We start from the raw sequence: 144,179 nt of genomic DNA, 5'->3' as shown, positions 1-144,179 counted from the left end.
AAATATGGAGACATCAAACAATCATTCATGGTGAGGTACTGGAGGGTTTATCTTCAAAAAGGATGGCAATTCTCCTCATGTTCTATTCTCCTCTAAACTAATTTCTCCAGACTCATAAAGAGAACCAAGTCTTAGATGCTTTGGAAAGATTGTAAGGTCAAACACAAAAGGAAAAGTCCAATGCAACAAAATATTTGCATGACTAGGAGGCATCTCAGATATCCCCTGTGTTGCATTGATATACCTCTACACCCCTTTGTATAACAGCAGCTACGCTACCTTGGATATACAGATTCAATTCTCCTAAGCATTGCTGTAACCAGGGACTCCATTAATGTGTAGGGTGTTTTTACACAACTTAGGAAAAGATGCCCCTTTTTTTCAAGACATTTTACTAATATCTGTCAGAAAATTATTATACTAATTTTATTAGAATAAGACATTTTATGATCTTAACCCAAACAAGTCATAATATATATGGAAATAAAAAATCCCAGAATGGGCCGGGCACGGTGGCTCACGCCTGTAATCCCAGCACTTTGGGAGGCCGAGGTGGGTGGATCACCTGAGGTCAGGAGGTCAAGACCAGCCTGGCCATCATGATGAAACCCCATCTTTAAAAAAAAATCCAAGAATGTAAACAGCATACTTAATCTAAGACTTAACTATATTCTTCTTCTCAGCCTGTTTCTCAATAGCATGAGAAATCAAATAGCTAGGTGGAGGTTGTTTCTCCTAATTCAGTGGAACCGTAATTTTTTATATCTGGAGGAGGGAATTATTGAGTATCAAGAATTGTAAATCAGCAAAGCCTAAGCAAGGAAGGAACAAAGGATCATTAGTTTAATAGCAAGAGGTACCACTCTCTGTTTCACCCATTGGTTCTTGGACCTATGTAGTACTGCTATATGCTATGGTTTGAGTGTTTGTGTCCCTCCAAAATGCATATGTTGAAATCTAACCCCAAAGTAATGATATTAAGAAATGGTGCTTTGGGGAAATAATTAGATCCTGAAAGTTCTGTCCTGATGAATGGAATTAGTGCCCTTATAAAAAGAGATTAAAGACAGCTGCCTTGATCCCTTTTGTGCCATGTGAGAATGCAGAAAGAAGGCACCATCTCTGAAGCACAGTAAGCCCTCGCCAGACATTGAATCTGCTGGCACTTTAATCGTGGACTTTCCAGTCACCAGAATTGTGAGAAATAAATTTCTGTTGTTTTTAAGTTACTCAGTTTAAAGTATTTTGTTATAGCAGCCAAACCGACTAAGACACGATAGAAGAAAAAGAATCAAATGTTTTTTTGTGATTCAGAGCACTTATTGTATCTACAGAATAGCACTCTGGATTGGTAAGATATCATTTTCTAAACTACATAATTGAATATTCAATAGGCATTCTGTCATTCTATAAATGTAAACTGATTTCAAGTGATGGAGCATATAAAAACTGTGATCCCATGGACATCAGTGTATTGCTTCATTTCACTAAAAGGGAAGTAGATCAAAAGTAATATTTTGAAAGAGAGGTTGCTAGTGAATAAAGTGTTCATTAAACTCATAGATGATGGTACAGATGTATGGCAATCAGTTAAAGTCCAAAATAAATGTCTATTCCAATGATGATAAAAACTGTCTCTCTATGAAGAAATGTAATCAGCCTGATACCAAGCGCATTTCTGGTCCCATGGAATTGAAATACCACCTCAGAAGCTCATCAAATTGGACATTTAGCAGTGGCAAAAGCCAGGCCAGCTTTGGTGAGGGGAAGTCCATATAGTTGAGGCCATGTATAGGTTATGTTTTCACAGGGTAACCACCTTTTTTCATGAGCTTATCAAGAAAGTACAAGAGTGTCTCAGGGAATGTCCATTTTTAATGCAAACCTCTCTAATTTAGCCTGTACCAGGACCAAAGAGAACCAAAAGCTCTTTCTCAAAAGGAGAATTATTGCTTGGCAAAGTGGATGTGCTTATGCCCGAACACCCCAGGGGCATCTGCTGTGATTTTTTAATTGGAATTTCCACAGGGTTTAGAGAGCATTCCTATCAGTTACAAAAGCTTCGAGTCTGTTGTATTCAGTAAGTCTCAAAAGCCAAGTAAGGCTGCCTGCAGTGAAGCTTGGACTACTTAGGCTTTTCTAATCCCAGGTCCCAGCCCAACCTTGCAGTCATTTAGGTTACCCTGTCAATGAATCCAAGAAGCACACCTGTTTTATCAGTTCTTTCCAAATCCAATGGAGCTTCTAAAGTGTTATGTTTCCTTCTTGAATGGTATCAGGTGTGATGTGCAGTAACTTATTCTTCGTATTGGAAAGGACATACCTATGTGCTTCACACAGGTAAGAGCCCATATAAGTCACTGCTACTTTTTATTCCTGGATTTTATGAGCATGATACAATAATGTAGTTTACTACCATGAAGCCATATGGAATGACGGGACAATCAAGTACTCTGTGGACCTAATTGTAGCACAGAGCTCAAGAACCATAATCCTGAGACAAGAACAGTGCACTACTGTTTCCAAAAAGAAAAAAATAAACTTCTTTTGAGATTCCCTATTTTTTTTAAATAGCATTTGTCAAATCAATAGATGCAAACCAAAAACCGTTTTTATTTGTTCCAGTAAAGAAACTATATTTGGATTGACCAGTATGACTCAAGAATCAGATTAAGTTTATGATAATCAACTGGACAAGGGTCTCTGTGAAACATTTTCTGAGTTCCAGGTGAATTCTGCATAGGCTAAACAAGCTAATTCCTGCATCTTTTAAGTCTTCCAAAGTGGCGTTTAACTTTGCATCTCCTCCCCACCTCTCACAGCCTTCTCCCCAGAATATGGCTTTTGATTACTCTTCTAACAGGGAGGGGGAATTCTATGAGTTTACCTTGGTTTTTCCTACCAAAATGGCTAGCGTGGCCATATAACTTCTCATCAAAACCAGGATTTTTTTTATAGTAAAAGGAAATATTAATTAATAATTATGCTGGAAAACAGATGCAAACTGCTACTTCAGGGTCAGAAATGCAGTGAGGGGATTTGGTTATCAGCTGAGATGATCTATACTGATTCTACACATTTAGAAATCAGGAACGTTATAATAGATTCAGGAGCCCACTGGGCCTCCTTGGGTCACAATTCTATTCATTACCTGATCTCTTTAAGGCTTCATTACAACCAGTAAACCATATTGAAAATGTACCCGCCTCCCCTGGAATTAGCATTGGCGCAGAGCCAGTGTCCAGTCATCGCTGAAAGATCTGGGTGTTTCTCTTTCCTCAGCATAGTTACTCTAGTAAGCAACTACAATTTCCTTTGTGACTATTTAGAAAGAAACCCATAGGACATACTTGTTATTACAGGATCCTTGGTTAAGTGCATCCAGTCTCCCTCTCGATACTCTGGAGATGTCTATATGCGGACTCAAGTCTGAGAATTAGTTGAAGATCTGTGACTGTTGTGGTAGCTCAAGGCAGGCTCTCCAAATTGTAAGGCCGTGTTTTGTTCTTATATTAATCAAAAAGGCCCTCTAGACTCTAATTACAGGCCTGGAGACAATCAACCTTGATTGTCAGGCTCCTGGCCTCAGATTTCCCTTGTTTGATAGCGTTCTCAGGTAAGGCCATTATAAGTTCTTCAAGAAATGCAGGAACAGCCTTACCCAAAAAGGAAGAAGCAGCTACCCTTTGAGTCATTCAATTCTTTAAAAAAAAAATCACTATTCTAGTTCTTTTTTCTTTTTTAAGATGGAGTCTCGCTCTGTTTCCCAGGCTGGAGTGCAGTGGTGCAATCTTGGCTCACTGCAACCTCTGTCCCCCGGGTTCAAGCGATTCTCCTGCCTCAGCCTCCTGAGTAGTTGGGATTACAGGTACCCGCCAGCCACCGTGCCTGGCTAAATTTTTTGTATTTTTAGTAGAGATGGGTTTTCACCATGTTTGCCAGGCTGGTTTCGAACTCCTGACCTAAAGTGATCCATCCATCTTGGCTTCCCAAAGTGCTAGGATTACAGGTGTGAGCCACCACACCCAGCCTATTCTAATTCTTATAGAGCTGCTGTTTCTCAATAGCTGCTCTAATTTTTACACAAGAGACTTGGAGAAACTGTGGATTCACTTGACATTATTCAACAGCCCACTGATCAAATTTTGAGTTTTATTTTTGGCCATTTTATCCTAGCAATTTGAAGGCATAAAATATTTTGTGTGTTTATCTGCTTATTTATTTTTGAGCACTGCCACAGAAGTCTGTTGCCATTTACTAACTTCAAGCTGTCTGGCACCAACTGAAGCAGGTACTACTTCCAATTTTCATTGATCTCCTCACCCTAGGATTTATCACCCACAACAAAAATAATGAGCATAAAATATCCAGGAGAAACTGGATACACAATCACTCTATACATGTGCTGTGTATGGTCTATGGCATTAGCCATGAGATTACCCAAAGAAGACTTATCTTTAATGGGTATGCATTTGGAGTGAACAGAGGTGATAATTCAATTAAATGTGAATGACTAGGCTGCCAAAGTGGCATACCTTAACACTAGCTTAATTTTGTTGTCTTTAAACCTTAGCATACCAGGCAACCAATCCCAGATTCCTTGCATTTCGATCAGGGTCTGTTCTCAGAAGTTTCCTGTACCTCAACTTGACAATTTCAAATCAGTTAGAAATCTTATTATCAAACGATACCTGACAAAAAGTCCTGGGCCACCTGGATCCCACTGTTTACTGCATAGGATGGCCTCTTCTGGATTGTCAAAAATCGGATGTGGGGCCAACTAATTCAGTGCTATCTGATACTAACAGCAGATCTACCAGGAAGACTGCACAACTCTAGTTATATTTTTGACATCTAATTATTATCATGTGTTCTAATGGGCACCAGCCTACTAAAAAAAAAATTACCCTAAGCATTTACTTTCTACATTAATGAGCACATACTAGTCATTTAAATGGGTGTTTTATTCAAGGCAACGTACTTGTGTAATTTGCAGAGTTAATTGTGTCGTTTAGAGCTAAGCCTTTCTTTTAAAATCCAGAATAAATGAGCAGTTGCAGTGTATGTGGAAAGAGAACAGAGTACAGTGCCAATGAAATGGCAAACGTGGCAAAAGCAATCACTTTTATGCTTTGGAGATGTGAACCAGGACAAGTCCTCTAGCTCTAGGACACAATTTTGTCTCATCAGTAAGTTAAGTGTTAGACTGGGTGAACTATGAGTTTTATTCTATTACTTCTATGAAATTCCAGTGTGTGAAAGCATTTGCATAATGACATATTACTTAATGTTAGAAAAGGATGGTATTATAGTTAACTAAAATGTATACATGTACAAAGCTTAAGGTGTTTGTTTTTGTTTTTTCTAATAGCAAGAGAAATAGGCCAGAGGGAAAAAAGCTGTTGGGTTTATTCCATGCTTTGGCAAAAGGAAATTGGTCTCAGAAAACAATTCTGGAAGATTCTGAAAAGAAGGGCTTAAACAAATATGCTGGAATACAGAGATGCCATCTATGTGGACACTGCAGATTTTAGTTTGGCTGTGGTGCTGTTGGCTCTCTCCTTTATATGGACTATATTATTTATATGCCGAGTTCAATTTCAGTTCTCTCTTACTGTGGAACTTTACAATTTGCAACAAGGTACAAATTTTCTTGTCGTTATAGGAAGTTTTGCTTTGTGAAAATTAACATGACTCATGTTCTGAATATTGCACTCCAAAAAATTAATAATCTTTTTATATGACTATTTTCTTGTTGAGACAGAGTCAGGAGGATGGGAAGAGCCTGTTGCCCAGGCTGGAGTGCAGTGGTGTGATCTTGGCTCACTGCAACCTCTGCCTCCCGGGTTCAAGCAAGTCTTGCCCCTCAGCCTTCACAGTAGCTGGGATTACAGGCACGTGCCACCACAACCAGCTAATATTTTGTATGTTTAGTAGAGACAGGGTTTCATCATGTTGCCCAGTTTGGTCTTAAACTCCTGAATTCAGGCAATATGCCTGCCTCGGCCTCCTAAAGTGTTACGATTATAGGCTAGAGCCACAGCACCTGGCCTTATATCAGTGTTTTGAAAAGTCCTTTGAAAAATATTTAAATGACCCATCTTTATATCTTTAATGTAAAATAACTGTGGCTTTATTTTAGACTTGATGCTTGTCAGATAGTAAATGTTCCCTGGAAAATATGGTTTCAAGAAGACGCTGAAGGAAAGAAATATTTACAAGCAGATATCTTAAAACCACTCTTGTGATTTAGAGGCTGACACGCTTCATTTACAATGTTTGCTTTTTGGATGTATGTGATTCTTCGATTTGGCTAATAACAATTTTATAATATTATAAGATTAGGAAAGCATAGACTTGTCATTTTATGGACTTGCTCAAAGCAATGAAATTACATTTATCAAATATGACTCTATAATTGATGTTTCTTTATTTGGAATCTAGTTTTCACCGTTGAAATTTGGGCTTTGATCTTTTCCTCTGAATTACTCAACATAGTCTTCAACATGTTCAATTTTGTAAGAAATCATTGTGCTCCACTTCTGGAATGAATTTCCCCAGGGCTACTGTAATGGTCTGTTTTAATGCATGATCATTTTAAAATTTTCCAATTTGATCAATTCTTTTTAAATTTGAATGAGATTCTGCTTTTCCTCATGTACTCAGATAATGCTATTGACTCACTGTCAGTAGGGCATGTACTTTGAGTAGGTTTTGCAGTAATGGTTATTTGAATCCATCCAGACTCAGACTCTTTTGGCCAATTCTCCATGTGACTACAGATGCTCTTAGCTAGGATATGCATGTGGTCTTTAGCTGTGGAGCACAGTGAAACCTGGAATTTCCCATTGGGCCTAATCTCATTCTGGGTCACCATGGTATTATCTTCTGACTAGCAGAAGGAACTACCAGTAGACTGTTATTTTCATCTCTGAAGTATATCCAGGCTTTCACCGTCTTGTTTCCTCTTTCCATTTTCTTAGGTTTAAATTATTTTATTTGTTAATATTTCCCATCTTAGGCTGAGTTTCAAGCCAAGGACATTACTGCAAGAGTAGCAAGAATAGAAAATCAATACCATATTGATTGCCAGTAAAAATGGCTATGAATAACTTCAGTTATCTCTTTGTAGTTTAAGACTCATTGTTTTATCCTCACCGTTTGTGACTCTTTGCGTTTTTATAATGAAAATGTTGAGATTGAGTCAAAGACCTGGAAAAAATTTACCTGAAAAAAGTTTGTAAGTTTCTAAATGATGTACTTTAAGAAAAAAGAAACCTTTGGACATGGAGCTAAAAAGAATTATCTTCTGCTTTAGCTTTTTAAAAAGAAAGCTGTCACTTTCTTGGTCACATTTCTAATAAAGTGATCATGTTTAGCCTGATCTAATTTAGGTAAATACCTGTAACTACCCACAATATTTTCACTCAATTTCAGTCCATCAACAAATATATTGTTTGTATGATAATGTATTTGTTTTAGATCTGACATTTCTTTCCAACATTGAATATAAAGACAATATTTAACTAACCTATTAACATAGAAATGTTTTAAATTGTAGAGAAAGCACAGAGAATTAGGTCATGCTTTAAGTATTTTCGGGCTTAGAAAAATGTATTAATTCGCTGTCAGAATGTAGGGTGGGAGGAGGTTAGGATGGAAGAATTTGCCTGGCTTGGCAGGCTTCTGGAGAAATACGATTCTGCAGATAGAAGGCAGCCTTTGGGGCTCCCCGAATTGTAAACTCGGAGACATTGATTCTGACTCTACCTTTGGGAAAGCTGATAAGCTGATTCTGAAAAGAACCAGAATCTTTCTACAATTTTTAACATTGAGTTACGTATGACACTTTGGTTGTAATCAACAGGAATCACCTTAGCTAATTTAAATAACAGAAATAATACATTGGAGGGATATGGATAATTCCAAAATCCAGGTAATAATGAAGACCCAGACTTCAGCAAAAACAGGAACTAGAGAGCTTGGCAACTAGGTGTTCATTGAAGTCCAGAACTAGGAATAAAATAGTGTCAATTATTGTCCATGCTGTCCTTCCTTCCTTTGAGATTAACATTCTGGGACGGAGAGAACAATTGATCTAGCTAGGCTCCCAGGCCTAGGGTGGACAAGAATCTTTGACAACTGCTATGCCTTTATGGTAAATGAGGAGGGGTCTCAAAAGCAAACTAGGAAACTATCTGTTACCAGAAGAAGGGCAGGGAAAAAACCCCAACAGATATCTCCAATAGGCAATATTTTTTCATCCTAACATTTTAGGATTTGTGTATTCATGGTCCCAATATCTTCTCTTCATGGCCTTATGCTTTTGACACTATCTTCAGTGCTTTCACAACCCTTTTCATTATAGGCTTGCCCCTCAATTATTTTTAACTCTAGTCCAGCTTTGAGAGGACTGTGCGTTGAGAAGCTCTTACTCTAGTGAGGCTATGCATTATGGGTTTGTTCTAGCATAGGTTCTGTGTCGTTCTTGAGACCCAATTTCCTTGTTTCTGAGACTCCAGTTCTAGAGACCAGGGCCTTGTCTTATTTCCTGGATCTGAGTTAGAGTGGGACCCTGCTGCGCTTCTTGCTAGGTTTTCATCCCTACCAGAGACTTGGGTGCTTTTCTGAACTTCCAATGTGTGCTTGGTGCCCTGTTCTCTGCTATTAAACAACCCTAGAGCTCTCTGCCTGACCCCGTCTGAATTTCCCAGCACTGTGCTTCTATGAAAATACTTTTAACATTCCTAGTGGGATCTAGCCAATGCCAACTAATTGCCTGCCAAATTCTCTCTCTCTCTTTCTCTCTCTCTTTTAAATTCAGAAACACCTCTTTATATAGTCCCGGCTTATCCAATATCCCCATTTAATTTTATTTTAAAAATTGTTTTATTAAATAATGAATAGATATAAAATCCCAACAATAATACATTTAATGCTTTAAGAAATATCAAGTAATAATCTCCAGTGTACCTACCGCCACCCAGTTTAAAAAACAGGATGCAATGTCATTATTACTTAAAGTAACTCTGCCTGACTGGTTAGAATGGGCCCATTACACAAAGTCAGGAAAACTATGTCACAATCTCTGCTCTAATACTACCTATGTGATCTTGAATAGGTCACTTTTCCTCTCTGAGCTTCAATTTAAACTTTGGCACTTTAAGTTGGATAACAACATAGTTGGCACTTTGTAGTTATAAATGTACTTCCTTCATCTAACGGCTCTCATTGAGTGTGTCCTGCACTCACCTCCTCCTCTTACATCTGCTGTTCATGGCCATCATCAACTTGCTCACTCTGTCACAATACAGGATGCTCTATGCTAGCTGAAACAGGGATCCTTTTCAATTGAATACAAGATCTGCCTTAGAGCAGAGCCCGGCAGGAACCCAGTGGTCCTGATTATGGGGAAGAAGGATGTACAGAGCCACCAGTATCTGAGGATTCATCATCCACACCTCTAAGTTACACAATTACATAGAGAACTAAAGGTACAGGGCAGGACATTATTTATCCATATCCTGACCACTTAAACACTGGTCCCATTAATCATCCCTCTTGTCTCAACACCAGCATTTATTCCAGCCTACTAAATCATCTTTGTTCATCAGTCTTTCCTGGAGTACATGTTTCAATTACAGAATTTATTTGACTAGATTTTTGTTATTTGTTTAAGTGTCTCCCTTCACAGTAGACACAGCTCCATAAATGGAGGGCTCTTTCTTGCTTTTCTTATCCAGCTATCTCTCTGTACTCAGTTCTGTGACTGGCACATGGCAGGTGCTCCATAAATGTTTGCTTCCTGAAAGGTGCAGAGGCAGGGTTCAGCCTGTCCAGACTTTCTTAACAAAACTTTGATCTGAAAATAGCATTTAATTATTACAGGCACAAAGAAACTAGCTCTAAGATTGCTGCTTTGATACTTGAAAAGAACCAATAATCAAACTTGTGCACAAAATTCATGGAAAGATACAATAGGGTCAAATTGCATTTTTGTGTAGTTTTGAAACCCTCCCATATATTCCAAACTTCTGTCTAATAAGATATTCTATTGTTTTCTACTCCCCAGTTCTGACTCTGTTTCATTCTGGCTTCGTCTGTTCTTGAGTGAGCAGAGAGAATACTTCATATTCAGCTAGAAAAGTGAGCAGGAACTCTTAATGGGGATATTGCATCATCTGCCAATCCCCCCCACAGCTACCCAACACTCCCCACCTCCTGTGTGCTCTCACATAATGAATGTGGGGAATGCTCTATAAATGTTGGCAGACAGAATCAAACCCATAAGTTAGTTCATTTCAGCTTAAATGGATATGTCCAAATGAATTGCCACCCACATCTGAAATTCCCTGATTTGTATAGTACCAGTCTTTTTTTTTTCCTGAAAAGAAATCACATTCTGCCAGCAGTAAAAATTACTCAAAATTTCAAGGATTGCGACACTGTCTTGTAAAGATCACAATTAGTCTTTTAAAATCCAATTTAGAAATAAGTCTCTAAATATGTACAGTGCAATGTTGCTTTTGATTAGGAAAAAAACAGAATTTAACATATCAGATTTTAAAGAGGACATAATAAGTACTTTAATAGTTACTGTGTGGGAGTTGATTCTGTAGTGGCTGTACAGCTCAGAATATTGAAAGAGCAGTATTTCTCCCCATGGGTGGTGGGCGGGAAGGAGTGTCTCATATGCAGGCAGCTAAGCGGCAAACATGTTTATAATTGCAATGCAGCAGAAAACATTGGTAAAGCTTATAAGCATAAAACAATTACACACAGACTTCATGTCAGCCTGCATGCCTTAAAGCCAGGGTCAGTAACCTGGAGGCCACAGTCTAATTCTGCTCACTTAAGAGTCCTCAGCAACAAACGTCCAGCTCTTTTCAGTCCAAACATGTTGGCAGTTTAAGGTATTGTAAATTTCCTTTTTCCATATGTCCCTGAGAGCTAACCAACACTATAGCACTCAATTCTAACAGTTTCCCGAACTTAGAATTCAACTGGGGTTGGCTTTATATGATGAAGTAGGCTTTTGACATTTTGATGAATAAATTCCAAATTTTGTCATTCTTAAAAAGATGAATTTTTAGGCTCTTCAACATACTGTGCTTTTAGTTTTTCTTCTATTATTAGTTCTTGAGTGTTTAAAGACGACTTAAGACGATAAAACTTAGGTGTTTGTGGGAGGTGAGGGGATACAATCACATTCAAAAGCAATTTGAATTCTGGAAGTCATCTTAAGTGAGAATAATTATTAAGTACACTAAATAAAATAATAATCTTAAAACAAAACAGCTATCACATAAGAAACATCAATCAGCGCCGGGCGCGGTGGCTCAAGCCTGTAATCCCAGCACTTTGGGAGGCCGAGGCGGGTGGATCACGAGGTCGAGAGATCGAGACCATCCTGGTCAACATGGTGAAACCCCGTCTCTACTAAAAGTGCAAAAAATTAGCTGGGCATGGTGGCACGTGCCTGTAATCCCAGCTACTCAGGAGGCTGAGGCAGGAGAATTGCCTGAGCCCAGGAGGCGGAGGTTGCGGTGAGCCGAGATCGCGCCATTGCACTCCAGCCTGGGTAACAAGGGCGAAACTCCGTCTCAAAAAAAAAAAAAAAAAAAGAAAGAAAGAAACATCAATCAAATAACAACCTTGAAATTTAAAAAGTAGCTTGAAAATGTACAGGAGTGGGAAAGAGAAGGATTAGCTAATAGAAATACTCTAGGAAAGACGATGCTCTTGTAAAAAGACAATTTGGCAAGCAAAGGTACCTTATTTATGGAAAAACTCAATGAGGAGAAATTCTTAGGGGCAAGGAGTGTGTGGGTTGTATCCAACAAGTGTCATGATCTAAGTCGCAAGTATCCCTGGGAGTGGTAGTGCATTACGCTATTATTAACGATGAATTGTTTAATCAAACACCTAAAAAGACAGGAATTCAATGAGAATTAAAAGGAGGAGATCATCTTGAATCATGGACCACTGTCCTGGGAGTATGAGAGCACTGGGCTAGGGTAGGAAACGTGAGAAGAATTCCAGTGGCTTAGGGAAAGTGGAAGTAAGGATAGTGGGAACAATGGTTATGAAGAAGGGGTGGGAAAGAGAAGATATTTCATTTAAATCACACTTTTTCCTTAGGATAGGAGTTTGAGTTTTAGTTTTCTAAAGTTAGAACAAGGATGGTGTTTTATACTATCTGGCAGTTTCTCCAAACACTTGATACAATTTAAAGTGGAGAGAACACAAGCTTTAGAGTCAGGATCTAGATACAAACCACTCTCAATTGTTACTTAAACTCTCTGAGTCCAGCTGGAACTAAGAATATGTGTAGTGAACATATGCTAGTTGCAAACACAGCACTCAGCTCTCTGGTCTTTTTTCCTAAGAGGATCCCAGAGTTCCCAGCTTGTGGCAGTTGGTGAAGAATTAAACCCAACCCAAGTCTAAGAGTTGGCTCTGATGGGCTCAAGCAAATCGTTTCATTCCATTAGCATGTGTTCCCATTTAAATTAGTACTTAGAGAGACATTTTACAAGGGCATCTGGGGTACATGCTGAGTCTTCGAAGACATCTACTTTAAGAGACACTATCTATCCCTGTATAGGATAAGATGTACTGATGTGAGTCCTGAAATGACTGTAGCCATTTGCTGCCATGAAGGAAACCAGCTGAAATTGAATTTGACACATGCATGAGGGCAAAGCTGAGAGAACAGAAGAGAAATTCAGCCAAAGCAGTGTTTAAATTGTATCTAAAGCTTCACTTATTACTGGACTTTTTAGTTATATGAGCCAATAAATTCCCTTTATTACTTGTGCTATGTTTTGATATAGATTTTCTGTTGTTTGCAACCAAAACATTGGTAACCAATGCATGAATCTCACACGGCTTTTGCGAGGTTCATGGCCTAACAGTCTTTGGCATATAAATGCTAGCTTGAGTAACATTTATCTATTAGTTCTTTTTTAAAAATTAATTTGACAACTTTCTAGTGAACCCTCATTGTGCCATTGTGTATGAAATATGGCACTAAGTTCTAGGGTTATGAAAATACGTAAGAGTGGACCCCTGCTCTTAAGGAGTTCGCAAACTACTGGCTAATTTGTTTCTAATGATTTGTTGGCTATCACTGGAAAAGTGTAGGCAGAAGAGACTGGGTTATTTTAACTAGGATAGAAAAGTTACCTAGAACTTTAAAAGTTAATTCTTGAATATATAAAATTGACTATAATGTTAGGCTACTTGAGCGTATTACTATGACTACAATTACGGAAGGCTAATCATTTCTTTAGAACAAACAAATAGTATGTAGTCAATATTAGACAGGTTTTTGCTGTGCTTTTTACTTTCTCACAAAATTCCAACAATGTTAGAGTTCCTCCTAATATCATTCAAAAATACAAACATTCTTCTATGATTCAAAAAATAGTCTAGTAAGGACAGCCAACTTCCAATATGTCCTATTTAAGTAAATTTAATATGGCTCAAAAAAATCTGCAGATCTTTCATGACACAGAAGCTTTCCCCCAAGCTTTCAGTTCAACTTCTGCTGGGGCTAGTATTTTCTGAGTGGGAGAGTGTTATTTCTGGAGCTAAAATACAGTTGCTATTATAAACTTTTTTTTTAAGAATAATAATACTCATCAGTAAATATTACTTAAAATGCAGTTGTAATTGTTTAGATTTGCTCCTTAATAGTTTTAGGGAAAATACCTCATATATTGCTATGATTCCATCTAAAGCTAGAAAGTTTAATATGCATATTTCTTACAGTGGCATCACACTGAATTGCATATTATTTTATAGGAATTTTTGCATAATATATGTAGGCACAGTTGATTAATTTCTCCCTATTATGACATTCTTTGCAAAATAGGAGCACAGAAGTAGGTGGTTCATCCTCAAAAGTTCCAAGTTATTTCACTGCAATCCATCTCCACCAAAGGATGTACTGCTCTCTTTAAGAACCTCAAATGGGCCAGTCATGGTGGCTCACACCTGTAATCCCAGTACTCTGGGAGGCCGAAACGAACAGATCACCTGAGGTCCAGAGTTCAAGAGCAGCCTGGCCAGCATGGTGGAACCCCATCTCTACTAAAAATACAAAAATTAGCTGGCGTGGTGGTGTGCACCTGTAATCCCAGCTACTCGGGAGGCTGAGGCAGGAGGATCACCTGAACCTGGAAGGGGGAGGTTGCAGTGAGCCAGCCAAAACTGCATTGTTGCACTCCAGCCTGGGCAACAAGAGTGAAACTCCATCTCAAAAAAAAAAAAAAAAGAATCTCCAATGATAAATATTGGCCTATTAAATGTAATTTCAATAAGTAGTTTCAATAAAGAGCATCTTCTTTACTTTTACAGGTGGTATTGATTAATAATGCAGGTATGAAACTGGAACATTTTCTATTCAAGATAGAAAAATATATCCCTATAACACTTCTTAAGGAACTAATATATCTTTTTTTACAATCGATGATTAAAAAGAAAAAAGGGAAGATAAGGTCGTAAAATAAGGAACAAACACATGTTACTGCTTGTCTCCATTCTGATGTTTCATTTAATGTATGGCTGATGAATGATGAAGTGTTCTATGTTTACTCAATAATTTGAGCTAACTTCTCAAATAGTACAACTGCTCCCAAGTTTTACAAATTTTCCACAATCCACATATTAAAATATTGGATGAAAAACTTTAAAAACGTGAAACAGGGAGGTAAATATCAAGAAAAGACAAGCTAGCCAGTGTCTATTACAGAGAAAAATATGTTGTTCCCAGTTTTACGTTGTTGGCTTGCTTTGTTCTCTTTGTGATTTGTGCCTTACTAGATTGAATCAGTTCCAATGATCTATGGCTGTGTCTTTTCCTCTTCCTCACCTTCATATTAAGGCCTTGTTCATTTAGGCAGAATTCGAGCAACTCACGATCTTTTGGAACTGAGTGAGTACTTGGGCATCTATGATTGAAAGTAAAGGTCATTTCCAATTTGGAAAAGATGGTTTGGACCTGTTTTTTCTGCTTCTCTCCATGAAGCACAACTATAATCTCTGGAAACAGTACAAGAAAAATAGCCAAAAAAAAAAAAAAAAAATAGCAGAGGGTAGGGTGGTGTGGGACCCCAAGACTGTAGGAATATCACAGTGACAGGGTATCTTATATGCCCTACCCAACAGAGAAAGGCCATCCAGACCTAGGTTGAAAGTCGACCTAGCAATAGGAGGCAACCTAGACAGGCTCATTCATTTCCCTGGAACACATTGGAATCCCAGTGATAACATCAGGCAAGCCTGACAATACCAGCAAAGGGGATGGGTTGGAAAACTCACTGGAAATAAGTGACTGGAGGAGCCAGAGTCTCTCCTTTCCATTGAAAGATACCAAAATAGGCAGAGAGAACTATTAGGAGAGACCAGCAGCCTGATCTAGGACTCTTCTTTATCTCCACAAGCCTGAGACTCTCCTCCTCAACCCAGAGACATCAGAGCAGCAGGTGGAAGTGGGAATAGGGAGAAACCAGTAGCAGCATCTCTTAAGATGAATTAATGCTAATTTTACACAATCTCTTCGTGAACATAGAAGAGACAAGGACATTTCCAAACCTATATTATAAGGCCAGTATTTCCCTAATAGCAAAACCAAGCAAAGGCAGCACCATAAAGCAAACAAAACCCAAACAAACAAAAACTACATATCAATATTTCTCATGAACAGAAATATCTCATACTCACGAAAATCCTCAAAAAATATTAGTAAACTAGCTGGGCATGATGACACATGCCTATAGTCCTAGCTACTTGAGAGGCTAAGGCAAGAAAAATCCCTTGAGCCCAGGAGTTTGAGGTCAGCCTGAGCAATCTAGCAAGACTCCTGTGTCTTAAAAAAAAAATTATTTATATATATATATATGTACATGTAGGTTTGCTAACATATATTAGCCAGCCAATTTCAAGAATGTGTTTAAAAAAATTATACACTATGACCAAGTGGGAATTTTCCAGGTATGCAAAACTGGTTAAATATTTAAAAATCAAATGATGTAATCTACCATATCAATAACCTAAAGAAGAAAAACCATAGGGTCATATCAATTAATGCAGAAAAACCACTTGACAAAATCCAACACATTTATGATAACACTCAGCAAATTAGTAGTAGAGTGAATTACCACAACTTGATAATGACCATCTATTTAAAAAAATCCTACAACTAACATCATATTTAACAGGAACAAGGCAAAGTTATCCACTCCCACTACTCTTAATCAGCATAGTACTGGAAGTTCTAATGACTTCAATAAGGTAAGGAAAATGAATAAAGGGCATACCATTTGTAAAGGAAAAACACAGTTATCTCTACTGGTCAATTACATAATTGTCTACAGGTAAAATACCATGACATCTCCAAAGGGAAAACAGAAACGAAACCCTCCCACAAACTCCTAGAACTTGTACGGGAGTTTGGAAAGATTACAGGGTACAAGATCAACACAAATATCAATCATCTTATGTGTACTTACAATAAACAAACATGCAGAAACCAAATTTAAAAACACAATACCAGTTTATAGTTGCTCCAAAGAAAATTAAATGCTTAGGTATACACTAAAGAAAACACGTATAGAATCTGTTTGATGAAAATAAGAAAATGCTAATGAAGAATATCAAGAAAACCTGAATAAATGGAGACACATACCGTATTTATAAATTGGGAGACTCCATTGAGTAAGGATGCCAATCCTCTTGAGATTTATCTACAGGTTTAATGAAATCTCTACAACAGCAAGAATTTGTGTAGACATAAACAAGTTTATTTGAGAATTTATATGGATAGGCACAGGCCCTAGAATAGCTTTAAAAAAATAACAAAAAATAGTAAAGTGGGAAAAACTGTTGTACTTGATATCAAGATTTACTGTGTAGGTACAGTAATCAAGAATGTGATATTGGCATAGGGATAAACACATAGGTCAATGTATCAGAATAGATAAACCAGAAACACACACACACTGATATGCTTAACTAATTTTGACAAAGGGGTAATACCTATTCTGATAGACTTTTCAGCAAAGGGTGCTGGAGGATACCTACGCAAAAATTAACTCTAAATGGATCACAGACTTAAATGTAAGATGTAAAATTATAAAACTTTTATTAATAGTTAAAAGGCATGAGAGGAATCTAGAGCCAGACAAAGTGTGCTTAGAATTGACACCAAAGCACAATCCATGCAAGGAAAAATTGATAAATTGTATTTCATCAAAATAAAAACCTTTGCTCCAAGAAAGATCCTGTTAAGAAAATCAGGATCCTGACAAGGTAGAGACTGGGAGAAGATATTTGCAAACATGTCTGACAAATGACTGGTATCAAGAATATATAAAGAACTCTCAAAACTCAATAGTAAAACACCAAATAATCCAATTAGGATTATATAATTGGCAGTGGCTATATGAATCTGCACATGTAATAAAGTTGTACAGTGCTTACACACATGCATACGCAAAAATGGGTTAAATTATAACCGGGGAAATCTGAATAAAATGGGCAGATTTTATTAATGTCAATATCCTGGTTATGATACACTATAACTTAGCAAGCTGTTATCATTTGGGTAAACTGGGAGTAGTGTACAAGGAATCTGTAACTCTTTACATTATTTCTTACAGTTGCATGTGAATCCATAATTATCTCAGTAAAAGTTTCAATGGAAAGTCAAAGTCAGCTTGGTACTTGAGGGTGGTAAATTTAGGACAATTAAAAAGAAGTTGGTTGCATACTTATAGACCTTACTGTTTTAATTTCAGAAGCTGAAAACATGGGCAGAATAAAATAATTTGAAATAATTTTATATAGATGATCCATTCACAAGGGATTCCTCTAGGTAGGCAAAAAATTCTGTGGCTGAGTGCGGTAGCTCTCGTCTATAATCCCAGCATTTTGAGAGGCCAAGGCAGGTGGATCACCTGAGGTCGGGAGTTCAAGACCAGCTTGACCAACATGGTGAAATCCTGTCTCTACTAAAAATACAAAAATTAGCCAGGTATGATGGTGCACGCTTGAAGTCCCAGCTACTCAGGAGGCTGAGTCAGGAGAATCACTTGAAGATTTGGAGGTTAGTGAGCCGAGATCATGCCACTGTACTCTAGCAGCCTGGGTGGCAGAGTAAGACTCCATCTCCAAAAAAGAAAAAAAAGAGAAAATTCTGGGATTCATCACTACACCTAAGCTTTAAAGAAATTCATGCTCTTCCAAAAATATTTCTTAATGCCTCAGACAGAGATTTCATATAGTATTTGAAAATTGGCTATTTCTAACACCAATCACTGAAAATGTTTAATGGTGTTTCTGAAGGAAAAATTCATGCGTAAGTTCAAGTTTATTCAAATACTTTTAGTTTATAAGGAGGACTCATTATATTCAAATTCTGTGTTCTCAAGAAAATACAATTTTAAATAAAAATATAAATATGAGAACATAGCCAAATGCAATGGCTATTTTCCATTTTTGTGCTGAAACAAGTCATGATGTAATACATTGAGACAGTAAGTCCTCAAATTGTCACCTTTTTCTTTTCTTTTCTTTGAGACAGTGTCTCACTCTGTTGCTCAGGCTAGAGTGAGGCGGCATGATCATGGCTCACTGTAGCCTTAAACTCCCAAGCTCAGGCGATTCTCCCACCTCAGTCTCCTAAGTAGCAGGGACTACAGGCGTTATCCATAATATCTAGCTAATTTTTGTATTTTTTGTAGAGATTGGATTTTGCCGTGTTGCCCAGGCTGGTCTTGAATTCCTGAGCTCAAGCGCTTCTCCTGTCTTGGCCTCCAAAAGTGCTGGGATTACAGGCATAAGCCACCACACCCAGCCCAACCTTTCTCCTGTTTAGATCATAATTAAGGTCATTGTAAGACACATAAATATCATTCTGAAGTATACAAAAAAGTCACCTGTCCAATCTTTCTTTCAGCACATTGTCAGCAGCATTCCATAGCAATTTTCAAATGTAAGTTTTTTGTATGATGCTTTATAAGATACCTTATCTTCTGTTGTCCTTAGCAAGGATTGGAAGAAAGCTGACAGAGGACAGAGTAAAATCGCAATTTGTGCTAACATTCTTTTTTTCTCCAGAATATGAATACATGAAGATACTCAGACCACAGATATGATAAAGTTCTGTTTGACAGTGTGCCAAATGGCCTGGTGTGTCAATATGGTTTTTGCCATGATGTGGGAACAGGATTTCCATCTGGGCTTAGTTCTGAGGTTCTGATCTTGCTCATCTCTAGTCTATAGAAACTTATTTAAGTATTTTTGTTTTTGAGACAGGATCGCAATCTGTCACAGAGGCTGAAGTGCAGTGGCAAGAACAAAGCTGATTGCAGCCTCAGTGTCCTGGGATCAAGTGATCCTCTCAGCTCAGCCTCCTGAGTAGCTGGGATTATAGGCACACATCACCATGCCCAACTAATTAAAAAAAAAATTTTTTTTTTTTTTTTTGAGACGGAGTTTTGCTCTTGTTACCCAGGCTGGAGTGCAATGGCGCGATCTCGGCTCACCGCAACCTCCGCCTCCTGGGTTCAGGCAACTCTCCTGCCTCAGCCTCCTGAGTAGCTGGAATTATAGGCACGTGCCACCATGCCCAGCTAATTTTTTGTATTTTTAGTAGAGACGGGGTTTCACCATGTTGACCAGGTTGGTCTCGATCTCTCGACCTTGTGATCCACCCTCCTCGGCCTCCCAAAGTGCTGGGATTACAGGCTTGAGCCACCGCGCCCGGACAAAAAATTTTTTTGTAGAGAAGGGGTCTGCCTTTGTTGTCCAGGCTGTCTTGAACTTGTATTCTGAAGTGATCCTTCCACCTTAATCTTCAAAAGTGTTCGGATTACAGCTGTGAGCCACCACACCCTGCCTATTTAAGGATTGAATTCTAATCTGGGGTAGGTCTAGGGTGGCAGAAGGATCCTATCACAACAATGATAACATAATAATAATACGTAAAAATGCAGTGGAATTAATTCAAACCCACAGCAGGCAAGAAAGTACATGCCTAAAAATCCTTCAATTGGAAATGGTCTGAGTTAGCCGGAAATCTCCTGGCACTCCTACCTCCAAGAGTCAGTGGAAACCAGATCAATTCTCAGAAGCACGTGTGCAGTTGGAGCACAGGCGCGTTGCCAATACAATCTCTCCATGGTGTTCGTCTCATTATAACATCAACCATAAGAGAATTGTCAACCAATGAAATACAAAGCAAATACAAAAGTATACTTCAATATCCAAGATGCAGAGACCTTAGTTAATATTTTTAAAATACATGTTAGTATTATTCTGTAGTTAGTACTAATTTCATAGGCATTGTAAATTCTATTATTTTCACTTTGAGTAGTTATTGTATTATATGTTAATCTTTCCAAAATGTACTTCACAGACTTTAAACTCTTGAGAGTTAATTAAGTTAAAATTAAATTGTATTCTTTTTTTTTTTTTTTTTTTTGAGACAGAGTTTCGCTCTTTATTACCCAGGCTGGAGTGCAATGGCACGATCTTGGCTCACCGCAACCTCCGCCTCCTGGGTTCAGGCAATTCTCCTGCCTCAGCCTCCTGAGTAGCTGGGATTACAGGCATGCACCACCATGCCCAGCTAATTTTTTTTTTTTATTTTTACTAGAGATGGGGTTTCACCATGTTGACCACGATGGTCTCGACCTCTTGACCTCGTGATCCACCCGCCTCAGCCTCCCAGAGTGCTGGGATTACAGCCGTGAGCCACTGTGCCCGGCTAAATTGTATTCTTATCATCACAGTGCAATTTTAGCAATAAGGAAAATAAGACAAGGGCTTCATTTTCAAGATTTTTTTGTTGTTGTTGAGACGGAGTCTTACTCTGTCACCGGGCCCACAGTGCAGTGGCATGATCTCGACTCACTGCAGCCTCTGCCTCCCGGGTTCAAGTGATTCTCCTGCCTCAACTTCCTGAGTAGCTGGGACTACAGGCACGTGTCACCATGCCCAGCTAATTTTTGTATTTTTAGTAGAAACAGGGTTTTATCATGTTGGCCAGGATGGTCTCGATCTCTTGACCTTGTGATCCGCTCTCCTAGGTCTCCCAAGTGCTGGGAATGCAGGCGTGAGCCACCCAATTTGGCTGAAAGCTAATCTTGAGTAATACCAACGCCAGATTTTTTTCTAGAACCTGTGTTAACATTAAAAACTAGTCTTGTTATGGTAACAAGGATGATTAAAATAGTGATGTGATAGAGAGCCAATTGTTAAATAATGAGTAATTTGCAAGATAGTTGATGTCATATTGGTGGATTGAAATTGGGCATGGTGGAAATAATCTACGCCATGCAAATTAGTATATTATACCAATCATAGCTCAGTCCCTCCGCAGAGAGCTTGTTGTTAAATCTTTACCAGCATACCCCTGGGTACCCACATATTGGTAGAATAAGTAGCTTCTTAAATTTGAGAAGAGAAACCGAGAGGGGTCTCTTACCTTCTTTAAAATAATTAGTTTTTCGTAATAATCATAGACCAATGTTAGACAGAAGAATTGTATCCAGAAAGTCTGTCTGATAATGAACTATGACTTGGAAAAGTACAATAAATTGCATAGAGTCTTGTGTAGTTTACAAAGCCCTCAACTTGGTTGATTTCATTTGATGTTTACAACAATCCTATAAAGCAAGTTTTATTATTATTTTACAGCTGTGGTAACTGAGGCTCAAACGGATTTGTTACCTTGTCCAAAGTCACACACCAATAGTGGAGCTGATAAATAAACTTGGGTCTTCTGTCTCCAACTTCTTTGTAATGTATCAGAGGAAAAAAATGTAATGTCTCTTCTGCTATGTAATGTTTCAGAAGGGAAAAAGGCACTAAGTTTTGCATACAGGCTAAATTGGTGAAATGGTTTGAATCTGTGTCCCTGCCCAAATCTCATGTAGAATTGTAATCCCCAGTGTTGGAGGTGAGGGCTGATGGGAGGTGATTGGATCATGAGGGCGGTTTTTCATGGTTTAACACCATTCCCCCTTAGTGCTATCAACACGATAGTGAGTTATCATGGGATCTGGTTGTTTAAAAGTGTGTAGCACCTCGCCTCTCCCTTTTGCTCCTGCTCTGGCCATGTAAGATGTGCCTGCCTGTGCCCACTGTGCCTTCTGCCATAATTGAAAGTTTCCTGAGGACTCCCCAGAAGCTGAGCAGAAGCTGCTATGACTCCTGTACAGCCCATGGAACCGTGAGCCAATTAAAGCTCTTTTCATTGTAAATGACCCAGTTTCAAGCATTTCTTTATAGCAATGTAAGAATGGACTAATGCAATTAATTCGCATTGGGAAATTGAAGTTTGAGAAGACTGTAGAGCATGGACTGCTGCTCCAACAATGGGTAATATTGTTCTAATCAACCAGGAAACCAAAAAATAGAACCAGGTGTGTAAGTAGCAAACTGCCCAGAAGGAGAAACTGGAATATCAAAGGAAAGACTAGGAATTGTGCCAAAGACAAAGCTACCAATTAAGAAAAAAGAGAGGGTGTGAGCCAATTTTGTATATCAGTTCAGCCCCAAGGAGTGGCAATCTTCTCAGGTGCTATTGCAGATCTCTATGGGCCAGTGCCCAGTCAGGAAAATAGACACTACTTTAGGTATTCCAAACACAGGTGATTTAATGAAAGGATTTTTTAAAAAAACAAAAATATTATAAGAGCTGAAAGATAAGATAGAGAAAGTGATGTTTAGAAATTAGTAGTTGCAGAAAGCTGTTTCTACTCCTTACCTTGAAGATATTTAGAAAGCCAAGTAATTTTGCCCAAGGGGCACCTTAGCAATACATTTCCTTCTAGATAATTGGATACTTTGGGAAGGGACAATAGGACAAATGAGTAAAAAAGTCAGGGGGAAATTATCCTAGGGACTTTATTCCAGTGTAGGTCCTTCAGAGCCCTGATGTGGATGATTTGAACCAAAGGGTGAGTTGGAATGAGCTCAGGTTCTGGAAGCAGAATTAAAGTGTAGTTAATTTTGGAACATTTAGATCTGACTTAGCTTCCAAAGACAAAGGTACTCTCTGCTTGATGTGTTTTATTTCCAGTAACTTTATCAAGACAGTCATCATAATCCAATCTGAGGGCATGTGAGGCTGGCTCTTCAGGTGGGCTTCACAATGATCTAGGAATCTACCATTTGTAGAAGGACATGGAATTAAAGGTGAAAAAAATTCATGTACTTCCCCAGAGAGCAACAAAACCTCAGTTTGAAAAGCATGAGGTCCAAGAGATTTTTGGAGGTAAAGTAGTTGACTTTGCTCACATGAAGCAGTATAGAATCAGTGTCACTAAAAGTGTGTGTGTATGTCGTGGGTGAAGCTGGAGGATGGATAACATGAATAACAAACATACCCACAGCACAACAACTACCTCTCTATTTTCTAATATATACATATGCATACACATATAAGTATATTGTATACATATTATATATTATCTAAATTATCTACACACACATTTAGAATGTAACTAGCTGCAAACTTACAGTGACACCCTTTATGACTGTCCCATCCCATCTTGAATCTTGGTTTAGGCTAGCCCAATATTATGGTGGCAGCCTCATGTCACATTAGAGAGGCCAGAAAACATATAATCTACTTGCAGATAGTCGAAAGACTTATGGGAAAGCTGCATTACTGGGAAAGGCATATTACTGAGACCACAATGAGGAGATCATAAAGGAGGAAAATATGTTTAAGGCAAGAAGAAGAGGGCATAAATTAGAACTCTGGTGGGAGTGAAATGTCTATGTCATGCTAGGTCATTTCGAAATACATTTTGTTTTGGGGGAACATGGATTTAGTAATCTACAAAAAATTCATTTTAGTCACGTACCTTGGTGTTGAGGCCTGGCAAGGATTTAAGCTGATTCTTACATTTTTACCTCAGACTTTTCTGGCTGTGAGAAGCCCCACTGCTCTTATTTACATATAAAAGCTCTGAATAAAGTGAGGGAAGGCTTGTAGAAGGCAAAAGTCAAGAAATAACTAAGAAGTCTTGGGATCTTAATGTATTTCCAAGTGTTTGACTTCCTAACATGTCTTGCTACAAGTTCCCTGACACAGTGGGTATGACAATCTGCTTGAAGGAGAATTGACACAGCACTCACCAAAAGGGAACAGAATACGGAAGCCAGCAGTTTTCTTCCTCTCTTTCCACAACAAGTATCACACCCCTTTTATTGGAAGGTGGTCTAGTTGGTAACATCAAATCACCAGAAAAAAAAGGCCCTAGCTTCATCCTCAGCATAGAGAAGAATGACAGGGGAACTTCACTGACATTTGATAACCTTCAATTCATTTATTGGCTTTGAGAAAGAAAAGTGGTGTATCACAAGTACACACACCCACAGACACGCACACATGTTAACTAAAGTATATTCTGAATCTAACACCTTTCAGCAATACCATTATCCCATTATCCCATTCTGGTCCTAGTCAGCATGTTGTGCATGTAACAGCCTCCAAACTGGCTGCCCTTACAGTTGAATCTCTTCATAGCAACCAGAGTCTTCAGATATAAATTGGATTATTTCAAGCTTCTACTTAAATCATCTAGTGACTTTCCTTTACATTTCTCATTTGTAAAATGGACTAACAACAGTGCCTACTTACTGGGACTCTGAAAATTAAACAAGATAAAGCAGGCCAAGTACTTCCACAGTGCCTGGTATATAGCGTAGACAATAAATGTTCAGTGGTAGCATTGCAATTATACTTTTTCAATGTGTAATGAGTTGATAGTTTTCTTATACTTGTAATTCATTTTCAATTACTAGTGACCATTCAGAGGATGTTGTTTGGGAGATTCATTAACTATGGCTAAATACACAAGTTCCTGCTATTACAGGAACGTTATATATTTTGGAGCAATATACAGATGGGGAGTGTCCATGTAAAAAGTGGCTTCATGTGCCAATACTTGACTGCCCTTGCTTCTTTTGAGTTTAAGCTTATATTTGCTTGCTTCCTCTGACCCAAATACCTTAATTCAATAGTATATTTCTCCCAATTAGAAGTCATATTGATCTCCTTGCACCTCAGTTTTGGCAAGACAAATGTGTTTCTCCTTGAGGTGCCCCTCAAAAACCCTTGGTGTGAAATTCAGGAGTGTCACATTTAGGCCAGACCAAGCCAATGATACTCTCCAAATTTTGAGGAAAAAATAGTTTCATGCAACGTACCTAAATAGACAAAGAGAAACTGAATTTCCCCAACATATTTTCTATACTGTGCTTTAAAGAATCAAGGCAGTTTACAGAAATACATATAGCACAAGATAAAAATGAAAGAGTAGTATACAAGACAAGATTATACCACCAGAGTTGCTTAACTAAAATGCATGTTTTAAGATACATGGACTATCTTGAGCTAGACTACAAAGTTGGCTCTGGGTTTCCTAGCAATCAGCACCATAAGGAAATAGAAATGTTAAATGATTTATGGCACCTGTAAGATTAAAACAAACCAGCTGTTTTTTAAAAAAAAACATTATTCTTCCTGGTATTGTAACTTAAAAGAAATTTGTTCTTTGGGTCCTCATGTCGAAGATATGGTGTGATGGAGTAAATATCACCCTTAAAAATATTCCTACAGTAATTGATGTAATGAGTTTCATAGGACAGTTTCTTATATTGTCCCACAATGTAATCAGTTAGTTATGCATAACAAGGCTGGGCACGGTGGCTCATGCCAGTAATCCCAGCACTTTGGGATGCCAAGGCGGATGGATCACCTCAGGTCAGGACTTTGAGGCCAGCCTGATCAACATGGTGAAACTCCATCTCTACTAAACATACAAAAATTAGCTGGGAATGGTGGTGCATGCCGAGCTACTTGGAAGGCTGAGGCAGGAGAATCACTTGAATCTGGGAAGCAGAGGTTGCAGTGGGCCGATGTTATCCCATTGCACTACAGCCTGGGCAATAAGAGTGAAACTCCATCTGAAAAACAAAACAAAACAAAAACCTTATCCATAACAGAAATGCACATCTGGGTAAGCAAGTCTATGCAAGGTGTTTGTTGGGGCAGTGGAGGAGATACAAAATTGTGTAGGCCGGATATATCTAAATCGAAGCATAAATCTGACATATCTGTAGAAATAGAAAGGCTGCATGTTTATTAGAAAATCCTCCCACAATATTTTTTTTCAAATGTTTTCAGTATTATCTGACAAGGCAGTGTAAGGTTATGCTCTTAAACAACTCTCTTACTAATTAATGGCAGATCCATTATTAGACTCACAACGTTTTTATCAAAGCTAAGCCTAACCAGGACATTTAGAACAGACACTTTCTAATTTCAGACAATGCAGCTTCCTACTGAATCATCAAGGATAAAGTAGCTGAAAAGAACCTGGAGTTATAAGCAGCTAAAGGTTGGAGAATGTTTACTAAAAATAATCATTAATAATCATTTGTGTACATATGTGACTGAAAGGATCACTTATGTAAGTGAGCCAGCTGTATAGAAGTAAATATTGGTTATTTAGCTTAAAGAATATGTCATTCTGTGGGATCTGATATTTTGGAATAAGAGTTGATTAAAGGCTGGGTATGGTGGCTCACGCCTCAGCACTGTGGGAGGCTGAGGTGGGCGTATCACCTGAGGTAGGGAGTTTGAGACCAGCCTGAACAACATGGAGAAACCCGGTGTCTACTAAAAACACAAAGTATTAGCCAGGCGTGGTGGCACATGCCTGTAATCCCAGCTACTCAGGAGGCTGAGGTAGGATAATTGCTTGAACCTGAGAAGCAGAGGTTGTGGTGAGCCAAGATCATGCCATTGCACTCCAGGTTCAACCTGGAGACACTGTATTATAATAAGTAATCCCTAAGTCTGACAGTATGCCCCAGGATCTCCTAACTCACCCCTCCTACCACATCATGAAAAACAGGGTAAATATATGAACTTTGGAGTCAGACATATCTGTATAGAAACTGTAGCTCTGTTATTTACTAGCTGAATGACCTGAACATTTGGCTTAAACTCTGGGTCTTACTTTTCTCATTTACAAAAAAAAGAGAAAATGATACCTACCTATGGTGATTAAGAAATGTTTTCTAGAAAATGCCTAAAGTCTTCAGTTAGGCACTCACTAGTTGTTAGTTTTATTTCATGCAATTTGCCATTATACAAGGCTTGTGGGCAATACTGATAAAATTATTCTAAGAGCCAGATGTGGCATTTGTAGGTATTAAGTCTTATCTCAGCAACTGTGGTTAGACTTAACCCCTTTTTAAAACCTAAAACCCTTCTATTTGACTTGGTGCTTGTGGTAGGGAAAACCTGTCCCTTCTCCCAAAGATGTTCACATCCTAATCCCCAGAAACTATGAATATATTATTTCACATGGCAAAAGGGACTTTGCGTTAAGATTAAATTAAGGATTCTGAGACAGGGAGATTATCCTGGATTATCCTGGTGGGCTCAATGTAATAATAGGATCCCTTCTAAGTGAAAGAGGGAAGTAACAGAGTGAGAGTCAGAGGAGGAATGCACATTTTGGTAAGCAAGTCTATGCAAGGTGTTTGTTGGGGCAGTGAAGGAGACAAAAAATTATGTGGTGATAGAAGCAGAATTTGAAGTGGTATGATACTGGCTCTGAAGGTGGAAACGGGAATGTAAGAAGCCTCTAGAAGCCAGAAAACACAAACAAATGAACTCTTTCCTAGAGCCTCCAGGAGGAACAGCCCTGCTAATGCCTGGATTTTAGCTCAGTGAGAACCATTTTTGATTTTGACCTCCAGACTTGTAAGATAATAAATTTTTATTGTTTTAAGCCACTAAATTAGTGGTAATTTGTTACAGCGGCAATAGGAAAATAATATAGTGCTGTATTCTACTTTTCTCTCTTCCAAAGGCTCTGCTATATGAAGTCTGAAGTGTAGGGGCTAAAGATACTCATCGCAGCTGAGTTTGGCTTGCTTCTGGGCCTTTTCAGTCATCTGAACCAGGAAATATCTGTCTAAAATACTGTGAGTTCATGATGATACTTTTAATACAAATTTACAACTATAGGTGGTTTATTCTCTTTTCATTCATGTCAATGTCAGGAATAACAGAATTAGAATATATTATAGTAACTCATTTTGCTTTATCCTACATTGCACATCACAGTATTAGAAAAAAGAGTATGAGCACCAACAATATGAGCACCAAAATGTCAAAAAAGTTTTTGTGATTTTTTTGTCTTTATGATAAATCCCACTAGGGATATACAAGTTACAACATTTTAAAGTCATTTGGAATTATGATCTTTAAAAAATTATTTTGTATGTGCAGTATAAAATTGTTATTCTTTCCCTTTATTGACCAGTCATAATCTTAATATCTGCTACATATTCTTTTTATTGCATTGAACAATATTTTAGTCTATTGGGTTTAATAATAATTAACATTTTTATCACATACTCATTTACAATTGGGTTTTTTGGTATGAGGAAATGAATTCTAAAGCCAGCTTCATTTTTTGCAACCTTAATCATGACTCTGTAGAGTAGCCTGTTCATCGCCACTGACAGATTTCCAGTGAGATATTAGTGTCTGATTTAAAGGCATGTAGGGGAAAGTTGAGGACTGCTGCTTTGGTTTGTGGCTCAAACACTTCACAACTAAATTCTCTTTAATATTTGAAAACCAGAACTGAGTTGATTAGGCAGCTTGTAAAATCAAGTGTTACCCCATCACCAACCACCCAAATTGCTACACTTTATAGCACACAATTCTTTTCATTATAGAGAGACCAAGTTGATTTATCTTGGCTGATATGAATCAACAGTATCAGAAGAGCATAGGTAGTGTTGTAAAGGAAATGAGATACAGGACTATATTGGATTTTATTACTATGAATATAAATTGACAAATATACACTAATAGATACTGAAGTAACAGTTCTAGAAGGCAAGCACTGGCATTTGGTTGAAATTTGCTCTCAGTTAGATCAGGTCACTGAAGCTGGCAGAACACAAAGCATTAAGTCACAGTCCAAAGGGTTAGGTCTGCAATTGGCAGAGTTTCAGCAAGAAGCTGAGGTAGGGCTGCCTGGTGACAGAAGGCAGCTGCACTGAAATACAAAGCTTTGGCAGGGTGTGGCTAGCTCTGTCAATTAGAACACAAACCTGAAGCTAGGGAGCCTCACAACAGTGAGACAGTCAGAGATTATATTAGGGTGAAGCCAAAGAAGTGAAACAGGGTCGAACTATAGCTTTGAATTTAAATGTTCATGTGGACGCAGAGCCAGATTATGAATAGAAAGAGTACTTCATGGAGAGGGGAGAGAGAGATTGAGAGAGAGAGGGAGAAAGAGAAAGAGAGAGTGAGAGGAGGAAAACCAAAATCTAAGAATGAAAATCTGGTGATCAGGATCCTTCAATTGCAAACAAAAGAAATATACTCTGGGTAATGCAATCAAATAGAATTTAGTGAAAGGTAATTAGCTGGTCACTGAATAGAGTGAGATGGAAAAAGATTCATCATAGGGAAATCTGAGAGCTATCTGGAAAGGGTAAATAGATGCTGGACAGCCAATATACCATAAATGTCTATAAGTGCTCAGTAAAATAACATTTTTAAAGGGCTTAAAGCAAATTCAAATAATGTTTTGTCTCAGAACCACAAATCTGGTTCCAAGTCTTAGACTCTTAGAATAGGTTGGGATATGATATTTTTGACTTCTAATTACTGCTTATGTTGGATTGGAAAATGCAGGTTTCTAGGGGTCATATGGTATCTAACAACAACTCTTTATTTCTTACTTACTATACGTCAGACACTGTGATAACTACATTGCAGCTATATCATTCATTTAATCTCCCGATATCAATATGGTATAGATATTATTGCCTCATTTTACAAATGAGCTGAGGTTCAGACTACTTAAAAAGCTTGCATAAGGAAGGAATATAGAAGGAAGCAAAAAAGTGGTATAATCTTAAATTATAACAGGCGTAGAATGAGAACTAAACCAAAGTGATAATTTTTTTTTTTTTTTTTTTTTTTTTTTTTTGAGACACAGTCTCACTCTGTCACCAGGTGCTAGGCTGGAGTGCAGTGGCACAATCTTGGCTGACTGCAACCTCTGCCTCCCGGGTTCAAGCAATTCTCCTGCCTCAGCCTCCGGAGTAGCTGGGACTACAGGCACGTGCCACCACGCCCAGCTAATTTTTGTATATTTGGTAGAGACGGAGTTTCACCACATTGGCCAGGATGGTCTCGATCTCTTGACCTCATGATCCGCCCGCCTCGGCCTCCCAAAGTGCTGGGATTACAGGCTTGAGGCACCGCGCCCAGCCCAAAGTGAGATTTTTAACTAAAATGTCCTCTCACATCAATTTTCTGTTGACCCTGTGATCTTGTTCAGACAGATATGGCATTGATACCACAATAGGCATAGGTGGGAGGATGGAAACATGTCAGGAATTTGGCAGTACTAGTTGGTGAAGGAAGGGATGACGTTAAGGCCAAGCATAACCAAGCATGACCAAGACTAAAGAAACATCATCAGCCAGAGGCTGATCCCCACAAGGTAGACCCTTGCTGACTGTCCACAGAGTACGCGAAGTTCAGACATGGCATAGACAACCCATGGTACCAGTGCAGTCCTATCCAGCAGAAGGTTATTGTAATCCAAGAAGCTTAGTCAGTGGGTGATGTTTCAAGAAGTTCAGTAGCTTGAGGGTAATCTATCATAATAGTATCCTAGCCAATTAACTAGGATCTAGTCAGAACTGGGACTAGTGAAAAATTTTCCAAACCAACCTTAAACCTTCACATTACTTGGGAGCTGGAGAAATGATATAGTTCTAATTATGAAAGAAAAGCAAAGGAGAAGTCAAGTGCCATAGACTGGGAAAATACCAGGGATATAGGGGAGTGGTCCAGCTTGAAGTCTACCTGTAATCCAGTACTCTTATTTGGCATTCTACGTCTTCAGTGGGCTGCATGATTCCTATGGTTGGGGGCTCATGAGACATTTAGTCTTGCTCAGATTTGGTTCATGAGCCGGGAAGGACTCCTGAGGTAGAAATATGGAGATAAAACTATGGGGAGCAGGCCGGGCGCGGTGGCTCATGCCTGTAATCCCAGCACTTTGGGAGGCTGAGGTGGGCAGATCATAAGGTCAAGCGATTGAGACCATTCTGGCCAACATGGTGAAACCCTGTCTCTACTAAAAATACAAAAAGTAGCCAGGTGTGGTGTCACATGTCTGTGGTCCCAGCTACTCGGGAGGCTGAGGCAGGAGAACCACTTGAACCTAAGAGGCAGGGTTGCAGTGAGCCGAGATTGTGCCACCGTACTCCAGCCTGAAGACAGAGCAAGACTCTGTCTCGAACACACACACACACACACACACACACACACACACACACACACTATGGGGAGCAAAAGAAGACAAGAAGAGGGAAAATGAATGGAACAGAGGCTAATTATTATGACCATCTCTAAACCTTAGATTCATATATTACTCAGAATTCAAGCTGTTCTTGAAACCATTACAAGAAAATCACAGCTTTAGCTAACTCTTCCGTTTATCACAAAACAACATTCTTTGGATAGCCAAACTTACTTAGAAACTGCCAAAATTCAGGTCTGCTAATGGAAAAAAAACAAAAATTAAATTGCCTAGCTAAAGATTTAGTCACTCTTTTTGGCAAGGCACTTTTACATTTTTATGGTGTTTTAGCTCTTCCCTATAGAGCATTTTCTTTGTGGAAGTTCTCTCTCTTAAGAATGTGTTCTCTTCTCCATGACGTTTAACATGGTCTACAAGTTGTCTTCTCTTATTAATATCCTGTCTAACCTTTATCTTTAATTTATAGATCATATACTCTCTGCATGGAAAATAATCCTTTGAGGAGTGCTATGGACTGAATTTTGTCTCCCCAAAGTTCATATGTTGGATCCCTTACCCTGAATGCAATGGAATTTGGAGATGGGGCCTTTGGCAGGTTTAGATGAGGTCATGAAGGTGGGGCCTTCTATAGGATTAAGATTAGGAAGAGAGCGAGATCACTCTCTTTCTCCATGCCCACCCACTGAAAAAAGGTCATGTGAGGACACAGGGGAAAGGTGCCAATCCAAAAGTCAGGAAGAAAGATCTCGCCAGACTTTGACCATGCTGGCATCCTGATCTCAGACTTCCAGCTTCCAGAACTATGAGAAAATGAATCTGTATTGTGTAAGCGACCTAGTCTGCAATACTTCATTACGGCAACCCGAGCTAAGACAAGGACTCCTGGAAATGTGATTTTATTAAACATTTCCGAAGATCAGTATTATAACATGTAATGAAGCCTCTCAGAAAAGTTTTGTGATTCTCGTACATTTTTTTCCCACCTACCAAATGCTTCAAACCCTCCTTCTAAGGATGGTACAAATAGTGTCATGACTCTTTTGAGCTGTACTCATGTAATAATCTGAAAGAAAGGTTGCTAAGCGATAGCTTCCCCAAAACCTGATCTAGCTGCTGTGTGTAACTTGCGTTCTCCAGAATCTTTCTTGTCCCTCCCCTTGACTGTAGGCTTGACGGGGGAAGAAATTATTTTTCTGGTCTTAGTAAAATACGTTGCTTTCCTCCCAGCCCTGGCTATCATTACAATTCTCCATTTTGCATCCTTTCCCTTTCTACTTATCATTTACTTCTTCTTGATTACATCTTTCTCCCAGGTACTTTTCCTTTAAAATAATGTTGAAAAATAAAGAATTAAAGATAATTTGGTGATGCCTCAGGCCTTATCCTGGCAACCAGTAAATCACCATGCCAGGTTTACCATTACAGTTTAACAAAATATTTGAAAGAAGAAAATGAATGTTTTATCTGTTTTTATTTTGAAAAGACTTAGTAAATATCTTAATCTCATAATTCCCTGCTTAATACCATAATCAAACAGTTTCATTTCCATCTTTCTCCCACTTTAAGTTTTACTGTTTACAAGGAACAAAAAGGGCCAGCTTTACATTCCACAAAATCTACATACCATTCTCTCTCTCAAAGCATCTTTAGGACATTTGGACAAAGCTTTTCTCAAAAGAGAAATTTGATAAATGCAAGTTTCCAATGTACTATAAAAATTGTGACAACAGTATCACATGAGCTTATGCTATAATCATAATGAAAAATATTAATGGAATATAAATACCTGAAGTGGCGATGCCAGGAAATGTGGGGTGACACAACAATTAAACTGTATTTGATTTGCAATATAGCAGATGGAAAAGTATAATCTGGCTGCTTATGTTCAGATATCATGCTATAAGATAAAGAGTTTTGCTTGTGAGCCTGTGGTTTGGCTTTTCCTTCATTAATATAAGCTGTTTTCACATTGCCTAATTTTCTTATGAGTTTTTTTTTTTTTTTTTAAGATAGTCTTACTTTGTCACCTAGGATGGAGTGCAGTGGTGCTATCTCCACTCACTGCAACCTCTGCCTCCTGGGTTCAAGTGGTTCTCCTGCCTCAGCCTCTAGAGCGTGGCTGGGATTAATGGCGCACAATTCTTGTCACCTGGCCAATTTTTGTATTTTTAGTAGGGACGGGTTTCGTTCGCCACATTGGCCAGGTGATCCGCCTGCCTCAGCCTCCCAAAGCAATTTTTCTTATAAGTTAATAGAATGACCTGAAAATTTCATTCCCTTCTACCTAGGTTACTTGACATTTTTTTCTTTTCTTTTTTTTTTTAGAAAGGGTCCTAGTATGTGGCCCAGGCTGGCCTTGGACTCCTGGGATCAAGGGATGCTCCTGCCTCAAGCCTCCCAAGTAGCTGGGACTACAGGCATTCACCACTACACCAGGCTTTGCCAATTTTAATCTATAGGAGCTTACAGGCCAAATTTTAACTAAAAGTCTTCCCTGCAGTGTTAAAAATGTAAACATGTATTCCCATCTATTTCTAATATTTTAAAAATACTAGTCAGGTGAAACAGTGGGAGTGGGGAAGGAACAAATCTGCAACTAGTTGTGATCAATTTGTTGCAAACACCACTGTTCTTGGACCAGCCTATTTTTAATTTAAAAATGTGACTTGATCACATATTTATATACTTGAATTTCTCAGACATTTATGAAAACTTAGAAGGGTGGGTGTTCTTTATCAAAACTGAGCTTTTGAGGTAGAGAGAATAAAATGGTTTGTTGGAAGTTGAGGACAATATTTAGAGTTTCCTGTGTTGCAGACATTTCTCCTCTAATTGAGTGAGATGCTGTTAACTTTGTTTCTTGCCTAGTAGTGGTTCCTGGGAGAAATTAGAAATTCTGGGATATATCATCTGCCTAGGCAAGTCATTCACAATTCTGAGCATGCATACATCTTAGCTGCCTTTGAGTCTCCTGCAGAATGATAGTGTGGTAAGCATGAAACAGAGCTCTTATCACTCCCCTTCTAAGACTGGTGATGCTAGTCACTTCTTATCTTCCCAGTTTGAGGAAGAAAGTGAGAAGACAGATAAAAAAAAAAAAAAAGGCACTGTTGTATTACAAACCAAAATCAAACACAGATTTCCATACTAACGACCCCTCCGAAGGTAACACATTAGCTACACCATCAATCCAGCAAAGTAGAGAGGAAAATGAGCAAGGAGTGCATTTGTCTCATTAGAGTCTTTTCATTTGGAGAGGCAGACAGACAGAAAGAGAGGTAAGTTTCGTTTCTTGATACAGTCAAGAATATAAATGTGTTTGATAAAATGAACATTTAAAAAATATGGCACCAGGCTATGATTCTTCTTCTTGCACACCTTAATGCCTAACTTCTGAAAGGACTTGAGACATAAGAATAACAATTAAAAAAATTATACTTTCAGAGTCCTCTACAATGCCTTCATGGTGGATCAATTTCCATAGAAGTCTACCAAAATGACTTATCTCCATCCCAAGGAACCAACTGCAAGAGAAATAATGAAAGGGATGCAATCTTCTAATCTATGTAGGCAGAGTAGACTTAAGTGCGAGTCAGAAAACACCGATTCCAGTTTGTGCGCTACAACTTGATGACTTGGGTGATGTTTAGCTTCTCAGAACTTTGGGAGGTGAATTTGAAAAACAGATAATACCACACTACACAGTTCAGAGGATTACCTCAGCTTACAAACAGCAAATGAGATGCAAATGTGAGCCATAATTCATATTTCTAAGCAGTTGAGCAGTTGGAGCCCTGATATAGCACTGGGGTTACAAAGAAGTGGGGGAAATGTCAACCCAGTGATGTCATACTCCTAGGCCAGACCCTAAGATTTTTTGGAACCTGGAGGGCTGCACTGAACACAACAGGGAAAGCCTCAGCACCCTGACTTGGCACAATGGCACCCTTAAGGCTTTTCGTTCACTCAATTCTTAATAGCTCTCTGAAAACAAGGGGGTGTTTCTTCCAGTTCTATGCGTAGACTTTGCTATGCCTCTCCGCCCACTGCCTCATCCAGAGAAACACTCGTATCCACAATTGCTCCTCGCTTTCCCTCACGCACGACTCCAGAGAGGCGGAGACAGGGCGTGGCTTAGGCTTTATAGACATTGCCAGCCAATGACCGCACCGTCTCCCTTCCGGTCAGCGATCCGACCAATCCGAGAAGGCTGGTGCAATCTTCGGCTCTACTCGGCTCTTTTCGCTGATGCGGGTAGCTAGGGGGCCGCCGCTGCTAGAGAGACGCTTTCCTTTTCAATTTTTTTTCCATGTGTTCACTTCCGGGTCCGGCGTCGATCCGGATGCCCGAGGCAGAAGGATGTTTGACCTCCGGATAACCGAGGCGCCGCTGTGCATTCATTCCCGGCTGCATCGGAGGCGACGGCAGCGGCTCGCGCGGCGACTCTCCGGCCAGCGGCGGCGGTAGGAGGCACCGGCGGCGGTGTAGGGACCGAATCCGAGCCGCGCTGCGTTCCCTCCCTCTCTCGCTCCTTCCCCCAACCTCGCTTGCCCGCTCCTTGCGTGGTTCTCTTTCCTCCTCCGGCCGCCGGCGGGTGTGATGTGCCGCCGCCGCTGCCCCCGCCAGCGCTGACTGACGGACCGGGGGCGCCGCCCGCGCCCGGGACCGACCCCGCCGCTCGCGGCCGCGGCTCTGAGGTAAAGCCCCCTCCCTGCGCGTCGGTGCTCGGCCGCCAGCCCCGGCCCGCGGCAGCCTCGGCACTGCCGCGGCACCCTCCCTCCCGGGTGGGGCTGGGGTCCCGGGCGGGGTGGGGTGGGGTGCGGCGAGGGCGGCGCCGCCGGCGCGGGTGTAGGGGGAGGGGCGGGCGCGGACCCGGGCGGGCGGCTCGGAGGCGTGGGCCGGAGGGGGCCGCGGTCGGAGGCTGAGGGCGCGGAGGGCTGGGGGCAGCGGGGCCCGCGGGTGGCGGCCGGGCTGGGTGCAAAAGTTGCCTGAGTGGTGCGGCGCGAGCGGGGAGGCGAGGGAGGTGGGCCGGCTGGGCCGGCGGGGGCTTCCTCAGGAGGGACTGGGAGGTGGAAGTGCCGCCCGCGGAGCTCCTGGACTGTATCGAGACAATTCCCTTCGGGGTAGGGGGCTCGGGGAGGAGGGACGCGGGGTCGGCCGGGAGGAGGCGGCGGGGCCAGCCTTCAGTTCAGGGATCCACTTCCCTTGCAGGGCTTGGGTGGTGGGGGACACAGGTATCTACCTGTTTCTTAGAGCTTTGGCTCAGCTCAAAACTTCACCAAGACATTAGTCAGAGGTAACAACAGGACTCTGATGGTTACTCTCATGGTGCCGGCTTGTTTGTTGATCCCACATGCAGGGAAGTGACACTGAGAAGCGTCAGGTCTCTTGGTCCACAGCCTCTACGTTTCTTTTCAGCAGGATGAGGAGGGAGATGTGTGTCTGCCCGCGGGGCGGGGGTCGTGAGGCCTGTGTCGTGGTCATTCCCCTTCTCCCACCTCATGTTTTAGGGAGGGAAAGTTCAAGTCGGGGAGAGAGAGTCCCTGTGTGTGGGAGATAGCTACTGTTGATACACTGTGTGCATTAGTTTTCAGTCTTTTGTGTCAAGTATCCAGGCTGGTCAGTGGCCCCTTTTAAACCTTTTGTTAGAACATCTAAGTTACAGAATTAAAAACGTGCTTATTGTTAATGATTTAAGAAAATAAGTCGTTATTTATTTTATTTTTTTGCAATTATTTCTTCTGATTCAAATGACATTTGCCCACAGTTATGAAAGATGTGAACTACATCTAAGATGGGATATAACATTAAAACTATATACTTTTAAAAGATCTGTGTGTTTCTTTGAAGAATATTGGCTTTCCCCATAAATTTGGAAGAAAAATATTACAGAAATTGTGAGAATAATGTGGAATTAGAAAGATGTGAAACTAGTTTAAGAAACCATTTTTCACCAAAAAAATCAGATCTGGTTTGTGACATTCTTAATAGCTTTCTTTTTTACTTTTTCTTTTTTTTTTCGAGATATACTTAGTGTATTTTATAATTATTTACAAACTGTGCTCCAGTCGTATCTTAAGATAAATTTTCTTCTTATTTTGTATACGTTCACATTTATATTTGCACAAAAGATAAAAATTACATTTATGGACATTGGATGAAAGATGTTATCAAATACATTGTATGACTTTGACATACATTCTTAGCAGAATGTACAGACACTTCTGCTTTATCTGACCTTGCATTTCTGAATATGCATTAGGTAGAAGTAGTTATTAGAATGGGGGTCAGAAAGGTTAATTTTAATATTGATATGAATGACTTTTTTGGGGGATCTTGAGAAACGATTATCTTTACTGATGATTTATTATAGTCATCCATCCCCTTCTGCCATTCATCAGCTTAAACATTAATGTGTTATGTAATTATTGACATTTTCACCATTAGATTTGCAAGCATTTACAATATATTAACAAAATCTTCAATACATGAAAGACATTTATTACTTCCTTGAAAATAAAGGACTGAGTTTTGTGGAATCAAGGAATAGTTTAATTCTACTAGGGCCTTTGTTCTGTGTAAGGATGGAATAGTGAGTACAATATAAAGATGAATGAGACTCAGTACTACCTTCAAGGGAGAAGCAGATATACACAGAAGTAATTCAGAGATTCCTGTGTGTTTTATTGGAGGTGCATTGGAAGCATGGGGTGCGTATGTGAGTTACTAATTTTTGACTGGGAAATTTTGAATGAATGTAGAGCTGGTAACACTCCATCTGGGCCCTAACATATTTTAATGGGCAAAATGGGGGCTGAGGGGGTGGTGGTGGGAGTAGTTTTCTCGGTATAGGGAAACAGCCTGAGCAAAGGCATGTGATTGTGTTATAGGGCTTGTTGAACTGGAGATAAGGCTGTTGTGCCAGGAGGTCTTTGTGGGAGAAGCTATGAAAGTAGGTGGAGATCAGGCCATGAAAGACCAGAATGCCTTATATTTAAAGATGAGTCAGTTTGAGGCACGAAGGTCCAAATGTACAGATCCCATGCTGACAGTAGGCAGGCAAATAAGGATAGTAAATTTAAGGAAACAAATTATAACAAAATACTTATTTTGCTATCATTGGCACTACTGAAGGAAAGCAGAAAAGTGTATAATCCAAAACCATCATTTCTTTATTTGCATTTGAATATGGGTGTGTCTGGTAATCTAGTAATTGATTTTGCGTGAAATCAATCCAGACTCTAAAAATGTGACTCAGGAAGAAATGAGAAGCTCTCCATTTACCTCTCTGTGTCTCCTGTGATCCATCCTGTAATTCACTCCATGCTCAGAGTAGACTTATTCTGATATAGTTTATTGGTTCAGATATTTTTTGGAATGGGACAAGCAGTTGTTTTGTTCCAAAGGGCTTCCCAAAAAGATGTATCAAACTAGAAGGAATGCTGAAGTATTAAATAACAAAACAGTATATAGGTCATTGAATAGTTGTATTATTAATAGTGAGATTTGCTGTGGATGAAATGAAATGTAAAGAATGTATATTTTCACAGAGTGGTTTTAATGAAATAATAATGAAAGAATCTGTACATGGAGAAAATTGGCAATAACAGAGGGCTGATAAGATGAGAAACTTCACAGTTCCAGATAAATGTATGTGAGGTTTTTAAGTCATCTTAAATATTAGATGACCCTAAAACAATGTAATCCCACACTTAATCGTTGTCAAAGGAATGCTTGGAATTAAGTATCAGTTTATAAGTACATGTAAAATCATGTTACAGGGAAAATTGTTTGAAGTTTTCTTTTCTTCTAATTTTTCCCTTCTTGGCTTCTCTAATTATTCCCCTCTTAGTATTCATAAAGGACTTATAACTGAATTTGTGTTCCTTTCAACCTCCCAGTAACAACAATATCTCTTATAATTAAGTGCCTACTTTGTATAGAGGCCGTAAGTGATACTATTAAGACAACTCTATGAGTTAGGTGGTGTAACCTCCATTTTTGAGAGCAGGAAACAATCTTCTAGAGTTTAAATAACCTGTTGAAGATAACATCCTGGAAGTAGCAGAGTGCGTATTTGAATTAATTTTTTTTTTTTTTCCTGGCTTCAAAGTCTTAAGCCACCAGTGATCTATTTTTTTTCTAATCTTCCATCTTCATCCTTTTTTTGGTCTTTTCTCAAGCATTTGACAATTAGTGCTACTAATTCATAGAATGTATGTGATTGTTGGTTCTTTATGATGTAATGTCTTGAAAGTGGTGGTTTTGAGATATCTGTCTTTAATTGTGGGATTTTGTAGGTACAGACAGTATGGTTCTGATAACTTAAGGTGCCTCAGAGCATCACCTTTTGCAAACATACTTGGATTCTTAATAGAAATCAAGTGTGCTTTATCTGTTAATGTGAAATGATTTTCAAGCACGTCTGAACTGCTCAGGAAATATGGAATGAGGCATAAATGTAGAAATATGTAACTTTCAGCGATATAGTAGAGGCTGCTGTTGACATTTTTTGTTTCTTTTTTTTAAGCTCTCTCTGAAAGCTGAGATTTAGCAACTATAAATGTTTGGGCTTTCCTTCTATTATGAAACCTAACGAAAGTGTGTATTGATTTGTTCTTAGACCATAGTGATTGGTTATATTCTCTCGTACCACACCGTGCTTATCATCTAGTTATAGGAAATAGTTCTTTTTCTTTTTCTTTTTTCTTTTTTTTTTTTTTTTTTTGAGATGGAGTTTTGCTCTTGTTACCCAGGCTGGAGTGCAATGGCGCGATCTCGGCTCACCGCAACCTCTGCCTCCTGGGTTCAGGCAATTCTCCTGCCTCAGCCTCCTGAGTAGCTGGGATTACAGGCACGAGCCACCATGCCCAGCTAAAGGAAATAGTTCTTAACAATAAATTGAAGTGTTTATGTACTGGAGAGATAAGATGTACTTTTTTGGTTATAGTTATAATTTATCGAAAAATTTATGGGTAAGTTATGTCCACATGGTTAAATCATGTCCACATTTTTTATAACTTTGAATAGAATGAGATACAATCTTATGATACTCTGTACTGTGTAAATCTTCTGTCCTTCATATCGGAAGTTGCTGATTGAATTTTAGAGGGTTGATTGGTGGAGACAAGCAAAGACTCTTGGGAGCATCCTATTATAGGAGAATCTCTCTTAACTGACCTCTGCTTAACCCACTCATGAGATTAAATGATGGTCTTCATTCTCTCTGTAGAATTTGCTGACTGATGCTAATGCTATACACGGTGACAGTAGACGACTATTTAGTTTGATCTTGAAATTTTATTCCCTCCAGTTACTCTGTACTTACCAAGAAACATTTGTGTTTGTACCCAACACACTGTTATGGCACTTGATGTTGTAATCACATAATTTAATGAATTATTATTCAGTGAACTCTGAAGATAAAAAGGTGTTTATATGAGAACCAATTGGCTGCTTCAAGATCGAGTAGCCAAAATGAATTATAGTTGAAATAGATGAGGATGAAATAATCTTAAATGATTAGAAAAAAAAAAAAACCAAAAAACAAGCTAATAATCTAAAAAAAATCTGTAATAAGTTTATTTTTCACAAGTTTGTAAAATGTCTTTCTGTGTTTAAGAAACAAACTGGAAATCACAGGTGTTACTTTATGGGGGTGGTTTTAACAAGAAAAATGAAATAGAACTTTCATTGATAGACCCACACTCGAAGAAGTGGCCTTGGCTCCATGCTGTAAGATTGTCTTGTGAATGCACATTTTTGTTTTAGTTGCAGTAAAATGTATAGAGTTTGTAGATGTTGAGAAATGATTTTCTTTTTAGGCTAACTTAAGAACCATTGATTAATTATAATATATTAAAGAAGTTTTCTGCTTCTAAAATATAATCTTTCCTAGTTTACTGCCTAGAGATTTATTTAATAGCATCCTTTTTAAGAAAAAAAAAAAAAAGATTTTGATATTCCCAGAGGTTCATTTCTCAGAGTGAATTGTTTAATTATCTAGTCAGGTGATCAATCTGTGGTTCTCACATATTTCCCAATTAAGGTCCCTAACCTGATTTCATAAGCTACCTTTCAGCTTTTATGTACTGTCAGGGTTGAAGGTTGAAGGGGTAAGCCTTGTAGTTCCAACATCTCCTCAATCCAAGTAGGAATGCTGGGATAGAGGAGTCCCTACTGCTGGGGTAGTGGAGATTGTTCTTTAGAAGAGGGAATTTGACATCCTTTTATATATACCAGGAGCACTTGAACCTCCTGTCTCGCCTAGCTCAGTCCAAGTGGAAGGGAGAACTTTCAGTTGAAGGAGGAGGAACTCCAGGTTGGAGAAGCAGAGGTATATGTGGTGCTGTTTATTTTGGTGTAACTACATTGCTTGCTGAATTACAGTAGATGCTGAAATGGCACATTGAAGTATGAAGGTGTAGGGTGGGTGGCTCCAAGCTAGTACTTCAGAGCTCTGGTCTGCCTCATTGTGATTTTCTTGGCTCTGCATCCTTTGTGGGTTGGAGTCATCCTAAGGCCAGCTGCAAGAGCAAATCTAGACATGCATTGGCCAGAGGAAGGAGTGGATCTCTCTCTCTCTCTCTGTTTCTGTCTCTGTCTCTGGAAAAGCAAATAAATCTTTTGCATAAACCTACCAGCATACTTTTCTTTTCACATGTTCTTGGCCAGAATTAGGTACATGCACTTCCTAACTAGTTATCACAAGGGAATTAAGGTTATCATGGTTGGTTTCTAGTAATCAGGAGATAACTTCTGCAATTGGTGTTGGAATCTCATTTCTGAGTTAGATAGAGAAGGAAGGATATTTTTAAAAAATTGTGGGAAGGAAGAATTTGGGGGATGTTGGATGTTAGATGATCAGTAGTGACCACTATATCTACCTGTTTTGAGAATGAAAATAAATAATGTGTATGAATGCCCTTTGAACTTTAAAGTATTGTACAAATGTAATGGATGAAAGATTTGAAAGCTGCTTCTGTGTTGCCCTCTTAAATACAGTCAGTTCTGAATTTTTTTTTTCTTTATTATTATTTTCAGGCAGAGACTCATTCCGTTGCCCAGGCTGGAGTGCAGTGGTGCAATCTCAGCTCACTGAAACCTTTAATTCCCAGGTTCAGGTGATTCTTGTGCTTTAGCTTCCTGAGTAGCTGGGATTACAGGTGCATGCCACCATACCCAGTTAATTACTTTTTTACTTTCAGTGAAGATGGAGTTTCACCATGCTGGCTAGGCTGGTCTCAAACTCCTGTCCGCAAGTGATCTGCCTTGGCCTCCCAAAGTGCTGGGATTACAGGCATGAGCCACCATGCCTGGCAAGTTACTTTTTTTTCTTTTTGAGACAAGAGTTTCACTCTTGTCACCTAGGCTGGAGTGCAATGGCATGAACTCGGCTCATTGCAACCTCTACCTCTCAGGTTCAGGTGATTCTCCTGCCTCAGCCTCCTGAATAGTTGGGATTATGGGCACTCGCCACCTCACCCAGCTAATTTTTGTATTTTAGTAGAGACAGGGTTTTGCCATATTGGTCAGGCTGGTCTTGAACTCCTGACCTTAGGTGATCTGCCCACCTCGGACTCTCAAAGTTCTGGATTATAGGCATGAGCCACTGTGTCTGGCCGAGTCTGAATATTTTGTGAGCTAAAAACACTACTTTATTTTTTTATTGGCTAACTTTGAGTCAATAAAATAGGTGATCTAAGTTATAAGATTATAGTTTTTTTCCCATGAAGCTCATAAAGCTATCTAATTTTAAATTAAAAATTTGTTTCTATAAACTTGTTTAAATTTTTTTCTGCATTGTTGCCTTCCTTCCTCACCATGAAGTTGCCTATACCTTTGATTTCATCGATTACTTTGCTTCTCATACCTAGGGGAGAATAAGTGCATTGAGAAAATGGGAGTTTGTGGGTCAGAAGGTTTTATTTTGAATCCTGGAATCTCAGTGAAATAAGAGGAAAGGATGGTTTTCACATATATTGAGAGCGGCAAAGATGGTAGGGGATGGGGAGGAAGGGAAGAACCACAGAATTTTAGAATTAAAATGAATCATAGGAAGATTGAAATGCTCAAGTCACACACCTGATTAGTAGAATTCTCATATCCTAATTACTAGTGTAGTGCTCTTTCTGAATAAGAATTAGGATGCCATAATAATCTTGTCTACTTTGCAGGACCATGGGCTACCACTGTAAATCAGTCAGCTAATCACCTTTAGTACAGATACCTGTGTTCTTAGGCATTGGAAAAGGTGTAGACAGAGGTTTTAAAAATAAGCAAACTGACCAAAGTTTTCAATTTACCTCAAGCAGTCAACAGTAATGACAATACCACATAGAAAGACAGACAGATACAAACACACACACACACACACACACACACACACACACGCACACGCAATAATCTTAAACCTAGCTTGCTTAAATGAAAATGCAGAAGCAGACTGAGTGAGTGTTTGGGACAGTGTATTATTTTATTTTCAAGAAAATGATGTTAAACATTTCTTGACCTTCAATATATGTAAATGAAAGGAAAATATATATGTGCATATATACTATACATGTATTCATAGATACATATATGTGTAGGTTTTAAGTATATGGAGTAAATCCATCCATTTTCTGTTTTTTTTTTTTCTTTTTAATCCATCCATTTTCTGAAAGAGTATTTATGTTAATGACAGTTGTTTATAAATGGTGAGATTTAGGATGATTTTTGTTTTTATGCTGCCTATACTTCTCTGTAGTGTTTGGGTTTTCAGCTATCACTGTGCATTATTTCTACCATCAGAAAAAAACAGTAATTATAATTTTTTTTTTTTTTTGAGGAGAGTAGAATCTTGGGGTGGGAGGTGTTTTCTACCAGCTTAGATTTTAATACATAACTTTGCATTCTTTGTATATTACCTTAAATAAAGTATGCCTCAAATGTATTGACACATTGCATTTTTCTTTATGTTTAAAATTGGATTTATTAAAATTATTTATCTTAAAGTTTTAAGTTGAAATTGGCCATGTATCTTTTGGTACAAATTATAAAATTAGTGAACTTCTGAATATTCTGAAATTACTGTGTTAATTTTTAAAATTTGTTTGGTTTGACTTCAGGTGGGATACTGAAGTCATAGGCAGTGTATTAGACTGTGACTTATTTGAGTTAAAATTATATTCAGAATTTCCTTTAGTAAACAGGGAAGTGAAAATGTTTTTTTTTCTTCACACCCAGTCTGTGTCATATTTATTTTCTATTTCTGTGAAATACTTATTTTATATTCTAGCAATGAATAATTTCAAGTGGCAGGCAAATATATTAAGTAATATAGTCAGCACAGAAGAGAGAAAATCCATGATATTCTATAAGTCTTAGGGTGTGCAAATTTATGACTATAGGACCTTTTAATAAAATTCTAATCTGGACTATAAAAATAGTCTAGTATTATTTTGAAGATGAAACTAATAGGTATCAGTTATAGATGACACTGAAAAAAAGTATTTATAGATGTATATTTTTAATAAAACATTATTTTCTTTTCTACATTTGTTTTAGGGAATTTGACAGCAGTCTGACTCTCCCCACTCCAAAAATGTAAATCTTTAAATCTTAAAGATGTGGAATCTTGTGATGTCAGTTTTCATTAAAAAAAAAAAAAATGGATAGTTACTGAGTACTTTTCCTGTCATATGAGGATCAGGATATATTGTAGCTAATATGTCTTTATATAATTGAGATTCTGGTAATGTTTGTAGTTAATAAAATATCAAAATATAATCAGCTCCTTAAGATAATTGTTTTGAGTATTTTCTGATAGCTATTGAAAGTTGATAACTGGAATGTGTGTTTGCTTATTATTGTATGCTTTGCTGTTTACTTCAATACCCTACCAATGAAGGTAGTTTGTTGAAGACCGAAAGAGAAATCTGGAGCATTTGGAAATGAGAATATCCAATAAGCCAAAATTGATTTTACTATACATGTTTAAAAATTTCCAGTTGAAAATTAGTAATTTTTCTGTGGTGACAGAGAAAATGAAAGAATAAAATGGAAAATTTTAAAGATAATTCCTGCAGTCCTTGCTATGGGCTGGGAATGCTGACACTTAAGTAAATAGATGAGAGGAGAGAAGGGTTTGTAGAGAAAACAGTTTTACTAGTGGTTCTCCACCTAACTTCATAGTACAATTTTCTTGGGAGCTTAAGAAAAGATGGATGTTGGGATCCTACCCATGCTAATTTATATTCGATAAATAATCAGTAGGGCTTGGAAAGGGCCAGGGCATTGATATATTTTAGGATTTCTACAGATGATTCCAGTGTGCTGCAGGGTTGAAAATAACTAATTTCTCCTTCCTTTTACACTCTCTTCTTAGCCCTTTAAAAAAATGACTTCCTTTTATTTTTCAACTGTCTTTTTAAAATTTGGTGTGGAGGTTTGATAACACAGAAAAAATGCAAAGAAAATATTAGCAAGAGGATCAAGTTAAAGTAGTGGCTTCTCTTCATAGCTTCATACAGTTAGTTGCTCCTCAGTATTGGTTCCAGGACCCCTCACAGCTACCAAAATCCAAGGATGTACTCAAGTCCCTCATATTAAATGGCCCAATATTTGCCTATAACCTTTGCCATCTTCCCCTATACTTTGGATCATTTCTAGATTACTTATAATACCTAATACAATGTAAATGCTATATAAATAATTGTTATGAAGTATTCTTTAAAGAATGATGGTTAAAAAAAAAGTCTATACATGTTCGCTACAGATGCTTTTTTTTCTTAATATTTCAATCTGCGGTTGGTTGAATGAATCCATGGATGCAGAACCCATAGATAATGAGGATGAATTGTACTTAGCATCCTTAGTGAGGCCACTGTATTAATTACTCATTAGCAGTGTTTGGTAAGGATAGCTCCAAAGGTTAGAGAAGTTCTAAAGCTTGGAAAGTTTGTTACAGGGAACTTTTTATCAAAAATAAATTAAGGTATCAATTCAGTTATTTCTGGAAATCCTAGGAGACCTAAGTGATATCTTTAAAGTTATTATAAATTATGAGAGGGCAAGAAGTGTTACTAATAAAAAGTTACTCATTTTAGGTTATATTGATTATATTTACAGTATCATTGGGTTGTATTTTTTATGGGCCATCAAGATAGAAGGGACCTTAAAGATTATTTAGTATAAGTGCACTTCTACTGCTTTATTCTTTTTTATGCCACTGTTGATGAGGAACAGTCTCTGTTTTTCCCCCCTCAGTGGAAATATTTTACCTTAGGTATAGTATATCATGTTTATTACATATAGCTTATATTGCATATAGTCTGCAAATATATACACATAAATATACTATGGTAATAGGGTTTTATAGGGTTATTGTATCTTGATATTTAAGCAAAATTGGGGTCCTTTTAGTGATTGATTTGATGTTGCTTCCTGGGTCAGGAACACCCTCAGCAGTTACAGTGTTTTTTTCTGTGACAAAATGAGAGCAAGCCATTTTAGGATGCGTTCAATATATTCAATTCAATGAACATTTTTTGTGTGGTGGCAAAATTGGATTTGGCAGTTCTATAAATTGCAAGGGTTATATTTCTGAGAACGGCTCTGATAAGAGAATGTGGTACAGAATTTAGCACTGGGTAGGGTTTAGAGGACATGTGTGAACCATTAGGAGACTTCTGGAATTATTCTTGATTCAGCAAAATACCACAATAAAATTGATACATAATAAAGAGTAATGAGTACTATCCTGTAGGACTGTAATTCCTTTTCAATAGCTCTAATATCCACAACACTCTGGAAACCAAAACTCTTCCTGTAGGTTAGACACAAACTGATTTTTTTTCATAAAATGTGTTCTTAACTATTCTCTTTATTTCATATATTTAAAGGTTTCATTGTGGAAATAGCAAATGTTTGATTATAGTGTGCTATCCCAGCCTTCTCTAGAGGTATTGTTAAATATATAGTGTATACACACTGTATCACCTGTCAAAAATCTCCAGACATTCTGAATTCTAAGACATATTTGATTGCCTGAATGTTGGAACTATGGACCTGAATCAACCCCTTAATAGAACTTGTCCATATTGTACTTCTCTGAGGTAGAGTTTCAATAAGATGCTAGTAAATTTCTTTTGCTTTGTTTCTTGTAAATTGTAGAAATGCAAAGTGGCGTTTTATTTGAATCTGTGTTAGTTTCTTTAACAGTTGTTGAAAGCTCTCATGGGTTTTTGACACTAAGTTATTAACTTTGCTCCTGTGGGTCCCACTGTAGTCCCAGAAGTGTTGTGTAATTAGGATGCTTGAGATGGAAAATGTTTTGGGTAACTTTGGCATACCTGAGTATTCATTAAACACTCTTTAGTTTTTGGGGTTACGTAATTTTACCTTTGCACGTGATAACTTCATACCAGAGCACCTACAGGCAGCCCCCTCTTTTACATATCTTGGCTTCCTTTTGTAATAATAGAAAGAAGTAGGGGTGTGGTTGCAATGCCTCTGTTTTAGTTTCCTTAAACTTCCTTAATTTGTTTTTAAGACTTCATGGCAAATATATTTATATCTGCCTTGGCTTATTGTTATTATTTGCCTCCAGTTCCTATTCTCATACTTTCAGATTCTTCTTGTTAATTTTCCTCTTCTTCCTCCTCCCCGACTTTGAGTTATTAACTTATAATCAACAATCAGTTATACTGCTAAGTCTGTTCCTTGACGAGAGTTGACACTGTTAACGTCATAGTTACCCAAACATCATTACCCTTATATGAATCTTTTAAATTTGTGGGCTTTGCAGGTACTAGGCTATGTATAAGTAGTTCTGTATTTTTATATGTTAGAAAATTATCACTGAAGTTGAGAAGAACAAATGTAACTTTTGTTATGAGAACCATGTGTGATACAGCCACTGACTTTTCTGAATGTACTTTCTCATTTAGTTAGCATTATAGGGAATGACCTGATAGATAAATTAGAAAATTGAAGCATACCCTTTTACCAAAATATATTTTATTTTAGTTTTTTTTTCTTTTAATGACAAACTTTACAAAGTAGTACTGTTTTCTCTGTGTTTTCTAAACATATTCAAATCTTTCCTTGTTGGTTTAGGGCTCTCATTCTGAACTTCAGCTACAAAGTGTTGTTACACAGAAATGTCTGCAAATCTGTCTGTTGATGAGGGTAAGGTTGTTTGTCTTTCCTTGTTCTCTGTCATCATTTTTCTAGTCATTTCAGTTTTTCCCTTTTAATTTGCATTCTATTATCAATTTATTAGAATTATTTAAAAATAAAAGTAACTTTTAAGTGGGGGGTTTAGGGGCTCTTGTTGCTTAATGAAGAGAAAGTGTGTTTTGTGACCTCCTTTAGTGAATTTCTTTTTCTTCTGGCTCATAGCTTTGTTTTGAAGAGTTGAAATCACTGTGTAAATGACCTTTGATTTGTGGAGTGTTATTCTACTTGTAGTATCTCTTAGAGCTATAAATTGCCTGTCTGCCCATAACCTCCTCTTTCTCCTTTATTTGAAAAAGTGATGATCATATTAATTAACATTCCTAAGTTTCTAAAAGGTTGTTCAGTCATTCATTCATTTGTTCACTATTTAAGAAACTTTTAATCGATGTAGACTGCTGTGTGTTATGATAGATAACAGGGAGGCAGAATTGAATGAAATGACTCTTCCTTGAGGACATAAGATTAACAAATGGAGTATCTAATGTTAAAGAGTGAAAACATTGTCCCATATCTTTCCTCTCAATTGGTAGTGAGATGTAGAGGTTTGATCAGATTCAGTTTCAATTATTTTTATTGCCATTGGGAAGATCAAAGTTTATGCAGGCTATTTATTACTTTTTTTCTGGCGATTTCACTGTTTAAAATGGCCCCCAAGCTTAGGGCTGATGTGCTGCCTACTGCTTCAAAGCACAAGAAAGGTATGATAAGGCTTATGGAAAAAATTCATGTGTTAGATAAGCTGAGTTCAGGCATGAGTATAATGCTGTTGGCTCTTAGTGCAATGTTAATGAATCAGAGATATATATTAAGTGTCTTGAAAGAGAAACATACATAAAACAAAGCTATGTTTCGATGGGTTGACAAAAATTTTGTGACCAGAAGCTGGCAGGAACATAACTCTGTATTTTTCCTGGGAGCAGTGGTTCAGTATTTGCGGTAACTTTATAAAACATAACTGCTGTTAAATCAACTGTTTTTTGGTTTTCCTGAGATATAAAAGAACATTCTTTTAAATCAGTATTAAAAGTGTACTACAGAAAGTTGTGGGTAGTGGAAGTAGATAGATCATTAAGAGTCTTTGTGAGATCTTTTTGGGGGCAAGTTCTTTACTGTACTTCTAGCACCTAGACCTGTATCTGGTACATGGTAAATAGTAAATATTTATTGAATGAAAATAAGCATTCCAAAATTTCCTTGTTGGCTTGCACTTTAAATTTTGTAGCATTGTTACGATTAGGGTTTGCAATGTAATTTGTGATTATAGATAGTGAGATGACCTGCTCACAGAGGTTGGTATGGTAAATATTTCAGTAATATAAATTTAACCTGACCTCTGCTTGATTTTTGATTCTTGTCATTCTTAAAGATGAAGGTGCTCTTTGCTTCTCTGTGTTATGTATAATAAATGCTTAGGAGGGTGTGCATTTTCAAATTAAATATTTCTGCTGGGTGCAGTGACTCATGCTTATATCAGCCCTTCGGAGACTGAAGCAGGCAGATTGCATGAGCTCAGAAGTTTGAGACCAGCCTGAGCAACATGGCAAAACCTTGTCTCTACAAAAAATACAAAAATTAGTGTAATGGCATGCATCTGTAGGCCTAGCTATTTTGAGACATGTTCATGCCATTGCACTCCAGCCTGGTGACAAAGCGAGACCCTGTCTCAAAAAAAAAAAAAAAATTGTAAATAAAATATTTCCTCCCCTTCCAAGTATTGAGACACATGGACCATGATAAAGGATATTACAAATGGGAATGTATATTCACTTGTGAAATTGAGCATAGAAGGCATAAAAAACATTTTGAGGACCTGTGAAATAGTCATATTGTAGTTATTGGAGAACAGTGAGATCTGAATAATTAGAATATTAATTTAATTAGACTTCTAGTAATATTTATGCATAGGAAATTTAGATTTTAATAAAGTTTCTCATTTAATAATTGACCTAATTATAACTGATTATAATATGGCATGTTTTGATGATACTCCTATGCCGTAACACAGTAGCTTTTAAACTGTAGAAATACTTTTTAATTACTGACCCAGTGATATATGTACATTCATTTAAAGCCTACACATCATGTTTAGCATGACTTACCCTTATTACATATGTGCATTCCATTTTCTTTCCTGTTTGGTACTATTTTATTTAAAAAACTGTTGCCATTAAGTTGATTAAATGGGCCACTAATGGGCCCTGATCCACAGTTTGGAGAACATTGTTCAAACAAAACATGGTTATAATTTTTAAAAGCTAGAAATTCCTGGGTCTTAATAGGAATATACAAAGACATCCCTGAAATCAAGTTTCAAAAATATAAAGTGTTGTAGATCATAGCTTCTAAATCTTTCTGGGATTAAAAAAAAGTTTCTGTAGTATGTAATTATAGAAATTGATCTCCATTTTTGACATTACAGTTAATGATTTAGCTTTTAAAAATAAGTGTTTATTCTTTTCTTAGACAACCACAGTTGAGCTAATGCCAGAAAACCAGTAACTGGGACACTTGCTGCTAATAGAAGCATGTGATGTGATGGCTAGCCATCACATCACAAATATCCTTACTGATTTAAATTTTGGAGAAGACTAAAGACATGTATTGTAATATAATTTTTATAGAGACTGAATAAAGTGTTTCAAACACTGATGAGTTGTTTCATATACTAAATTTAGAGTTTTTCATTTGAGATAATAAGGCAGTGGGAAATCAATGCTGTAATAAGTAACATTTGACTATAAAATTTGATTTTTAAATTTCCAGTTATAAATTTATATATGTAAACAATATTGAATAACTTGCTAAAAATGAAAAAAATACCTATACCTATAGGAACTTCAGTGCTTAATATTGATACAGTCTTAGACTACTTTCTCAGTTTTATCTAGTTTGCAGTCTTAAGGAGGTCAGTTGGCTTTGTCAAGTCCTAAATTATTGGGCCATGTGGATGAGAGAATCTGATTTTCTGATCTATGTTTTGAAGATTTATCAGTGGTCACCAAACTAGAAGTATGCTAGTGGCCTACGTTTCTATTCATATAATCAGTTATGTCTAATGTTTTCTGTATTTAGCAGCTCATTTTTGTCTTTATTAGTAGATATTACTGTATCAAAATTGTAATTGCGAAAGCAAGTACGTTATTTACATTTGTTCATTTATTCTCAGATAATTTTTTAAAAGCATTCGTTAGAGGAATTCTGGTCTTTTTAATGTAGATATTTAAATAAGTTAGTAAACTGAGAATAATTACAGACTGGAATAGAAGTTGTAAATATTTTATTACCATTTATTCACACGTGGTTTCATACTGCATTAACTAAATGTATATCTGTTATTTTTAGTAGTAGCTGGATTAAGGTTTCAGTTAAAGAGGCGGCAATATCTGTTATAAAAATTAAAATATAAAGCAGTGTAAGTAATTATTTGTGTTACAGAAAATTGTAAGCTGGACATATTTCTGTGAATCTTCTCTCAGTAGTTTTTATTTTAATGGATGCCTAATTTTTAAGTTTTCAAGATGCATTTTTCTTTTTCTTTTTTTTTTTTTTAGACGGAGTTTCACTCTCGTTACCCAGGCTGGAGTGCAATGGCACGATCTCGCAACCTCCGCCTCCTGGGTTCAGGCAATTCTGCCTCAGCCTCCTGAGTAGCTGGGATTACAGGCACGTGCCACCATGCCCAGCTAATTTTTTGTATTTTTTTAGTAGAGACGGGGTTTCACCATGTTGACCAGGTTGGTCTCGATCTCTCGACCTCGTGATCCACCCGCCTCGGCCTCCGAAAGTGCTGGGATTACAGGCTTGAGCCACCGCGCCCGGCCAAGATGCATTTTTCTATTCTCTTCCTTGTTATTTTTGAATCTATAGCTTCCATGAGGGAAATTTTCAGTTTTTATCATTGACTGTCTCTCCAGGTATAATACAATACTAAGACTATTGGTAGGACTTTTTAGCAACTGGTATAATTTTAATGTTCACTTAGAATTTTGTAGCCAATTCTATTTCTAATCATATTTTTGTTTTTGCCTGACCACCAGAAAGTGCAACAATAAATTTGCTTTGAATGGGTACTGAAACTCATGGCATATTAGTATTACATAGTTTTATTCCTAAGATTATTTTACTTCTCTCCTGATTTCTTTATGTAAATCTTTTCTTCATCCTTTTTGTAGTGCCTGTATTACAAACTGCCCTAAATGATTTTTTATAACAAGGTTGGCTTTTAAATAAAGTACAGTTATTACTTAAATTTTTAGGATAGATTGCTTATAAGACTATATAAAGGAATTCAGGGAGAAAATAACAGTATACTTTTCAGTGGTTCTTAACTTTTTTTTTTAGGCTCACATAATCTTTTGATATCAAACCTGTTGAAAGCTATGAATTTTCTCTTTAGAAAATTCTCAGGAATTCTATGGATTTCAGGTTAAAGAACAATACAACTGTGTACACTATTACTGATGGAGTCTGTTTTCATTAAAAGCAAGCAAACAAAAGCAAAAACTGATGTGTAGAGGCACTTACTACTTTATACTGTTAAAAATTTTGAAATACTCTTTTTGAATTTGACTGTTTTTTACTTATCTTTAGGATGCAAGTTACTCATTTGTTGATAGTAGAATTAATGGGTCTATTAAATTAATGCTGGTATATGGAAAAGAAACATAAGCAGTAGTCTCTTGCCCCTTATTTCTAGTCTTTGAATTTTTCAGTAGCTAGAACCACTTTTAGTTATTTCAGTTTTAAAATGCTTCAGGTGGTTACTTTTTTTTGTCTTTTTTTTTTGAGATGAAGTTTCGCTCTTGTTACCCAGGCTGGAGTGCAATGGCAGGATCTCGGCTCACCGCAACCTCCGCCTCCTGGGTTCAAGCAATTCTCCTGTCTCAGCCTCCCGAGTAGCTGGGACTACAGGCGCTCACCACCATGCCCAGCTAATTTTTGTATTTTTAGTAGAGACGGGGTTTCACCTTGTTGACTAGGATGGTCTCGATCTCTTGACCTCATGATCCACCCGCCTCAGCCTCCCAAAGTGCTGGGGTTATAGGCGTGAGCCACCGTGCCCAGCCTTAGGTGGTTACTTTTATGAATTCTAAGTAATAAGCATACACTTTTTCTCTTTGATATTGTGTCAATTTTTTTTTTTTTTGAGGCGGAGTTTCGCTCTTGTTACCCAGGCTGGAGTGCAGTGGCACAATCTCAGCTCACCGCAACCTCTGCCTCCTGGGTTCAGGCAATTCTCCTGCCTCAGCCTCCTGAGTAGCTGGGATTACAGGCACGCACCACCATGCCCAGCTAATTTTTTATATTTTTAGTAGAGACGGGGTTTCACCATGTTGACCAGGATGGTCTCGATCTCTTGACTTTGTGATCCACCCGCCTCGGCCTCCCAAAGTGCTGGGATTACAGGCTTGAGCCACCACACCAGGCCTTGTGTCAAATTTTTGTATTACCTTTTAATTCTCCACTAAGAATGAAATTTTAGCTCACATACTCCTACTTTCCCTTCTGTCTTTAAGTGTTTGGGTAGTTAAGTTTACTTCATCTATTACTTATCATTGATGCTTCAAATAATTTCTTATATCTCTGTTTCTTGTTCTAGTGAATTTAGGTTATCCCTTAACTCTGTACTTTGCAAGATGCCGATACTCTTGCTCCATCCTTCATTTTACCTTACCTATTCCCCATTAATAGCTGAGCTTCTGTCAGTCTCAATTGTAGTGTTATTTTAACACTCAAGGTTGGCTAAATTTATATTCTTTTATGACTTTTATCTTGTTTTTTTTTTTTGCTAAGATTGAGTTTAAAAGTTGAAAATCAGTTATCTATGCTTACAGTACTAGCTTTTGAACCAAATAATATAATGGAGTTACTTTTCTTTCCTTAACATTTTGTGGCCCCTTTTTGCTCCAGCTCAGGAAAATTTTCTTTGATTATTTCGTTTTCTTAATTTTCTCTGTCCTCCCTATTAATTTTTATTATTAGTTGGAAATTGGAGGTATTGGATTGTCTTTTTTCCCTTTATTTTGTATGTCTTTATATTTTTGTTTTAAATATTAGGATTATTCCCCCACTTTGTTCTTGCTTATTCCTTTTAATGCTATTAAAAATTATATTTATGTTATTTTATTTCTCAAAAGCCCGTGGGGCTAATTTTTAACTTTTTTGCTGCTCTTTTTAAAGCTATCTTTTGTTCTTCAAATGATCTGCTTCCCCAGAGGTTTTTTTCCTTTTCTTAAATTTGTATATATATATTTTTCTTTTGGGAAGAGGGTGTTTTTTTTTTCATACTGTTTGCTTTCCTGATGTATCTAGTGGTACTTGATTGTCAGTTTATATTTGTGATTGAGGGATTAGGCTAATATTTCTGGGCAAATGGTTTGCATTTCTTTTGCTGTTCTGCTTGCTCTGCTGGTTTTTTTTTTTTTTTTTTTTTAAATCTCTTGGGATCCTGTACACAGATGGGGTTTATTGACTAGAAATGTTTAGCGATAGAAATAACTCATTTATTAACATACAGTCAGTGTGCTAGGTTCAGGCATCATAAAGTTACATATAATACAGTCCTTGTCATCAAATACAGCAGGCAATTATAAAACTACATATAAGAACACCCTTAGAAATTTCCAAGTCTAATCCTTTTGTTTTATAATTATTAAATGAGCTGAGACAGATTAAGTGTTTTGTTCAATGCTATACTGCTAATTAGGATCTACATGGGATTCCAGGATTACTTGTATTTCATTCTGTGCTCTTTATAATAGCACATAGTCCAGCAAGCAGTATTAAAGAGGTCTGGAAGCAGCTATCGAGGATCCCAAGACCTGGGAGAATTGATGTGTTGGAATAGGATACAAATCTTGGGACTTAGGTATAAGAGAAGTTTATGCTACCTTATATAAGACTCAATTTTAGAAAATCAGAGCTAGAGATTTTTCTTAAGGAGTTGATGAAATAAGCAACCATTTTGGAGAAGTCCACATGGCAAACTATAGGCAGCTTCTAAAAACTGTAGGCAACCTCTAGAAACTGAGGGTGGCTTCCATCTGACAGCCAGCAAAAAGCTGGGGCCCTCAATTATACACTGCAAGCATGTGAATTCTGTCCAGTCTGAAGGAGCTTGGAAGAGGATTTTTTCCCCACTTCAGCCTCCAAATGAGAAAGTGTCCTAGCCAATACCTTGAGTACAGCCTGAGCAGATCACCCAGCTAAGCTGTGCCCAGGCTTTGATCCACAGAGACTGTGAGATAAGAAGTTTGTGTTGTAAAACAACACAAACCTCAAAGTTTTTAATAAGTTGTAACACAGTAATAGCAAACTAATACATGTGGTCATGACCAAGTGTATTGTGTTGTTCAGCATAGTACCATTGTTTAATAAACACAATGCTTTCTCATCTAATTTGAGAACAAATAACCTACACTCCACTGTGCCTTAAAAGCATGACTGTGAAAGTCCTCTTTCTCTGTTGGTTTTGATATCCATATGCATTGGTAATAAAAAATAAGTATAGTGTAGCAGTAGGTGATGTGTGTGACACTATTGTCAAGTTATAACTATGCCATTGCAATTTATGATTCTCTGAGCAGCAGTGTGAAATGATAAGTATACCACTTATGATCTCTGTCGCAACTATTCAACTCTGCTCTTGTAGCACAAAAGCATCCATAATGACATGTAAACAAATTAGCATGGATTCCTATACAATTTTATATATGAAGACTAAACTTGGATTTCTTATTGTTGCATGTTATAAAATACTATTCTTATAATTCCTGCCCCCCAAATATATGGAAATGTAAAGACTATTCTCAGGTCCAAGTTTGTATAAAAATAGGCAAATAGCTTGCAGGCTGTGGTGTCATGACTCTTGATATAGACAAACATGTAGGTATTTCTAATACTGCCTAATAGGTGCTATGATAGGGAAAAATCCTGTAACATACTAAGACTCTTACTACAAAATATTTTAATTAAAATTCTAATTTGTTAAAAGTATTTTAAAAAGTAACAAAATGTGTTATTACAAGTTTATGAACAGTGACCTGAATATACTCAACTAGATGGAATAAAATAGGAAATGGCTTAGTTTCTCCCTAAGCACTATTGTCATCTATATATTTTGATTATTTTCACTTCCCAACTCATGAATGATATCCTAGTCCATTTTCACTGATTTCTTGTCATTTATCTTTATATGAAGTTTTGTTTTCTCAATGGATTGCTTTTCAGATATCAAAATGACCTGTTCAATTTTTGATGTTCAATTTTAAGCTAATTGATTACTTCTTTCTGCCTCTCTCTCCCTTCTAGTTTCCGACTTGGCGCTTGACTCTCGATCCTCTGTTGAGGAAGGGAATTAGGTGTTGTTTCTTCATTCTTCTTTCTTCCATTCTCCCATTCATTAGCTGCCTCTTGCTCCTCTAGGGTTCATGTGGGGTGAAGGAATAGGAAAGGGGAAAGGCAAAAGTCCTATATATGCTTTTAAGTGCTTCTGTTGTGGAACAGTTCTGGTTGTCCAGCGGTTTCATGTGGACCTCTTATGTAAAATGAACTAACCCACCTACACATATTTCTGTACATAAGTACTTACATGCATGCACAAGCATTAAAAGCTTTGGAGCATGCACACTGAATGAAAAGTAATGATTCTTTCTGAGAAGGGCAAGTGGGATGGAGGAAAAGGGGTGTGGTTATCCCAAAGGATATTTTTACTTCATTGTATTATTGGAATTATTATTAGATATAGCATAAGTTTTTTTGATATTTGATTAAACATAAATGAAAAGCTATATATTGAAAATAACATGAAAATTTGCTAAAAGAAAATTACATATATATTGAAAAAGTACAGAAGAGCCTTTTTTTTTTTAAAGCTTCTTACAGCTAGATAGGAGGAATTAGTATAGCTAGAAGGAGTATGTTGAATGTTCCTGACACAAAGAAATCATAAGTGTTTGAGATGATGCCTATGCTAATTATAATTACTCTGATGTGATCACTATATAATATGTGTATTGAAACATCACATGTACCCCATAAATATGTGCAGTTATATGTCAAGTAAAACTTCTAAAATAAAATACTAAGTTCATTAACTTAAAAATAGTGACATTAAAAAGAGAAATAATCGTATTTGTGGGCAAAGGACATGAAAAGGCATTTTTCAAAAGAAGACACCGATATGGCCAACAGGCATATGAAAAAATATTCAGCATCACAAGTCATCAGGAAAATGCAAATTCAAACCACAATCAGATATCTTCATTCATGATTCTTACTAAAAAGACCAAAAAAAAAAAATCACAGATGTTGGCGAAAATCACAGATGTTGGCGAGGATGCAGAGAAAAGGGGACTCCTATACGCTGTTGGTGGGAATGTAAATTAGTACAACCTATATGGAAAACAGTATGGAGACTCTTCAAATAACTAAAAATAAGACTGCCACTGGATCCAGCAATCTCACTACTGGGTATCTACCCAAAGGAAGATAAATCAATATGTTAGAAAGATACTTGCATTGCTACGTTTTTTGGCAACACTGTTCACAATAGCAAAGATACAGAATCAACCTAAGTGTCCATCAAAGGATGAATGTATAAATAGTGGTATGGGCCGGGCACGGTGGCTCAAGCCTGTAATCCCAGCACTTTGGGAGGCCGAGGCGGGTGGATCACGAGGTCGAGAGATCGAGACCATCCTGGTCAACATGGTGAAACCCTGTCTCTACTAAAAATACAAAAAATTAGCTGGGCATGGTGGCTCATGCCTGTAATCCCAGCTACTCAGGAGGCTGAGGCAGGAGAATTGCCTGAACCCAGGAGGCGGAGGTTGCGGTGAGCCGAGATCGCGCCATTGCACTCCTGCCTGGGTAACAAGAGTGAAACTCTTGTCTCAAAAAAAAAAAAAAAAAAAAAAATAGTGGTGTGTATATGTAATAGAATACTATTCAGCAATAAAAAAAGAACAAATCATGTCTTCTGCAGCAACAGGAGGTTATTATCTTAAGCTAGGAACAGAAAGTCAAATATCACGTTCTCACTTATAAGTGTGTACTAAAAATGTTTATATATGGACTTAGAGAGCGGAATGCTAGACAGTGGAGACTTGGAACGGTTTGGGTGGTGGTGGGAGGGAGTAGATGATTTGAAACTGATTAGTGGGAACAATGTGCATGTTTTGGGTGATGGTAAAAGCCCTGAGTTTGACTGTATGCAATCTATGCTTGCAATAAAATAGTACATGTACCCCACGGATTTGTACAAAAACAAAAGTAGCATTATAAGGTAAATTTTATAGTAGTGGTATACTGGGGAAAACATACATCTTTAAATGAAATACACAGTTTAGTGTGTGTGTGTGGGGGGGAATTTTTTAAAAAATCCTATTTTGAGGTACAGTTTACATATAATGCATATATTTTAAATACAGTTTGATGAGTTTTGACAAATGTATGTATCCATATAATTTCCTCCCAATTAAGATATAGAACATTTGTTTCCTTCAGAAAGTTTCCTCATGACACTTTACTGTCAAATTTCCCACCACCCTACTTAACTGCTGATAGGATTTCTGTCACCACAGCTTAGTTTTGCTGATTCTAGAGCTAAATATAACTAGAATCATGTAATAGGTAATTGTTTATGCCTGACTTCTTTTACTCAAATTAATGTCTGAGAAATTCACCATATTGTTGCATGTATCAGCATTTCGTTCCTTTTTAATGCTAAGTAGTCATCTATTATATGACTATACTAATTTGTTTATTCTTCTGTTAATGCAGATTTGGATCGCTTCCAATTTTTTTGTCTATTATAAATGAGGCTGCTGTAAACATTAGTGTACAAGTCTTTTTATAAACACGCATTTTATTTCCTTGGGTCAACATCTAAGAGTGGCATTGCTAAGTCATAGGTGTGTATATTATAAGAAACCATCAACCTTTTTTCCAAAGTCGTACAATTTTTACTTCCACCAGCACTTTTTTGAGAGTTCTAGTTCTTCATTCTTAACGATACTTGGTATTGTCAGTCTATTAAATGTTAGCTATTTTAATGGCTGTGAAATGATACTTCATTATGGCTTTAATTTATATTTGCATGACAAATAATGATATTGAGCACAGCTTCATATGCTTTGTGGCAATTTGTGTATATTCTTTGTGAAAAGAGTCTGTTTAAATCTTTTCTGTATTTAAAAAAAATAGAGTTGTTCAGTGAGAACACATGGTCACAAGGAGGGGAACATCATATATTGGGGCCTGTCAGGGGGGTGGGAGGCCAAGAGAGGGATAGCATTAGGGAAAATACCTAATGTAGATGATGGGTTGATGGGTGCAGCAAACCACCATGGCACGTGTATACCTGTGTAACAAATCTGCACGTTCTGCACATGTATCCCAATTTGTGTCCTTTGTAGGGACATGGATGAATCTGGAAACCATCATTCTCGGCAAACTGACAGAAGAACAGAAAATCAAACACCACATATTCTCACTCATAGGCGGGTGTTGAACAATGAAAGCACATGGACACAGGGAAAGGAGCATCACACATTGGGTCTGTTGTGGGGGGCTAGGGAAGGGACAGCGGGGAGTGGGGAGGTCAGGGAGCGATAACATGGGGAGAAATGCCAGATATAGGTGACCGGGAGATGGAAGCAGCAAACCAGCTTGCCAAGTATGTACCTATGCGACAATCCTGCATGATCTACACATGTACCCCAGCACCTAAAGAACGATAAAAAAAAAGAGTTGTTTTTCTTACTGTTCAGTTGCAACATATTTATACACACTTATATAAAATAATTTAGCCCATTCTTAAGTATTTGTATTTGTTTTTTTAAAGCTGTCACTTGATGGGAAATGATTACTTTTGATGACTCTATTAAGATTTTTAATGATTAGTGATTTTAGCATCTTCTAAGATAGTTTTACTAACCTTAAGATAGCAACGATACTCCTCATTTTGGTTCTGATATTTGTATTTAGGTCTATGATCCATTTCAAATTATTACTTAAAAAAAATACATATTTGTAGAGACAGGGTTTTGCTTTGTTTCTCAGGTTGGCCTGACCTCAAGCAATCTTCCAGCCTTGGCCTTCCAAAGTGCTGTAGTTATAGGCATGAGCCACCACATCTGGTCATGGGTTGAATTTTGTCAAATGTAATCTCTTGTCTGTTGAGATGATCCCATTGGGCTGTAATGCCAGCACTTTGAGAGGCTGAAGCAGGCATATTGCTTGACCTTAGGGTTTTGAGACCAGCCTGGGCAACATGGCAAAACCTTGTCCGTACAAAAACCAAAAAAATTAGCTGAGTGTGGTGGTGTGTGCCTGTGGTCTCAGCTACTTGGAGGCTGGGGTGGGAATATTACCAGAGCCTGAAGAAGTTGAGGCTGCAGTGAGCTGTGACTGTGACACTGCACTCCAGCCTGGGCAACAGAGCAGGAAAAAAAAAAAAAGATTATCCCTGTGGGTTTCCGTTTTTCTGTTAGTTCGATGCATTGATTTAAAAGGTTAAGTCTGTCCTACACTTCTAGTATTAAATCCTTTTTGATTATTGTTTATTAAGCTTTCTACATATTTGCTTATGTTGTACAAAGAATTTTTGTATCTATGCTTATGAGAAATGCAGTTTAATTTTCTTTGCATACATTGTTTTTGTCAAGCTTTTGTATTAGGATTGTGCTGATCTCACAAAGTAAAATGATTATTCCTATGTCCTGATTAGATTAGTATTACTTTTTCCTAACATTTGATAAAATTCACCAGTGAAATCATCTTTATGGGAACATTTTTTAATAGATTAAATTTTAGAAATAGGTATGGAACTTTTGATATTTTGTTTCACCTTGTATCCCTATGTTACATTTTTCAAGGAATTTGTCCATTTCATCTGTATTAAATTTATTGGCCTAACGTTAGAGTCCTTTGTCCTTTAGTATTGATAGGATCATTTTGATATCCCTTCTTTCATTCTTGGTAATTTGTATATTCTCTTTTGTTCTTGATCATTTTTGCCGGGGCTCACAAAGTTTGTTGACCTTTATCAAAAATCAGCTTTTTGTCTTTGTTTTCTCTATTGTGGTCTATTTTCTGTTTTATTGATTTCCTTCTCTGGATAATTTCTTTGGAAATTATTGACACTTCTCCTTTATTCAGTTTGCCATTGAATGTATCTAGTGAAGGTTTTCATTTCAGATATGACAGTTTTTATTCAACGGTCTCTTTTTTTCTCTTTGTTCTGGTATTTATCCACTTATTAGCTGAGAATTCCTGTTTTTGCTCGTTAAGATTATATTTTCCTATATGTTTATAACTATTAGTAATAACTATTGAAGTACTTCCCCAACTCTTGTCTGATTTGCTCTTTTTTCTAGCTGTTTTAAGGAGAAAGCCCAGATCACCTATTAAAAACTTCTTCTAATATAGGCCTTTAAAGCTTCTGGTTTCCTGCTAAGCATTAGAATTGCAAATTAGATTTTTTTTCTAATTTCTCTTGTGATTTTTTTTTTCAACTCATGAATTATTTAAATGTGTGTTTAATTTTCAAATTTGGGGACTCGTCTAGATTCTATATAGCTATTGATAGTTCTAATTTAATTTGTTTTTACTTTTTATTTTTTTGAGACAGAGTCTTGCTCTGTCTCCCAGACTGGAGTGCAATGATGCGATCTTTGCTTACTGCAAGCTCTGCATCCAGGTTCAAGCGATTCTCCTGCCTCAGCCTCCCTAGCAGCTGGGACTACAGGCATGTGCCACCACGTCTGGCTAATTTTTGAATTTTTAATAGAGATAGGGTTTAACCATGTTTATCAGGCTGATCTTGAACTCCTGACCTCAAGCTGGGTAGCCACCATGGCCTCCCAAAATGCTGAGATTATAGGCATGAGCCACCATGCCCAGCAATTTCTAATTTAATTCTATTTTGACCAGATATACTCTGTAATATTTTAGTTACTTGAGATTTAAATTATAGCACAGCATATGATCTTTCTTGGTGAGCAGTGAAAGGGAATTTTATTTTGCAGTGTTTTATAAATGTCAGTTAGTTCAAGGTAGTTGATGGTATTATCTAGATCTACCATAAACCTACTGATATTTTTTCTTATACCTTATTGATTACTGAAAGCATGTGATTAAAATATTTTTAATAAGGATTGCCTTTTTTCTTTTTAGTTTTGTTCTTGCCTCAGTTTGCTCATACTATTTATTTTTATGTCTTTCTATTGAATTCATATTTTTATCATAAAAATAACTTTATAATTTATTATATAAATTATAAATAAATTATAATTTATTATATAAATTATAAATAAATTATAATTTATTATAATCTGTAAATTTGGAGATAATCCTTTGTTTTGATGTCTAGTTTGTATGATAATATAGCCTCACAAGCTTCTTACATGTGCTGTTTACACAGTATATCTTTTTCTATTATTTAACTTTCAATCTATCTGTATATTTGTATTTGTTTATTTATTTTGAGACAGGGTCTCACTCTGCCACCCAGGCTGGAGTGTAGTGGCACAATCTTGACTCACTGCAACCTCCACCTCCCAGGTTCAAGCGATTCTCCCACCTCAGCCTCCCGAGTAGCTGAGACCACAGATGTGTGCCACCACTCCGGGCTTATTATTTTTGTATTTTTAGTAGAGATGAGCTCTCACCATGTTGCCCAGGCTGGTCTTGAACTCCTCAGCTCAAGCGATTCACCTACCTCAGTCACCCAAAGGGCTGGGATTACAGGTGTGAGCCACTGCTGTGTCTTTGTATTTAAAATAGTTTCTTGTAAACAGTTTGTAGTTGAGTCTTATTTTTTTATATAGTCTGACAATTTTTGCCTGTTTGGGGGGAAAATCTGGTCTATTTCATTTTATGTGTGTTTTAAAGTCCATTGTGTTGCTATTTGTTTTCTTTTGTCTTGTATGTTCTTTCTCTGTTGTTACAACCAAGTAATGTTTAATCTTCCATTTTATTTCTTGTCCTGGTTTTTTAGCTATTCCTATTGTAACTCATTTTTTATTGTTTGAGCTAGGTATTAAAATGTGCATTTTAACTTATTATTGGCTACCTAGAATTAATGTAGAACCACATAATTCTTCACAAATACAATCTTTTTTTCTTTTTAATTTATATAATGAGTAAAAATTATGTGTATTTATTGCATAGTACATATTTCGAAATATGTATATTGTGGAATAGCTAAATAGAGCTGATTAACATATGCATTACCTCACTTTTTTTGTGTGTGGTGAGAACACTTAAAATCTACTTTCTTAATAATTTTCAAGGAGTCTTAAAACAATGTTTTACATTTACAGCTGCCCCTCCTTGCCATTTATGTTGTCATATATTCTACTTCTACCTGTGTTATATATGACAGTAAGAAATTGTTTATGCTTTAAATAGTAATTTATCTTTAAAGGAAATGAATACTTATGCATTTCCTAGTTGCAGCGCTCTATATGTCTTCTTAAGAGTTTCAAATTTCTGTCTCGTATTACGTGATTTACTTCAGCTTAAAGGACTATTTAAAAAGCATTTCTTGTTGTGCAGGTCTGCTTGTGACCAGTTCTCAGCTTTTCTTCATCTAAAAATGCCTTTCTTTCTCCTTGTTTTAAAGAATAACATTACTGGATGTAGAATTCTGAATTGATCAACACCTGTGGGAAAAAAAGATGAAAAAGAATTTTAAGTTGAAAGTTTTTATTCCCCCTTTCATTGCTTTGAAAATATCCTTCCCTTTTCTTTTGGGCCTCCATTTTTTTGATAAGTAGTTAGTTCCCCTGTATGTCAAGTTTAGTTTTTTCTCTCTCTGCTTTCAAGATTGGTTAAATTTTTGGATTTTTAGCAGTTTGACTGTGATGTGCCTAGATTTAGTTTTTTAAAAAATTATTTATTACGTGATTATTGCTGAGTCAATTTGTAGGTTTTTGTTGTTTTCTTTTATCAAATTTGCGGAGTTTTAAGCTATTATTTCTTCAATTTTTTTTTTCTGCTCTCTTCTTTTTCTGCAGTTAAATAGGACTCTCATAGCTATTTATTAGTGTTAAGTCATGTCTTCTAATTCAAACATCAGGGTGATCTTGGGGTCTGTCTCCTTTGACAGCTTTGTTTCTTGGCCATGGGTTACATTTAATGCTGCTTTACATGTTTGGTAATTTTTAGCAGTGTTGTTGAGAGTCTGGGTTTTTGTCTTTTTGAGACTTAAGTTTTGTTCTAGAATGCAATTAATGTGTTCAGAGCTACTCTGAATCCTATCTAGGTTTAGTTTTAGACTTTAGTTGGGACACTGTAGAGTAGGCCTTTACTGTTGGGTATGGTCCTTACTTTTGAGAGTTTTTGTGGCTGGGATATTAGTGGGATATTAGTGAGGTTCTTCTATGACTGAATAGGAACTTTAAAGTTTCTCAGTTCTGTGAAGCTTCTAGTATTTCTATACTTCATTTAACACTGTAGTAGCTATTTTCTGCTAGATTTTTCAGACTATTCCCTTGCACACATGTAGCCTAGCCTTCTGCCCTACCCCTACCTTAACCCACCCCACTACAGAACTACTTCATTTTTGATTCTATGTACTACAAATTCCATTCACTTCAACAGCTGAATATTCTGATCTATGATCACTCTGTGTAGCCTGAGGCCTCCTTGTGCTGTGGTTAAGAGATTGCTCCTAGCCAGAGAGCTTGGATGAAGGTGAGACTCACCTTTTGTGTTTTTTGTTAAGGACCACAGTCTGTACTGCCTATTATTTGATGCCTAAAAACAGATGCTTTATATGTTTTGTCCAGCTTTCTACTTATTTACAACAGGAAGAGATGTTCAGTATAGTTACTGTGTCATGGCTGGAAGCAGAGTAAACGGAAGCTTACAGTTACATCTGCAAATAAGAGTATGGCAAATAAAACAAACTTTATAAATAGATTGAGTGTTAGGAGTAATTGTGGAATCCTAATTAGGGAAAAGGAGTCAGGCTGGTGGGGGAGGGGCGCTGTAAAAAGAAAAACCTGGACTTTCTTCATGGTCCAGGACACATAGTCCTTCTGCACAAAAAACTCAGAGTCTTCCTGTGCCCAACTTACCACCGGACTCTCTGCTGATAGAAAAATACTGGTTAGCTCACTGCAACCTTGACATTATCAGTACTGCACATAGCCCTCTCCAGCACAAGAACGATCCTATATAATCCCCACCAAGCCTTTGTCTCTTCAGTCAGCTCCTCTCTTGCCGATCTGCCCATTGCTTTCCTGAAAAGTGTTTTCCTACTTTTTCTAATAAGTCTGCCTTTCTTTACTAACTGTCTTGGTAAATTCCCTTACTGCCCACACTACCGGCCCCAGGTAGTCACTGCTTGTAACAGTAATTGCATATTTGGGGAGCTGCTAAAAAGTAATCAGAAAATACTATTTGTTACAAACCTTGTTGTGGTTGCATTATATAATTAGAAAATTTCTGTAATAGGAATAAGTATTTGATATCAATCCTTGTTTCTTCATTAGTGACTATATTTTGAAATTATAATTTCTTTAATAACAAAGAACAAGAGCCCACTCAAATTGTTCAAACAGACACAGGGAAATCGCATAAAGGTGCAGAATTACCATAGAAAAGTAGGGAAATCGTGTAAGGGTGCAGAATTACCACAGAATTGAGGTAATTCCCAGAGAATATGAATGGGGAAGACTCTTCCAAAAGACTTGAAAAATATTTTGAGTACTGTTTGTCTAATTGAGATAATCTTAAGCTGAAAGGTTTATATTAGTGAATGTATAGTGATTCATGAAACAATATAATTTTGTCCCTTTTTTTAATTTTTAAGAAGTAATTGAATATGTGATTTCTTTGTTTTATTTTTGTCCTATCTTTGGTATTCAAGTATATAAACAAAGGATAATGATTAACTTAAAAGTGTGTACTGTGGTTTGATTTCAATGGGCATCAACAGATAGCAGTAATTCTTGCCTAAACTTTTGTTTTGTTATCTAATTTCCCAAACATATATTTTAAAATTCTTAGTTGACTAATTTCCTTTTCTTAATATTCTAGCTCTCTATCAATATCAGCTCACATCATTGAAAAGATAATTTTGAAGACATGTTTTGCTGAAAAGACAACTGAGAAAAATTTTACGAATGGGATGAACATGCTCCAGTTAATTGACTACCTACTGCAATTTGAATGTTAACATTACCCATCTGGTACAGTTACCTAGTGATGTACCTATTTTCACAATACCCTATTTCAGTGTGCTTGTCTTGATTAAAGAATTCAAAGTGGAGTACCGCAAACTTGATATGGAAAATAAAAAGAAAGACAAGGACAAATCAGATGATAGAATGGCACGACCTAGTGGTCGATCGGGGCACAACACTCGAGGAACTGGGTCTTCATCATCTGGAGTTTTAATGGTTGGACCTAACTTTAGAGTTGGAAAAAAAATTGGATGTGGCAATTTTGGAGAATTACGATTAGGTAAGACTATTTTGTTTATTCCATTATGTTAGAAGCACTTTAAAAATTGGAAGATACTTTTTAATGAAAATGATTTTGTGTGTAATTGTTTAGTTGTTTAATGGTTGTGGTAATTTTAAAGAATACAGATGTTGGGAATTTCTTTTGTGCTTGTATTTTCATGTGTAAGAAATTCTCTGGTATAGGAATGTCTACTTTAACCATCCAGTGATTAATCATCCAGATTATGAGAAAACAAACAATTAAAAAGGCCCAGTAGGCTGAAATAGCTTCCAGTAAAGCCTTTGCAGTTTTCTTTAGGAATGATATTTAGACTACTTTTTCAGATTCAAAAATGTTTAGTAATTGATCACTTTTGGGGCATGGATATGGCTTAAAGACAAGTTAATATACTGAAACTTCATAAAATTAATGAATTTACATCATTGTAATTTAATTTTTTTCTTTCTACCTTTCTTCTGCATCAAGTATGTTTGGGGTGGGGCTCAGGAGTCTATATTCTTAACAAGGGGCTCAGTATTGATTCAGGTTATAATTAGGAGAATTTGGGAAATGCTGGTCTAATTAAGCTTCCTAATTCTATGTTCAAGGCAGCTGGAACTCAGTGAGGGAAAGTTAATTGTCAGATGTTCACAACAATTTAATAGCAAGCTCAGGATCAAAACCTAGGTCTTTTAACTCCTAATACAGTAGTGATGTAGCTTTTCCATTGCAGAAAACCAAGAAGGAGGTTGGCGTGGTTATAATGGTTGTACAGAAGTCAGTATTCAGGTACCATGAGGGCTCTGGTCAGTGGACCACCAAGAGTGAACTTTAGATGTAAAAAGAAAATTTGACTTTACAGTTTCTCTTAGATTCAATCCTGCTTCTAGAAATAAATCCAGTTGTATGTTTATCTACTCAACTACTACTCCTTTTCATCTTGTGAAGTGCCCTAATCTGTAGTTATTCCTTCATCTTAATAGTTTTGTATAGTTGATATACATTAAATATTTGAATGAGGCAAGCCAATAAAAGGCAATTATATAATTTGTATATAGTTGTTACATGATGTTGCTGGCAGATTCTTTCATATTTAGTAGGGATTCAAATAAGGGGCAATGTTTTATGTTTTATTATTTGAGGGATATTGAATTAGATACTTTGAAATCCCTAAATTGTTTCAGACTTTGGAGTTAGAGAAAACGTTATTTACATGTTTATAATTTGTTATTGTGTATAATTCTCAGCAACATCCAATACCTATTACATATTTATCATGTGCCAGGCACGATTAGGCATTGATAATATTCTGGAAGAATATAAAAATAGTGCCTTATGGAGCAGATAAATCATATAACTACTCAGGGCCTCAAATTTCTCTTTATATTGGGATTATTTCCACTTCCTAGGTTATTGTGATGATCAAATTTAGATAATATTGTGAAAAGACCGACACTATACTTGCATATACTTTGGCCATTTTTATTCAAAAATCTGCTTCACATGGTTTATTTCAGAATAACTATACACATACACTGATACATATGTATTTGTGTGAACACCCACACCCATATACACACATGTGGCATGTGTATGTAGGGGTGTGTGTGTGTGCGTGTGTATTCACACAAAGCTAGTTGACCGTTTTAACAAGGACAGTATGAGAAACTATGTACCATACTAAAACAGCAGTAAAACACCTCTTTCTTTTGCAGTGTGTGAATAAACAGGAATAGGAATATGATGGCTTCTTAGTATATCAGTCTGTCTATCCTACCTATCTAATCTATCTATGGGTCTTTGGAGTATATATACATCTGTATATATTTATGTAAACTTATTTGAGTGTATTGTTTCTGTGTCTTTTATGTATTCTTACAAGATACATATAATATGTGGATATAGACTAATCATTTTATTCTTCCTTTTTCATAGACTACTAAAAGAGTATTTTACTGCTTTTCAAAAAGCCCCAGATGGTTTCTTTGTTAAGAAAATGTTATTGTGAGCATTATTCTTTCTATACCTGGACAAACCCTAACCTTAAAAGCTCGTTTATATTCTTAAAGTACTTTCTTGAAAACCTCATTAATAGATATATCTTGAACATTTGATTTCTGGTACTGAAATTTTATGTGGTTTATATTGGGTAAGAAGAGACTATAAGTTATACATGTTAAGGGTAAGTGATTTTCAGTAAGGGTGCAATTGGTATTTTGGGCTGGACAGTTCTTTTTTGGAGTAGAAGACTTCCAGACATTGCAGGCCATTTAAAACTTCAGACCTGTGGTACTTGGCATAGTGGCTCTAATCTGTCATCCTAGCACTTTGGGAGACCGAAGCAAGAGAGTGGCTTTAGGTCAGGAGTTCAAGACCAGCTCCATAACATAGTGAGAGCCTGTCTCTTACAGAAAATTTAAAAAATTAGCCAGGTGTGATGGTGTATGCCTATAGTCCTAGCTATTCAGGAGCCTGAGGCAGAAGGTTCACTTGAGCTCAGGAGTTTAAAGTTGCAGTGAGCTATGATTGTGCCACTGCACTCTAGCCTAGGTGACAGAGTAAGACACCATCTCAAAAAAAAAAAAAAAAAAAAAAAAAGACCATGAGATTAAAAAATATTGGAAGCATTTAAAATAATTTTAAATTATGTTTATTTACTTTTACATTGCATTTAAATACATGTTATTTATCATTTTTATCTGGATTCTGTTTTTATTTTAAATTGAACAGGGCCAGGTGTGGTGGCTCTAATCCCAGCAGTTTGGGAGGCTGAGACCAGCCTTACCAACATGGTGAAACCCCGTATCTACTAAAAATACAAAAATTAGCTGGGTATGGTGGCATGCGCCTGTAATCCCAGCTGCTCAGGAGGCTAAGGCAGGAGAATCACTTGAAACCGAAAAGTGGAGATTGTGGTGAGCTGAGATCATGCCACTGCACTCCAGCCTGGGCAAGAGAGTGAGACTCTGTCTCCAAAAAAAAAAAAAAAAAAAATTAACAGTCAGGCGTGGTGGGGGAGGGGGTGTGCTTGTAGTTCCAGCTACTGAAGTGGCTGAGGTAAGAGGATCACTTAATTCTAGGAGGTTGAGTCTAGCCTAGACAATGTAGTGAGATCCTGTCTCTAACAAAAATAGGAAGAAATAAGGAAGGTGAATTGATGTGCAAATGTTCCTCAACTTAAGATGGGGTTACATCCTGATAAAACCGTCTTAAGTTGAAATATCTTAAGTTGAAAATGGGCATTTTATAGACATAATGACATTGGAAAACTCAAAACACAATATCCAGAAAATGCTGGCAATGCAGTACGCTTTAGAATATTGGTTGTTTAGCCTACTGATTGTGTGGGTGATTGAGAGCGTCACCTCACTGCATCTGCCCAGCATTGAGAGCTAGTATCATACTTCTTATTGCTTATTTTGATCTTATCCAGGAAAAGATCAAATTTCAAAGTATGATTACTATTGAATGCATATTGTTTTTGCAACATTATATAAAGCTGAAATATCTCAAATTGAACTGTCGTAGTTGAGAACCATCTGTTTTTGTAGTTTTATTTTACGGGTTGGTGGTAAGGTTTGCATTCTTTATTGGTAGATATATTTCTAGTTTGGGCAGTCAAACTCCTAGGAATGTTTTTGATAGTCACTCAATAAGACCAAACATAGCTAGCTAAAATACAGGGTTGATTGTATTATATATGTGTTTTTATTTTTCTGTATATTATGATGTTTCGACATCTTAAAAAATTTTTCTGGCTGGGATGAGATTGCCCCTCCAGGGGTTAACCAATTTTCAGAGTTAGCAAAAAACTCAGTTGGGAGCATGCCATTGATATGCACACTAACCAATCCACAGCCCTTTTCTGTCTGGCCCATACACCCAGGAGGTAGTATTCTTTTACTTTAATCATCCCTCCAGGGCCAGGTACCTAGAGACCCATTATTATAGACCAAGGATCACTGGTATTATTCAAACTGAGTAATCCTTAACCATTTACCCTGCCTGGCCTTGCCTTTCCCTTGGAAACTCCAGTAAATGCTTGGACTAGTTACTCTGCTTGCTCTTGTTTTCTACCACCTAACCAAAACCTAGTGCTTCCCCTGTGACCCTGTGTGGCATGCAGTGTGACTTCCTCTCCAGAATTTGTAAGTATAATAACCTTTATTTTCGTAGAGACTTTCCTTTGCAATCTGTGGCCACATCTGACTATAATATAAAAGAGCACAGGCCAGGTGCCGCAGCTCACTCCTGTAATCCCAGCACTTTGGGAGACTGAGGCAGGAGGATCATGAGGTCAGAAGATCAAGACCATCCTGGCCAACACGGTGAAACCCTGTCTCTACTGAAATATAAAAAATTAGCCGGGCGTGGTGGCTCATACCTGTAATCCCAGCTACTTGGGAGGTTGAGGCAGGGGAATGGCTTGAACCCAGGTGGCAGAGGTTGCAGTGAGTCGAGATTGTGCCATTGCACTCCAGCCTGGTGACAGACTGAGACTTTGTTGCAAAAAAAAAAAAAAAAGCACAGAAGAGAATGTTACATACTGCTTTATGAATAACCATACCTGAAATAAGATATTGTAACTTTTGACATAATTTTTTTTTTTTTTTTTTTTTTTTGAGACGGAGTTTCACTCTTGTTGCCCAGGCTGGAGTGCAATGGCACGATCTCGGCTCACCGCAACCTTCGCCTCCTGGGTTCAGGCAATTCTCCTGCCTCAGCCTCCTGAGTAGCTGGGATTACAGGCACACGCCACCATGCCCAGCTAATTTCTAGTATTTTTAGTAGAGACGGTGTTTCACCATGTTGACCAGGATGGTCTCGATCTCTTGACCTCGTGATCCACCCGCCTCGGCCTCCCAAAGTGCTGGGATTACAGACTTGAGCCACCGCGCCCGGCCACTTTTGACATAATTAAGTATACCACAGGAGCTTCCATAACATCTCTTATTTTTGTTTTTTTGTTTCTTATTCCTACAAAGCTAATAATACCTTATTTTATTGCTCATATTTGATAATTGCTTTGTTGAAAATTTTGCAGGCCTTACAGTATATGTATCAAATAAATATGTAGATTTGGATGGGTTCATTATTTTCATGTTTATTGATTTTTCTACTGTTTCTAACTGAAGCTATTATAAAATATCTGAAAAATGTAATAACTAAGGAATACACTGTAAAATGGTAACAAATAAATCCAATATATAGTGGTTTCAAGCAAATGGCTTATTTTTATTTTACGTGACACACCAGAGGGAGAAACCCAAAGTGTCAAGGTACCTCTGCATCCTTAATATGTGACTTCAGTCTCTGTGCACAAGGTGATTGCTTTAGATGTTTCCATCTCCCCTGGCAAGAAGAAAGAAAAAAAAAAGGGACAGGAGCATATACATTCCTTCCTGGAAGTGAGGAGGAACATACCTAATGTTCACTGACATCCCGAACTTAGTCACATGACCACACTAAGCTGAAGAGAGGCGGGAAATGCCTTAGCTGGGCATCCATTTTCAAGCTTGGGCATTCTATAGGGGGAGAATGGCTATTGTTGAATAAATAGTTGTTCCTGCTGTGAACATATATATATATATATATGATTTTGAAGAACATGGTTTCTGATAATTGCCACCTCAAAGCCACAAAATCAGTAAAACTATATTTTCAAGTTTAAAATGTATGGCACAGTGCTTTACTGGAAATGTCTTTTAAAATTAGATTAAAACATCACTTAACTGGCACCAGTTTACTTCGATTTTTCTTTTAACGGGATTCTCCCTACCTGCACATTCTCTCCCTTTCACTCACACCATACGTAAACATGTATTTTGTGCATCATTTGTTTATGTGTGTAACAAATACTGACTAAAAGTCAACTGTGTGAGGCTGTGGCTATGCTAGGTGACAAAAATGCACTTGTGTTATTGTTTAATCTTTGTTCATGTTTATAATGGTGACTTTCAGCAAAATGCCTAGTATTTTTTAAAAAAGATAATCCTTTTAGGATTTAGTGCTTTCTGCTGTGACTTAAAAGGTAGACACTGGAACATATAAAAGCCAATAAAAATGGTACTTTTAGAGGCATTTGGCATATTTTGATTCTTTGAGATCTGTATTTAACCTAACTTCTTGTCCTGTGAAGTTTTTTCCCTGTGGACTTGTGAATAGACAACATATACAAAATAGTTATGAAAGGATAATAATACATTTGGGAAATACAAATTCTGTCTTGGAACTCAAAACCAGAATTGTCTCTTTTTTAGTTAGACAGTTCTTTGAGATTAAGTTCTTCATTGTGAATATCATTAAATTATTCACTATATAAGGTTGCTAGAGGAAACCTAACTTTTCATATATAAAGCATTTTTGAAAATGTTTATGGAGGTACATCTGAATGTTGAAATAATTGACTATAAAATATGAAATATTCTGCCATTTAAAAAATATGTATATAGGTTCAGTACCTATATGAATAGAGCTTAAAGCTGACCACTTTTGGAACTTCTATTGAATTCCACCCTTTTTGCCAACTGTGTTGAGTTTATGACACCTATATGACTTAGTGTTAATATGAATATTTCTTTTTTCCTTTTATTTTCACTAAATTTTGTATAATAAGGACAAAATTCAGAAAAGTATTACAATATTTGTGTAAAAAGCTGGAATTTTGCAGCTAGTTTTACTACCATTCATCAGCTGCTGTATGGAAGGAGGTTTGGGCTATGATGTTGGAAAATCACATGTGTCAAAGTTGATGATTGCTGCTTCTGTGTTCAGTAGCCAATGTGATTAAGGCCATTTACTCTTAACTATTATCATTCTATTTTCTTCACTATAAAAGTAATACATGCTATTTGAAAAAATCCTGGAAATTCAGAAATCATGTTGTACTTTCAAAAATTCTTTTTAATGTCCTTACACATTAATCAAATTATCTTCATATACTTAGTGCTTCCAGAATTCTCCTTAGTACTCTACTTTGACTACAGATGCTGACCAATTGGAATTTTCTAGATTATTTTTGATTTGCCAATGCTAAAGATTACTGTAATTTATTTGAATTCTTTACGAGTTAGTGATACTAAATCTCTGGTGATATTAAATATTTAATGTAATCAAACCTGTACAACACGTTATGATTCTAAAATACACACACACACACACACACACACACACACACACACATATATATGTGAGATGGAATCTCACTCTGTTGCCCAGGCTAGAGTGCAGTGGCACGATCTCAGCTCACTGCAACCGCTGCCTCTCAAGTTCAAGCGATTGTCCTGCCTCAGCTTCCTGAGTAGCTAGGATTACAGGCATGCGCCACTGCACCTGGCCATGATCTTAATTCTTATGCCCTGAAAGTCCTTAGTATATGGATGTGATAAATATTTTTTCTTGTATTATAGCTTATATATTTAACTCTCAAGATATTTGGAATTAATCTGGTTAAGGTGAGGCGCCAATAACTATTTTTGTCCTCAAAGTGGGTAGTTTATCAGAGCCAATTACTTAATGTTTTTAAATCTTATTTCATTTTCTTTCAGGTATTTTAAATGTATTTAATACATTTACTTGATTAAATATGAGCCTTAGTAAGATTACATCTCATAATGATGGATTTAAAACAAAATGATGGATTTCATGGTTGGGAGAAGAATTTGGTATTCTTATATAGGAGTTCTGGTTTTGAAATATTTTAAGCATTCATTTGACAATTGATTACTTTCTAAATTATATACAATATTCCAACGAAATCAGAATCTTACCGTTTTTGTAAGTGAGCTATTAGTATCTGTAGTGTTTATTCGTATCACTTTCTACTTTGAATCTTGGCAAAATACTAAATGTATCATTGAATTGATAATAAGTTTAAATATTTCCTTGTTAATTTTTTTTTTGGTGATACAGAAGCAAAAACCCATGCTTTAATTAAATGTATTATGTGCTTTTTTTTTTCAGAATACAGTTTTATAAAATATATCTTTAAAATAAATTACCGGCAGAATCTGATTTTTTATTTCTTTTTCAAGGGAAAAATTTATACACAAATGAATATGTGGCAATTAAACTGGTAAGTTTCTGTTTCTTAATTTTTCTTAATTATTTCCTTACTTTTCAAGTTATTAACTTATATTTTAATCATTTTTTGTTTTTAATATCCTTTATAATTTGGATATTTATTTGAAAGATATGCATAGCTAATCTTTTGTTGCTAAGCTCCTAACATCATCTTGTTCTTAAAGTATATGGTAATGTGTAGGACATTCATGTTTGACTGTACCACAAAAACTCAATTCCTTTACTTTGGCAGCATCACAGAACTGAATTTTTGTGTCTTGACCCTATTTTTAATTTAGGGAAGGAATTTTAATTAGATAAAAATTAACGAGATTTTGCCTTCTGATTCAAATATTTTGATAAAACAGAAGTGTTCTTAGTATTCAGGATTATATTCTTTGGAAACATACTGCCAGTTAGCTTCTGAAATTTCTTTTTAAATTGATACTTCATATGTGTAGTAAAGCTGGATATTGCTTGACTTTCAGGGATTCAGAAATGCTTGATGCGGTAGGCGATAGATAACAAAGAAAGCAAACTCCCGTGGGATTATTCTGAAGTCTTCAGTGTGCCCAGTATGACAGCTGCAAAGCAGGGAGAGATCGCTTTTGGAAGAATTGGGATCTAGGAATTATTTTTATAAGACATACTTTTTCTGGTACAACTTTTCTGTCTGGTTCGCCAGCCAGGTTTTCCTGAGGTTTAGCATGGCTTGGTTTTCTCTGCCTTTGTCAACCTTGTCTCTGTCAATATAACCTCTGTTATTAGGGTAATGTGAAATGAATATATAAAAGAGACTATTAGGAGAAGAGGCAAATGGGAGGAAATAGAAAAACTCTACTATTTAAGTATCTTTATGAGTATAGACCAAGTTTTAGTGTAACAATTGTTTCTTCACTGGGAAATAAAGATGTACAGTAGGGTTGCAGTGCCGTCAAGAGAGACTGGCTGGCTGACATGTTGCTTTAGACTGGCTTTTACTTAGGTGAGTCCATCTTAGTATTAAGATCTGGTTCTTGACTTATGAAACAAAACCTGTTTAGGCTATCTCAACCATTGTCAGTGTTTCTTAGAGGTGAATTCATAGTAATCAGTTCACACTATCAAGCTCTCAGAGATTCAGGAAACAGTGAATTTCTAACTAATAATGAAGTATTTTACTATTACAGGTCCAGAAAGCCCAGATTTCTTTCTATAGGCTGATGTACATAGAAAGTCCAAGTTAAAATTACAAGGTCCCCTCATGAGCATAATCAGGACAAGAGGTTGGTAAATATTAATCACAGTAGGGAGGCCAACTGTGGGATCTGCCCGTCTTGGCCTCCCAAAATGCTGGGATTACACTGTGAGCCACTATGCCCAGCCTGGACATTGAATGGGCATCACTGACTTTCATTTCTTTGAAATTCTTCCTTTACTCACGTTGTAGGCCAGGGGTCTTGCACACCTACAACAATCCTTGTGGTGTGCAAGGATAAAAGTGTGGCAGTACTTACAGTTTGTGCTATTCATACAACAGCCTATAGTGAGAAACTACTCATGGGAGCATGTTTTGTATGGAAATGATATTTATCTGAAATGTTAAGTCAGATAAACCATCCTGTCAAAGCAGGAACCCCTGCTCTGGGCTGACCTTTCCTTATCTGTTTCCATCATTAAGTGGTGATCCTTAGGTCCTATTACTTTCAGATTTGGAACTCGTTCATACTGTTGATGCCTTACTAAACATTTATGATGTCATCTTTTAGCCTTCTTATATAGATACACATATATCACTTTTTAAAGTTTATTTTTGTGCTGTATCTCTGTCTTCTTACTTTTCTCCCTTTTTTGGTGGTGGTTGGGGGGAACATTCTTCCTTCTCTGCTTTGTCCTTTAAAGCACAATGATCAGCATTACATGTAATTATTATGGTTATTCAATGTTCTTTGGGGGAACCAGGAATATTTTTGGATCTATGTCTCTAGTATTTTGAGGTTGTAGTGTGGTATCTAGTCACGTTCACCTCAAGTTCATCGAAATATTGGAAGGACAGAAAACTTTTCACCTATATTGTTGAACAGTAGTTTGTTCATAATTTCCTTAAATGTTTTTTCATTTGTATCTGTTAGCATCAAATAACATTTTTTTAGACCTGCCATAAAAGTAATCACTTGAAAATCTTATGTCTGCATACCTCAGTGCTATCTAGCTTTTATACTTTGCGTGGTACAAATAAAGGCATTATTTGATAACCTGAGTTCAGAGAGCAGATTTTTGTGACTGCTTACAGCTCCATTATCTCTTAAAAAGATTTTTACGTTTATCTAATATTACCCTAGTTCAGATTGATAGTTTGTTGTATGTCATCCTGGAGAAGGTGACTTTTATTATATAGTGTTAAAATTTTACTGCTTAAGTACTGGAATCTAGTTGAAATGATTCAACTAAGTCAGATTTGGGGCTCTATTTGTATCTGAGGCATATTAGTGATTGAATATGTTACATATTTAATTTCATTTGTGGTTGTATATGTGGACATCTTTTTATTACATCTTAAGGTTATGTACTTAGAAGTAGTTAACTGAAGAATTATAGGTAATATAGTGCTATATGTAAGAAAGGCACTGTTTTAAGTACTTTATATACATGAAAGATTAAGTTTTAACCCAATTTTACAGATGAGGGAACTGCAAAGTACAGAAAGGTTAAGTAACTTGCTGAAAATCACACAGCTAGAAGTAGAGGATTTAGGATTCAAAACTAGTACAATTTAGTTTCAGTGTCTGTGCTCTTAACTACTGTACTATCCTGCCTCTCTAGAACTAAGCTGATTGTTTTCTCCTGTAATAAAATTTCTCAGTTTTGCAGTGGGATGTTAATACTTGCTTATGTGAATCCTTTGTTGTTGGTCATAGTTTCATTATGATGCGTTGGTATAAAATTCTTTTTAGTTGTCCTGTTTGGGATTGACATTCCTCTTGAATTGGTGGTTTGTTATCCTCATCATTTTTTGAATATTCATAGCAATAATTTATCCAGTTATTGCCTCTGCTTGCTTTTCTGACTCCTTTTCTCCTGAGGCTATTACCAGATCCATACTAAACCTTCTCACTGGATTCTCCAGGTCTCTGATCTTCTGTTTTCTAGTTTTTCTTCCTTCATGATAGTTTTTCTGTCTGCTTTACAGTTTCCAAATTCTCTCTTCTGTTGTGTTAATCTGCTGGCAAAGTGAGTTTTAAATTTAGTTATTTTATTCTTTTAATTTTTAAAGTTCTATTGATTACTTTTGAAATTTTCCGGTACCCTTGTTATACTTTTCAGTTGGTTCTTTTTAAAATTTCCTGTTACACTATTACAGTTTTTTACTTCCCATATTTTAACATTTAACATTATTTCTAATATTTAAAACTCATGTTTTCTCTGTACATGTTGTGTGTGTGTGTTTGTGTGTGTTTGTGTGTGTGGTGTGTATATGTATATATGAATCTCAAAAACATGTTGAATGATAAAAGCTGGACACAATAGAAAGCGTATACTGTATAATGTCATTTAGATGAAATCCAGCAACCTGCAAAACTAATCCAAAGGTGAATAGAAGTCAAAAAGGGATTTCCGGATAATGGAAATGTTCTGTAGATTGATGTGGTGGTTATGGGGTATATGGAGATAACATGGATTTAATGCTTACAAACTGTGTGTTTTATTGCATATGAGTTATACATTAGTGAAAAAAAATTTAATACATTGTTGTTACTATCAAAATTTCCATATTACCATCTCTGTTCTTTCTTGCTATGCTATGACTTAACTTTAATCTAGAACCTTTATGTAAGAAGTACACAGTTCAGAGCTGAATTTGGGGAACAGGGGAGAAATAGTGTAAGGGCCATCATTTCGCTAGTGATGATTGTTCAGAACATATTTTTCCTTAGCGTCAAAGAGTCAAACATAAGGGATTTTTCTATTGCCTGATCTAATGGCTGTTTACTTTATATAGATTTGTAGCATCGTTTTATTTTACATTAAACAGAAAGTTGATTTTTATATGGATGTAATCTTAGAGAGACAAAGATGCCTAGTAGACTATTATGTAATACAGTCGTTGACACCAAAATTTATAACGTTTGTGTTGGGGCCTAGTGATCTTTTAGTAACTTAAAGTCTTTTTTTGTTTGTTTTTCAATTAGGAGCCCATGAAATCCAGAGCACCACAGCTACATTTGGAATACAGATTCTATAAGCAGTTAGGATCTGGAGGTAAAATCTTATATTAATTTTTAAATTTGAAAAAAAGTAAATTGTCATGACTTTTTAGTTTCAAGGAATGATATTTTAAGTTTGGTTAAGAAGATCACTTTACAAGGCTGTGTTTACTAGACATTTTGTTACTATGGTCTTAGGGTCTCTTCTTTATTTGAAATATGACAGGTTTGGAGCTTTTTATGTTTATGCTAATATGAGTAGAGAACATTGTGAAAAAATTTAATTTGAGAATATAAAATGTATACTTCTTTCATATTCTTAGTCTTTTTGACACTATTATAGCTGTTGGAGTGACTTATAGTGGTAGGCTGAAGAATGGCTACACAGAAGATATCTGTATCATAATCCCTAGAACTTATACATGTTACCATGTGATAAAGACTTTGCAGTTGTGATAAATTAAGGATTTTGAGATGGAGAGATTATTCTGGATTATCTGGGTGGGCCTTAAATGTAATCATAAGTATCTTTGTAAGAGCGAGGCAGAGGTACATTTTACACACACAGAAAAGGAGTAGGCAGTGTGACTGTGGAGCAGAGCATCCATAAGAACCTTGAAGAGGCTTCTAGAACTTTGGCCTAGTGTCTCTAGAGGGAGTGTGGCCTTCCAACAACTTGATTTGGCTCAGTGAAATGGATTTCAGACTCTCACCTCCATAACTGTGAGAAAATAAATTTCTGATGTTTTAAGCCACCAATTTGTAGTAATTTATTACCCCTAGGCAACGAATATAAATATGTTTTTATATAAACTAAATTTAAGTGAGATTATTTCATGCCACTAGAGAAAATTCATGGAAAAAATTTCTAATGTGTGTTACATTTCCTTTATGTTAAAAGCTTCTCACTGCTCCAACTTTTCTGTCTACTTCCGATCAATTAATTATAAAAATTTTACTTATATAGCTTCTTAAATAATACAGGTAGGAGATTTTTGTTTCTCCAGATTTAATAAAATGAAATTTCTTCATGCGTCTTTTTTGTAAGCATGTTTACATTCTAGTGGGTAGAGCTGTCCATTTAATACTCATATCAATTTTACATTCTGTTTTTCAAAGAGCATTATTTTACATAGAGTAGTTATTGCAAGGACAGTAAGTTTTAAATTTTGTAGTAATGTGGTCATCACTACAGACTTCTTAAAATGCATATTTAAGTCTGATTATAGACAGGCCTAGGGAGATATCCAAATTATCACTGATAAATGGGATTTAAAGGCTATTATGATAAAACTAATTGTATGTGAAACTATGTATATTAGTTAAGACTAGCAAATAAGAAGTTAAGTGTGAAAAAAATAAATTTATTGATTCATGTAGTTGGAAAATCAAGGAAATGACTTGATATATAAGACATTGCTCTATCCAGTGCTTCAAATGCTGTCATCAACATCTCAAGTCTCTATAATATGCCTTTGAGTATGTGTAAGCTTCACTCTCTGGTTGGCCATTAAGAGATGCTGGTGGTGACCACCAGTAATCTAGGCTCATCAATCATAAAAGCGTTTCTTCACTAAATATTTCAGCAAAAGTTGTAGGACTCAATCTTACTGCCTTATGTCATGCTTATCCCTGATTTAATTACTGAGAATTTGATTGCTCCAGGTTAAATCAAATGCTTATCTGAACTTTAGTGATTGAGAATGGGGGAGGTGATTGCCGGTTGGGAAATCGAGGTGTTATATAAAGGCGATTGGATGCCAGGGTGATAAAAACAACAGACCTATCTATTTCAGTAGTAAAACTGTCATTTGGAAGAATAGGATTAAATGGTTTAATTGGATAAAAATGAGTTAGTCACATTAGAGTTTAGCAAGTCATTGAATTGAATAACAAAGGTACACTTTGATTGTTTTAACTTTTCCCTGTTTTATATTTTAAAAACTATGTCAGAGATAGTAAGAATAAAAATGAAACATCTTTTAGGACTTGAATGCCATAGGTTTACAGTGTTGCACAACTGCAGGTACCACCATTTACAATGTAGTCTCTATTTATAAGGGTGCTCTTCTGTGCTCTATGGGTGTCATTTACATAGATTGAAATAGAAATGGGCTTATCTGAAGGTGTGCGTCATGGTGGCTCTGAAGCTCTGACATGTGAGGATATTTTTGAGTATTTTGTACGAGTCATATGAATTTGGGGATACTTTCTGTGTTTTTTATCATTTGTGAATTTTATAAAAACATTTTTGAGGTTAGTAGAAAAACAAGAATGCTTAATTATTTTGGAAGAACTGATGGCTTTTAAACAGTTTGATTTTTGGAATTCATATCTGAAAATACTATATTTTCAGACTGCTCTTAATAAATGGGCTATTCAGAGTAACAACTAATTTTCCTATGGTATGCTGAATTTTATTTATATAGCAATTTGCTTGTTAATATTATCTTTAAAAATAGATATATTTAAGTAATATTCAACATATATAAAGAACTTATAAAACTCAACAACAAAAAAGAGACAACCCAATTCAAAAATGGGCAAAGGACTTGAAAAGACACAACTCCAAAGATATACAAATGGCTGATGAAAAACATTAAATAAAAACAAAAACAAAAACTAAACACCACTAATCATTAGGGAAATGCAGCTGGAAACCATGAGATACTACTTCATAGCCCTGAATATATGACTGTAACAAAACAAAAGAATACACAGAAAACAAGTGTTAGTATGGATATGGAGAAATTGGAACCCTTATACATTGCCGTAAGAATGTAAAAAAGCCACTGTGGAAAATTGCATGTTGATTCTTCAGAAAAATTAAACTTAGAATACAATTTGCTCTAGCAGTTCTATTCTGGATATATACATAAATAACAGAGGATGGACTTCAACAGTTAATTGTACACTTATATTCATAGAAGTATTGTTCACAATAGCCAAAAGGTAGAAGCAAGCCAAGTGTACATTGACAAAAAAATGGATAAAAATGTGGTATATACATAAGGTGGAATATTATCCAGTTTTAAAAAAGGAAAACTAGGTGTGTTGGCTTATGCCTATAGTCCCAGCACCTTGGGAGGCTGAGGCAGGAGGTTTGCTTGAGTCCAAGAATTCAAGACCAGCCTGGGCAAAACTGAGACCCCCATTTCTACAAAAAACAAAACAAAACAAAACAAAACAAAACAAAAAAACAACTACAAAACCAAAAACCAAAACAAAACAAAACAAAAAACTGGGTGTAATGGTGTATACCTGTGGTTTCAGCTACTTGGGAGGCTAAAGTGGGAAATTGCTTGATTTGGGGAGGTCAAGGCTTCGTTGAGCTTTGATCATGCCAATGCACTCCAGCCTTGGCAACAGAATGAGACCCTGTCTCAAAAAAAAAAAAAAAAAAAAAAGAAAAGGAAGAAAATTCTGCTAAGTGAAATAAGACAGTCACAAAAGGACAAATAAATTCCACTTACATGAGGCACCTAGAATAGTCAAATTCATAGAGACAGAAAGTAGAATAGTGTTTTCTTTCTTTCTTTTTCTTTTTTTTTTTTTTTAACAAAGTTTTGCTCTTGTTGTCCAGGCAGGAGTGCAATGGCGTGATCTCAGCTCACGGCAGCCTCAGCCTCTGTCTAGGGAATTGGGGAGAGGGCAGAAATGGGGAATTATTGTTAAGTGGCTAAGAGTTTCAGTATGGGATGATAAACACATTTTGGAGATGGATAGTGGTGATGGTTGTACAATAATGTGAATGTACTTAATGTCGCTGAATTGTACACTTAAAGATGGTCTAAATGATAAATTTGATGTGTCTTTTGCCACAAAAAAATTGGAAAATATATTTATGTAGAATTATTTAGTGAGGTATCTGTGAAAAAATACAGTTTGGTTTTGCCCAGTTACGTTTTGATCCTCCTGTAAATCCGTCTTTCTTTCCCTTTATGTAGCTTCTCTGAGAATATCCCTTTTTATATTACATTATTTAGCTTTGCATAGGATTAGAATATCATTTCATACCATCATCAGTCTCTGTGATAGCAAAAATTTGATGTATTGAATAGTCTTGTTTTGTCACATCTACTCAGTATTCATTGAGTCAAATGAAAACCTAGATTTGGGAGTCATCAGCACATAGATGTTTTTAAAACTAAAGGAATGGATGAGATCTCCCTGAGGGGAGTATAGAGGTTGACAAGAAAAGAATAGCAAGAACAAAACTGTGAGGACCATTGCATTGGGTGGAAATAAGTTTGACCCTTAGTAGCGAAAATTGTGACAGCAGTAGCTTATTAAACAAGTAAAGGGTTGTAATGTGAGACAAATGAGTTCAGAGGTGGGCAATTGTAGGGCTGGTACAGCTGCTTTAAAATAAGGAACCAGGCTCCTACCTAAATGTGTGGCTTCATCCTGCAGTCCTGGATCTGTTGTAACAGGAGGGAAGGAGGAAGAAATGAAATTACTGTTTGTGTAAAGATAACTTCAGTTCTTTTTCTCCTGCTTCCATATTTAAAATCTAGCTGTATATGAATGTCCTTACTGAAATCAGAAATTCATATAGCTAGAATTGGGTTCCCTACTTTATTTTCCCCTTATTTGCTCAACAATTTCTCTCTCTTTCAAAAGACCTTCCTGCTTGATCTTTTGGATTACTGAGTTCCATTAGTTGCACATCTATTCAAGCTGAAATGTTAACCTCCTTTGATTTTGACGTATTGGTATAGTAAAAAAGTTCTGTCAATTCTGTCTCTTAAACTCTCTGTTGACTTCATTCTTCTATTCCAGTCCCCATTGTCTGAATTGGGCTTTCTTTTTAGCATCTCACCTCCCTTTTTACCTCTACCTAGGGGCTCATCATTTAGTATAAAGTCCAAGTAAATTTATTTTCTCTTTCTACTGACCTACTTTTTAGTGGCACTACACTTACTGTTCCTTGCGTAGATCTTATTATTTTCACGTTTGTATTCTTTCTGGAATATCTGTCTTTTCTAATGAATTCCTTTTTTCTTTAAGCCCCAGCTAAATGTCACCTGCCTAGCAATGTATTTTCTGACATCTTTCCCTCTCCAGAAAAGATTCTTCTTATTTGATCTGATATTATTTTGAATATGAAAACCTTTGAAACCTTTATTTTTCTTTTATCGTATGGTAATTATTATTTGTCTGTGTCTGTCTTCTCCACTGAATTTTGAACTCTTTGAGGTCAGTGATAATGATAGGTTCATCTTTTTCTTCTTGGTAGCAGAATAATTGGCAGTTGCAGGTTCTTGGTAAGTGCTTGAAACAATAAATTCTTAAATAACAATAACAGACTGTTTTTTTTCATTAGACATGAAGTTGGGATATATAATCTTCAAATTTCCTATAGTTTTATAACTTCTGTGATCCTATGATTTAAAGTTTGATATTTTAATATTACCCAAAATTGTATTATTAATTTTGAGTTTATTCTATTTCTGGACAAATAATATAATCTTAGATTTTTAATTTTTTTTTTTTTTTTTTTTTTTTTTTTTTTTTTTGAGACGGAGTTTCGCTCTTGTTACCCAGGCTGGAGTGCAATGGCGTGATCTCGGCTCACTGCAACCTCCGCCTCCTGGGTTCAGGCAATTCTCCTGCCTCAGCCTCCTGAGTAGCTGGGATTACAGGCACGCGCCACCACGCCCAGCTAGTTTTTTGTATTTTTAGTAGAGACGGGGTTTCACCATGTTGACCAGGATGGTCTCGATCTCTCGACCTTGTGATCCACCTGCCTCAGCCTCCCAAAGTGCTGGGATTACAGGCTTGAGCCACCACGCCCGGCTGATTTTTAATTTTTAAAAATTAATTTTATTTGGATTATCCTATGATTAGGTAAATTTATTTTCTCATTTTAGACAACTAGATATCAGAGGAAAAAATTATTGATGAGAATTTTTAAATTAATGGACGTGGTAACCAAGGAGATATGCAGAAAGTTGTGTATTAAAACTGACAGAGGCCTGCCGTGGTGGCTTACAGAGGCCTGCCGTGGTGGCTTACACCTAATCCCAGCACTTTGGGAGGGTGAGGCGGGTGAATCACGAGATCAGGAGTTCAAGACCAGACTGGCCAACATGGTGAAACCCCATCTCTACTAAAAAAATGCAAAAATTATCTGGGTGTGGTGATGGGTACCTGTGATCTCAGCTATTTGAGAGGCTAAGGCAGGAGAATTGCTTGAACCTGGGAGGCGGAGGTTGCAGTGAGCCGAGATAGCACCATTGCACTTCAGCCTGGGTGACAGAGTGAGACTCCATTTAAAAAAAACAACAAAACTTACTGAACTATACAGTTCAGCCATCTAAAATTAATCACTTCTTGAGAAGGGTGGGCTTTAATTATTAAAATTAACTCAATTTCTTCATTTACTTGAAAATATATTTGAATTGTTAATTCATAAAAATGCATAGGATATTTTGAAATTTATGGGAAAATTGTTTTTGAAGCTCTGTGATTCTGAATAATACTTCTTAATTTTTTTTTTTGAAATGGAGTTTCCCTCTCGTTACCCAGGCTGGAGTGCAATGGCACGATCTCGGCTCACCGCAGCCTCCGCCTCCTGGGTTCAGGCAATTCTCCTGCCTCAGCCTCTTGAGTAGCTGGGATTACAGGCATGCGCCACCATGCCCAGCTAATTTTTTGTATTTTTAGTAGAGACGGGGTTTCACCATGTTGACCAGGATGGTCTTGATCTCTTGACCTCGTGATCCACCCTCCTCGGCCTCCCAAAGTGCTGGGATTACAGGCTTGAGCCACCGCGCCCGGCCTAATTTTTTTTTTGACATTAGTTTAAATAGGCTACATTAGGAGAAGCCGCAATTAATGCATTCCTTGAAACATCTTAATTAGCTGATATTTTTATTATAGGAAGTAAACCTTTTTTTCTGTCATACGTTATTACTTATCAGAGAAGTAAATGATCTTTTTTCTGTCATGAATTACTATCCTTGGCAAATCTCTAACTATAGAAATGATATTAAAAATACTATTTGATACCACACTTATGTTAAATAATCATTTCTCAAGTGGCTTGACTTTTTGAGATTCCTTGGACTATGTAGTTCTAAGCCATAATTTGTTGGTAGCCACAGGTGCTGTTACTAAAATTATAACTTTATAATGTTGCCTTTTAAAAGATATTTGAGAAGCTCCCTCTTTCTTCTTTATGCTGATCCTTCTGCCTTCTTGATTTGTGTTTAAAAGTCTAGATTTATGTGTTCTCTACATTTTTTATTCTTGTTTACATTTTCACATTTTCACTTTCTTTTTAAGAATATTTACTTCTATTTGCTGGTTAAATTAATATTGGTGATTTCCTACTGTACAGAAATTTTATAGTACTGTTCACTTTTGAGAAGCATTATGGGTAATAGCACAAACTTTGTTAAAGTTGTAGTAAACCATTCAGTAGTATCTAAAACTCATTTAATCAGTTACCGGATCAAGTTTGTCAGACCATGTTTTAGATAAGACATTCAAAAAATTCTGCTCCTTATATCTCATAAGCTTTTGTTTGATAAAATTGAAAGGAAATACTGTAAAAAGCATGAAAGTTAATAAACTACTTAGAATATTACTTTCTGTATTTTGATACTAACAAAAGTAATGAAAATATGATGAGTGGGTTAATCAGTACTATAAACTTAATCTCAGCCCGGATAGTTTATGTAGCAGATTCTTAGAATTCCTTTTTCTGTTTTAGCTGAATTGCTTTTAGAAGTCTTAAAAATATGTAATACTTCTAATTTTTTAAAGAGGTCTCTCTGTATGGAAATTTCTACAAGTTTTGCATTGCTAAACATTTACTAATTTATATGTGAATGTATACTTAAATTGGTACTACTATCATAGTAGATGGAAGTATACAGTTTTTTTCTGTTAAAGTTGTAGTTTATGGAGAATGTGTACATTTAAAGAATGCTATGCATTATCAGTAAGAAAGGGGGGGTTAACTGATAGTGGTTTTAGTTTGGTTTATGTGGTACAAGCATTAGTATGGTTGGGTGTGGTGTGGTTATTATAATATTTTCAGTGATTAACCACATAGGAATCTCAAAAAGCAAACCGTTCTTTTGAGTAGAGTATTACTAAATGGTGATGAGGGATTTAATATTAAATATATATGTATTTTTGTAATTCCTCACACAATAGTAAAAAGAAAGTATAAAACCATGAAAAATTATGATAACAATATTTAGTTTTGCTTTAAGTGTTATATAATGCATTGTAAGAAGAAAAGATTTGTAAGCTTGCAGCTTAGAGACTAGGGGAAGAATCATAGAGTCCATTTTTTCCTTAAATTTTTTAGGCCCAAATTGGATAACAACTTAAATTCTTTTCAGTTTTCATAACATTTAAATTTTTGCTTGTTTGTAGGTGATGTTATTTTTTTAAACGTTGTTTGAATGTTAGAAGAATTTCTAAATGTATAAATTCAATAATCACAGAAAGGACTGTTGCTCCTTTTTACAGTGAGATAACTTGATTTCTTTTATTTGGGGTTAATTGATGGAATTTACTACTAAATACAGGTATTGTGGTCTTTGAATGGAAGAACTGTTAGCAAGTTCATAACTCAGTGCACCTGTTGGTTCGTATCAGTGCTTACTATTTAGCTAGGACAGCACATTTTAAACTTTTGGGTCTTAGGATTCTTTTATGCTCTTACACTTTTTGAGTATCTCAGAGTACTTTTGTTGTTGTGAGTTATAGCTGTTGATATATCCCGTATTAGAAATTAACACAGAAATATAAAAATGTTGCTATATTTGTTTAAAATAAAAATAAAAATTCAGACGTTTTCAAAGCAAAGCAGTTTTGTTGACATACTCTCCAAAACGAAGTGAGAAAAGTAACACTGTTATACATATTTTGCAAGTTTCTTTAATTTCTGGCTTAATAGAAAGTAGCTAGATTCCCCTATCTTTTGCATTTATTCTATTGTGGTAACACAAGTCCCATAGTCTCTGGAATGAGAGGGAAAAAAATCCATATTTATGTTATTGCAAAATAATTTTGATATTACTTCCTGTGTGGGTCTCATGGACCACCCCTGTCCTCAAGAGCTATAGGCCACATGTTGAGAACTGTTGACCTAGGAATATGAGCATTTGTGCTAAAGATTAAGAATGCCTTAATGCAAAATTATCCTAAAAAAAAAAAAATCACTGTGTGATAATTCTGTATTAACATTTCTAGCCACGATTTAGGTTTTCTTTTTTTTTTTTTTTTTTTTGAGATGAAATCTCACCCTGGTGCTCATGCTGGAGTATAATGGTGCAATCTTGGTTCACTGCAACCTCCGTCTCCCAGGTTCAAGTGATTCTCCAGCCTCAGCCACCTGAGTAGCTGGGATTACAGGCACACACCACCACGCATGTTTAATTTTTTGTATCATTAGTAGAGATGGGGTTTCACCATGTTGGCCATGCTGGTCTCAAATTCCTGACCTTGTGATCCGCCTGCCTCAGCCTCCCAAAGTGCTGGGATTACAGGCGTGAGCCACTGAGCCCTGCCAATTTAGGTTTTCTTAATGAGAGCTATGAAGTTTAAATTTCCTCGTAAGTTTGTTAATATTTTTGTTCTAATTCTACCTATTTGTGTTAGGCTGTTCTTGTGTTGCTATAAAGAAATGCCCAAGTCCGGGTAATTTATAAGAAAAGAGGTTTAATTGGCTCACAGTTCTGTAGGCTGTATAGGAAGCATGGTGCCAGGCATCTGTTTGGCTTCTGATAAGTCCTCAGGAAGCTTACAATCCTGGCAGAAGGCAAAGGGTAAGTCAGCCCATCACTTGGTGGGAGTGGGAGCAAGAGAGAGAGAGGAAGTGAGGGGGAGGTGCCACACATTTTTAAACCAAATCTCATGAGAATTCACAATCATGAGAATAGCACCAAGACATGAGGCACCTGCCCTGATGAACCAGTCAACTCCCATCAGGCCCCACCTTCAACATTGAGGATTATAATTCAACCTAAGATTTAGAGGGAACATCATCCAAACTGTATCACTATTTAACATTTTACATGAATAACTCTAGACCTGAAAATGGATCATAATATTACTGTGAAATTGATCATATTATTTCTTTAATGAACTACTTAACTAATATTTATTTGTAAGGAACTGAAGAATTTTAAAACTTGACACAAAGTCCCAAGCAGTCTTTAATGGTGTTAGACTTCCTATGTATCATTGTTGTGTGACTTAATTTTGTTTTGTCACTTAAAAGGAATACTAACATATAAAATGAAATATTTAATGAAGTGAATTTTGAGGGAGTGAGAATGAGATTGTATTTCCAAATATGTGAATTTTGTATTCATACTCCTTGAGCTTCTCTCGTAAAAAAATAGACTTCTTGAAAATTAAATATATTGGAAATTATCAGAACTAACTTTCATGAATTCACAATGGTTAGCTTTTTATATTAGTCTCAAAAATAATTCTAAAACCACTGGAAGTGGGTAGAGTAAGTTTATAATTGAAAATTCACCAGGTATAAGAATAAACCTTCTTTCTGAGCCTCTCGTGACCTCTTTTTTTCTTACCTCTCCCATTTCTAAAAAATCTCTACCTTGTGATCTTACCTACCATTTATGTTGCTGTGGTGGTTTTGTTTTGTTTTTGCTTAGGGTATGCCTGCTTCAACCTCTGTTTGTTAGTTGCTATTTTTCTTACCTCTTAAAAATTTAAGCTGTTTGCTCAGTGATAAAAAAAAAAAAAGCTATCCAGACTTGTTCTGGGAAATACAATTATAGTTTGGTCTAAATATCATTTTAAGTTTTTCTTTGTGGTCCCAGAATTTTTAAAGTAAGCATTTTTTTTTCCTGATTGCAAAAATAGCATATGTGTGCAATAAAAATTAGGAAAAATTTTTTAAAAAGTGAAAGTAGAAATCACCAGTGCTTCTAATAATGTTAGCTTTCTGCTTTTTTCTTCTATTACATTTTCTATTCATATGTATGTTAAATGACTGTATTAGTTCATTTTCATGCTGCTGATAAAGACATAACCGAGACGTGGCAATTTACAAAAGAAAGAGGCTTATTGGATTTATGGTTTCATGTGGCTGGAGAGGTCTCACAATCATGGTGGAAGGTGGAAGGCACGTCTCACAGGGCAGCAAATGAGACAAGAGCTTTTGCAGGCAAACTCTCGTTTTTCAAGCCATCAGATCTTGTGAGACTCATTCACTATTACATCACAGCCAAACCATATCTATTACTCTTTAGAAATATTTTATTTTAGGCCGGGCGCGGTGGCTCAGCCTGTAATCCCAGCACTTTGGGAGGCCGAGGCGGGTGGATCACGAGGTCAAGAGATCGAGACCATCCCGGTCAACACGGTGAAACCCCGTCTCTACTAAAAATACAAAAAATTAGCTGGGCATGGTGGCGTGTGCCTGTAATTCCAGCTACTCAGGAGGCTGAGGCAGGAGAATTGCCTGAACCCAGGAGGCGGAGGTTGCGGTGAGCCGAGATCGTGCCATTGCACTCCAGCCTGGGGTAACAAGAGCGAAACTCCATCTCAAAAAAAAAAAAAAAAGAAATATTTTATTTTAGCTGGGTGCGGTGGCTCAAGCCGGTAATCCCAGCACTTTGGGAGGCTGAGGCGGGTGGATCACGAGGTCAAGAGATCGAGACCATCGTGGTCAACATGGTGAAACCCCGTCTCTACTAAAAATACAAAAAATTAGCTGGGCATGATGGCGCGTGCCTGTAGTCCCAGCTACTCAGGAGGCTGAGGCAGGAGAATGGCCTGAACCCAAGAGGCGGAGGTTGCGGTGAGCCGAGATCACGCCATTGCACTCCATCGTGGGTAACAAGAGCTAAACTCTGTCTCAAAAAAAAAAAAAAAAGAAAAAGAAAAAAGAAATATTTTATTTTAAGGCTAGTTGTGCTGGCTCATGGCTATAATCCCAGCACTTTGGGAGGCTGAGATGGGTGGATCACTTGAGGTCTAGAGTTTGAGACTAGCCTGGCTAACATAGGGAAATCCTATCTCTACTAAAAATACCATAAAAAGATTAGCTGGACATGGTGGCAGATGCCTGTAATCCCAGCTATTTGGAAGGCTGAGGCAGGAGAATAGCTTGAACCCAGGAGGCAGAGGTTTTGGTGAGGTGAGATCGCACCACTGTATTCCAGTCTGGGCAATAAAATGAGACTCCATTTAAAAAAAAATTTATGTTAAAAGTAATACATGGTTTAAAACTACAACAATTTTAATCAGCAGTATTATAAAAAGTAAATAATAAAAGTTTGTTTTTCACAGTTATCTCCAAAAATAGTTGAAGGCTCTATTATATTGCATAGAATCGGTATGACATAGTTAGGTTGGTGCAAACATAATTGCAGTTTTGGGCTATGAATTTTAAATCATTATGACTAGGCTCAAACACATCTTTATTAATCAAAATAGGACCCATTACAGTCAACACATTTTTTCTACCGAGAAATAAGTTTATTTGTACAGCATAAAAATCTGTGCTTTGGGATTTGATGAACTCTTGGACGGCATTTTTACTGCATCCTGCTGGTTGTGGAAACATTTTCCCTGCAAAAAGTTGTTGAGATGCTTAAAGTAGTAGTAGTAGGTTGCCGAGAGGTCAGGTGAATATGGTGGAGGAGGCAAAACTTCATAGCCCAATTTGTTCAACTTTTGAAGTGTTGGTTTTGCAGTGTGTGGTTGGTGTGGTGGAGAATAATTGGGCCCTTTCTGTTGACCAGTGCCAGCTGCAGGCATTGCAGTTTTTGGTGTATCTCATCAGTTTGCTGAGCATACTTCTCAGATGTAATGGTTTCGCTGGGATTCAGAAAGCTATAATGGAGCAGACCACAGCCGACCACCAAAAAGTGACTGTGATCTTTTGGTGCAAGTTTGACTCTGGGAAGTGATTTGGAGCTGCTTCTCCATCCCACCACTGGGCTGATTATCACCATTTGTCATATAAAATCCACATTTTGTCTCACATCACAATCCAGTCAAAAAATGGTTCATTGTTACTGCATAGAATAAGAGAAGATGACACTTCAAAATGATGGCTTTTTAAAAAATTTTTGCTCAGCTCATGAGGGACCTACTGATCGAGCTTTTTCACCTTTCCAATTTGCTTCAAATGCTGAACTACCATAGAATGGTCGACGTATTCTTTGGCAACTTCTTGTGTAATTGTAAGAGGATCAGCTTCGATGATTGCTTTCAGTTGGTTGTTGTCAACTTCCAATGGCCAGCCACTATGCTCATCTTCAAGGTTCTTGTCTTCTTTGCAAAACTTCTTGAACCACGTCACTGTATGTTAGTTAGTTCCTGGGCCAAATGCATCGTTGACACTGCCTGTTGTTTCTGCTGCTTTACAAACCATTTTTGAACTTGAATCAAGAAAATTGCTCATTCCATATTCTAAAATAAATGTAAAATAAACAGCAAGTAGTAAGTCATTACCAAAAATACATAAAACAAGAAACATGCATTAAAACGATGTGCAACATGACCATGTTTAAGAATGTATTCTAGTATCAAACAGAAAATTCCAGCAATGCAAAAACTGCAATTACATTTGCACCAAGCTAATAATTTGCTTAATTAGCCTAGAGTTGATGGATTTTTAGGTAGCTGTCAGTTCTTTTTGCAACTGTAACAAACAACAAAGCTTGAACATCACTGTATGTATATGTATGCTTACTTTGAAAAGGATAGAGTAATTTTTCTCTAAAAGCAAAAGGATAGGGTAATTTTCCTCCAAAAAGGTTAGGGTAATTTTCCTCCAAAAATCTACTACTTTCTAGTCTCATCAATGTTTTAACCCACAACTTTGTTAATCTTGACTAATTAATTTTTAAATTATTAATACGCCTTTGACATATTCATAATTTAAAAATTAATTAATCAAGATTAACAAAGTTAATCTACACCAAAATTTGACAAGTGGTTGTTTCTTAAAGGTCAGTTACAATGTAGAGTATAGAAATCATATCAAAAACCTTTTTCTATTCTTATACATTGTAATCCGTTGTTCTTTGAACCATTTACCCATGTGTGATTTTGTAACTACATGCATTGTCTTTGGGAGAACACTGATTCATTGACTTGTGTATATATTTCAAGTACTGACACATTTCACTACCCAAAATTAAATCTTAATAGCTAATATCACCGCCTCCTGGATTCAGGCAATTCTCCTGCCTCAGCCTCCTGAGTAGCTCGGATTACAGGCATGTGCCACCATGCCCAGCTACTTTTTTTTGTATTTTTAGTAGAGACGGGGTTTCACCATATTGACCAGGATGGTCTCGATCTCTTGACCTCGTGATCCACCCACCTTGGCCTCCCAAAGTGCTGGGATTACAGGCTTGAGCCACCGCGCCCGGCCAGAACAAGTTTTTAAGTATTGGAAAACTGTCAAGGTCATCATAGCTTATAAAAACTTTTACAAAATTCTAGTTGCTTGAAACCTTTACTATTGATGTCAGTTTTTCTTGAAGTAGTAGAGTCCATTCATTCATTATTGAAAATGCTTTTTATTTATTTATTTTGCTTCATTGCAGTCTTGAATAGAAAAGTTAAAATTGGATTTTCTTGTCTTGCTCTCAGTAGTTAATGGAAAGCATTCAGTCTTTCACCATTAAATGTGATGTTAGCTGATAGATTCCTTTTATCAGATTTAGGAACCCTCTATTCCAGATTTTTGAGTGTTATATCAAATGCTTTCTTAGCACCCATTAAGATGATCTTATGTTTTTTGCCATTTATTCTATTTTGGTGAGTTACATTGGTGGATTTTTGAATATTAACTTACCTTGTATTCCTGGGTTAGAGCATCCCTAGCATGGTGTCTCGTTCACTTTTGTATTCATAATGCCTAACCTAGTCCCATAAAGATAATAGTATATATTCAGTAAGTACTTGTTCAGTTAAGTAAGACAGTGAAATTCCTGTTTTGGAAACTGTTAGAAACATTTGGAAAAAACCAGTCATTTTTTTTTTTTTTTTTTTTGAGAAGGAGTTTCGCTCTTGTTACCCAGGCTGGAGTGCAATGGCGCGATCTTGGCTCACCGCAACCTCTGCCTCCTGGGTTCAGGCAATTCTCCTGCGTCAGCCTCCTGAGTAGCTGGGTTTATAGGCACGTGCCACTATGCCCAGCTAATTTTTTGTATTTTTAGTAGAGACGGGGTTTCACCATGTTGACCAGGATAGTCTCGATCTCTTGACTTCGTGATCTACCCGCCTCAGCCTCCCAAAGTGCTGGGATTACAGGCTTTAGCCACCGCACCCGGCAAAACCAGTCATTTTATAAACTAAGACATACTGCTATCTGTCTTATTCAGAAGTCATATCTCAACGACGTTAACTATCGGGAATATAGATGGTGATTCAGAAGGAAGTAGAGAAGCCTTTTGACAGTCTTTTCACTGAAGAAGTTCAAAACCTTTTTATTTTTACATTTTGTATATAGTTCTAACAAGATTTGATCTAACTTCCATGCACCCTACATATCAGAAGTAACAAACTGGAGTAGAATAAGTTACTAGAGATTGTTAAATTGAGAGGATGTAAATTAACTTTCAGTGGCATAGAGGGGGAAAAACATCATGGAAAGAATTTTAAAAGTGTAGTAAGTGAGAGCTGTTAATGTTGTGGTAGCTGAGGGCTGTTTGTAAATCTTAATTGCCTCTCCAGCTTCTTAATGTATATAGAATTGTAAAAGCAGGATTTTAGAATTGGAATAAACTTAACAAGCCTCTCATTCCCCGTTTCTGAACCCTTTCTCCACCTTTACACATGTGAGGGGTAGATATGGCAGATACATACAGGAGCAACTTGGTAGGAGTGGCTTTGATTCCCAGTAGCAAGAGATGAGACAAGTGTGTGTAATGTGTGTTTGCAGGGGATGCTGACATATACACATTGGAGTGTATCAGAATCTCCGTTTCTGGGGAGGGCATCATGTATGTAGTTTCAATATGTACCCATTCCTGCTTTTTTTTACACTGGTTTTGTTTTTGTTTTTGTTTTTTTTGGACAGAGTCTTGCTCTGTCACCCAGGCTGGAATGCAGTGGCACCATCTCTGTTCACTGTAACCTCTGTCTCCTGGGTTTAAGCGATTCTCCTGCCTCAGCCTCCCAATTAGCTGGGACTACAGTGATTACACTATCTTCCATTCCCACCTGCAGATGTTCTGCTGCCTCATTCATACTTATATCTGAGAAATACTTGTCTTATCAAAATCACTAATATTGTTATAGATAAATAAACTGAGGCCCACTTGAGAGGTTGAATGACAAACTAGCCATACAGCCAATGAATATTAGGTTAGGCTAAGAATGTAGTTGTCCCAAAACCTAAAATGCAATTAAAAAAAAAAAAGAATGTAGTTGTCTTGGTTTTTAGTTTAGTGTTTTCTGTCCTATAATAATTTATATTCAAAATAATAGAGTAAATAATTATTAGATTTAAATATTATATTTAAACTTTTTATTAAAAAGAATTTATGTATTTTAAAAATATATTTAAAAAACTTTTTATTAAAAAGAATGAGAAATTTTTATTAGAATTGTTTTTCCTTTCAATGTACTGAAAAAAAAATCACTTGGAAATAAAACTGAGACATTTGTGGTGGAAGTTGTTCATTTTTTCATGCTAATAGATACATAAATGCAGTGTTAAGTGTCAAACTAAATAATAGGGAAACTCTAAAAATGATATTTAGGAGTGAGCATCACAATGGGAATGTATGTGAGTATATTCAGGGAGGTAAAGGAAGACAAGAGTTTTTAAAGGAAAAATGGGGAGGGTCACATAAGTTGTTCTGAGACAATTCTCCTTGGCTACAAGGATCATTAACAAGAATGGCATCAGTCCAAGGTTGGACACGCAGTTGCTGGACAGATATCCTCACAGAGTAATTTTTTGTAAGGTTGCAGTGGCTTTTGTTCCAGATAGTGGTTTTTGCACTTTTGTGATAATTCTTGTTATCAGGCATATATATGTGTGAGAACCCTCCTTGTAGCTCCCTCCCTAGATCTGTCTGTCAGGGCTTTAACACAAGTGACTCCATTTTGATTTTGACAACTTCCACATAAAGGAAATTGATCCCTTATATTTTAGTTTATTGGGAATCTGTTAGCTCTGAAAATAAAATACGGATGACTTCTAGGCATTCAGACTTCATATTTGGAGTCTGTATTATTTTATATGGCTGCATAATGAATTATTACTAGATCTTACTGGCTTAAAATGAAAGACTATTATTTCACAATTTCTGTGGGTCAGGAATCAGGCATGGCTTAGCTGGGTCTTCTGTTTAGAGTCTTACCAGGTGGAAATTAAGGTGTAAGCCTGGACTGCAATCTGCATGAGCCTCAGTGCTCTCTTCCAAGTTTATTGGTTCTTGCCAGAATTCAGTTCCTCATGGCAATAGAACTGAGGCCCTTACTTCCTGGAGGATTCCTATCTGGCATGTGGCTCCCTCCATGGCATGGTGGTTTGCTTCTTTAAGGCCAACAGGAGAGTTCTCTGCTGCTTCCAATATCTCTGACTTACTAGACCTTCTTTTTAAAGGCTCACCTGAATAGATCAGGCCGACCAGGATACTCTCTCTTCCTTTTGATCAACTTAAAGTCAACCGATAGGAGGCTTAATTACATCTGCAATGTAAGTTAGCCTAGTCACAATAGTGAGATCCCAGGAATCTTGCCCACATTCAAGGGGAGGGGTTTATGAAGGTTTATCCACCAGAGGATGAGAATCTTCGGAGTGAGGGGTGATCTTAGCAGTATGCCTACCACAAGGTTATTAAAGCCAGTAGTGTCTCTTGTTCAATAGAACTGGAATCTTTCCTATGTGCTAAGTCTTTCTCCAGGCCATGGAAATATAAAGCAAAAAAGCCTAGCTTTCGTTCAGTAGTAAGGTGGTAGAGAGAAACAATGAAGTACTGTTTATAATGTAATTCAGTTTATGTAGCTGCAATAGAGGTGTATCTAGGGTATAATGTGAACATCAGAGATAAGGTATTGGGAGGTGGAGAGGTTTGGTCAAGGAAAGTATGTACCTGGGAAAAGTAATAGTACTGCATTAGTTCTTGAAAATATAAAAATTTAAGTATCAATTTTTAGGAGGAAAACCTTAGTATTTAAGATGATGAAATTATTTAATGACTATTTCTTTTTCTCCCAGATGGTATACCTCAAGTTTACTATTTTGGCCCTTGTGGTAAATACAATGCTATGGTGTTGGAACTGCTGGGACCTAGTTTGGAAGACTTGTTTGACTTGTGTGACAGAACATTTTCTCTTAAAACAGTTCTCATGATAGCTATACAACTGGTAAGTAAAATAGGGTATTTGACGTTGTAACAAGTGCATGGTTGTTGGTCACAAATTCATCTTAAAAGTTTAAAGTTCTGTGATATTGTCTTACAGAGCATTTGACCTAATACAGATGTTTCTACTTTTCATATTGTCTTTCTTTCTGGGATCCATGTAACTTAAAATAACTGAGTCAAGTATATTTTATTTGTATAAAAACTGATACGTTAACTGCATTAAGATTAGAATGCTCAGTTTGAGAATTAAGTTGTTGTTGCTAGCAGTTTTTTCATATAAAAGATGAATACTTCAAAAGAGAATCCTCAGAAACATGGATTCTTTATGGATTCCTTTTTTTTGTTTGTTTGTTTTTTTTGTTTTTGAGACAGAGTCTCTCTCTGTCACCCAGGTTGGAGTGCAGTGGCATGATCTTGGCTCATTGCAGCCTCTGCCTCCTGGGTTCAAATGATTCTCCTGCCTCAGCCTCCTGAGTAGCTGGGATCACAGGAGAATCATTTGCGTGCCACTGTGCTCAGCTAAATTTTTGTATTTTTAGTAGAGTCAGGGTTTCACTGTGTTAGCCAGGATGATCTCGATCTCCTGACCTCGTGATCCACTTGCCTCAGCCTCCCAAAGTACTGGGATTACAGATGGGCGTCAGCCACTGCACCCAGACAGAAAAACATGAAATCTTAATTTTGGTAATAAACTTTATGGCCTCGAAAAACAAGAAGCAAACTAATGAGAGCGTCTTGATACATTACTTAGACTTCAGGGAATCTATGGGATAATAATTCGAGAGTGATTTTAAAGCAGTTTTGAAGTAAATGCCAATAGAAGAGTGCTGCAGAAGTCTTAAAATTATTTTTATTCATTGACTCATTAACTTCTACAGATTTATCCTATGGATGTATTCATAGGTACTTAAAGCTTTATATGAAAGGATGTTTATAATTAAAAAATGGGAAGCAACCCAAATGTGCAGAAATAACAGGGTTAGTTGAATAAATTAACAGCCAGAGGAAAATATGCAGCTATTGGAAAGCACATATTAAAGGATGTTTCATAGGCTAGGTGTGATGGCTTGTACCTGTTGTCCCAGCACTTTGGGAGGCTGAAGCAAGAGGATCACTTGAGCCCAGCAGTTGAAGATGAACCTGGGCAACATAGTGTGATTCTGTCTCTACAAAACATAAAAAGTAAGCCATGTGTGGTGGTGTGCTTGTGTAGTCCCAGCTATTGAGGAAGTTGAGGCAAGAGGATTGCTTGAGCCTGGAGGTTGAAAGTGGAAGCTGCAGTCAGCTATGTGGTCCAAGCCTGGGTGGTAGAATGGGACCTTGTCTGGAAAAAAAAAAAAAAAAAAAAAAAGCCACCAAAAACCAAACAACAGTTCTCTCCAAACAAAACAGAATATTTTATGATCTTAAATGCTTATATCATTAAGAATATATATACATAGAATATTGTATATTGTGTGATGCAAAGTTTATTAAACAAACTAGAATGACCTGTGTGACCATATGTTTACATTGCATTGTTAACCATGATTATCACTAAATGGAGCAATTTTATGTTCTTATTTGTAATATTCTATTTTATGATAGTTTGCACAATGAACATTGAAAATCTGTGAAATAATTAATAAAAATGAACTATATTATTAATATTAGAGTTGGATTCCAGAATTTCCTACCTTTAAGATTAATCATTTTTAAATGTTTAATACCTAGGAGAAAGTAAAGGAAATGTGTTATGAAAAGAAAAAGATATTGATAGTGTTGTTGTTTTTATTTAATAGTTTAGACTCTTAAATTTCTTTAATATAATTGTAAAACTTGATTATTGAACTGATAAGGAAGACTATATTGCAACATTTTGCATATATCTGCTTATACTTTTGAGTTCAAGATCTTGTATCAAAATGCCTTTTTGATTTTATGAAGTAGCATCCTCTGAAAGTGTTGATTGAATCAGGCTTACTGATATGAAAGGCATTCATAAAATTCAAATACTCTTGTTTCTCAGTGACCATAATAGTAAAAGCAAAGATTTTAAATTGTAATTCAATATGTGTATTTGAAGAATGACACGGTGACACATTATGTTACTTGTAAGGGGTTGAAACAATTTCTGATTTATTTCTTTTGTATGTTTTCATTGTGAAAGTTCTGTCTTGCTTTTATCATACTTGCTTAGGCTAGTCTAAACCCAAAATAAAACGTCTCTCTCTTTTTTTTTAAACCAAGATTTCTCGCATGGAATATGTCCATTCAAAGAACTTGATATACAGAGATGTAAAACCTGAGAACTTCTTAATAGGACGACCAGGAAACAAAACCCAGCAAGTTATTCATATTATAGATTTTGGTTTGGCAAAGGAATATATTGATCCAGAGACAAAGAAACACATACCATACAGAGAACACAAGAGCCTTACAGGAACAGCTAGATATATGAGCATAAACACACATTTAGGAAAAGGTATGTGTACCTTTCGTAAGTATGGAAACTTGAATTCAGCAGCTGCGCTAACACTGTGTCTTTTTATTTGTTATGGTTCAGTTTTTGCAGATTACAATAGCTTTTATTATGATTTTCATTTATCACATCTACCTAGAGTTTACTTTCATTTATTTTTTGATAAAACTCTTTGAAAGTAAGTTATTATAGAGTAAATGAATGACAGCTATACTTCCATTTTCTGTGTGTTTTTTTGTATTTATGTAACTTGAAATGTCCAACTTTGGTAGAGTTTTGGAGATGCATTTAATTATTTCTCTTACAAAATATAAGAGAATACCAAATTTTAACTGAATTTAGTGCATGTGGAAATTTTGGATTCAGACTATAGCTCTCCAATATGGCTAGCCACAGAAATAGCAATTAGCCTAATAAGTATAATGGTAAGAGCATATACTTTAGAGGTGGGCAGAGCTGGCTTACCTGTATGCTAACTGGGAGTCTGGACGAGTTTAACATTTTTAGGGGGTTTCTTATTGGTAAAAAGAATAAAGCAGTATCAACTTCACAGAATTTTTTTGTAGCTTTTTTCCTTCACCCAGGTCCATTTATTTATCATATCCCTTCAATCATTTTCATCTGGAACAGTTCCTCAGTCATTCTTTATGGCTCATGACCTTAATATTTTTTAGGAGCACAGGCTGTTTTATAGGATATCTCCAATCTGGGTCTGTCATTTCTCTTTGACTAGGTTTGGGTAGGCATTTTGATTCCAAATACGATAGTCACCTACTTCAACTTTCAGCTCCTGATCTTACCCTATTCTTAGCTTTTACTCTAACCATTCTCCCCAGCCTTAGCTACTGCATAGAGCATGTCCCTATACAGTAGGGACTGCCTCTCAATCATAACTGAATAGGATGTGGCATCTTTCCTGATAGCCCATCCGACTGTAGGCTTATGGCATTTTTTTTTTCAGGCATCTGAAATGCCTGAAACATGTCAGTTTTCTTTTTCTTTTCTTTTCTTTTCTTTTCTTTTTTTTTTTTTAAGAAAAGTATCAAATATTTAAAATTATAAAACTCAAGTTTTATTCAGATAATATTTCCAGGTGGTAGGTTTCAATAGCTGACTTTCTGAATAGATTTAAAAATATGACTGGGTAGCTATAAAACTTTCAGGATTGTGACTTTTGTTAAAACTAGGCACACTTGTATTTATTTACGTGTGCAGTATCTGTGAGAAATTTTCATTTTATGGGAGTTGTTAACAGACTATTTTATAACTAACAAAGGTTCACCACTATTTTATTGTGAGACATGAAGTCACAGCTTCCTTAGGGCCTAATGTTCTTTATCTGAACAATGGTAAATGTAACAGCATTCTATTTGTAGAAATGGTGAAGTGAGTGTGATATGTTTGTCATTGTTAGGAAAAGTCCTCAGTACCTGGGAAATGAGATTTAACTATTGTGATAATCTGTCTTTACTCCTCTTTCAGGAATAAAACAAAAATTTATTTCTTTGGCAAGTATAGCAAACAGCAAATGTTTAATGTTTACTTTTCCCCATTTATAAACACCCTGCTTCTCAGTTTTCAGGTAAAACTCAGGAGTAGATGGGTAATATTAACAGATAAAACATTTTGTTCCCAAGATTACGTGAATTCCTACTTAAAAAATTAAGAGTTAAGCTAAGATTATATCAATTTGGATGCTAAGAAATTAAAGCTTTAATTCAGTAAATTGGGATGCCTTCAGAGATGGAAGACATAGTGTTTTTTTAAGTTTATAGTACTTGGTCTTGTGAGGAATCAGGAAGAGATAAAGAAGGAAAAGGAGCAGAAAAAACCTGACCTTTTAATGTGGTTTTAATTTGTGCATATATTATTTCTGCACTCCCTGCTTTGCCTGGATCTTGGTGATCACTTTTTTTTTTTTTCTTTTTTTTTTTTTTTTGAGACAGAGTCTCACTGTGTTGCCAGGCACCAGGCTGGAGTGCAGTGGCATGATCTTGGCTCACTGCAATCTTCGCCTCCTCGGTTCAAGCAATTCTCCTGCCTCAGCCTCCTGATTAGCTGGGACTACAGGTGTGCACCACCACACCCAGCTAATTTTTGTATTTTTTTTTTTTTTTTTTTTAAGTAGAGACGGGGTTTCACCATGTTGGTCAGGATGGTTTCGATCTCTTGACCTCGTGATCCACTTGTCTCGGCCTCCCAAAGTGCTGGGATTACAGACGTGAGCCACCACGCCCGGCTGGTGATTACTTTTAAAGCCTTATTCATTCCATCTTTCCATCCATTCATTCATTTTTAGGCACTCAAGGACTTCTTGCTCATATGAATTTTTCAAAATAGAATATTTGGTCAAAGAGACATTATATGTGTTTCTAAGTATTTTTCTTTTTTGGAGACTGACACTTATATTAGGCTTAAAAGGGAAAAAGATGTTCCTAATACCATAATATGGAAGAGTAGTGTAAAATCACATAATAGAAATTAGCATTTTATTCTTGTAGTATCTGTTGGTTTTAACTAGGTCATTTATGTTCAGAAGGCATTTATACCTTTCTTGTATCTGCTTAAGTTTCTTTCCAAGATGCAGTCTTGATAAAGCTTTATGTTACAGATGTTGATTTCCGTAGTGTCCTTGCATGAAAACTTTCTTTAGTGTTGTCATATTGTTATTTTTGTGTCAGATCTGACCATATGTCTACTTTCTAATATCTTTTTAAAGACTTTTATCAGCTGCTTTGAACCTCATAATCTTCCTTTGGCTGACTCTTTCCCCCCTTTATGTCTCTTGTTGAAGTCAATTGACACTAAGTAAATAACGTACATTTCTCTTTGGTGGGTAGTCCTTAAAGAAAAATCAAGTCTTTTATTTTTAAATTTTCATTGGTTATTCAAGAATAAAGAAACTAGAATTTGAGGGATAAGTTCTGAGTTGCTTTCTAAGTGTTAATAAAAATCTGTGTTCATAGGAGAATGATGTTTCAAGTTTCTGAGTGGTAAGTTCTCTGAATAGAGAGAAGGAATCACAGAATTATGGTGTTCCAAAAGTGGCTTCTTTCTGTACTAGCATTCTGTGATGTGATTCATATAATTTAATTTGTAGATTAATTGTCCATATTTCTGAGGCCTACTCTTGAAGCTGCTTACACAGCTTTTTTTGCAGTTCAAAAACATGCATTTACATTATATAATTGTATTATAACAGTTTAAAGTGTATAATTTGTTGTTAAAGTATAATGAATGTAATTGATACTTTCTTGATGTTTCAGGATTTAGTTTTTTTTTTTTTTGATTACTGTTACATAGCAGTACTCTCAAGATCAGTTGGAGAAGAAGGTTAGGATGGATATCTTTATCTAAATAAATTTGAAGAAAATTTTATTTGTTCTTCTTAATATATTTTTGTGTGTGTGTGTGTGTGTGTGGTTTTTTTTTTTTTTTCTTTCACCTGTGTTATTCCTTACCTTTTGATATCGTATGTAGTATAGCTACTGCTGGCAACACTTTGTTTTTCTCTGCTTTTGTTTTACTTCTTTTGACCTTGTCACCAAACTTAATAGAATTATGTCTAAATTAAGAGAACTTGATTTCAAGAGAACTTTAAGAATTAAGTGAGTGCGTATACTGGGTTCAGTTACACAGAAAAATTTTCTTTCTAAGTTTTGTTTTTATTACTTGATTAGGTGTTTAGATTAGTCAACTGTTGCTGTCTTGCATAATTGTGTTTTTTTCTTTCCTTTTTAGGTTTGTGTGTGTTTTTTTTTTTTTAACCATCTTTGTTATATAATTTTGAAAATTGAGCTCAATGAATCTTGAGGAAGATATGTTTTTGTTTTTTTAGTAGTGACAACTAAAGTAACTTTTAATATCTAAGAAGGAAATATGAAGTGAACCTTTTACTTCTTGTAGAAGAATATCTTGAAGAAAATTATCTTGTAGAAGATAATTTTTATTTTTTACTTACAAGAAATGATTTAAACTTTCTTCAGGGAGAATTTTTGTTTGAGCTGTGTTCTCATGTTTGTACTTAGCTTAGCCAGCATGTCTTTTGGCCTCATAGTTTTTCATTATGGTAGAAAATGCAGTAGAAAGTTTGCAAACAAATGCATGTATCATAGAAAATTTCCTGCTTCTGTGTGAGCCATCAATAAATTTGAGTTAATGAAATAGGAATATTTTTCTGTTGAAAATTGAATTGAAATTTCAGTTGAAATAGAAACAGTGCTAGGCAAGTGCGGAATGAAATCCGTTTTTTAAAAAAATAATGTTGAGATGTAAGAGTAGAAGTTTTAAATAGAAAAGCATTGCAGAAGGTTTGCAGTCAGCATTTGATTAAGTGATAAAATGCTTTCCAAAATGAAGAAAATGCAGACAGATGGGCTGTAATCTTTCCCTTTACTTACTAGGTACCTAGTTTTGAAGTAGTCACTTAATCTTTCTAAGCTTTACTTTCCTTATTTGGGATTACAAATAACTGTTTTCAGGGTAGCTGTAATTTTGAAAGATAGTGTATATGAAGCATGGACCCATATTAGACTCTTAATATGTGTTGATTATTTTGTGTGGTACATATATTTCCAAAAAGGAAAATTTTAATTGACTATGTACGTTTTTAATTGGTTTCAAGAACCTATTTAAAAGAATCTTTAATGATACCTGTTGTGAAGAAAATCATCACTTTCTATTTTCTTTAGGTGCTCATAGCAAGAGTTCTTACAATGATTCTTGGCTTTGTGGAAAAACATTCATTTTCAAGCAAGCCTTTGTAGTTAAGTGCTTTAAAAAATGTGAACGCAATTTAGTTAGGGCCAGATTACTGTTGGGAGATTTTTCTTCATGTAAAAGAACTGTTAAAGACCCTAGGAGGTGTTCTTTATTCTGTGTTTCAAAGAGAATGCCTTCCTGTAATTTCTCTTACTTACTACATGGTAAAATTTATTTCCAGATATGTCAGTTGGTGAAAGAATACAAAGAAAGGAATTATGAGGGTAAAGAGTATTTCAAACTGAGCTTCAGTAGTAAGTTAATTTTACTAGCTAATATTTATGGCTTGAATTTTGAAATACTTTGTGGGTTATAAGACTAATACTGTTCTCTGATAGAACCATGTAGGCGAGATCACTTTATGACTATGGCTTATTGGCACTATGTGACTAAAGCTCCCCTTGGATAGAGTTCAAAGAGTAATTGCCTTTTATATTGAGTTCCTCTCCTTAACAAAGAGTCTTACTGTAGGGCTCAGTATACTTTTATAAATACTGTATTTTTTTTTTTTTTTGTGAGTTGGAGTCTCGCATAGTCACTCAGGCTGGAGTACAGTGGGACAATCTCGACTCAATGCAACCTCTGCCTCCTGGGTTCAGGTGATTCTTCTGCCTCAGCCTCCCAAGTAGCTGGGATTAGAGGCGCATGCTACCACGCCCAGCTAATTTTTGTATTTTTAGTAAAGACAGAGTTTCACCATATTGGCCAGGCTGGTCTCTCTCAAACTCCTGACTTTGTGATCCACCTGCCTTGGCCTCCCAAAGTGCTGGGATTACAGGTGTGAGCCACCATGCCTGGCCTATATGTACTGTATTTTAAGTTCTTGAAACTATATGCATATATATTATATGCATATAATGTATAGGTCTTACATATACATTGATACATGGATCCCTACACAGTTCATGTTTTTTGATGTTGTTGTAAAGGCATTGGTTTTAAAATTCAGTTTTCACTGTTCATTGTGAGTATAGAAATCCAGTTTGTTTTTATTTTTTAGAGGCAGGATCTTGCTCTGTCACCCAGGCTGGAGTGCAGTGGTGCTACCATGACTCCTTGCAGCCTCATCCTCCTAGGCTTGAGGAATTCTCCCACCTCACCTTTCCTGGTAGCTGGGACTATAAGGGCACACCAACACACCCAGCCACCAGCTAATTTAAAACGTTTTGTAAAGTTAGGGTTTCTTTATGTTGCCCAAGCTAAGTCTTGAACTCCTGGCCTCAGGCTATCCTCCTTCCTCAACCTCCCCAAAGTCCTGAGATTATAGGTGTGAGCCACTGAGCCTGGCCCCAGTTGATTTTTATATATTAACCTTATATCCTGTAACCTTGCTAAAACTTACCTACTAGTTGTAATAGACCTTTTGTAGATTATTTGAAATTTTCTGCATGTACAGCCCTGTTGTCTGTAAAGAGCAATAGTTTTACTTTTTCATTTCCAATCTGAATATCTGTTAATTTTGTTGCCTTTGCTTCTTTGTACCAGCAAGAACTTCAGTACAATACTGAATAGAAAAGGCAAGAGTGGACATCTTTGTTTGTTCCTGATCTTTGGAGTGTCTTTTATCATTTAAAAATGAAGTTAGTTGACATTTTTCATAATTGTTGTTAGAATGAAGTTTCCTTGTGAATCCTAGTTTGCTGAGAGTTTTTTGTTTTTCTCATTAATGCGTGTTGAATTTTGTTGAGTGCTTTTTCTATATCTGAGATGATGATATGATTCATATTTTATTAATTTGATGATTTGTACTGATTGATTTTTAAAAGTTAAACTAAACCTACATTCCTAGGATGAACCTTAGTCATGAGGTATTATCTTTTTAAGGATTTTGTGTTTGTGTTTATGAGGAATGTTTCTTGTAGTTTCCTTTAATTGTAATGTCTCTGTCTGTTTTTGGTAACAGGGTGATGCTGTGAATTGGGAATTCTTCTGATCTTGAGTTTGTGTAGAACTTGTATTTTTCTTTAACCATTTAATAGAATTTAGTAGTGATGCTATCTGGATTATGTTTTGGGGAAGTTTTTAAATAATTAATTTCTTTAATTGATGCAGAGCTATGACATTTTCTTCTTGAGGCAGTTTTAGTTATTAGTAACTTTCAAGATACTTGTCCATTTCATTTAAGTTGTTTATTGGGTTGGTTTGTGATATTCTTTTATCATTCTTTTAATATTTATAGGATCTGTTCTAATGCCCCCTGTTTCTTCTGTTATTGGTAATTTGTGTTTCTTTCTTTTAGCCTTCTAAGAGAATTAGTGATTTTATTGAACTTTCCAATCCAGCTTTTGTTTTCACTGGTTTCCATTACTGATTGTCCATTGGTCATTGTCTGGTCATTGATTTTCTCATTTGTCATTATTTTGTCTGTTTATTTTGGGTGGTATTGATAGGAAGGCAGGTAACAGATAAGTTGGTTAAAATACAGAGTGTGAAATAGACTTATACATAGATGATCAATTGATTTTTGAGAATGGTGCAAGAGCAACTCAAGGGAAAGGATAGTTTTGCCAAGAAACTGTATGAGATTAACTAGATCTCAATATTGAGAAAAATGAATCTATATCCTTACTCCACACCAAAAGCAAAAAAAATTACCTCAAAATGAAAATAGGTTTAAATGTAGGAGCCATAACTCTAAAATTTCTAGAAGAAAAAAACAGGAGAAAATCTTTGTAATCTTGTGAGCAGAGATTTCCTAGATAGGACCTCCAAAAGTTTAAAAAATAAGAGGAAAAAATCTCTGATAAAGTGGACTTCATAAAAATACAAAATTTCTTTTAAACATCCTCTTAAGAAAACAAAAAATAACAAGCTATAGTCTTGAAGGGAAAAAATATTGGCAAAACATGCCTGAAAATAACTTGTATCCAGAATATACAAGAACTATGACAACATTTTTTTTTTTTTTTGAGACAGAGTTTTGCTCTGTCGCCATGCACCAGCCTGGAGTGCAGTGGCAGGATCTTGGCTCGCTACAACCTCCACCTCCTGGGTTCAAGCAATTCTTCTGCCTCAGCCTCCCAAGTAGCTGGGACTACAGGTGTGCACCACCACGCCCGGCTAATTTTTTTTGTATTTTTAGTAGAGATAGGGTTTCACTATGTTGGCCAGGATGGTCTTGATCTCTTGACCTCGTGATCCTCCTGCCTCAGCCTCCCACAGTGCTGGGATTACAGGCTGAGCCACCGCGCCCAGCCCCCTATTACAACTTTTAAATAAGATAACCCACTTTTTAAAATGGGCAAACACATGAAATAAAGCTCAACACTAGTCACCAGTGAAATGCAAATTAAGTCAGTTAATCCATACTTTCAAGTTTGTTTTTCTCAAAGGACTTAGTATTGCTTATACTTCACAGCCACTAGCATGGCTGTAATTTAAAAGACCATACTAAAGGTTGGACAAGTTTGGAAGCAACTGGAACTCCCATACGTTGCTGGTGGAAATAAGAAATGGCACAACCCCTTTGGAAAATGGTATAAAAGTTTTTTTTATAAAGCGAAACCTATACCTACAATATCATGTAGCAATCCCCCTTCTAGATATTAACCCAACATAAATGAAAACATATGTCAACATAGAATAGTATAAGAAGAGTGTTCATAACAGCTTTATTCACAATAGCCCCAAACTGGAATCTACCCAAATGTCTGTCAGCAGATGAATAAACACATTGTAATGTACTACTCAACATTAAAAAGTAATGAGCTATTATTGCACACAGCAACATGGATAAATCCTGAAAACTCAGTAAGTGAAAGAATTTGGGCATGAATCTATACTGTATGATTCCTTTCATGTGCACCTGTCTGATCTGTAGTGATGAAGGCAGATAAGTGACTGCCTGAGGCTGGCGGTATTGTGGGGGTTGGGGGAAGAGTAATAGGCAAGGGATGTAGGAAACCTTTGGAGCATTAGAAATCCTTCTTGATTGTGGTGGTAGTTATGCAGGTGTGTGTGTGTGTGTGTGTGTGTGTTATAAAAACTTATCAAACTATACTGTTAAGACTACCAGAACCTAATGAAGTGAAATTTTGGTTATAAAAGTCATAACTAGTTTTTTTCATATTCTCATCCCCACTTTCATTAGTGGATGTAGATGGACTTGAAGGCCATTACTTATGTTGGAAAAGTTTGCTATTTTTAATAGCATGTACTTATATTTTATAACAAAAAGTACAAGAAAGAAAAAAGTTCTTAATTATATCATATTTTGAGCATGCAAAATGGGAAGTTGAAGTCTCTTCTCTAGTGTGCCAATCTTGTAGCCTTAATGACTACCAATTTTGATGTATATTCTTTTAGATATTTCCCTGATGCTTACAGAAAAAGGACATATATCTAATATTATATCTTTTCAAATATTCATTTATTTATTGCAGTAATATGAGTTGAGTGCCTTTTCTGGGCCAGTCATTATACTGCATCTTGAGAATAATGAGCCAAAAATACATCCTCTGTCCTGCAACTTGCAGTCTGATGGAAGTATATATATTGATTAAATAGGAACACAAACATAGTATCTTTAAATCATAACAAATGTTATTTAAAACAAGTGTATTAGTCTGTTTTCATGCTGCTGATAAGGAGATACCCTAGACTGGGCAATTTACAAAAGAAAGAGGTTCAATGGACTTACAGTTTCACATGGCTGGGGAGGCCTCACAGTCATCATGGAAGTTAAGGAGGAGCAAGTCACATCTTACGTGGATGGCGGCAGGGCAAGAGAGAGCTGGTGCAGGTAAACTCCTCCTTATAAAACCATCAGGTCTCATGAGGGTTATTCACTATCATGAGAACAGCATGGGAAAGACCTGCCGCATGATTCAGTTACCTCCTACTGGGTCCCTCTCACAGCACATGGGAATTCAAGATGAGATTTGGGTGTGAACCAAATCAAACCATATCAACAAGTATAGAATATTTGAGAGTACACAGTAACAATCAAAACCTTTTCTGACCCTTCATCCTAGTTCAGATCCATACTTTGAATCAAAGTTTGCTTTTCTTAAAGCATTGAATTCTGCCTAGATAGTATGATTGTTCATTAGGATAAAACATCTTGCACATAAACATCCTTTTTTTAAAGTATTTTTTTCTCATTTGTAGTCAGCATTTTTGTATCGTTTTGAAACATCAAGAAATCTTAAGTATTTAACTTCAGTGACAAAAATTGAAATATCATTCAATCAGCAAATATTTATAAGTATCTCTCTGAGTCTTAGTCTGTGATCTTTATTCACATATGTACTAAACAACATTTTGTTATCACAACAACTTGAAAATGACAATTTGTTCAAGCAGCAATTTTGGTGATAGTGAAGGGGTTATTAATGTTGGTATATGTCAAACACAAGTTTTTCTTAAAATATATTACACACTATACTCTATAATTTTTTTTTTTTTTTTTTTTTTTGAGACAGAGTTTCACTCTTGTTACCCAGGCTGGAGTGCAATGGCCCTCCTGGGTTCAGGCAATTCTCCTGCCTCAGCCTCCCGAGTAGCTGGGATTACAGGCATGTGCCACCATGCCCAGCTAATTTTTTGTATTTTTAGTAGAGACGGGGTTTCACCATGTTGACCAGGATGGTCTCGATCTTTTGACCTTGTGATCCACCTGCCTCCGCCTCCCAAAGTGCTGGGATTACAGACGTGAGCCACTGCGCCCAGCCAATTGTTTTTAATTTAATGGAGAGTATTATGGAAGTTTTGTGCTCATATAACGTTAGGAAATGCAGGGTTGAAGGAGTTAAACCTTTTAAACTCTAGACTTCTCAGAAGTTTTAATATGTTATCTTCTGAATATTTAAGACAGAGTTATAGTATATGGTGATGCTGATTGACCAATGGAACTCTTTTCCCCTTGGCCTGTACTTCCATGAATAGATTTCTAAGCAGATAAATAAATCTCTTATAGCGTCTAAAAATCATAAAGGAATATTTTAGAGATGTACAATAATCTTAATATGAAAACATCATTTATATAGGTATAATTTTATCACTTATAGGTACTAGATCTGTATTTTGTATTTATATGTTGAACTTTTGGAAATTATACCTAATGAAAGAATAAACTCTTCATTCTTAACTGTTAAAAGTGAAATTTGTATTTCTTTTATATTTCAGAACAAAGTAGAAGAGATGATTTAGAAGCTTTAGGTCATATGTTCATGTATTTTCTGAGAGGCAGTCTTCCTTGGCAAGGCTTAAAGGTAATTGTTTTTGTGTTTTTTAAATTGAATTTTATAAAATATTAAGATATTGAGGTCCTCCCTTTTATCTAAACAATTTCTATATTTTAAAATTTAATTTTTAAGTAGGGATCAGGGCTCTGCTGTCCAGTCTGGTCTTGAACTTCTGGGTTCAAGCACTTCTCCTGCCTCAGCCTTCCAAAGCTCTCAGGTCGCAGGCACAGCTACCGTGTGCAGCCCAGCTAAATAATTTTTAAATTAACACATTGTCAGGATTTTTTTTTTTTTCTTTTTTAGGCTGACACATTAAAGGAGAGGTATCAGAAAATTGGAGATACAAAACGGGCTACACCAATAGAAGTGTTATGTGAAAATTTTCCAGGTAATGAGTAATGTGAAGTTGATGGATTATATACAGAAAATTAGAAATGCTGATTTTTATTGCTTAAGTTTATAAATTATTTTTCTATGCTTTAAAAAAAGAGCTAAAAATATGATTTTAAGGATTTCAGCGTTTGATGCCTAGCCTACAGGGACACTTTGTATATTTGCTTTGTAAATGGCATTAATAAAGTAAAATCCTATCTATTTAAAAGTGTTGATCAGTACTAGCTGAATAAATATTTTCTTTAATGGTATACTTTTAAAAAATTAAAATATTTGCTAAGGAATGCCAGGTACAAAGTTTTGGTATACGGTGTTAATCATTTGGATCTCAATGTCAAGCTCAGAGGAGGTATATTAAGTATGAGTTGGTTTACTTTACAAACTAAACTTACTTAAATTAAGTAGGGTCAGTAAAACCTTACTGACCTCCCTGGTTTTAGGCTAATTTTATTTTGGGGAGCTGTATGCTTTTATGAAAACAATTTTGCTTTCAAGTAGATTTGTGGTAACCCAAATTAAGCCAACAAAAATTTACTTAAGATTTCTAAATTAGAAATAATAACTTGTTAGTATATTAAAATAATGATGTGATTTATTTTTGCAGCAACATTAAGTGAAAAGAGAACTAAATTTGAAGATATAATACATAATTCTTATCTCACTTTAGTATTCCCTAGTTTTCCTGTACAATGCTGGCATTATTAATGTAATAGTAGCTGTTTCTCAAGCTTGTTTATCTTATTCATTGACAGCAACTTTAATTATATGTTTTCCTTTCTTGCTGTAATGTCTAGAAGTAGTTTTTTTTTTTTTTAATGTTGATTAATAGTACTAGCAATTTAGGTGCGGGCAGATAGGATAGGTGTCATTAAGGAAGTCTATATAAAGATGGGAAAAATGGGGTTGCCAAATAAATTAGCCAGGTATTTAGCTAGAAAGTGGAATAGTGGGAGAGCCACCACATAAAGAAGGTTACTGTGTATCACTTTTGTTGCCTATTGTGCTGGGTTTTATCCTTTTTCTTCGGGCTGGGGCTAGGTGAATGCTAGGTGTAAGTTACCATCTCTTACTGCAATAATTTTCTGTGCCCTGATGGTAAAATGCCCTGCTTTACTGATTGCTCACCATTTACCCATTGTTTTATGTATTTTTTTGTTTATTCTTTTCCTTCAGGGAAGTATGACCCGTAAAAATAGATATATCTAATACATTTGGGAATTACGGTAGCATGCAGAGATTTGTATATTGCCAAATAATTGTTAAATATATGACTAGAAATTAAGAGAAAACTTACACTGTGCCCTTGCGTTATGTTTTTGACATTTGTTTTAGCTTTCGTTTGTTAGCTTAATTAATTAGAACACTGCTCAAAACCACGGTTAGGAATTTGAATTTGCTGTTAGTTGGTATATGTCACTGATTGTAAAGGAAATCTAGCACACCAATATAAATCAGTTCTCACTAGTATTTTAAATAAAATTTTAAATTTATAAACATTATGATGATTTGTGATTAATCATGCATTATTAAGTTGCTTATTCAACTTGTCATGCTATCAAACATTAAAAATAATCTTATAAAATAAAAAATTTTAGCTTTTCCTAATGTAGTGAAGCAAAAATAGTGGTTGTTAAACCGAACCTCTCATTTTTTTTGTGTCTCTATTCCCCTTCTTTCTTTTCTTCTTTTTAATTTCGTTGTAATTAAACTCAGAAAAATTTAAATTGCAGTACAATTTTGTTACTTTTCCAGTGTTTTTTAAATATATAATACAATGTGCTTTTAGATACCTAATTTTATTATTGAGTATTAAAGAAAAGTATAGTTTGAATAATTTTTATATTATTTCTAGAAGAAATGGCAACATATCTTCGTTATGTAAGAAGGCTAGATTTTTTTGAAAAACCAGACTATGACTACTTAAGAAAGCTTTTTACTGACTTGTTTGATCGAAAAGGATATATGTTTGATTATGAATATGACTGGATTGGTAAACAGTTGGTGAGTACTCTCTTCTACATAATAAAATATTATTTATAGTATCAGTTTTTTTAATAGTATAGTTTCTTCATTTGAAAAGAGTTGAGAACAAATAGTTGTTTTAAGTGATTCGTTATATATTTTTTTAAAGGACATTTCTGCAGGTAGCGCCGTACTAGTATTCTTTGAGTTTTTCAAAAGCCCTACATCTGGATTCTTTGCCTTTTACCATGAAGAGTTACACTTTTAACTTTTCATCCTGATTTAGTTCTTAATGTGAAATGTGTAATATTCTCATAATTAATACTTTAATACCTTGATGAAAATTAAAATAATAAGCCTCTCCAAGTCAAAATATTGGAAATAAGCGATGCTATTATTTTTTTTCTTTTAATTTTCTTAAAAGTTTATTCTATTTATGTATTTGCTTTGGAAATGAGAGACATAAACAAATACATTTTTATCATTTTAATAAGGAAATGTAGCCTAAAAGTAATGACAGCATTAGAAGGTCTTTTGTAGGTGTAAAAATAAATACTTTATAAAGAATTTAAATACTTGGCCGGGCGTGGCGGCTCACACCTGTAATCCAAGCACTTAGGAGGCCGAGGCGGGCGGATCACCTGAGGTTGGGAATTCAAGACCAGCCTGACCAACATGGTGAAACCCTGTCTTGGAAAAAAAAAAAAAAGAAAGAATTTAATACTTTAAAAGCACTTTAAAAAGTAGCTGTATTCTCTTTGCTTTACCTTCTTAGCTTTAATGACATTTTGAGAATGATGTCTTTACCTAAAACTTTAGTTTGTTTAACAGTCTTTTATTTTTTTCCTTAATTCTTTAAGCAGCTAGGTAAATGACTTTAAATAAGATTTTTGAAATGGAATGTATCAGTACCAATTGTTATTGTATTGTAGCCTACTCCAGTGGGTGCAGTTCAGCAAGATCCTGCTCTGTCATCAAACAGAGAAGCACATCAACACAGAGATAAGATGCAACAATCCAAAAACCAGGTTTGCTGCCTTTTAGATATGAAATATCTTTCTTTGTTTCATGATTGAAACATATACTTTTTTCTTCAATAGATAAAAAAGATTGAAGGTTAAAAATACATGTTTTTAATAGATGAACTTTTCTCTTAATTTTCACTGTTTATTAGTTTAATAGTAGCATTAAAATGTTTAATCATAAATCTTTAATAAATGATACAAATTAGTATAAACTTTGAGCAGTATTTCATATTCTATTAGAATATTTTCATTCCAATGTGGTACTCTATTGGAATCAATTGTAATAGCACTTGATCTTTCTGTCATTTAGTTCAATAAATTATTTATTGAATTTCTGCTGTTATAAAGCTACTATTCTACACATTGTAGAAATGCAGAAGCAAAGAAGACTTTATAACCTGTAAGAATGATTTTGTTGCCAGTGACTAAACGCAGTGTGGTAGCTAAGCTCAGTCAATCTCTAGAATCAGGCAAACATGGATATGGCTTAACCCTGGGCAAATGAGTTAATTTCTCAAAGCCTCAGTTTCCTTATCTATGAAATGGAAATAATGCATGTTAATTTCTAGCATACAGTAAGCTTTCATTCAATCAAAACTCTTGTGTCTGGAGTTTAAAGTGCCACGGAGGAGATCATATGTGGGACTCTGAAGATTTTATGGAAAAGGTAGCTTTTGACGTAAGCCTAAAGAATGAATGCAATTTTTAAAGAGAAATGAAGAAATAAGGGCATTTATGGGAGATTGAATAGTATAAAATAAGAAGCAGAAGTTTAAAAATAGAGAATTTGAGCCATAGGCAGCAGTTCAGTTTGTTTGGAGCAAAGAGTAGGTAGAGCTGGATTAGACAAGGAGTAGAGAGTCAGTCTGAGATAAGGCATAGAAGTTGAACAAGTGGAGAGTTAATGTTTCCTGACTGGGTAAAGGAATTGAAAGCTGTTGAAATTTTTGACCAGTATTTTAATTTCTCTCTCTCTCTTTGACGTAAAAATTTTGCTATCACACTGAGTTAAAGAGTGTCTAGAAATTTTCTGTTACAGTCCTTTTTGGAGAAGGATAGTGTGCTGTCCTGTTTTACATTTACATTGTTTATCCCATCAAAGTTCAAGAAGATTAAAACAGGATGAAAATCGAACACCACTTGTTAAAAACCGTAAGCACAATAAAATGCTATTTTTAGGGAGTATTTAACAATATTATGCTATAAAGCATGGCCAACTTTATAAGATTCATATTAAATTTTTGACTTAGAAAAATTGGCATCATAAAGGATCTTACACATAAATTACTTCATATGTATATTAAAATTAGTTGATAGCTTGAGTGCCCTGATAAGATTCTGTATAAAAAAAGAAATAGCTCAGAAGTTGAGACTTAGTTTGTGTTTTATAAACCAGAGTTAATTCCTTGAATATACTTGGAAGAAGATTAATATGATATTCTTTAAAATTCTCTACTTGAGCTGTTAGGTATTATAGTAAGTGAAATTCCTCGATTGTTGAATTAAATTATAAATCTAATGTTGTAGACTTAATTTTCTATGTGTTTCAGGCATGTCTTGCTAACTAGATTGTAAGCTCACTGAGGGTGGGAACTATGTTTCGTTGGTGCAGTCCTTGTTGCACTAAATGTAGGGAATATATATACATATATATATATACACATATATATATACATATATATACATATATATACATATATAATTTTTTCAGGCAGTTCTTTAGGATAGGCTTATATATTGAATTTGAGATGTGAATATACAGATTTTCATTCTGATAGAAAAATTGCATATCTAGAGAAAATTCTTCTTAAATATCTCTAGACTACTAAGCAGTTTAAGTTCTATGAGAAACCTACAGTTCACAATCCCAAGGAAGAAAGATTATTTCAAATGATTTAAACCTTTTTAATGTCCCTAAATAAATGGTAGGAAAAATCATTGAGAGGATTCTGAAATTGTTGCATACATGTAATTGTTTATTTTCAAGAGAGGGTGTGTAGCTCTTAACTATATTCTTAGAGAGTTCCATGACCCCAAAATATTGCTCATTGCCCTAGATATTCGTCTCAATTTTAACATCATTTTCATTCTTTCATTTTGTCTGGACTTGACTTCATCTAATTCATTTCAGCTTAAGCTTCAAAGCTGCTTAATTCTGGTTATGAATTTGGAGGGTTTAATGAAAAGGCATTATAGAACTATCATAATTGTTTTGATGACATACTTTATGCCACAGAGCGTGTAATTTTGCATTGTACAATTTAATTTAGGAAGCTTAGTGCCAGAACATTTGTTCACATATCTACTTGAATTTTACAACTCTCCCCTGAAGGTTGCTCTGGCCACCAATATGCTTGAGGGTCCTTATACTCCAATGTGCTTGGCACTTTGTGGCAAGATTTTCATGACTTTGTTTGAAAAAGAAAGAAAAGAGTACTGAAGGCTTTAGAATATATTTAATTGTGGTAAGGAGCTAGGTGGTATTATTACTGGAAGAGCATTAGGCTCTGATTGGAGTTTCTGGTATACTTCTTGCTAGCTCTGTGACTATAGGGAAGTGCTTAATGTCTCACTGTCTTCATCAGTAAAAGAGGATGATAATATCTACCTCAAAATGAGATAACATATAAAGCAGCTAATGCAGAACCAAACATGTAATAAAGCTTAAATAATATATTCTTTCTACTTTTTATTAGTGTTGTCTACATTTTTCTGAAACAGAAATTGTTTCCAATTAAGAAATTACTCTTAATTCTACCAATAGATTATAATGTTTGTTATTGCCATGCAGATTTGCCAAGGGATCTAAAAACATCAAGGATTTTCAGCTTATTTCATAAGCATGGGTTTCTTAATTTGAATCAGATAAAAAGAGATCAAGGAAGCAAAGAGGTTCATATGTGTAGGATTATCACTTAGAAAAAAATTTGTTTTGTCGTGCTCTCATAGTATTCTGTATAGTGCTTCTCCCTTTTCAAATAACTTTTCTGTTTTCTCATATGATCCTCACAGTCAGAAATAGGGGACTAAACAAGAGAGAAAATATTTCTAGAATCTCAAGTACAGTTATTTAAAGGCTATCATTTATACCTTCTAAAAGTAGCCCCTCATCAGAAAACCAGTAGTGACCTCTACTGTAAGAAAATATAGTGGGTGGCCTTTTAGTGTGCCCATGATTTATTTGGAGTTCTTTATTGGTCATGGCATTTTTACCTTTCTGGTTCTTTGTTAGTTGATTTATAAAGCTAGAGGGTAGAGTCTGTGATTTCTCAAGGATTTTTACTTCTAAAATTTTATGGTTCTATTTTATTTTTATTGTTGATCATTACACAATTTGGCAACTTAACTAAAATCACTCCACATTCTGTATACAAAGATAACTGCACCATGATTCAGAATAGTAAGGGTATTTTAAATTTCTTTTATACGTTTGTTTTATATATTATGAGGATAAGATGTTTAACATATTGGGTTTTTCTTCTTCCATGCATGCCATATGCATTAAATAAATGGCAGTCGGCAGACCACAGGGCAGCTTGGGACTCCCAGCAGGCAAATCCCCACCATTTGAGAGCTCACCTTGCAGCAGACAGACATGGTGGCTCGGTACAGGTATTTTCTGATTTTTGCATGAGTGATTATTACCCAAATTTATACAACTAACCCTTTTTTTTTTTTGGAACTCATGGCATGATTTCATATCTTAATGGAAAACTTGTTGCTGAACTACTCTCTCCATAATTCTATTCCTTTGTTATTTACCAAAAAAAAAAAAAAAACAAAAACAACAACAAAAAAAACAACCAAAATTAATGTGGTCCAGAAAGACCAGGAATACCAAGATTTTTCCTTTGTTCATTTTTGCAAGTATATGCAACAATATTTAAGTCATAGAGCAGATTAGAAAAACAAACAGTATTATACTTGAAATAGGTATTAAACTTGACTTCCCAATAATCTCAGTCTTTTTTAATACTTTAATTAGTAGAACATTTTTGTATTTTTTTCCATTCATTGACTTTGCCTTTTTCAAACTTTATCAGTTAAATATCGTTTGTCATCCTTAATACTCAGAATGAACTTTCTGATTAATTGTTCAAATAAACATGACCCTAATTTTTATCGTAGTGTATTTTGTTTGTACTTAAGAAAATATCAGATGGAGGAAATTTTAATGACAAGTGTTTATTAAATACTCCCCTCAATTAATTGTGTGGCTTTTTACATACATTTTAAGCAGTTCCTTATTTATGATTTGTTTCTGTTCCCCTTTTATATACTCTTAGAGACAGCTACTATATATACTCTGCCGTCCATTGCCCTGCAAATTTTAATGATTTATATATGTTGTAGAAACAGGGAAAGATTGCTTGAGGCTCGTATTGTATTTTAAAATGTTGGTTTCAGATAATCTAAAAGCCAGCTTAAAGTAGGCGAGATAACAAATGTTACCTCAGTACATTTCAGCGTAGAATGTTTTTTTTACATTTTCATTTTTTCCTTTACATATTTTCACTTGAATTATTTGCCATTTTATCAAATTTGCATTTTTCTTAGTGCATATATTTAATCAACTGATTCTGTACTCTGGATTCTGTTTTTTCTTGATTTGAATTTTAAAAATTAAATCATGATTAAATCTTATGAGCTCTCATATTTTTCTCACCATTAAATTTTAGAGGTAATTTAAATTATATAATCAATTACTTTTGTAGAATGTTGTAGTTTATAGAATATTCAGTAATGTGTGGTAGACTTATTTGAGTAGATCTATAAGAGCCTAGGGTGAAGGACCTAGAGGCAAGAGTACCTAAATCGTAAAAATTTTTATGACCTAATCTATACAGTTAGAAAAGCTGATTGAGCCAATTATATTTTATTTGCATAACACAAACTATATTTTGTATGTATCTATATATATTTACATGTTTTTAAGTATATGTGTATGTGTTATACCAGGTGTTTTGCTCAGTGAAACAATTAAGGCACTGTTAGAATTTTTTCCTATCATTTCTGTACCATTACCAGATTTATTTTCTTAGCCTCTTCTTAGTCTTACACGATTCCCCGACATTGCCTCATGGGATTTCTGTGGACTGTCAAAGGGTGAATAAATTTCATTATTCGCTCATTATTTCATTACTTCATATTTGTTGTTCTGCTCACATGTTTTCACAGAGATATTTGAACTTTGCTCATGTCTTATTTCTTTCTAAGACTTTTCAGCCTACTGAGACTGTATCTGACTTCATCCTAATATTTAATAAGTAATCAATAGATTTTGAGTAACATGTAATATAAATACATAGGTAAAACAAAAATAGTGGCCGGGCGCGGTGGCTCACACCTGTAATCCCAGCACTTTGGGAGGCCGAGGTGGGTGGATCACAAGGTCAGGAGATCGAAACCATCCTGGTCAACATGGTGAAACCCTGTCTCTACTAAAAATACAAAAAATTAGGTGGGCATGGTGGCGCATGCCTGTAATCCCAGCTACTCGGGAGGCTGAGGCAGGAGAATTGCCTGAACCCAGGAGGCGGAGGTTGCGGTGAGCCGAGATCGCGCCATTGCACTCCAGCCTTGGTAACAAGAGCGAAACTCCGTCTCAAAAAAAATAAAAATAGTATTTTCATTGACCTCATGTCTTTTACAATATTAACTGACACATGATATGATGGACATTAACAGCCTAAGTAGGATCATGCCTGAATCCTTTCCACTCTAAAGACTGAATTCATTTATAATTTACATCCTAAACACTGTCAAAGTTATTGAAAATTTATAATATAACACTTGTATAATTGGAATAATGAAATTATAAATTAAAACATAATAAGAGCAAAGAAAAGCACCTATAATTTGAACTGATATTGTTATAATTGAATATTTGATTCTGAATGAAGACAGATAGGGAAACAATGCATTCTATTAATATTATTCTCATTGTCTGATAAAGGGAGGAAATAAAGAGAAAAAAACTTTTTATAATACAAAAATATGAGATGAATTTGCCTTGGGCTTATTTGTGCAATGGTTGTTAAATCAACTGTTGAACAAACTTTCAAGCATTGACTTTGCAGGAGATGCAAAGACTTTATATGGCAATTAAAAAATCATTCTAAATAAACATACTAAGAGTTTATCATTAAATAGATTTTTAGGGAAGACATTTTCATAATTAATAGGTAGCTGTCTGGTATTGAAGTGTAACACAGATTTAGGATATCCAGAAACAGGATCAACAGTTAGTTAAAATGAGCCTTGACGAAACCATGGCTTTCACTCCTCATCTGTCAGTGCAGTCTTTTCCATGTAACTGATCATTGTAGCACTGAAAATCATTCCAAGCTGTTTAGAATTGACATGTAAGATGAAACCTTTCCCCATTTTTGACCTATAGAAAGATCCTCAGATACTTGTTATTTCAGATGTGCTTTACATAGAAATTATCAACAGTCTGAATTTGAACTCCCTGCTTTTAGAAATTATTATATAGCAGACCAGACATAGTGTTACCAGGTTGATGATGTTGCATTTTAGAGCCCAAGCTCTGCAGTCTATTGTTTTTGGAAATTAAGAAACTTGATTAGTGTTTTTATTGATCTCTGCGAAGTGAAGTATTAGAGGTACAGTCAAAAGAAAGCATTGATAAATGGGATTTTTCTAATTTTATCTCTTTAGTTAAACATATTAAATCACTACCTAAAAAGATACAGCTGTACATTCGATAAACTTTTTCCATTCAAGAGACTAAGAATAATATTCAAATATCTAAAAACTTTATTTTGTATTGTTTTTAGCCTGTGTTCTGGAAAACCCCTAGGGGAATCAAGTGTGTCCCTTTCAGTTCCCTCTTAGAATCATTGGTGATAATAAATATGGCTGAAAAACTCAGACCTACCGCATTCAGTTTCTTGGCATTCATTATTTAGCAAATATCTAAGTGTTATGTGCTAGGTTCTGCTAGTTTTTTTTTGAATGAAAAGAAGCTTATAAAGACATGGTGCCTGTGTCCGTGAAGAAGTCGGTAGAGAAGGCTGATGAGCAGGCAGGGTGATAAGTAAGGATAGCACAGAGTACTAGGAGAATTGATAGGAAAAGCACATAACATGAATGAGTCTGGGTTTTCTGGGAAAACTGACATCTAAACCGACACCTAAAGAACCAGTGGGAGCTAATCAACTGAAGAAGATAGAAGGGGTCAAGAGAGAAGTATACCAGGCAGAAAAAATAGTATGTAAGGTTATGGGGCAAGAGATCTATTAAGGAAGCTGATTTAGTCAAGCTGGTGTGTGTTGAGAAATGAAACTGAGAAAGTAGGCAGAAGGTAAATCATGAAGGATCTAATGGGTCTTGTTATTAAACTTGGCTTTATTCTGAGGATACTGGGTAACCATAGGGGAATTAGGAGACCAGTTTTGATTAGTGTTTTCTAAACATTGCTTTTGCTGGAGACTAGGTTGAAAGGAGGTAAGTATAAATGAGGAATACAGCTCTCAAGTCTGTAGTTGGGGAAAAATGTTGGGTAGTGGGGATAACAAGAAATAAAAGGCTTTGAGAAGAATTAGAAGGTGGAGTTTAGTTGGGCGTGGGACTGAGGGAAAAGGAAAAGTTCAGTTTTTACTTCTTTTTGATATGTTTCTACCTGGCAAATCAAGATCTCCAAAATTAGATTTTAAAATATACCATGGACAACAGATAGTAGTGATCTCTAATTCCATTTTAGCTGTGCTTTTCACTGTAGCACAAATCCATTGAACTCAGTGCCAACTGAAAATTTGATCCCATATAGAGGCAACTGTAAGCAAAAGGAAGAAGACAAATATTAAGGACACTACTGAAAAGCTATTTTACATGGTTTTACATGTAAAATGTACTTATACATGTATTATGTATACCCCCGATTATTTGAAAATCTTTTATAGTTGTACAGTATTTGGTTTGAATCTAAGGAATAATGTGACTCTGAGCCTTTGGGAGAAAAAGAGGCAGAATTACAAATGGTGCAGATATGTTGTACAACCAGGCATTGTTGAGGAAAACGAAAGAATAACAAACATTCATTGTTGTAATAAGCAATCTGATCTTTAGCTGATGAAGCATCTGAACAAATAAATACAGGTGGTGTTAACAGAAAAGGATTAGACAAATATATCTGGAGATGATAATAAAACATATGTGTTAAAGTCAAGAGTAATAGTAGATACCATTACTTCAGTTACATTAATTGTGAATACCGACCATTCTAAAACATTACTAATTTCAGTCTATCAGATATTTGAAAATACAGTTATTAACAAGGAACAAAATCTAGTGACTATTACAATCACATCTTTCTATTCATACTTTTCTGGGGTACTGACATCTGCAAAAGAGAGATTGTGGGAATATAGTTATATGCCTCTATTACTTAATTTTTAGTTCATTTCCTTTAATCTAGTTTTGGAAATTGCTATTATCATTGGGGTACATTAGTATTATGAATTTACTTATTTTTATATAATAACATCTCCAAAGACTGGGATGATCAAGGAAAATAATGATCCTAAGTGAAAGTTAATTGAAAATCCATTTTGGGTTATCTTTGTGGACAAAGCTGGTGAGCTGGTATTCCAAAAGATGACCCTAAAGCATGTCACTGTCTGTGCTTTAGGGTCATCTTTTGAAATACCAAGAATATCAATTATACCTTTAGTCTTTAGGATATGTAAAGAAGTTGGTTTTATAATATATATATTATATATATCCTAGCACAGGTTCAGGAAATTATTTGGAAGTCACTCTTTTAACTATTAATATATCTCATTAGTGTGCTTTCTTATAGATAACTTCTAAAAAAGCTGAATACATTAATAAAATATATGATGTTTTAGTATTTCTAATAGATTGGATAGATGAAAGTTTGGCTAATTAATATATTTGGTTAATTATTATATCAAGGCTTTACTTGGTAATCTTGCTTACAAGATATTGGATAGAAATTAGGAAGACAGGCAGGGCGTGGTGGCTCACACCTATAATCCTAGCACTTTGGGAGGCTGAGGCAGGTGGTCACTTGAGGCCAGGAGTTTGAAACAAGCCTGGCTATGTGATGAAACCCTATCTCTACTAAAAATACAAAAATTAGCTAGGTGTGGTTGTGCATACCTGTAATCCCAGCTACTTGGGAGGCTGAGGCAGGAGGCGGAAGTTGCAGTGAGCCAAGATCGTGCCACATTGCACTTCAGCCTGGGTGACAGAATGAGACTCCATCTCATAACAACAACAACAACAAAAAAGAAATTAGGAAGACAGTAGTATAACTAATTTGTATGAATTCATTATATTTGGAAAGTACATTAATTGGCTTTTAAAAATCATTGACAATAAAAATACTATATGTCATGTCTATACTCTAAAGTCTGTAAGAATAACATCTTTTGGAATTGGATTTGTCAGGCATATATTAAGTGAACTGTTATTATGTCTCACACTTGCTTGTGGGCTGTTTCTCCAACATCCCTCTTAAATTCTGACAGTAAAACTGTAGTCTAGTTGCCTTTTTTTAAAAAAAAAACTTCTTAAAATCAGAATCGTAGTAAGTTTCTTATAAAATTGGGAATGTCAGAGGGAATTTTTTTTTTTACGAAGGCAAACAATCCTGTATAATGCCTGAATTATTTTTTGAAATGTCAAACCTTAGAATATCTGTCATTTTTATATACTTTCAAGAAACCAGCCTGATGAACACTAATATTTCAGAGACTAATCTTCTAGTTCAAGTTATGATTCTAGAAATGTCACCTAAGTAGAACTATTCATTAGAATTTGGCTTATAAGAATAATTTGTATGTATTTGATTGATTTAGGCTTCCAGGAATAAAATAATATATTATTTAGAGTATTGTATCTTCATTTCTTCTTTGTAAAATCCTTTTGCAAAAAGACACAAATTTTAAGTGAAAATAGTTTTAATGCCATGATAACACTCTCAAGTCACTGGTGTTAAATAGGCCAATTTTATGAAGGTGAACAGCAGTATCCTGTCTTAACTCTGTTACCACAGTGATTCTATTCTGACTTTGGGTTACTGGCCTCTACTCAGAGGATCAGGGAATCTGGGAAACCAAGGAAAAATTACATAAAAGGAAAATGTTACTTCCTTCTGGTCTCGATCTGGTCAACCAGGTAAAATGGGATTTGAAACATTTCAATAAAATAAAATTTACCAAAGTCAGGTATAAAAAGTCTTCCTCCGTGAACTGAAGTAAATCACATTATATAATTACAGTGTATATATGGTCATTGCTGCTGGAAAATATGTAGTTAATGTTGCTAGAATTTAGAATACCTGGATTTTCTAAAATTTTCAATTATGCTGCTCAAAATAAGGGAAGACATGTTAGAGGAGCTGCCTGTAAGTTGAGGTGGCATCCTTCCAGTTGTCTAGGGCCATTGAACAAAAGGGAGAGTAAGAAACCTTGAATAGTATGTTGAAGAAAGAGCACTGGAAATTTTTCAGTGAACTGTTTGATTATGTGCTGTATACAGGCTCTGGATGGAGTTAGCAGAGAATATGTGAGTTAAGAATACTGCTTTCTCTCTCCTATCCAGTTTAGTGCAGAGGCTCTGACGTTTTCAAAATTAAGAATAAAGAACCAAATTATGTTCAGTAATTAGAACAAATAATTATTTTTGAATGTTTTCAGAGGGAGAGAGAGAGAGAAATAAAAAGATTTACAGCTCAATAGAATGACAGAAAGGGAAAGCAAGTGCCCCAAAAAAGGAGAGGCATGCTTAGATATAAGAGTATTCTTTTCTTTAGATTGCCTTTGAAGATAATCAAGGCAGTTTTGTATGTTTTCAGCTGTAGGCACAAATGCAGTGTTCATTTCTAAGTACTTACTCTATATAGGATATAGGAAACTGAACTTCCGTAATTCCTAAATTAACTCAACTATATTGATTGGTAGTTATTACTACTTTCCTTGGAGTTGGAGAGGGTCCCGTTTCTCTACACTAAAGTATCAGGTCTACAAGGATAGGGATGTTTATCTTGCTTACTTTGGTATTCCAAACACCTACAACAGGGCCTTAGCATGCTGTAGACTAAAGCAAGAATTTAATTAAATTTTAGAAATATAAGGTACTGTAAATACTACTTTTAAGTCTAATAGTCAGTTGTCAACTCTGTTGCCCATGTCAGAGTTGCTAACCCTTTATTTCATTTAAAGAGATTAGGTATTGGGTAGGAGGGGCATCAAAGAGAATTCCTATATTTTTGAGCCTGAATGTCTGAGAAGATGGTAGGGCTTTAACTGAAATGGGAGCTATGTGAAGAGTAATACATTTCAGAGGGAGGAAGATAAATTTACCTTCAGAAATGCAGGATTTGAGGTACCAAACTTGGTTTAGCAAACTGAGTATATGGGTGAGTGGTTAGGCTCAGGGAGCCCTTTATCTAGAGGTGATAGTTGAAGCCATGATTATAGAGGAAACATAGTGATGGATGGCCACCATTTAGAGCTCTTCCCATATGCCAGGCACTGTTCTTTATATATTGACATTTATGTATTGATATTATCACACCCTCATATCAACCTTGTTAATTATATGCTACTGTTCATCGTACTTGAAAACTTTAGCAAGGTAAGATATTTTTCCCAGAGTCTCATAGCTGGTAAGTGGTAGAGCTAGGTTTTGAGTCTAGACCCATCTTACTCCAGAATGTTCAGGTAGTGCCAAGTGATTTGATGTACAAGAAAATGAGGCACTGAGCAAAGTACACTGAATATATTTTCTCGGAATCATTGGTAACCTTTAAGATAACTCTTATTAGAGTTATGTAGACATAGAGAACTGATTGCAAGGAGTAAAGGAATAAAGAACTGGAAAATTTTATAAAACTGGAAGTGGTAAGTTATGTTTTTTTTTTTCCCAAAACGTTTAGTGATAAGGGAAAAGGAAGAACTAGAACAATAAGGTAAATTTGCAGAAACGGGGTAATTTGGGAGAATTTGGGAATTTCATTATGATTTTTATCTTATTTCAGGATTTCATTCATGCATACATGCATTCATTTATTTCCACAAATATTTATTGAGTGCCTGTTCTGTGCCAGGCATAGCAGGAAACAATACAAGGTCTTTGTTGTCCTGGAGCTTAATTTTAGTAGAGGTAGGGATGGATATCAAGAAACACAACAAATAAGCAAATAAGAAAAACATGGACACTGATAAATACTGTACAAATAATTTAAAATAGGGTGTAATATAAAAGACTATGTCAGCATGAAAATTTTTAGCTGTGTGATAGAAAAGGCCTGCCCAGAGAATCTGAAAGATGAGAAGTCAGCTAGTAAGTAGGAAGAGAATTCTAGGCAGTGACAGTAGATAATGCCAAGGGCATTTCCATTAAAAATGGAAAGAATCTTGACATATTGGATGGAGGCTAGTGAGTTATGGAGAAGGTGCTATGAGATCAGAGAGGTAGACAGGCATCACATCATGTGGGACTTTGTCAATTTGCCTGAGGAGTATAGATTTTTTACTCTAAGCGAAAACAGGAAGCCAGCAATTGGAGAGTTTTAAGCATGGAGCTGTATGTGTTGTGATTTGCATCTTAAAATGAGCAACGTGATTGCTGTGTAGACGACATGTTTGAGTGAGGGACAAAGCAGAAGACTAGATAGTAGGTTTTTGCTCTTATTCACATAAGAGATCATAGTGCCTTGGACTGGAGTCCTGGTAGTAATAGAGATGGTGAGAATTGATTAGGTATGGGATATGTTTGAAGGAGGATTTAACAGGATCTGCAATTGATGGATTAGATGTGGGTTTTAAGTTAAGGAGGGATCACAGTGACCCCTGCATTTGAACAACTGGGTGAATGAATGGTGTTGTCTCTATTTTAATGGGCAGTTTGAAATGGAGACTTGAGCATAATTGCAGATTGAAGTGAAGGATCCATTCAAAGGAGTGATATTGAAGTTTTTCTGTATTAAGGAAAGTAATTCATGATATAGCAAAGTGCCAAAGGACATAGGCACGCAAGAGGAAACTGATTGAGACATACATGTAGGAGTTAGCCTTAAAAACCAGAGGGAAGGAGACAGAAGACAGAGATTTCAATAAGGAAAGGAAGTAAGTTGAAAAGCACATATTAGATGACCTTGATCTTTAAATACAATGCTAGACCTATTACTATATTTAGTTGCTACCTATTGATTTGTGTCCTCACATTAACTTTCTTATTGAAATACTTTAACCTTAATTATGTTTATTCTTACATAACCTATTTAGTGTGTATGTATATTTATGAGTATGTATGTGTACTATATATATATATATATATTTTATTTTTTATTTTTTTTAAAACAGGTTGTAAGCTCTACAAATGGAGAGTTAAACACAGATGATCCCACTGCAGGACGTTCAAATGCACCCATCACAGCCCCTACTGAAGTAGAAGTGATGGATGAAACCAAGTATGTGTTTGTTTTATTTGTTTTAGTAACTTTTTGTTATTAAATTATGCATGTTTGAGATTTATAGTTCATAAAATTATTTCAGGAATTTTTTTTTCAGGGAATAGGTGCATGCAAAACAAGTGGTATGCTTAATTATTTTAATCACTATAGTAAGTTTAAAATAGTGCTGTTTCAGTAAACATTTTAATAAGACAAAATATTTAAGAACTGTGCTCAAATTCTTATTTAAAATTAACAGCATATTTTTAGCTTTTGAGTTTTAAGAGTGTTGATGGATGAAAGTTACTGATATGCTGTCTTTTTTCTGTAAGCGTTAAGAATACATATTAATTTTATAAAATGCATGTTTTAATAGATTGAATTTGTTTTTTAAAGCATAAATTATAACAATATTGCTTGGAAAAAATTAAGCATGAAAAACAATGTGATGATTTCAATGTGGGCTGTTTCTGATTCTCTCTTTTTTTTTCCCTTGTATTTTTTTTGTGTGTGTGTTTAGCTGCCAGAAAGTGTTGAACATGTGGTGAGTCTCAAGTGTAGGCAGGCAGAAATAGCTCCGTTGACTGTAATTTCAAAGATTTAGCATCATTTTGTGTCTTTTGAAAACAAAACTCTCAACATAGCAATTATAATTGGTAAAAGTTATTCAAAAGTATTTGATATCATTAAGATAGCTCTGAAAAGCAAGAAATAATTGTTTGAGGAGCTCTTTTGCCTGCTGCAACTTTTTTTACTTCAAGTGACATAGATTTGGGGCCACTTTTTAATTGCATAGATGATACACCAACCCTGCTTGTGCTTGTGCATTTGTTTCGTAATAGTTTTTATTTGCTATTTAAATAGAAAGATAGATTTTTGCATTAAGCTTTCTTTTTTTCTCTTTGCAATTGTTAAATACATATAGCAGATCTCATTCCCCACAGTAGTACCACTAAAACAATATTTCATTTACTAACCAATTACTGCCCTTGAACATAGTATCGATAAATTTTATGATAACCTTATAATGAAGAAGTCGTTTAAAAAATCCTCATGATATTATGAAAAGTAATGTTCTTATTAACAGAAATAATTTTGGATATAAGTTAGTTCCTGACATTTTGCCTTTAGTTGTAATATTGTGCTTAAAATGCTTCTCTCAGTTTTAGAACAAATTTTGAGTCAGACTGGGACTGAGTAAAGGAAGTTGCTTAGATTAGTAAATGCTGAAATATTTTTCTCATATCTAAAGACACCTTATATAACTTTCAAAAATAATGCTCATTTGCTGGCTGCAAAATTAGGAAACTTGTGGATTTTTTTCCTAAAGCACAGTGATTAAGAATCCATTTTTATCTCTTTTGACTATAGAATTTATTGACAGTGTGACAAAGACTAGTATATTTCAGGATATAACTAGTTGTATACTTGTGTATTTTTATGAACTGCAGAAATAACTCCCTGAAAGTATAGTTTTATTTGCATGTTTTAAAATCAAAGACTAAACAGCTTATGTTTGTGAATTTTAGGTACAATCCTAAGACAGGAACATAGGGTGGTGGTGTGGCAGATTGTATTGCACACATCTTTTGCAGTTAAACATAGGTTGAAGAATCCTGTTTCTGTCACTTATTTATTACCTTCAGGAAAACTTGTTTCTTTTTCTGTAAAATGAAGCTAATAATATCTACTTCATTGGTTGAGAAAATTAAATGTGATAAAGTGCTGGTATTTCATCTGACACACAGCAGGTACTCAATAGCTATTATCACCCCTATTTATTTCTTCTCTTCCAGCTAGCTGCCAATGACATTTCTCATCTCTCTTCTTCCCAGGCTTGTGCCTCTTTTATCAGTGTCCCATATTTTTACTTCCATACCCACACTTTTCACTGAAACTAGCTTTTCTTCATTTACATCCTCCTGGAGACTTGCTTTTAATCAAATCCATTACTTTTTTCTATTTATTCATTCAGCAATTATACTGCTGAGGTTTCTGAAATACCTGATACTGTCCTTGTTCTTAAGTAGATTACAAGCCAGCAGGGAGATTGCAGTTGTACTAGTATATGTCAGTATATGATTAACACTATGAAAAAGGTATTGAAAAAAATGATTAGAGTTTGTAAAGATAAAGATATTTCCTGACCTGGATGATCAGAGAATACTTTATGGAGGTGGCGCTGAAGAATGGCATAGTAATTTATTTAGTTGGGATGAGTGTGGGTGTGTGTTTGGGTCTCTATCTGTGGGCATTGGAGGATGTGAAAGAAGGAAATGGTGGGAAGGCTATTCCCATAGGAAGCGTTCTCCATTGCTTGTCACATCATGTCCATATTTTGTTGCATGGCCCCAAGGTCTCTCATACCTGTCATAGTCTGGCCCCTGACTATCTTTACAGCTCTGTTTTCCTTTCTGAACTTTATGTAGCATTGATTCCTTAAATATGCCTTAGCTATGTTACCCTCTTTATGTACCTCCCACTTCTTAAAACTTACTAAATTTCTTGAAAACAAGGATTTTTTTCATCCTCACATTCCTAGTGGCTATGTTTCTTAAATCATTACTAAATAATTAAACAATGTGGTATACTCATACAATGGACTGCCATTTGACAATATAAAGAAATGAAATAGAAAACATTGTGCTAAATGAAAGAAGCCAAACACAAAAGGCCACATGTAATGTGATTCTATTTAAATGAAATGTTCAGAATAGGCAAATATATAGGTACCAAAAGATTAGTGATTGCTCAGGGCAAGAAGAGGAGGATGGGATTTCTTTATGGAGTGATGGAAATGTTCTGAAATTAGATAGTGGTGATAGCTGCTCATTCTGAATACTAAAAGCCATTGAATGATATACTTTCAAAGGATAAATTTTATAACACGTGCATTATATCTTAATAAAATGGTGGTTTTAAAAAAAGGATAGCAACTCATGATATTAGTGAAGCCTTACTTTAGGTGGGTTAGGTAGGTTACAGAAATTCTCAGAATTTTCCTATCTCTTTGCTGGTTAAAAATTCTATTTAAACACACAAGATTTTTTTCACTTCTTTAATTAGGTTTATGCTAACATTTCTACAGGTTTATTATTGTATTTCTCATATCCTCTTAATCTTTGACTAAAAATTTGAGCATGATTTTTTTCTTTTTTAAGAGGGGGGCATCTTGCTATGTTGCCAAGGCTGGCCTTGAACCCTTGGGCTCAAGTGATTCTTCTGCCTCAGCCTCCCTAGTAGGTGGGACTATAGGTGCAAACCACTGTACCCAGCTCCTTTTCTAAATTGCATCTTATACTTGTCTTCTTTCTGCCACCATTTGACACTTAACTAGGGACCTGCTTAGAATTCGCTTTCAGAATTTGTTTCATTATCATCTTTCTTCTTACCTATAATTGGCAGAGATCTCTCTCACCCCACCCCATTAAATAGAATGTATTTTGTAATGCACATTTTAGCATTTGATTTCCAAATGATGGAAAATACTCTATTTTCCCATATGCAGAATGATGGAAAAGCTAATTACCTTCATTAATAATGAGGTTTTGTCTTTCTTGTTTACTGTAGTTGAGAATTTTAAGACAAGTGATACAAATAATAACACCCTTATCATTTTTTTCCAGGAATTTGGGAGAACAAAATAATTTAGTTTAATTATTTACTTTTTAAGTAGTATGAAACCATCTTTTATTGTTTCTCTTTCTTCTTGCAACATTTACTGAACAGATCATCATGTGTTTGGTAATATGATTATTAAGGTATGTCAAAGTTTGTATGCCATTAGGTCAGATGGAAAGTATACCGACAACTTTTATACAATGGTTCTCAACCTTGGTTTTCCATTATAGTCATCTAGGGAATTTTAAAACTCCTAGGTGACTATAATGCTTAGGCTGTACTTTCAAGGTTTCTGATTTTACCAGTTGGTCTATGGTGGGACATGCTTATCATAAAAAGCTTCCAAAGTGACTCTAGGAGCAGCCAGGGTTAAGGACCATTCTAATAAAAAGTATTATATGATTAGCACTATAGGAGAGGGATCAATGTTATTGGAGTTCAGAAAATGGAGTATGTCCTCCTAGTTGGGAAGATCGGAAAAGTCCTCATGGGTAAGGATGCATCTAGTTTTCAAACATGAGTATGATTTGACAAGGGAAATGGGTGGAAGTCAAGAGAGAAGAGGTTGGAGCAAGGACAGAATTGATCAAGTTCAAGAAGTAACTCATGCAGGCAGAGAATATATAAACACATTAATGGAAACCGAGATAGGCTAATAATATCCCAATCTCAAAGGGCCTTGGTAGCCAGTAAACAAATTTGGACATTATCTTTCTCAGCACAAGAAAGGAAGCCAAGAAACATCCTGTGGTTTTTAAGCCAAGAAACAATATGATCAGGTTGGTCCTTAGGAAAATTAATTTGGCAGCAGTTATGAGGCTTATGTCACTTTTTGGTGTTCATCAGATTGCAGAAAATGGCTTAAAAATATGGATTAAGTTTTCCTATGAAACTAGATGGAGAATCTGTATTTTGGGTTAGTAGCCTCTAATAAACTGTTGCTTAAAAAACATTTTAACATGACAGTCTCAGACCATTTGTTTAGTTTCTATAATACTAAGTGTTCAAGACTTTGATAATCTCCAGAACTATAAAAATGAGTGAAGAATAATATGTTTCCTCGAGATCAGTTCAGTGAGAAAGAAAGAGGTATAAAAATCATAATACAAAGTGACAGAGACTGCATAACTGTTTTTTGGGAGAGAGCATGTGGTTTTTAAGTGGAAAGAAGAACATGTGCAAAGATGAAGAAGTAAGAAATCCCACATGGTATGTTCTGGGAATGGCAAGGAGATTTTTGCTTTTTCTTACTTTCCCTCCCTTCCATCCATAGTATAGGCTACTTGAGAAGGAAGCCTCATGGAGGATGAGACTGAGGAGAGTGGAAGTAGGTTGGGAACCAAATTCTGAAGAGCTGTGTGAACTTAATGCTTTAGTCAATGGAGAATCATTGATGAGATTTCAGAAGAAAAGAACATGGCCATATTTATGATGGGGGCAATTTGGATGGAAAGAGGAGAGACTTAGACTGGAAAGTCCTTTAAAAGGTGCTTAGCAATGGTGGAGGCAAGTTGAAAAGTTCTGAACTAAACCAGCATGAGAAGATGGGGAAATTTTGAAAGTCATTTCAGATTTAAGGGATTAACTGAAAGTCATTTCAGACTTAAGTGGATAGGGAGGAAGGAATTCGAGATGAAGATGGGCCTGAAGGCTTTTAGTTGGATTAATTTTGTGGGTGATCTTATTCTCAGATCTAAACTCTACTTGCTTAACTAAATGGTTCCTCTTTTTTTTTTTTTTAATCAAGAGATGCAGAAATATGAAATTACAGCTCAGGTTTAAACCTTAGCTGTAACCTTTGTCAAAGAACCTTTGTCAAAGAATTAAAGATTAGATTCCATAAAAGATACTTCTATACTGGAGAAGCTAGGTTCTGGAGTCCTATGTGGGTAGGTCTAGGAGGTACCGACAGTCTCTCAACCAAAGAATGTGCAATGAGTCATCTTAGAAGGGATAAATAAGAACATCATGTCCAGATAGGGAAACATCCTTTCATTTCTGGGTGGATTTAAGAGAAGGAAGTATATGACATATATCCAGGAAAACAAGGCAAATTAGATGAAGAAAATGGCAGTGAACAAAGGAGAAATGGTGGTGTGGTGTCAATAGCAAAAGCTTTTGTGTATTTTAGGACTTTGATCTGTTAGGATTGCCTGTCTGTTGCCTAACTGTACTAAGTTTGTTTCTAAAGTTTATCGTAAGTAGGACTTAACATTTATTCCCAACGAATTTTAGAGTAGAGATGTAGCTTCACATTTTGAGAGGCTGAGATGGGAGGATTGCTTGAGCTTAGAAGTTTGAGACCATTCTGTGCAACACAGTGAGATCTAGTCTCTACTAAAAATAAAAAAATAAAAAAAATTACTAGCTGGGCACCTGTAGTCCCAGCTATTCAGGAGGCTGAGGTGAGAGGACCATTATTAAATAAGTACAAACTTTGTACCAGTTTGTTGGGCTATAACTGTGAGCAATCCTTTATGAAGCTTAAATTATAATGCAAAGGCAAATAACAAATAAATAAAATAATTTTAAAGTAAGAGTAAGTTATTACAGGAAAATAAAACAGTATTGTGATTGAGTGGCTACATGGTAGTAGCACTGTTTCAGATTGAGTGCTGGGGACAGGAAGCAATTGAGATGAGACCTGATTTCTTAATCACTAAAACTATAAATTAGTTATTTCGGTAATTGTTTTTGTGTTAAGAAATAAGCCATAAAGTTAAAACACCAATTTATTTCTTCTGTGTATATCATATTTTGAGAGCATCTCTCTTGAAGTATGAAGTTTATCGTATTTTGAGAGCATCTCTCTTGTCTGTGTTATTTGGATGCATTTGTATCACATAAGGCAACGCTGTCCTCTGGTGGTAGTGATTTTAATAGCATGCCAGGTTTACTTTTGCAAATCTGTTGTAAGGATGTGTTTGTTTAGTGGGATTTATTTCAGAAAAATAGATGTCCTTTTTAGATCGTGTTTGAATTTAAGGGCCATTAGAATTTATTTGAAAATCTTATTTAGTCTCAAATAAATGCTTGGTGTAGTTCAGTAAAATGCTGTTGAAGGAAAGATTACTTAAGTGTAAAGAACTCAACCCTCAGAACTCTCCAATGCTGAAAATACAAACTAAGCAAAGTAAATTGCTAATACAAGCGTAGAAAATCTGAGACTCGGTCTTGTTCATCAAAATGTGTATTACATTAAATTACTCATTTCAAAGGGCTAATGTAACTTTAGAAAATTTTTGAGAGAATATACTTCGAAATTTGAAAAGACAGTATCTAAGAATAGTGAGCATTATTAAAGCAACTTTATATCAGTTAATAAATTTCCATTGAAATATGGCCATATTCTTAAATGTAATATTCTAAGTATTTGGTCTGTTGCTTCTAAATACCTATTTTTATGTCTTGCTTTCTGCCATATGGATATTTTTCTGCTCTTTTCTACATCTTAAAGGTTTATTTGGAGTAAAGGATTTTATCATTTAGAAAGTGATTGAGATTTGAGAAATATTAGGTAGCTGACAGTTAAAAATAAATTTGACTTATTTTTTAAAGTCCAGAGCAAATCTGTTAACATCTGTGGTCTTGTTTCACTGTAGCAGCTCTTCTCTAGGCTCTTGACTGGGTAACTCATTTCAGTTCTTTCTGCTAGTCATCTCCATAAGGGTAAAGTTTATAAACATCCATCATTACATATATTTCTAGTTGAATTTTTATCAGCTGATCCACAGTTTTAAATTATTTACATTCCATGGTCTAGTCCAGGCATCCCCAAACTTTTTATACAGGGGGCCAGTTCACTGTCCCTCAGACCATTGGAGGGCCACCACATACTGTGCTCCTCTCACTGACCACCAATGAAAGAGGTGCCCCTTCCTGAAGTTTGGCGGAGGGGGCCGGATAAATGGCCTCAGGGGGCCGCATGTGGCCCCTGTGGGCCGTAGTTTGGGGACACCTGGTCTAGTCAGTGTATACTTTTTGGTTCACTTAAAAAATGCACTTGTGTAATTTGGTTTTTAGTACCCTCATAATGGTTTCATAATTATGGCAGAAATCACAATAATAAATGATACAAAATTATTTTTGACTAAAGTTAATGTGGGTAGAGAGATTATGTAATTTAACTGGACAGTGTAGATTCTGTTTACATTTATTTCACAGAAGTATATAAAACACATCTAGTAGTTATTTCATTTTCTGTAATCTTTTGCTGGGTGGGACACTTGAAGCTATTCTTTTTTATTTTGAGATGGAGTCTTGGTCTGTCACACACACTGGAGTGAAATGGCTTGATCTCAGTTCACTGCAACCTCTGCCTCCAGGTTCAAGTGATTCTCCTGCCTCAGCCTCCTGAGTAGCTGGGATTACAGGTGCCCACCACCAGCCCAGCTAATTTTTAGTAAAGACAGTGTTTCACTGTGTTGATCGGGCAAGTCTCAAACTCTTGACCTCGTGATCCACCTGCCTCAGCCTCCCAAAGTGCTGGGATTATAGGCATGAGCCACTGTGCCTGGCCGAAACTATTCATAAGGTCATATTACACACAGTCTTTGAATTGACAGCTCTCGGTAATGAATCACCATGTATATAAATATACTTTGCTGTTATTACAAAATATTATTTACAGACATACCCACACCCACACACACCCACACAGGAGTTAAATGGAAAATCCAGGGATACCCAACCATGCTTGCCTGTGCCAAAAGTAAACTCAACCTTAGGAAGGGGTGGACTGTTGAAAGGTTAAAAGAAAAGGTGCCTGGCTATATGTAGTGTCTGTCATGTTGTATATTCTACTATACTGACTCTTACATCTGGAGGGGAAAAATGCCATACCTTTGTACCTTTATTTGAAGGATTGTGAGACTTTAAAATACATGTGCATTTAATTTTTTTCTTTCTGGTGGGAGCAGATCAATGATTCTCATTTTTCAGTTCATACCAGATCACAGCATTGTGTTGCCCTGTCACACAGACTGGGGTGCAGTGGCAGAATCATAGACCAAACATGCCTCCTGTCTCAGCCTTTCGAGGAGCTGGGACAACAGGCGGGTGCCACCAGGCCCAGTGTGTGTGTGTGTGTGTGTGTGTATGTATATATTTAGAGAGCGAAGGAGTTAGAGATAGGTTTTTGCTGTATTGCCCAGGCTGATCCTGAATTCTTCAACTTCTGACATCAGGCAGTCCTCCTGCTTCGGCCTCCCAATGTGCTGGAATTACAGGTGTGAGCCACTGTGTCCAGCCAAGATTTTCTTCTCACCTAGGAATAAAAGTCAGGAATATAGTGTTTTGCAGTTTTGAATTGCAAAACAGAATCACCTCAATTGTGCTACTTTAAATATTAAGCATAATTTTACCTTAACTAAACTTTCAATAAACTTGATCTTCTTTAACCCTAAGGAATTAAAAATTGCCATTCTTGACTTTCTATATAATTTATTTTCTGTCTTTCACTTTGTAAATATGGTGGAAAGTGTCGTTGACCATATTGGAGTGTCTTTTTATTTTTGGAGTCTAAACTGATTCTTGGTGAGAATGAACTCCCCAATGTTAGGATCATTTTTACCTTTCTAATAATGGCTTCAGCAATCATATATAAATATCAGGGAGAAAAGGAGATAATGTACAGGATGAACTTTTCAGTTGGTATTACTACAAAACCTTTTGAATTTAACGGCTCTTCATGTTGCTTAGAATGTCTTGCTATTCTTAAAAGGCATGTGGATGAAACAATAGTAATAACTCTGCCATATTTTCACTAATACATATGCTTCATTGGTGTAATCACTGTTTATCTTGCGCTAGTCTGTTGCTTTTTATGACCATTTAAGTTAGTGTGATAAAGTCAACTCTGTGACATTTTATTGCTTTTAAAATAAAAAGAGTGTTTCCCTCATCTGCAGGTGCTGCTGTTTTTTCAAACGAAGGAAAAGGAAAACTATACAGCGCCACAAATGACTCTGGACACAGACAGATCCTGGGGAGTTACTTACATGTTCATCTGCTGTCTTGTGATTAAAATCATCTCTGTAGTGACCACGCATATTTTCAAGGACTCACTCTTAGAAACAAAAATGTCATACTTTCATACTTCATTTTGTGGTTGTCTTACATTCATTTTTTTTTTCTAATTTAACTTTTATGGAAGCTTTAAAGTTTTGTCAAAACATGAGTGCTTTGCCCATCAATGAATGGAATGGACCAATGAGGTGGTATTGAGGAATACAGTTCTATAGAACATTTTTCAGAAGTTCTTCTGTTATAGAAAGCAGTACAGTATCTTAAGTGTCGTCCAGTTTATACCTAATCTGGTTTTTTATAACTTCTGTAAGAGTATAATCAAAAAGGAGTATTTTTTTTTCTCCGTGGATAATACAACAGAGAAAAGAGAGTTGCCCAAATATTTAAAAGAAATTATTCCTTGAGAACTTCGTATTTTGTGACATCTGCATTGATTTCAGTATTACTGATGGTACTGTTATTCATAAGTCATATTAACATTCTCTCTGTGAAATCATGGTACAGTCACTGCCCAGAGGTACTGAGGAAAAAGCAATATGGGTTCGGCAGATGGTAGTGGTAAAATGAATCTTACGTAGTGCGGTAAATATGTGCTCTGCTTTTGTTGCACCACTATGTGAAGTACTGTGTTGCAGAAGTGGCAAAAGCGCTTATTTTTAAAAATGCAAAATATTTGTATAATGTAACTTTATGCTTCCAAATAATAACGTATGTTAGACAGCAAGAAATGAATACTTTAAGAAGTGATATATGTTGGAGTTATAAAGAAATACACTAAGGAGAAGTAGCAAACATGAACCTTGTTGCAATGTATATGGTGGAAGCCTAAAGAAATCTCACTGAAACCTACTGCTGAATGATTACATTCTCCCTTAAGCAGAACACTTTGGATGTGCCATGCAATGGTGTCTGTGTAATTATTTTGCTCTTTGATTAAAAAAAAAAAAAAAAAAAAAAAAAAAAGGACCCCAGCAATAAAAAGTGGGTCGCTCTGTGCCCTCTGTACACATTAGTCTCTTATATTCAACTTCGCTGATTCTCTGGAATTTTCCTACTCTCTAGCATAATTTTGATGATTGAAAAATATTTTGGAAAGGATGGGCCAGGTGCTTTGCCTCCATAGTCTTTTTGAAGTGCCTGCATATAAACAAACAAAAAAATTCTGTTAAAAAGGAAGCCCACTTCACTTTTCAAGTCTGCTTTGTTTTAAGCCATAAAGACACACGTACTTTTGTCACATTCTACTAGCCAGAATTTTCAAGAAGGGTTAAAACAAAAAGACTGGCTAGAAAGATAATTATTTTGAACAAATCTCATGTTCATCTTTCATTTATAAAATTTTTACTTATTCCTTCTATGCAGTCTCTTCGTTGTCTCTAAGTGTATGCCTCCAGGCATGCTTATTTATTTTTATTGTCTCAAGATAACATTTAAGATGTATATTAAAGTAAATAAATCTACATTTTTTTTTACTTCATTATTGCATTTACAGGGATTTAATTGTACTTTGTAATTTATTTTTCTTATTAGCCAAAAGTTTAATGCATTGTTTTTGATGAATTAGGCACCCACATGAACATCACAAATCAGGAGGACATTGTTTATCATTGTTGCTTTGAATCCTATGAATGATCTTTTTTGATTTTAAAGACCTATACTTAACCTAGAAAACATTTGCTGTATAATTTGGTCAACAGTTTTCATTCTTTCTATCTGTATACTGTCATGATATCTTAAACTACAGGAGTTACATACTGAGTTTTTATTTTATTTGCTTTGAGTAAGGAAGATGGATGTTTTGGCCATTATAATGTGAAACCACTTCTTTCTTTACAGTATTTGACCAAATTTGTGTGTCTATGATATTTGTAAATACATGCGATATCTGTATTTCTTATCATAAGCCTATTTAGTTTTATTCTCAGTAGGGTTTTTTGGATTGTACAGTGTTTATATGATCTGAACTCCTTATACATAAGGTGTGTATATTAATCCAATTATGGACTTAAAATATTTTAAAAGTATAAATACCCTTATTTGCTGCAAAGACCAGTGTGTAGACATTTGCTTTTTAGCAATATTTTTAAGTGCTCCATTTTAATGCCAAGGAATATAAGTCTTTTGGTAAGACAGACTGGTCAATAATAGGTAATGCAGGTATGTTCAGGTTAAGCCAACAATGTTTTGCATTTTTATGCTTATTTTCTGTCAACACTAATGAAGTCAACATTGCCTGAATGTCTGAATAATGAAACACATCCCTGTTTAAAAGTATGTAACTGAAAAAGAAATAAAAAAAAATAAAAGTAGTTTTTTTAAACTTGCTCTTTCCCATTTCCTGTAATGATGGGTAAGATAATGCCACTCTTTAAGATAGGAATTTTAAAAATTTGGTTTATTTAGTCTGGAATATGCTTTCGTTATTTTGTTTATGTTTTGTTTTGCTTTTTGAAATCCAGTGGTAAAGAGCACATGCTAGGTAAAAGATATAAGCTTTCTTTAATATTAAAAAAAATTATACTCCTGAACTGTTTAATAGAGCAGTAATTAAAGATGTCTTCTGATAAATTAAGGTAAATAGAATCATTTTTCCTTTTTGAAAATGGAATCATACTATTATATTCACAGAAATTAACCAGTATTAATCTAGTTTTAAGTGAATGACTTTAAAATTAGTGCGGATGGAGAGCACATATTTGTAACAATATCTCATCATTTATCATTGTTCTAGGTACTTTAAGGGATTTTACAAAATGGCATTAATGGTGCGCTGCTTACTGAGGGATGCTACAGGTAAGATAAGGCAAAGAAGCCCACACTCTGCCTATGAAAAGTGTGTCCATTAAGCAGCAGAGACCTTTAGAAGTAGGAGAACAATCTGGAGATGATACAAAACTGTTAAAATCTCTGTTTAGAAAAATTCGACTAGAGATTAAGATTCCAATCTGAATGAATGTATAGTTGCATTAGTCAGAACTCTTTGAAGTTCTGTTCTGCAAGTGACAGAAATTTAACCTGGCTTGAGCAATAAGAGTGTACATTATCTCATTTAACTGAAAAGTCTAGTAGTGGTAGGACTGCCTTCAGACATGCTTAATCTTGTAGTTGACAGGAATTTTTTTCTGCATCTTTTTTTTTTTTGGTTTTGCTTTCTACCCTGCTGTTGTTACTGTCAGGTAGACTTTCCATGTGTCATGGTAAAATCCAGCAGCTTGAGACTTCTACTCTTACCATGTTAGTATCCTCAGCAAAAACAAACGTCCATTTTTTTCACTAGTTCCAACAGTAGCCTAAGACTGACATTCCCTTATTGGTTGATGTGCCCACCCCTCAGCCAATTACTATGGACAAGGGAATATTGTTCTTCCAGTGGCTGAGCCTGAGTCATAGTTTGACCAGGAGACACATTGGTGATGGAATTGGTTGAGAAGATTTAAAAACATTTTTTTCTACTAGAGTGCAAATAGAATTATAAAGATTTGTTGATGTTCAGGATAACTAGTTTCCTTTCTGCCCAGCTCTAATACAGACCCACATAAATTATTTTCTTAGGAAATTTACTTGTTCATAAGGTGACATGGATCATAACCAAAGAAAGGACTGTATATAGAAGAATGATCAGGTAATATTATTGGGATATAAAAATGGTTTTGTTAGACCACTTGTTTTTGGGATATTTATCATGCTTTGATTTCACTTAAACTGACAAACCCTCTGGCACTTCTCCAAACTAGGGGTTGGAAACTTTTTTGGTAAAATTTAGGCTTTGTGAGCCAAGAGACAAAATTGAGGCTTTTATATATTTATGTAATGGGAAAGAAAACTTTTCACATATATTTTATTGATAAAATTCAAAATATATTAATACTTGAATTTTTTTGTAATGCAGGGCTACTAATGACAAGAATTGAGTGATTTTGAGGGGTTAATATTTCACTAAATTGGGGTTCAAAATTAGTTATAAATATTCATTTAGTAATGCTGGCCTATAATGTTATTTTTTTGTATTTCATCTTTGAAAACATCTTTTCACTCGATTAGATACATCCAAGTTCTGTTACCAGTTATGATTGTGTGATTTTAATTGATCATATTAATCATTTGGAAGGTATTTACAGAATTCCGTTAGATTCTGCTACTGATATTTGCCTTTTAGCTGTTGTTACATTGCAGATTAATCACTTCCTATTGAAGGGTAGGTGGATGCTCAATTGTATATTAAAATGAATATTGAAATAGAAAAATGTCCTTTGCACTTGCATCAAAGTCCAATAATGCAGCTTGAACTATAGTGGAACTTGGAAAATGTGTTCACTACAAGTTTGTGTGGGAATGGAGATCTTGCTTCTTATCTTGATAGCATGAGAAATATATAAAGCCACATTGATATTACTTGTGATTTAAACAACATGAATTGCCATCAAAATGACCTTTTCACATAGTGCTGTTTTGCCTTGTAATTGTAGGTTGAATTTGGTAAAAAGCATTATCAAGTCTATAGCAAAAGGTAATTTCCAAAGCTATTTAATGTTTGAATATAGTTTGAGGGTGATTCTCCTCATTTATAACAATTTCAGTCTTGGTTCTGAGCTCAAAAAATTGCAATAAAACTACCGCTCCAACCTGGACAACATGATAAAACCTCATCTCTACAAAAAAATTAGTGAGATGTGGTGGCATGCATCTATAGTCCCAGCTACCCAAGAGACTGAGGTGAGAGGATGTCCTGAGCCCAGGAGGTCGAGGCTGCAGCAAGCCATGATTATGCTCCTGCATTCCATCCTGGGTGACAAAGTGAGATCCTATGTCAAACAAACAAAACCAAAATTTACTGTCATCAACCTGCTATGTAATTGGGCAAGTCAGAGTACTCAACTTCTATTTCTGACAAAACTAAATGGAACCAATGATGATTAAGCTCACAAGTGAATAAAATTCACCATTTACTTTACTAGTTCAATGACATGATATAATTCAAATATTTCTTACAAATACCTGCTGATGAATAATGCAGCATGTAACTATTGACTAATTTATTCAACTATGCAGGTTTTTTTTTTTTTTTCCTGCTACTTCACACATATTTTTACCACCATGAATTGCAACACATCTTGGCAGATTCTACTTCAGTTTATACTGAATTGTTTTTTCAACTTCTTTGACATTATTATTTCCTGTAGTTATTGTATGCAGACTATTCATAAAGGCTAGTTCTTGAGTCATACTCACCATTGACTTCTCACGTATACAACAGGGCCATATTGGTAACATTTGTTGACTCAACAAAAGGTAAGCAAAGCTACTTAAAAATCATTTGCCTTGTTTTTTTTTTTTTGTTTTGTTTTTGTTTTTTTTGTTGTTGTTTTTGTTTTGTTTTTGTTTTTTTTTTAGATGGAGTTTTTGCTCTTGTTACCCAGGCTGGAGTGCAGTGGCGTGATCTCAGCTCACCGCAACCTCCGCCTCCCGGGTTCAGGCAATTCTCCTGCCTCAGCCTCCTGAGTAGCTGGGATTACAGGCATGCGCCACCATGCCCAGCTAATTTTTTGTATTTTTAGTAGAGACGGGGTTTCACCATGTCGACCAGGATGGTCTCGATCTCTTGACCTCGTGATCCACCCGCCTCGGCCTCCCAAAGTTCTGGGATTACAGGCTTGAGCCACCGCGCCCGGCCGCCTTGTTTTTTAATTGACTGTTGGTGTTGGCATGATGTCCTCATGTCTCGAAGCAAGTATTCTTACTGAAAAGCTAATAGTTATAAAGAAGTTTTTCTCTGGGCCCACTTTCTGGTTGCTACAATCAAACACAATTAAATTGACTCGAATTCACCATCAGTATATAGTTGTCTTTGCTTGGCTAACAAATGAGCCACTCAGAAAGTCACTTTGGTCACACCCTTATTCTAGTTTTTTAAGTTAGTAGACTATGCTGTGATGAGATATTATGTTTTAAGTTTTCTAATTGTTCTAACTTGATTTCCTGTGGGTTGGGAATATTGTGATGAGTGCTTAGTTTGGAAATGTATTATTTTGCACAGTGAAAGTGTCATTGCATAATAAACACTGCTTTGCCATATAGTTGTACAACAATTCACACTCCACTGTGCCTTAAAAGTACATCACTCAAAGTCCACTTTTTAAAAACTTTTTTTGACATGATGTATATGAATTAGTAATAAAAAAATAAAATGTCTGTATGACAATATATATGACACTTGAAATGCTGTTGAGTTTTATAGCCATCACAGATTTGTGCATGTTGAACAGCAGTGCCAAACAATGAAAGAACTACATGTGGTTTCTGTCATAACTATTCAACTCTGCTTTTGTAGCATGAAAGCAGCCATAGTCAATATGTAAATGAATTAATATGGCTGTGTTCCAATAAAATTTTATTTATAGACAATAAGATTTGAATTTCATGTAATTTTTATGTGTCATAAAATTCCCTCTTGATTTTTTTCAGCCATTTAGGAATGTTAAGTACCATTCTTAGTTTGTGGGCTGAGCAAAAATAAGAGATGGGCTGGACTCGGCCTGCAGACCATAGTTTGCCAACATTTGTTCTGTGCCACACTGGAAGGATTTGAATGTTTGAAGTAAATTAGTTTTGCCTAACTGAATGAAACT

General features: G+C 35.8%; 1 protein-coding gene across 15 annotated transcripts; it reads left to right on the top strand.

The window, feature by feature from the left end:
- The first annotated feature begins 36,016 nt into the window (after positions 1-36,016).
- CSNK1G3 (casein kinase 1 gamma 3) lies at positions 36,017-138,522 on the top strand. Of its 15 annotated transcripts, none has more exons than XM_074382045.1 (15): positions 36,029-36,100; positions 60,044-60,183; positions 66,678-67,103; positions 75,119-75,159; positions 79,316-79,385; positions 97,524-97,672; positions 99,901-100,135; positions 111,020-111,105; positions 111,382-111,466; positions 113,324-113,472; positions 114,366-114,461; positions 117,975-118,070; positions 127,817-127,923; positions 128,426-128,449; positions 137,436-138,522. In XM_074382045.1, exons 3-15 carry the CDS (start codon positions 66,926-66,928, stop codon positions 137,488-137,490), a joined length of 1,371 nt encoding a protein of 456 aa, XP_074238146.1. In that variant the 5' UTR covers positions 36,029-36,100; positions 60,044-60,183; positions 66,678-66,925; the 3' UTR covers positions 137,491-138,522. The 15 variants fall into 15 exon arrangements, with proteins under 15 accessions (XP_074238162.1, XP_039325583.1, XP_074238146.1 ...); XM_074382044.1 differs by lacking the exon at positions 36,029-36,100 and adding an exon at positions 58,300-59,539; XM_074382061.1 differs by lacking the exon at positions 60,044-60,183 and having other exon boundaries at positions 36,017-36,100; positions 113,327-113,472; positions 117,975-118,064.
- The last annotated feature ends 5,657 nt before the right edge of the window (positions 138,523-144,179 follow it).

Source organism: Saimiri boliviensis, chromosome 1 (genome assembly GCF_048565385.1).
Source record: "Saimiri boliviensis isolate mSaiBol1 chromosome 1, mSaiBol1.pri, whole genome shotgun sequence".
NCBI classification, from domain to species: Eukaryota; Metazoa; Chordata; class Mammalia; order Primates; family Cebidae; genus Saimiri; species Saimiri boliviensis.
This window is presented reverse-complemented; position numbering and strand designations above follow the sequence as displayed.

Coding starts and splice junctions, on each gene's coding strand:
- CSNK1G3 (XM_074382045.1), top strand. CDS start 66,926: ATGGAAAATAAAAAGAAAGACAAGGACAAATCAGATGATAGAATGGCA. Junction 67,104..75,118: donor TTTTGGAGAATTACGATTAG/GTAAGACTATTT, acceptor TTCTTTTTCAAG/GGAAAAATTTATACACAAAT. Junction 97,673..99,900: donor TCATGATAGCTATACAACTG/GTAAGTAAAATA, acceptor TTTTAAACCAAG/ATTTCTCGCATGGAATATGT.